This window comes from Mustela lutreola, chromosome 6, assembly GCF_030435805.1.
Source record: "Mustela lutreola isolate mMusLut2 chromosome 6, mMusLut2.pri, whole genome shotgun sequence".
NCBI lineage: Eukaryota > Metazoa > Chordata > Mammalia > Carnivora > Mustelidae > Mustela > Mustela lutreola.
The window spans coordinates 84,410,877-84,532,824 of NC_081295.1; the positions used below are offsets into that span (position 1 = coordinate 84,410,877).

At 45.9% G+C, this 121,948-nt stretch overlaps 3 protein-coding genes and 1 long non-coding RNA gene across 10 annotated transcripts in view; 1 reads left to right on the forward strand and 3 right to left on the reverse strand.

The window, feature by feature from the left end:
- The window catches only part of CPNE5 (copine 5), an 89,334-nt gene extending 79,540 nt beyond the window's left edge, over positions 1-9,794 (reverse strand). For both annotated transcript variants that reach the window (XM_059177788.1, XM_059177787.1), the window contains exon 1: positions 9,033-9,794. In XM_059177788.1, coding sequence (XP_059033771.1) covers positions 9,033-9,127 — 95 coding nt within the window. In that variant the 5' untranslated portion in view covers positions 9,128-9,794. The remainder of the gene's footprint in view (positions 1-9,032) is intronic.
- Positions 9,795-22,661: 12,867 nt separating this feature from the next.
- On the reverse strand, positions 22,662-43,042 carry PPIL1 (peptidylprolyl isomerase like 1). 2 transcript variants are annotated; one of them, XM_059177790.1, is made up of 5 exons: positions 42,748-43,042; positions 41,498-41,582; positions 39,849-40,003; positions 24,426-24,494; positions 22,662-23,871 (listed from the first exon to the last, which is right to left on the reverse strand). In XM_059177790.1, exons 3-5 carry the CDS (start codon positions 40,000-40,002, stop codon positions 23,651-23,653), a joined length of 444 nt encoding a protein of 147 aa, XP_059033773.1. In that variant the 5' UTR covers position 40,003; positions 41,498-41,582; positions 42,748-43,042; the 3' UTR covers positions 22,662-23,650. The 2 variants fall into 2 exon arrangements, with proteins under 2 accessions (XP_059033773.1, XP_059033772.1); XM_059177789.1 differs by lacking the exon at positions 41,498-41,582 and having other exon boundaries at positions 42,748-43,041.
- A 6,073-nt stretch (positions 43,043-49,115) lies between these two features.
- Positions 49,116-57,759, reverse strand: LOC131833896 (uncharacterized). 2 transcript variants are annotated; one of them, XR_009354678.1, is made up of 4 exons: positions 57,623-57,759; positions 56,969-57,247; positions 50,161-51,667; positions 49,116-49,401 (listed from the first exon to the last, which is right to left on the reverse strand). It is a non-coding gene; the product is annotated as an uncharacterized LOC131833896 (long non-coding RNA). The 2 variants fall into 2 exon arrangements; XR_009354677.1 differs by lacking the exon at positions 57,623-57,759 and having other exon boundaries at positions 56,969-57,616.
- On the forward strand, positions 50,290-99,147 carry C6H6orf89 (chromosome 6 C6orf89 homolog). 4 transcript variants are annotated; one of them, XM_059177793.1, is made up of 8 exons: positions 50,290-50,415; positions 71,236-71,443; positions 72,112-72,325; positions 85,838-85,992; positions 86,133-86,272; positions 87,556-87,685; positions 90,530-90,653; positions 93,498-99,147. In XM_059177793.1, coding segments are annotated over exons 1-8 (1,068 nt in total). In that variant the 5' UTR covers positions 50,290-50,413; the 3' UTR covers positions 93,593-99,147. The 4 variants fall into 4 exon arrangements, with proteins under 4 accessions (XP_059033776.1, XP_059033777.1, XP_059033775.1 ...); XM_059177794.1 differs by lacking the exon at positions 50,290-50,415 and adding an exon at positions 50,823-50,941; XM_059177792.1 differs by lacking the exon at positions 50,290-50,415 and adding an exon at positions 57,749-57,879.
- Positions 99,148-121,948: the final 22,801 nt, after the last annotated feature.

A 121,948-nucleotide genomic window follows, 5' to 3' on the forward strand; every position in this document is an offset into this window, starting at 1 on the left:
CTTATTCTCCCGTGTCCTGCCCCCGACCTCATCAGGGCTGCTCCCAAAGGGAACAGCTGCAGAGAGGAACTGGAGGGCTACCATTCCCTCCTGCCCTGCTCTCCACCCAGACATGCAGAAGCCATCCATGAAAAGAAGGAGCTGGGGAGGAAAGGGATGTTGGCGCCCAGCCCCTGGCACTCGCCCATCTCCCCTTTCAGATCTGGCTCCTCACCCGCAAGCTCTGTCTCCCTGCCAAGCCACCTCACCAAGGTCTAAAAAGCAATTTGCACATGGTTTCAAGAGCTCTCTTTCCTGAGACTATTTGCATTATTATTATTATTATTATTATTATTAATTACTGCAACAATCATCCCTCCCATGCCATGTGGCCAAAGGAAGAGAGCATGAGCTCTGGCCTCAGAGGCATCCACGCTGAGTCCCCCCGCATGGCCACATGGTAGCGCTGTGACCCTTGACAAGCTACCGAGCCTCAGTTTCCTCATCTGTCCATGGGGTCATGTCCCTGCCTTCCACTATTGTGAAAGCAATAGCTTAAAACAGAAATGCAGGAAGTCTGTCGGATTCCTCTTGCCCTTATGCCCCCTCCTGTCCTATCCATCAAGTCTTAACGGTTTCTCCTTCAAAAACACATTCCAAGTCTGTCCAATCTCCCCCACACCACCATCCATTGTCTCTCCCTTGGGTGCTGCGGTGGCTTCTGGCCTAGCAACAGTCTTCAACTCCTGTTTCTCCCCACCCTAGCCTACCCACCAATAGCCATTCTCTTCACAGCAACCAGAGAAAGTTTTTTAGAAAATGAATCAGATCAGGGCGCCTGGCTGGCACAGTTGGTTAGGTATCTGACTCTTGGTTTCAGCTCAGGTCATGATCTCGGGGTCTTGGGATGGAGCCCAGCATGGAGTCTGCTTGGGACCCTCTCTCATTCTCCCTCTGCCCCTTCCCCACTACTCTCTCTCTCTCTCTCTCAAATAAATAATAAATCTTTTAAAAAGAAAAGAGAGTCAGATCGCATTACTCCTGTTTAACAACCCAAACCCCGAAATGCTGTTAGGACATCAGACTCCTTAGCATGGGTCACAAGACCGTGACCCAAACACCCCCTCCATACCGTTCTCCCAGCCCCCCATTTCCTCTCTAATCTCATTCTCCTTCCCTTCCCTGTATCACACTACTCCAGCCACAGTGGCCTCACTGCAGTTTTGCAAGCATTACCAAGGCCTTTTCTGCTACAGGGCCTTTGCACTTGCTGTTCTCCCTATCTGAATCACCTTCCCTCCAGATGGCTTTCTCATCCTTTGGATCTCAGCTCAATGTCACCTGCTTGTCCTGTCTAAAGTGTCCCCATCAACCCCAAACTTACTTGCAGAGCACCTGTCCCTATCAGACATAATTGAATTAATTTTTTTAAAAGTATGTATTTGTTCTATTACCACACCACACCATTTGGAGTTCTCTGAGGTGGTCTGTGTGTCTTGTTCACCACTATATCCTCGGCACTTCAAACTGTGAAGACTCTCAATAGCAAATAAGGATCAGTGTTAACTACTGAAGGAATGAATGTATCAGTAGCGTTCAGTTATTGGTACCTATTGTCATTATTAATTTTATTTAGCACACTCCAGTTTATATAAAACTTCACAAATATAATCTCTTTTGTCTTCATAACAACCTTATAGAATGGGGACAGGACCAATATTTCCCCCCATTCTACAAATAGAGACTGAGGCAAAAGAAATAATAACCTGGCCAAGATTTTAAGAGAGGATAAGCCAGGAATCGCATTGACTTTCAGTGTCCTGCCCAGGATTCTTCAGTGTCCAAAGGTATACAGCTCTCCTACTGGGACCTTTAGGCACTATGCTAGGTCATCAGAAGTGAGTAATAGTAGAGAACAGAGGTACCCTGCAATGCTTTGTTCATGAATGTTTGCCAAATTATCACACTAAGTTTTTAGTGGTTTTTTTCTTGCCCAGGAAACAGGAAGAGAGGTAGTCAGGGATCCAGTCAAGCTATGCTTGGAAAATAAGTCCCTAGTCACCTAACATGGGCTGTCAACTGACCACAGAAAAATCTGAAGAGCTAGTCCTCAGAGACACCAAACTCTAGGCCCCTCACACCTCCAGGGAGCTCAGGTAGCCTATGGATCCCTTTGAAATTCTCCTGTGGCAGAGGCCATGGCTGTCCACCCAGCAAGCATGCCTCACTCTCTTCCCACTAACAGAATCTACATTAGTTCAAGTGTCTGGTGAAAACACTCAAAGTCCTAGAGGGTAGGTTCCTGTCCCTTGTTGCTATCCACTGAATTGTGTACCTCCTAAAATTTATATATTGAAACTCTAATCCCCAATGTCACAGTATTTGGAGACGTGGCCTTTGGAAGGTAATTAGGATAATTGAAGGTCAGGAGGGTGAGTCCCTCATGATTAGTGCCCTTACAAGGAAAGACACTAGAGAGCTTACTCTTTCTTTCTCTGTCACGGAATAGCACAGTGAGAAGGTGGCTATCTGAAGCCAGGAAGACAGTCTCTCCAGAGCCTAACTATGCTGACACCTTGGTCTCAGACTTCTGTCCTTGAGAACAGTGGGAAATAAATTTCTGTTGTTTAAGCCACTCATTCTACGGTGTTTTGTTATGGCAGCCCTTGCTAACGAATATGTTAGTCTAGGTGCACATGAGATCTGCTTCAGCCACTGAAATAGAAGGACAAACGTGGTGAGAGATTTGGGGAGGGAGGGTAAGTTTCAGATAAAAAGAACTTGTCAAAGAGAGGGCTTTGGCCCTCTGTCTTGCTTCCTACCTTTGTTTTTATTGTTTGTTTGGGTTTTTTAAAGATTTTATTTATTTATTTATTTATTTATTTATTTATTTATTTATAGGGGGAGAAAGAGAGTGAGAGAGAGAGAGAGAACATGTGTAGGGGGCAAAAGAGGGAGGAGCAGACTCCCCACATCCACTGAGCAGGGAGCCCAAAGCAGGACTCAATGCCAAGACCCTAGGATCATGACCTGAACCAAAAGCAGACACTTAACCCATGAGCCACCCAGTCACACTCCTTGCTTCCTATCTTTGGATGTGGTTGTGATGCCTGGAACAGAGGCAACCATTTTGTAAGAAAGAGGTCCACCATTTGGGGTGATGGCAGCGTAGAAATACAGCTAGCTGGGTCCTTGACAGCAAAGTAAGCTGACAAACTCACACTGAGACAATCTACCACCAAACTCACTGTGATCTGAGAAAAATAAATATATTTTGTGTTCGAGCCACTATTTCTGATATCTATAGCCAAAGAATTCCTAGCTGAACCTGACTCCTCTGTGCTCCAAAGCTTCCCAGTCTTATTCCCCTTACCTCCTCGCCACCCTCTCTTCCCAATGGTAGGTCATCTCTACCAATGGGTCTAAGCAGGGAGAATTGGGTCTAAGCAGGGAGAATTGTGAGCTGGGAGAGAAGGAATGGTAAGCTACATGAAAGCTGGCTGCCCTCCCACGACTCTCTGGTTTCTGCTCCCTGGGGATTTCTCCAGTTCTGGATTTGCCACACAGAGCCAGAGGCCATCACTGAGTAAGGAAGTCCTCTCCCATCCCAGGAGAGAGAACACCAACTCTTTGATGACAACTACTATCATTGGTACCCAGGCCCCTACCATGACCCCATGGAGACCCCAACCCCCAACCTCAAGAAGGCCTCAAGACTTTGAAGTCTGAGGAAACTGCATTTGGGGCCCTTTCTCCAAAATATGCTAACTATAACTTTGGGCAGGTCCCTTAACCTCTCTGAGCTCTGGTTTCCTAATCAGCAAAAAAGGGAAAATACTACTCCCTACCTTATGCGGTTGTTGATTGTCGATTGTGGTCAGGTTAAAAAGATACAGTAACTGCAGGAAAGCAGAAATCTAAGATGGTGCCGGAGAGTTCTACCCTCCCACCCCCATACAAATCTGCATAATCCCCTCCCCTTGAGTGTGGGTGGGACCTGGTAATAGGGTAGACACTCACTCCTGTGATTACTGTTACTTAGAAAGGATCCTGTCATGGCAGACTGGGGAGCCTCTCCTAATGGCTCTCAAGAAGGAAGCTGCCATGTTTTGAGAGGCCCACATGGCTAGGACCTGAGGGTGGCCTCTAGGAGCTGAGAACCTTCCCAATCCAACCACAAGCAAGAAAACAGGACTTCCATCTCACAGCTGTGAGGAATTGGATTCTGCCAACCATCTAAATGAGCTTGGCTTGGACCCTGAGCCTCAGATTGGGATCACAGCCCCTGCAGACAGCTTGCTTTCAGGGGGACCCTGAGCAGAAAGGCCAGATATGTTTCTGACCTACTGAAGCCGTGAGATTATAAACGGCTGCTGCTTTAAGCCGCTAGCTTTGTGGTAATGTATTAGGTGGCAATTGGAAATTAACATCATAATCTCAGTTTGAGCCAAATTGCTAATCAAGTAGGTCAAAAACAGCTGAATATAGGCAACTGCATATGGTTCGGCCTAATACAGATGTAAAGCGCCTAGCATGTAGTGAGCACTCAGTAAAGCCCACTGTTTCCATCCCCCGATTCAACTAAGGAGGGCCGTGGAATATTCAGTGGCTGGTTGGACCTTTTTTTTCCTAGCTCTGGCTTTGACAGCTGTCACGCAGTGCCCAGGCTCTTCCTTCCCCAAAGCCAACCTCCGGGAGCCTGTCAGAAGAAAGCATTCAGAGCCCATTCACACCCTCTTCTGAGACGCCCAGGGCAGGGCTCCTGAGCGAGGCTGCCTCTCAGGCCCCAGGGCAGCAAACCACCAACCTGAACCGACAGCAGAAAATATCTTGGGGGCAGAGATGACAGCTGCCCACCAGCCCCGCCCACTGGCAGGGACAGGGAAGCTGCTTGAGGGATCCCAGCAGGGCCCAGCAACTGCCCACCTCTGGACCCTCCCCTCCTCGACCTCCCGATGGGTCTCAGGAGCCCCACCATGTGAAACTATGCACCCCTTCTTCCAGCAGGACCCCGTGGAAGTGCAAAGGTTTCCTGTTACATAAAAAATGCAAATCACTCTTTCTAAGCCACACTCTGCTGGTCCAGATCCCTGCATAAAGAGACCTGAAAAACAGTGAGGACTTTGGGGAATGGGACGCTGGATAGCTTGACTTCTGACTGGGTCTGGCGGGGAGGCTAAGAGTCAGAAGAGGTCTGAAACAGAGGGCCAGAGGGAGGAGAAGCTTGAGGCTCACATTTTCTATAATGTCTGCTGGTATGTGGTTCCACAAACCATCTATCCTACTCACTCCCAAAAAACCCCTCAGAAAATCTAAATGTGCACAATATGTAAAATATATCTCAATAAAGCTGGGGGGAGGGGCAAATAAAAATCTCTCGATGGATCAGATCTCCAGGACCCAGACAAACCTTGGGACCCAGCTAGAAAGACAGACTTTTTTTTTGAAAATTTACTTTCAGGTGTCAAATAATGGGCAAATTACCACTGGTGAATGAATCCACTTCACCCTCATAGCTATGATAAGAATTAGTGCGCATCTGCCTTCTGCTTGGGTCATGATCTCAGGTCCTGGGATCGAGCTTGGCAGGAAGCCTGCTCCCCAACCCCCTGTCTGCCTTTCTGCCTGCTTGTGATATCTCTCTCTCTGTCTGTTAAATAAATAAATAAATAAATAATCTTTTAAAAAAGAGAAGAATTAGTGCGCATCTCTTATAGATGAGGAAACTGAAGCACAGACTCATAAACTGAGTCATTTATGCAATGTCTCAAGGACAGGGCTGGGATTTGAACCCAGGTAGAGAGACCCCACAGCCCACATTCCTAACCATTGAGCCTAACCACCAGAAGCTTTACAATATTTGACCCTGAATCTACCAAAGTTGCTAACAACCACTGTTTGGGAGTGGACAATATAGATCTTCAGTCTAAGAAATACTCTACCCAAAGCAGGGACACAAATATGACCCATCCCACAGTGTCAGGTGCTTTTAGCGGAGGTTTGGCTGGTGCTGGGGCTCAAATGTGCCCCTCTACCAGGCACCTGGGCTCAATGAGGAGTGCTGTAGGCTAAGCATGGTGGGGGGTTGGGTCTTCCCAGAGGCAAGTGCAGAGAGATAGCCTCCTGGGGCTGCAGGGGGTGGCAGGGACCTTCCTAAGAAGCAGAGCACAGCGGGATGGTAACCGGCTCCCAGAAATGCTAGTTTCCAGTTACCTGAAATGTTGGGCCCCCTCAACTCCAGCTGCCCATTCTAGAGCCTACTGGAGTTCTCACCCCACCAACCCCTCTGCTTGCCTTACTATTTCCTGCCCAACCAGAATGTGTCACTTGGATGCCCAGGGCAGGGCACCCCTTAGCCTCCTCTCCTGGGACCCTATCAGGATCATGGGATACAATGGAGGAAGACTTATGACCATAGAGTGTAGAATATGCTGAAGAAAGACATTCTGCGCAGCCCTCCCTCCTCCCCATGCTCCTCTTCGCCCCCTCCCCCTTTTCCTTCTCTCTCTCTTCTAGAACCCAGGTAGTTGGACCTTATTGAGGCAAAGAGATGGATTTACAAACTCACGCCCACGCAAACTGTTTTCTTGTCTCCCCTCTATTCCAGGTGACTCCTGCCTCCTCATTCTTCTTCCCAGAACCCACTTCCCACCCCTGTGGCTTTCAGAAGCCCCGAGGCAGGCCCTCCTCAGGCTGATGGGTCACGTCTCTTGAGGGGGAAGAGATCCCCGGCTTGATCCCAAATCACTTTCCCCAGGCACTCGGAGGCATCCATAGGTACTTCTTGAGCAAAAGGTCTGAGTCCTTTGGACACCTCCACTTTCAGAGAGCAAACAGGAGGGGCCAAGCACTACTGCCTTACAGGAATCATCGTAACCACTTACTGAGCACCTACCACATGCCAAGCTAGTGCAAAGCAGTGTACTGGGTGCTTCTCAACCCTTGATTTCTGGAAGTTGATTCCTCCAAAAGTATTTGTGGAGAATACATGCCAACCACTCGTCTAAGCACGGGAGCTCCCTCAGCAAGTAAGATTTCTAGAATGCAGGTTCTTTGTGTGCCCTTGTCAAATGGGGGCGATGGAGACTAAAAGTTTGTTGCAAAGGGTGAAGCAGCATCAATTTCAAAGTGTCGACCCCGAAGCCACTGCGCCATGCGCTCTCTGCCTTGTCTCCTCTCCACTACAGTGGAGGGTTTGTGGTCAAAGCCAGGGTAGGGATCCCTGCCTCAAATGCTTATTTTGTACAGTTGTTTTGGGGGAGGAGGGATGAAGTCTACACTGCCTTCAGAGGCTGAGCACTCGGTCTGTAATACCCCGACCCCCGGCTGAGGACTCAGGACCCAGAGAACACAGAAGATTGTGTGATTTGAGCTGGGTGTCTCATGGGTGAGAAAGATGGCTGGAAGTGGGGGGCATGAGGCTAGGGTTTTCAGGATGGGGGGGACACGAACTGGTGGAGATGAAGGAGGGGTGAAATCAGGACGGGGAATCGGCTGCTCAGAGCTCCGCGGTGACAAGGATCCAGAGGACAGCTCTGACAGGAGCCTGACAAGCTAGGAGGGAGCATCGGGTGTGTGCTTCACAAGGGAGGGAAGGCAGGCCCTGGCAACTGTTGATGGCTGAGGAGGTGAGATGAGAGCTAATGGGCCATCAGGAATCTCCCAGCAGCGCAATGGCAAGATGCAAATAAATGGTGTCGGGCGATAATTATGATAGGGATGTGCAGGACCACAGCGGAGACATGTGGGAGCTGTCACAGAAGACCCAGGAAGGCCCCAGCATGGGTGGGGGTGGGGGTACTGTGGTCCACCTCACCAGCCCTCACTCCCACTCACCCTCAAATCCCCTCAGTCCCTCCCTTTCTCACACATCAGCCCAGTACCTCTGGCTCGGTTTACAACCCCCCCCCCCAACACACACACACACACACACACACACGCACACACACACACACACACACACACACATAGCAGTGCCACAACTTTGGAAAAGAGGGTTGGGAGGCTGTGAGGTTGAGTGGAGGGTCTGACCAGAGAGGGACCTGGGCAAAAAATGAGGTGGGTGATTTGGAACAAGCATACAGCCAGGACTAGGGAAATGCTGTTGGTCACCTGAGGGGGGAGGAATGGCATCTCCAGGGGAACGTCAAGGGGGCTATGCCTGGGCCACAGTACCCCTCACAGCCCCAGCCAGGTAGTGACCATAGGCCAGCCCGAGGCCATGACTGAACTAGAGAAAAATCCCCCTTCTCCACCAGTACCCACTTACTGCTTGGGGCAGCCTTCTCCTCAGATAGGAGAAACAGGGGGAGATACCCCCAAAGTCTGTAACATAACTGAGGATTTGGGGGTGGTAGCCCACAAAAACACACCTCCCCTCCCCTACTGGGCTCTCAAATTCCACACTCAGTGTTGTAGTCCTTTCGCTTAAGATTTTGTACCTAAGTTATTGTTGTTGTTGTTTAATGATGCCCCTTGAAGTTATTATCAGTTATCCACAGCTCAGTATGAATGAATCAATCTGATCCCTTTCCACGAGTCAGTTTTGCTGTTGGAGGTGAAGAAAAGCTTTAAATCTTGGGGTCTAGGACACTGGGTGGGCGGGGAGGAGAGGAGGGTGTTGGGGCAAACGAGCAGGGAGAAGAGAGGAGAGAAGGGCACAAAAGGCAGAGGCTGCTTATGCCTGGTTAGGATGGGGCAAATCACTCACTTCTCCATTTGGGGAGGAGTTGATCAGAAATAGCCTGGGATAGCCTTTCACTACCTCCTTCTCCTTCCTCTGGCGTCTGGACCCTTGTTCCTGTGTCTGCATTTCTCCTCTCCGCAGCCGCCTGGAGTCCAAACTTTCCGCGATACGACCCCAAGCCTGCCTTCCCATTCCGCCGTCACCACCCATGGCTGGGCAGGGGCTCCCGCTGGACAGGCAAGGGGGGGTCCTGGAGGCAAGGACACTCTGAAAGGGGGCGCGCGAGGGTAGAGGGTCGGCGCGGCGGGGGCCGCGGGGCTCCGGGTCCAGGGGCGGGGCAGGGGGACCCGGCCAGCGGGCGGCTCACCTGCAGGACACGGTGATTTCCACCTTGGTGGCCGGGATGCTGCCCGCCAAGGAGTCGAACTCGCTCAGCGACGCCATGTCCTCGGGCTGCTCCATCGCCCACCGCGCCCCCCACCCCCAATTAGTCAATCCCTGCGCGATTCACGCCTCCTCCAAAGCGACTGAAACCCTGGGCTCTCCCCCAACTCCGGAGCCGGCGCTGGGCGGCAAAGGGAGGAGAGAGGAGCGCGAAGAGGGGGCGTGGGAAGTGAGAGAGGGAAGGGGGGGGCGGAGGGAGCGGGGGCCGCGGATAGAGGAGGGGGTGCGGGTGACGCGACGAGGAGGCTGGGGGGCCGGCAGAGAGGGGCCAGGTACCCAGGGAGCTGGGGCGCAGCGGAGAGAGGCGGAGGGGCGCGGGGAGAGGGCACCGGGAGGGACGCTCGGAGTCGTGGGGAAGGGTATGGGGAGAGGGGCATGCAGCTTCGGGTGGGGACCGAAGGCGTGAGGGAGAGGGAAGAGGGAAGAGGGGCGTGGGGTCCGGATCCGGCGCGGGCGGCGGGGGTGGCCGGACGCCGGCAGCGCGGAGCCCGGAGCGCCGAGGCTGCGCCGCCTCTCCCTGGAGCTCGGCGCGGGCGGCAGCGGGGCCGGGGACCCGGTGCGAGCGCCACCTCCTCGGCACGGGCTTGGTCTCGGGCTCGGGCTCGGGCTTCAGGGCGCCCGGGCTGCGGGAAAATCAAATCTGCCCGAAGCCGCCGCCTCCCGCCAGCTGGGGCGGGCTGCGTGCCGGGTCCGCGAGCGCCGGAGGGGGCGCCCGCAGGGGCCGGGGCGGGGCCGCGGGCGGGGTCTGCGCACGGGTGTGAGTGTGTCTGTGTGAGCGTGAGTCTCTGTGTGTGCGTGTGTGTGCGTGCGCGTGGCGGGCGTGGGGATACGGCTCCAGATGCTGGGAGTCTGGGGGGTGGTGACACCCAGAGACGGTCCGGGCGGTGAGCGGCTCCCTCTGCGCCCACCCCCAGCAGCTCAGGGGTTTCCGACTGGAAGAGAAAGGGGGGTTTTGAGAACCAAAGGGTGTCTGTTTGAGAAGGGTCCGTGCGGGGCTAAGTGGGAGCGATGTGCGCAAAAGAGACATCACCCCCCAAGAGGTTTGGGGGTGCTCTTTGCTGAGGGTGCGTCCAACGGGGGGTGGGGGTGGCAGGTGTCAGCCTATAAACAGAATCACATCTCTTCCGGAGGGGTGTGGGGACCACCCCAATGGCCCGAGGGGCCTCCTCAATTTCCCGCGGAGGGCCATTAGGCCTAGGCAGGGTCTGTGCACGGGCTCTCCGCATCCTCCTCTGGCTCCCACGGGGCCTGGCCACCCGGAGCCAGCCACATAAGCCACACGTCAGCTCCCTCCCCATCCCCGGCCAGTCGTGACTACACAGCTGAGCCAGCCCCTGGGGTCTAGAAGCTTCCTCCACCAGACTGAAAGGTGGCCAGATTAACCTGGGCTCCTATTTAACCAGCACCGAGTAGGCGCCTGCTGTGTGCCGGGCTCTGATCCCTCCCCTGGGAGCGAGGGGACAGTAGAGGTACCTCTCAGGTACCCCCAACTCCCAGCCAAGTCCTTCATGGCCTCAAGGCGGGACAGGCCCCACTCTGCCTCAGCAAGGCCCTTCCAGACCCGGAGGTCGACGCGCTGTGGCTTCTCTCCGGGGGCTGCAGCATGCATAAACTCGTCTCCAGAAAATCCCCCGCAGCCCCTCCTCAGTCCCCGTGCAAGCTTTGCTGAGATGGAACCCCTTTTACTGTGCCCACAGCCTGACACTGGCGGGAGGAGGGGACCACCCCCCCCACCCCGCACCCCCGTCCCCGCTCTCCGGGCTGCCGAGAGCCTGAGGCTGGACCCGGAAAAGCCACGCCCTCTGGTCCTTGCCTTCAGCGGCTGGCTGAAGTCAATTCTCAGAACAGGAGAAACAGCCAGAGTGTCAAAGATGAATATAAAAGCATATTCCTTGGCCTAGGTTAAGTGTTTCCCGTTTACCCACGGCTTGGTCGAACTGGACTCCTTCTGCCACCCGAGACTGACACCAAGGGGGCAGAGGGGCAGCCCCAGTCCAAAGGCCCCACTCTCGGTTTGAGCCTGTGGCCCTATCTCCCCAGAGATTAATTCCGGCCTCCTTTCCTGAGAGATGTCATTCTGGGCTTGGAATTTCTATGCCCTCCACCCTCCCACCCCCCACATACCTCTCCTAAACGATTTTCCAGACATACTTGTGGTATATGTTATCTGTTCATTCCAGCTGTACTTACTGAAGACCTACTGTGTGCCTGGCCACGGCCAGGGCCGCTTGGGAAACTTCTTGATAACCACCTTTCAATTTTCAAAGAGCCTACCCCTTAGAGCCCATGCTTAATTTTTTTTTTAAACATATTATTATTCCCATACCATACAATTCACCATTTTAAACTATAAAGTTCAGTGGTTTTAGTATATCTTACAATGACCATATATGATTTTAAATTCTCAAAAAATAATTACAGGTGTGAGGCATTACTGTCTGCATGTAATAAATAAGGAAGCTAGTGGCCAGGGAGGCTAAGGAACTTGCCCATGAACCTCCAGCTGGGAACTGATAGAGTGAGAATTTGAACCCTGGTCGTTGGAACCCAAGTTTGACTGCCTCTTGGGATGGGGCCAGATGATGGTCTTAAAAACCATCTATGAAATCAGGGACCTACTCCCAACCATAGGGAGCCACTAAAGGTTGTCCAGCAGGTGAGTAGTGAGACTGAAGCTCTATCATATTACCTTGCAATGTGACAGCACCTGGGAGAGCAGCCCCAGGGCCTCTTTCTGGAAGGATTCTCTACTTGTCTGTTTCTCCATTCCCTCTCAGTCATTGTATTTCCACTGCTGGGTTTTGGCAAAACATTGTTTCAGGTACCTGTTCTGTGCCAGAGGCTGTCCTAGGCTCCAAGAATATAGAGGCAAGAAAGACTTTGTCCCTCAAGAGTCTGCAGGCTAGTAAGGATCCCAGGACTTGCAGACATTTAAGCTACAGTGCAGCATGAGGGATGTTGTTGAAGGAGCTATAAAGGCCCTGGGAATGGAAGAGTGGCCAACAGTTCTGCCTCAGGAGTGGGAACAGGGATGGTCAGGGGAAAGTGCAAAAAGAGGTGGTCTGGGGATTCCCTGGGGGCTCAGTCAGTTAAGCATCTGACTCTTTTTTTGGTTTTTAAAGATTTTATTTATTTATTTTACAGAGACAAAGACAGAGACCCAGAGAGAGAGGGAACACAAACAGGGGGAGTAAAAGAGGGAGAAGCAGGCTTCTGGCCCAGCAGGGAACCTGATGTGGGGCTCGGTCCTGGGACCCTGAGATCATGATCTGAGCCAAAGGCAGATGCTTAATAACTGAGCCAGCCAGGCACCCCAGCATCTGACTCTTGATTTCAGCTTGGGTCATGATCTCAGGGTCGTGAGACTGAGCCCTGCGTCAGACTCTGTCCTCGCCGTGGAGCCTGCTTAAGATTCTTTCCCTCTCCCTCTGCACCCCTTCCCTCTGTGAGCAAGAACTCTCCCTCTTAAATAAAGGTGATCTTGAGTAGGTCGTTGAAGGTGATGTCTGTTTGGTTCCCCCAGAAGCAAACCCTGAGAGAAAGATTGAAGTGTGAGTGGTGTATTTGGGAAAAGAAGGAAACACCCTGGGGGGAGAGTACAGAGGTGAGACTACAGGTAAGCAGGCAATACAGGTGGTTTACCAAGCCGGTTATCCCTGGGTGCCTAGGGCTCATCCCCACTGAGGAGCTCTGGCAGACTAGGTAGAACATGCCTCAAACTTAGTCCACCAGAGGGGTGACAGAGCAGGGGTGTGTATGCCCCAATTTTTTGGTCAGTCGTTGGCTTAGTGGCTGAGGAATGCTGTTTTGTGGCAGCGTGGCTGGAGGACAGGATGACGAGGGAGGTGGTAGAACGCAAGGCCAGGGGTGAGGGGCCACGATGCAAGGCCTCCTCCAGTCGCAGGAGCTTTTCAGAAGGGGACACCGAAGGATGGCTGGTGTCTGGAAGACCTCCCCACCCAGCTACAGGGCCAACAGAATGAACCCCAGAACACAAAGCTTGCTGATCAGGCCTAAGGCCAAATGCTCACATTCCTTGCTCAGATGAATCGCTCATGGTTCAAAAGCAGCCAGAGGCATGCCATCGGATGGGTCACTTCTTCTTTGAGGCATCAGCTAATGCCAAGTTGCTTAGGTCACCTGTGATGTTCAGGCAAGCTGGCCGCCAGGCCAGCAAGTGCTGCAGACGTGTTGTCTGGGCCCGGCAGCCAGATTAGAACTGACCATGGCCCTGCTCCGCCCACCCCCCCCACCCCACCCGCCGGCCACATAACCAGTGCTCGTCCCTCTGATTAAGAACTATGAGCACGGAACGGGCCATGCCCAGAAGATCTGGAATAATCAGCATCAGCGCTTTGCCTTTGCCATCCAAGACTGCAAACACACTCTCGTCTGACCTAATCCGCGGTGTTAATGACGGCAGAGCAATTTTGAGAGGCAACTTGCAGCATTGATAAGAAGAGGAAAAGCACCACGGGGTTTAGGAGGCAGAGAGCCTCAGAGAGGAGCCAGCTGCTGCCCACCCTTCTCAAGACACTTTGTGTGAATGCTGCCCTCAGATCTGCCCTGGGTCAGACTCGTGATGGTAGGAGGAAAGGGACACAGAAGAGCAGAAGAAGGGCTCTGTGTGGGACAGGGCAGTGAGGGCTGTCCATCCTGCAACTTAGAGCAAACTAGAAAGATGTGTTCTTTACTCTGGGTAAATGAAATGCTGAGCTAAACAGGGCACATGGCTCATTGAGCAGAGTGTGGGCAGGCTTTGAGCCTCCACTTACTCCCTTGGCTGTGTGTCCTTGTGCAGTGAATACCCCCCCTCCCCACTACTGTACATGGCAGCCCTGGGGAGAAGAGGAAAGATAGAGGGCATGACAGAAACCTGAAACGACCATGGCAGTAGGGAGGTGGGAGAGATGTAGTGTCTGATTCCATCCATTAATAGAAATGCTAGAAGGGGCTTGGTTGGAGACCACTGAGTTAAACCCCTTCTTTAATTAAGAAGCTTAGAGAGGGAGAACGATGGGCTCAAGGTCACCTGAACTCTTCCCCTGACAAGAAATGCCACCAAAAACAGCAAGGTCAGGCACCCACGAGCAGCGAGGACCTGCCTGAGAAGTTGTGGGGAGAAGCCATGTTCTGTCCACAGCTCTCTACACCTCCAGCCCCCATTTTTCCCTGAGGGTGGCAGTCTTCCAGCCAGGCGCCCTACCATCCCAACCAGAACCCCACACTGTCCCTCCCTTCCCCTTCTCCCCAGATCATAGCACAGGCTAGCTGGGGCCAGCTGTCATCAGGGCAGAGAGAAGCCCCAGGGCACTTCTGCTGTCCACCCAGCAGCCTTTCTTACCTTCGGATCTGCCCCTCCACCTCCCCCTGGCCTGGCATCTGTGGTGGCCCAGTGAGCACTAGCTTCCTCTCTCCCTTCTCCTGCGCTCTTCTTCCTTCCCGCCACTCAGGCTTTTCCAAGTCAGGGGAACCTACCACCCCACACAGCCTAGCTACTGGAATGTTCCCAGCAGCATGGGATCCCCTTGAGACCAAAGTCAGGTTATGGCTTGGCTCTGCTGGAGATCCTTCCCTGGTTCCCATCTCACTCTTTGATATGAGGACTTACTGCTTACGGGCTCAGTCCCCTCTCCTCCCTGTGACCTCTTTGACTTCCTCTCATCTTTCTCTTCTCCTCACCATCTCAGCCACACCGACCTTCTTCTCATTGGCCCTGCAACTTCTATCTCAGGGCCTTTGAACCTGCTGTTCCCTCAGCCCAGTCCCTTGGGTCTCTGCCCAAATGCCCCCTCTGCATGGACCCTTTCCTGACCACACCACCCAACACAGCGCCTCATTACTCTGCTCCCCGATCCATTTTACTGTCCCTTATACCATTTTCCTTGTCTGTGTCCCACTAGGATGTAAATTTTATGCAGGCAGGGACCTTGCCTTGTTCAGTGTTGCATTCCCACCCCTAAGACAGTGCCTGGCACATCGCAGGTGCTCAGCTTGTCAAATGACTCAATGAAAAAAATCCACCCCTTCCCTCTGAAACTTCGGCTCATTCAGGAGGACCCTCGGCCTCCACCTACCAGTCCCAAACAGGGGGGCAGTCTTCCCCACCACACACATCTCATCTAGCCTTCTTCTGTCCAGCAGACACATATTAAGCATCTATAATGACTTCAGTCATTGAACTGTGTGACGACTGTCATACCAAGAATCTCTGGGCCCCTTGGCTGGTACTACAGAGATGGGAAGGAATTTTTTATGCATTTGTTTTTTACGGAGAATCCGCCATAGAATAGGTAGAATAGGTAGAATTAAACATGTCATACATTTAATCCTAACTCCGAGATGCCGTTGTCTCTCTTGGCAATTACTCCTCTGTGCAAAGCAGCTGTGCAAACTAGCTACACTAGTTCATCACCAGGGATAGAGCGATGAGGGACAGCCCGTCTCCTCAGAGGGTGTGCGGTGGAATTGGAGCACGTGCTTGGGACTAATGTTCGAGAAACCTGTAGAATAAGGGCATTATCTGCTACATTTTACAGATACAGAAACTGAGGTCTGAAGTAGTTCAGTACCTTAACTTGCCCAAGTTCACACAGGCAAGTGGTAACAGGATGCAGCCCCAGGACTGTGTGGGTCCAAAGTCCTGTCTTTACCCAACGCCATGCGGCATCCTTCCAGGCCTCGTTCAGGGCTTGACCAGGAGCTCCAGCCACTGCCAGCATGGCCCAGGCCCCTAGCCCCTCACCAGTCTACACCTGATCTGTGTTTGGGGCCTTGACCCACTTCTCACTTTGTCCAGCATAGACATCATAGTCTGTCACCCTCCCCCCAATAGTTAAATCCAGTATTTAGCTTGGTATTGTTAGTGATAATATTAGAAAGCTCCGTGCTGCTGCCTTTGAAGATAACTCGACTTAGACTTTATAGGTCTGGAAACTGAGTCCTCGAGAGAAGAGATTGGCCCAAGGTTGTCCTACCAAAAGGCAGTAACCAGAAAGAAAAACTAACAGGAGCTCTGATTAGAATCAGTCTCGGGGGGTGCCTGGGTGGCTCAGTGGGTTAAAGCCTCTGCCTTTGGCTCAGGTCATGGTCCCAGGGTCCTGGGATCGAGCCCCACATCGGGCTCTCTGCTTAGCGGGGAGCCCGCTTCCCTCCCTCTCTCTCCCCCTGCCTGCCTCTCTGCCTACTTGTGATCTCTGTCTGTCAAATAAATAAATAAAATCTTTAAAAAAAAAAAAAAATCAGTCTCGGGCGCCTGGGTGGCTCAGTTGGTTGGACGACTGCCTTTGGCTCAGGTCATGATCCCGGAGTCCCGGGATCGAGTCCCGCATCGGGCTCCCAGCTCCATGGGGAATCTGCTTCTCCCTCTGACCTTCTCCTCGCTCATGCTCTCTCTCGCTGTCTCTCTCTCAAATAAATAAATAAAATCTTTAAAAAAAAAAAAAATCAGTCTCAAGAATCTTCTCTCACCTTGGCTCCTTCAGGAAGAGATGGGCCCCCTTGACTTTCTGTTGATTGGTAAACACAGATGTGCCATCTCTGGGCCTTCCAGAATAAAAGCCAAGGGGATTCCTCCCCATACCCACCATCGGGCTTTTATGCCCAACCAGAACTGGCCACACCTTGTGGAAGGCTACCCTTGGCCTTTCCTCCTGCCATTTCCTCTCTGCCATGCCCAAATCCTCCCCATCTTTCAGGTCCTAGCACTTTCGAGAAGTTAAAGTGGATTCTTCCAACCTGACAGAGTTTCTCCTTCCACAGAACTTCCAAAACTCTTTTCTTAGGTGGATTTTTTTTTTTTTTCTCCTCTCCCCACTAGCAAGGGGTGTGCCTTGCAAGCCGTGGGTCCTGGTCCTCCACAGCCTGACTTTTCCCGGGCCTCAGCCTCCCTCTTTCTTTTCACTGGACTTAATTGCATTTGAATACATTACTGCCAGTCAGCCAGTCTGCTCCCCAGCCTCCTGTACCCTCTCTCCACTTGATCTAAGCCCATTTCCTCTTGTTTGAGCATCTTGGGAAATGGAGGGTGAGTCCTCGTATTTCTTCATGAACTTAAAAGCAAACTGTGTCCCTCCCTGAAGTCCCAACCTCTAACCAACACACTTGTCACGTTCCAGAGTGGCATGTTCATGCCCGGATGAGGGACAGAACAGCTGGATTTGTACCTGGGTGGCCTTGATGGATTCTATTCCCAGAAACCTCCCTCCCCTACCGTTGTCCCCTGTCCCAGTTGCTGTGAGGGCCTGCCTCGGCCACGGCACTCTCTACCCCTCCCTACCTCAAGCTGATGGGCTCAGGGCTGTGGGGTTGCCCCATCCCTCAGATTCTGTCACCACTGCTCCTTAGTGTCTCCCCTGGCTGCACCTGGAGTGGGGCGGCCTAAAAATCCACTGAGAATGAAAGTTTTTTTAAGGCCTAAATTAATTTTCATGCCAAGCTGTCTGTGTTTGCCTGCCTGGCCGCTGAAGAAAACTAAAACGTACACGAGATGCCACGAGACTGGCTTTGTGTGGCAGCTCACGTCCCTGCAGCCCTGCCCCTGGAGCTCGCCTGCTTGCATCTCCAGCTGTCTGCCGTGATTTGCCTGGGTTTTATTAACTCTGGGCCCTGCCCTGGAAGAGGAGCTCATCAGACACACTTCACATCTTGCTTCCCTCCAGCCCTGGCTAAGAAAAGTTGCCCTGATTACGGGAAGTATGTGTTCCCCAGTTCTCTGATAATTCTATCAGGAGCCAGGGTGAGGCTCAGGTGTCAGGCTTCCAGAGCTGCTGCTGACGGCCTTGGAGGCTGCGTGCATGCATGTCTGAGGGGCTGGAGGCAGACTGCCCGCTTCTCCATTCACGCTGTAACCTTGACCCCCCTCCATTACTTTTCTGCGTGGGAATAATACCCATACTACCACTCCCTCCAATAATTAGATGAGGATGTGCTGAGAGCGACCAGGGAAGAAAAATACCATCATCAAATCATTAAAGTTTTGAGACCAGAGTGGGGGGCTAGTCCTCAGTCTACAGACAGAGGCTGGGCAAAGGAAGCTGCCATGGGTGCACAGTGACCTGGTTTGAAAACTAGTTTCCATGGTTTTTTTTGAGGGGAAGGAGGAGGGTGCAAAGGTAGAAACCGAACCTACGGGAGGTTAAGGTAGGGCGGAGGGAGAGAGCGGACCCCCAGCTTGAAGCTCAGCCCTGCCGAGGCCCAGCCCACTGAGTGAGGAGGCCTTCACCCGTGGAATGGATGCTTCTGTGAATGGGGCATTATGATGCCTTGTTCACAGGCCTTTGGAGAGCTTCAATGGAATAATATGTGGAAAGCATCTGGCACCTGGTATGTTCCTCAAACACAAGTTCCTTCCCGACTCTTGTTTTATCTTAAACAGCATCACAAGTGCTTTCAAAAAGGGAGGCGCAAAGAGAACATTTTCTCTGAGCCGAATGTTGCCGACAAGACAATCGTGAACCTCGGATTCCCTTTCCTTCAAGGGTTTCTCCTCTACAGTGAATGTGAAATAGCCATTTTCCCTTTCAGTGTAATGAGGAAGTAGAAATATTGCTTCTCCCTCTTCCCCCGCTGCTTCTGCTCTACAAGAGCTTCCTCACAGGTACACGTGGGCCAGCAGCTTTTAATGGAGCTGCGGCTAGATCCTCATGGAGAGGAAAGTGATTTCTGGGAGATTTGCTGAGTTGTGAGGCTAATACAGTTATGATCCAATAAACACACTGATTAGGGTCATTCTCTCCCCGCTTCCCTCCTGCTGTGCCTCCACAGGCCTGGTTCAGACTGCTGGGAAGGAGCTCTGAGATGGCTAAGCCTGGAGCTTCCCCCAGCCACCTCTGCCTGGGGACACCCTAGGATGCAACGGTCAGATTGGACAGGCCACCTGCAAAGCAAGAGATTCAGGTTCTAAGTCCTGCCCCACCACCAGATCATTCTTTTTGTGTATGCCATTGTCCTGCCCCATATGCTAAAAGTGGAAATAAGAGGGCTGCACTTGGGATCAGGAGTTCCCAAGCTCAAGTCCTAGCCCTGGCCTTTACTAGCCATGCAACCCCAGACCAGATATTATATTCATTCATTCACTCCGGACCAGATGTTGTATTCATTCATTCAGTCCGTTGAAGGCTTTGTGCTACTTACCTTTGGTCTCTGGGTTGCTCATCTGCAAATGGGCATACGAAGGCTGACCTTAAGAGACTGAGGTGGGGGATTAAGAGAAAAATCCAAACAAGAAGCTTCCATGGAGCATGGAACAAGGGCAACAAGAACTTTTCATGGTAAGCTTCCTTCTGTTGGACTTTGATTCTGTAAAAACATTTTCTATTGCTGGGTGTCAAATCGGGACTCCAAGATTAGCTGCTGAAAGAATAAATTCAGTTGTAAAGCAGAATATTAAGCAGCTAAACAGAAAGTGCCTCTGTATACTGAGGCATGCTATAGAACCAGGCTCTGCAGTCGCAAGGCCTCGGCCTATCCTGCCATCTAGACAGAAACAAGGGTTGGTCGGCATGTACCGAAGGACACACTTACTGCCAGGCTGACATCTCAATTCGGGCCCCTTGCAGTCTGAATAGTTAGTTGCTGGTTTTCCCCATCCAGGGTTGGCAGGCCCCAGTTAGTAACATCCTGAGATGCAATGGTAGGCCTCTCCTTCTGAAGCAGCTGCAAGGCTAAACTGTATTCACAGTGGCCCCTAGTGGCAGACTTTCAGAACAGCATGATAAGCGGAAATTTTGGCAACTGAAGGAATCTTCTCAGAATGACCTAGATTCGGAAATTGAGGGCTAACAGGGCCTGGTTCTAATCTTCACTTGACAAATAAGGAAACCAAGTTCCAGAGGTAAAGTGCTCCACCAGAGGTCACACAAAAACTCACATGTGTCTGTCCACAAACTGCCTCAAACTGCGCATCTGTGGTTTGGGATGTAGTCAGGGATCATGAATCTTGCCCATTTGGAAGAACAAGAGAAGATCCAATTTCTAAAACCAGACCAAGCCAACCTTAGAGTAAGACCATGACAAGTTTTCTTCTCCTGCATTTTGTTTTTCTCTTATTGGTAAAAGAATGTGACTGGAAAATCCCTATTCTGGTATTGAGCTAAAGTAGTAACCTACTCTACAGGCAATGAGGCTCTGAGGCCATGAAGCCAAAGAAGTAGACTCTGCCACTCAAACAGATGTGCTTTTCAATGTTTCCTCCTCCACACGTTGCAAGAATGTGGTGCCAGAAGGGGCCACAGGGACGGCTCAGATTGGCTCGATGATCTGGGGGTAGGAATCATTTCCCTTATGTGGGGAAAGCTATTTTGACAAATTCTGGAGACACAAATCCAAAAATAAATCAAGCTGAGGACTTCCAGAGGGCTTAGTGGAAAGGCTTTGCTGCCATACCAGCTAAAGCCTGGCTTTAGAGATGGGTAAGGCTATTTCAGCAAATGGATCTTAATCTTTTCCTGACAGAGAATTAAATTTGATTCATTCAGCAATAACTTAAAGAATTGCATAAGGTGCTGAAAGGGCTCCCGGTGGGGAACAAGACAAGGGCTTTGCTCTCAGAGGCTAGCCCGGTGGAAGGGAGAGCTATACAAGGTCAGGTTGCTGACGTTGGGATAAAGAGGCAGGAGAGGTGTATGGTGGCTTCAGGTACCACGGGCTGTTTTCTAAATGCTGGTGCTTGTTCTAGAGACCTGTTCTAGCTTATTTAAATCTTTACAATAACCCTGTGAGGTCAAGACCATAATCCTCATTTTATAGTTGAGGAAACTAAGGTACAGAGAACTTGGGAAATTTGTCCTTCACACTGCTGCCAAGTGGGATCTGAACCCCAGTCTGATTCCAGAGCCCTTATCCTTCAATGTCATAATTGCTGATGACCTCTCCCCTGCACTTTCTGTGATATGTGTGACCTACACTACCGTACCCACCCTGGTGTCCACACAGGATCTCAGTGCCATGCAGCCGGGTCTCGTGTCCCGTGTACGAAGGTGGGAATAAACGGCAAAAGAGCTGGGGCACCTGGGTGGTTCAGTCAGTTAAATGTCTGGCTTCAGCTCAGGTCATGATCCCAGAGTCCAGGGATTGAGCCCCTTCCTTGTCAGGCTCCCTGCTCAGTGGGCAGTCTGCTGCTCCTTCTCCCTCTGCCCTTCCCCTGGTCATCATGCTCTCTGTCTCTCTCTCATTCTAAAATAAATAAATAAGGTCTTAAAAAAAAATTTTAAAGGTAGAAGGACATTTTCTAAAAGCTTATTATCAGCCGCCAAAGTCAGAAGCAGTTAAAGCTCATCCTTTGAATTTCTTCACTCTTCCAAGGCCCCACTAGTTGACAAGGCTGAAGGTCAGGTTATGGTGCTGACTGCCCCATGCTCTTAGGAAAATCTTCCCTACCCCCAATGTCTTGTTGGACAAATATCACCTCTGGGATCTCACTACTCAAAGTGTGGTGTCTGGATCAGGAGCCACCATCTCTTGGGGGTTGGACAGAAATGCAGAATCTTTGGCCAGATGCTGAATCCGATCTACTTCCTAGCAGGCTCCCCCAGCGATTCCTGCGTGAGGTCAAGTACACCAAGAGTAATGTACTCAGGTCCTTCTTTTCCTTCTCAGAGTAGTAACAGTACATTTCCACCACCCCCATGACCTGGATGAAAATGGGCATTTTTAGGATTATGACTCTGGGAGATAAGTGGATGGGTATCTCATTCTTTTCTAGAGGTGGATCCAATTTTGTCTACCCAGTCCAGGCCAAAGGAAGTTTCTACTTCCCCAGAGTCTAGAACAGTACTGAGCCCAACACCACCACTGAAAAGTTACAAAAGTCATTTACATAGTTTGTTGTTGGGGTTTTTTTGTTGTTGAAAGAAAAGTAAGAGAAGGATGGAAAGAGAGGCTGAACCTGGGAAAAGCTTGGGGAGTAGAACTTTTTGGCCATTCCATACAGTCAATCATCATTTCCCAGATTTATGGACTGATAAATAAGAACATTAAAGCTACAATCCTCTCTTCAGTCAAGGAGATATCAATTTAAGGAAGGCACAGTACATACTGCCTCTGGTTCTACAACCACAGGAAGGTAGATTTCCTGCAAGTTCAAAGGATGCTTTAGGTCTCTTAGCCCATCTGCTGCCTTTTAATAAGAACCACCAACCGCCATCACTTAGATTCTGTCTTTGGTGTTGCCTTTTTATTTTTTAAATTAAAAAAAAAAAAAGAATTATGTATCTGTGAGGGAAAGAGAAAGAGAAGAGCAAGAGCACACACGAGCAGGGGGAGGGGCAGAGGGTCCCTGCTGAACGAGGAACCCAACATGGGGCTTGATCCCAGGACCCTGTGATCATGACCTGAGCTGAAGGCAGGAGCCTAACCCATTGGGCCACCCAGATGCCCCTAGCACTGCTTTTTTAAAGTCAGACCTGCTCTTGAATAGAAGTCCACTGGAGATGCACAAGCCCGAAATTGGAATATTGAAGCTGAGCCCTGCAACACTACTTCAGATGGTTTACAGGTTAAAATGACTGTTAAAGCTTCATACAGTATTTAAAATCAGACCACAACAGCAATGTCAACCATCAGTGGCATTTTATTTGGGAAGTTTCTATGTATTCCATAGACATTCACTTCCTTTCTCTTACCACTCTCCCCACTCGTAAAAAAAAAAAAAAAAAATCAGAAAGACTTAAAAAACTTAACATAAAAAATCCTTATCTAGTTTCTCTAGTCTTAGGTTAAAAAAACTTCAGTGGGGCCTCCCCTTCATGACAATACTGCTTTTTAAGGAGAATTCATAGTCTGTCCTTAAGCTCGCTACAGACTTCTACTCCTTCCTGGGGAAAAAATGGTCAATGTTTCTGCTGCCTTTTAATAAATTCCTTTCTTGATTATTACACATTATCATTCCCCACTTGACACCTTCTTAGAAACTTGATTGTTGGATGCATTTTTCATTTGGCAAAAATTCAATGTGGCTTTGCGTGGGATGTCTCAGTGTCAGAAACAGCAGTGTTGACATTCTGGTTTTGAGAGGGAAAATATATATAGAGATGCATACATTCCCGGAAGAACAAATGTAGGAGACTGAAATAGGGTGTGCACAGAGTTAAGAAGGCTGATAGACACTACTTGGTTTTGAATTCTGTGGCTGTCAGCCACCAAAGCCTGCGGTGTAGGCCAGAATAGAAATCCCTGCAGGAAGAAGTTTGGTTCGGCACTATGGAATGACAGAGTCGGTTTCCTCTTGTTCCAAGTGCATCAGCACAGACACGCCCAAGGAGGAGCAGTATATGCTCATTTGCAATGAGCGGTTCACTGTAAGTGATCACTTATGAGCATTTCTGCAAACACTCTGTCAAACCTAGGCACTGGGGAAAGAGAAAAGCAGCATCCTCTCAAAATATACTTCCAGCTCTAACTCACCCAAGACCCCAGGTCTCCTTAGCTTTGTGATTTGCAAGGCCAAAATGAAGTTTAAGTACATGTCACTCTAGGTCATCCAGAAGCTGGTTCACTGGGGCCATCCTGGAAGATCCAGGCGTGCCCTCGAGAGCAGCAAGCCTACCCAGAAGGGTACGCCTTAACGATCTTCACATCGTCCACAGGGCGGTCCTGGGAGTTCGTTTCCACCATTCCTACTCGATTCACCATTCCTATACCTTGGCAGACGCGGCCAAAAATGGTGTGCTTGCCATCAAGCCACTGGGTAGGGGCAAGCGTCACGAAAAACTGGCTGCCGTTGGTGTCTGGCCCTGCATTGGCCATGGCGAGGATTCCAGCCCCTGGTGGGTAAAGAAAGAAAGTAAGAATAACCCCCAGAGCTCTAGCTGGGCACATGTCCCACCATCCCAGACTTTATTCTGGCCTCCACCATTAACCACAGGACCCGAACACTCTTCCCCCGAGGGCAGGCCCTGCCGTTACACAATGGCCTGTCACCGCCCTACCACAACAACTGCACCTTCCTAGTCTTGGCCTACTCCCCAGCTTCTCTATCCATCATGATCCCCACAAACTGCTGGACCATGTCCCCAGTGCCCTGCAAAAACCCAGCAAGGTCTCCGGCTGCTTTGAGGAAGCTTTCGTTTATCCTATAGTTTGTAAGAGCAACAACATTCGACAGAATCTAGAACATTCGGACCAGCACTGTGAATTACGCAGGAGAGAGAGGTGTCACTCTCTCAAACCCACCAGGGCTCTTTGTGGTGCCGCAGCTAGGCAGCTCCGTGGCACCCTGCCACGGTGTCAGGCATGACCCCAGAATCACAGCCAACAGTGAGCTTTTCAAATTCACTCTCCCTCCCCAAAACCCAGCACAGCCAGATTACATACTTACCAGTGAATTTCAAGTCTGGGTGAAGTTCATCCTCAAACTGCTTGCCATAGATAGATGCACCACCTCGACCTGCCAGATTAGAAGATGAGAGACCATCCGTCAGTCCCATGGACTCCCTCTCAGCAAGAAGCAGTGAGCATGCCTAGTCCCCCTGCGAAGCATGTGTTGCAACTACAGAGCCTAGCGGCAGAGTCCAGCACTGGCACGCCATATTCGTTCAGGTAAGAGGTTTCCTTTCAAAATAACACCAAGAGTGTTTTCTCTTGGGTATTAGAGTAATACATATTCACTGTCAAACATGCAGAAAGCATAGAACATTATCAGAAGAACATTAAAGTTCCATAGAATCTAACCATCTATAGACAACTACCATTTTTAAGTGGATGTATTGATAGATTTCTAAATTTTTAATTTTTTAGGAGTATTTAATTAATTAATTAATTTTAAAAGATTTTATTTATTTATTTGACAGAGACAGACACAGTGAGAGGGAACACAAGCAGGAGGAATGGGAGAGGGAGAAGCAGGCTTCCTGCTGAGCAAGAAACCTAATGTGGGGCTCGATCCCAGGACCCTGGGATCACAACCTACCTGAGTTAAAGGCAGACGCTTAACGACTGAGCTGCCCAGGTGCCCCTTTTTTAGGAGTATTTTAGACAGGAGTGCCCCCAGGACTTAACTATGTGCCCATCACAGACACTGTTCATCAATCAGCATTCCTCACCGCTGAGCTTCCATCTGTATCCCACCAACTCCGAACTCCAGGCAGCCATTTTTAATGGATTAGAGATGGCACAAAAATTAAAACCTATTTGCTGTCCTTGATGTCAGTGAAGGAAAATAACATTCATTTTGGTCAACGATATCCAGCTTAAGGAGAAGAGAGATGGTGGCCAGTGGCAAATGGCAAAGAGGAATCCTATTACAGTAGATGGAGTCTATTGAGAGGAGAGGTGGTACATCACAAGGATACCGTGAGGAAACATGGCATTAGGAATGATTCACTGGCAACATCGCCACCACATGCTATTTATATTATGTCCACAAGAGTGTGGTGCTGTGCGCCCAGGTTCTGTTCTCAGCGCAAGATGATATAACAAATATGGTTTTCCCAGTGGAAAAAAATGCCCTAACAGGAGACCACTCTTAGTCAATTATTTATAAAATAAATATGACTGGTTGAGCTACTTTGGTTTCTCCAAGATGACAAAACAGCCTGGAACAAAATGAACACTACGTTTATCAGCGTTCTCCGCTTGCAAACAGCCCGGCCACAGGGAGCTCCTCCTTCTACAGCCTTCTGTGAAAGTAGGGTGTGAAAAGCACCATGTCCCCCTTCTCTCCCAGGCCCTCCCAGTGAAAATCCTTGCATTACCTTTTAGGATGTTCCACCAAAGACATCATGTCATAACCCCTGATTCTGGAAGAAAACACTTTGTCTTTTTTTTTTTTTTTTTTTTTTTTTAAAGATTGACCCTGGGATCACAACCTGAGCAAAAGGCAGACGCTTGACTGGTTGACTGAGCCACCTAGGCACCCCTGGAAGAAAACACTTCTAAGAGGTGCCTGGATGGCTCAGTTGGAAGAAAACACTTCTCATGCGAAGAGGAATCAGGGGTGAAATCTCCCGCTTAGCCCAGCTACCTACACTTCTGGAAAAGTACCCAACTACTGAACTTTGTAAAAATTCATTCCCCAAATCCCAACCTGCTAGCGTACTTCTAAACAGCAATTAGGTGACCAGCACATGCTCTCTGACTACGGAGTTCCAGCCCGAGACTGAGGGTAGAAGGGGTGGTGAGTGAGAGTGCTAGGGCTGAAGATAAAAGAGAAGGCTGAGGGGGCCAACTGTGCTCAAGCCCTAAGCCTGGGGCTTGAGTAAGTAGAGGGTGAAGTTCAGGAGTGGGCTGTCCATCGGGGTCTGAGCCTTGGAAATGTGATCCCTGTAAGCTGGGGGCCACTGGGATGAAAGCGCGGGGTCCCTGCCCTCTAGGTACTCAAAGCCATCACATAAACGGCCCTGTGAACAAGAGGGCTAAGGGATGGGCAGTCAGGAGTCACAGACGAAGCTGGGGGTTTGCAGTCAACAGGAGATGGGAGGAAGGGCCCAGAAGTCCCTCTGTACTCACTAGAAAGAGTCAGACCAGCTGCAACCAGTTCGGGGGTCTCTACAGCACCATTTCTACATAATATGTTATGGTTTCATAACCTAATTCAAGTCAGTAGGTTCTGCACTAGAATGTCAGAAAGACAAACACTTCTAATCAAAACACTCCTCTGGGTGTGTGGAACAGGAAAGAGATGGGAGCGGGGCCGCAGCAATCTAAGAGTTTGACCATGTGGAGAGGGCTGTGCAGATGCCAATGAACACATACAAAGCTGACCATCTGGAGGCTTCGCCATCAAAATTTCACCATGTGCCTTGTATGGTGTGGGTATGACAGGAAATAGGCACTGATTGGGTTTCTGAACTCTGTACCGTGAAGTTCTTTTATTCTTCTGTCCCTTGTTTTCGACACTTAGTCTCTGTACTTAGTGTTTCAGACCTACGAAGGAGACAAAGAACATGACAAACAGCACCTTCCCTCCAGGGAAGAGTGTAGCAAATCCAGTCCCAGAGCCCATGTCCGTAGCCCCTGAACTCTGTGCTCCCCCCATCCCTGCAGCTAACAACGGCCTCAAAGAACCACATCTTGGCCTCAGGCAACTATTGCGGTGACTAAGAGTCTATCACTTCCATGCATTCTCCCTTCTACCACCTATGTATGCGTCCCTAAACAAATGTATTATTGCTCTGCATGTTTTTAGGGTTATACAAATGCTATTAGACTCGATGCACGACTGTTAACACCAGTCTTCTCTACGCCGATGGATATTCAGGATCCTTTCAGGGTGCTTTTGCTGTTATGAACCATGCTGCAGTAACCACATTCGTACTATCTCCCAGACGCACATGCAGGCACTCAGGGGCTATGACTCATGGCGGATAGGTGGGGTCACAGCTTAAACAGTTCCCCATTACTACATGTCCTCAAATATCTTACCAGAAGTGGCCTATCCAAACTGCTCACTCTTACTGCTCTAAGTCCTCCAGCCACACTTTCTAACATTCGTCAGCCTTAGAGGTGTCAGACTGCTTGTGTTTTAACCTGCATGTCCTTGAAGGTGTGCAGAATTTCATGTTTACGGACTATTTACCTTTCAACCTCTGGGAACAGCCACTTATCTACCGAGTGATTTGATATTTATACACACACACACACACACACACACACACAAAATTGGTATATTATTAGGATTCGTATTCTGGATACTAATCCTTGGTCAGTGAATGCTTTTGCAAATACTTTCTTCCCAGTAGATTTTTTTTCACTCTTTTTGGGGTCTTCTGATGCACAGAATTTTTGCAGTTGAAATTCATTTATCTTCTTATGATCTGTGCTTCTGCTCTAAAAAAATTTTTCTCTTATCCCCCGGACTCCTCTGAGGTCTCCTCTTCCTGCTCACTACCTGTAGAAACCTCTCACAATGAACTGGAGTGGCCGCTAAGCCATGCATGGTGGTCTCTCACACAAAGATTACCACACTTGGTGCTACTTATCCCCACCCGTCCCCTGCCACAGCTGATGGACCACGGATTAATATCTAGCCCTAAAGTGGTCAAGGGTGGGCCAATGACCCATTTGGAGGCCTAGGTGAAAGCTCTGCCTGAGGCACCCGACACCAGAAGGCCATTAACCAAACCAATCAAAAATCTCTTCTGGCAAGAGAGCATCTAACTGCAGATTAGCTGTCCTCTGAGGATTTCTAACACCTTCTCCATGGCCTGCCTCAACTTCAGAGACAAGGGACGCAGGTACTAACCAGTTCCTTTTGCAACTCAGAGTGGTCAGATTACCCAGCTCTGACCTACTGAAACAAAGAGAAGCCTGCTCAGTAGTTTCTGGGAAAGCTACAGCTTTCCTGATAAAAAGGGACAAACACACTCCTGTTGTCTTTCACCTGTAGCTCTTTCTCCATCTTCCTTCTTTGAAAGCAGAGGTGATGTCAGGAGCAGCAGCAGCCTTCTTGCAACCACAAGACAAGTTTGAGATAAAAGGCAACACATTCACAATGGTGGAATGGAAAGACATAGCAAACCTGGGTCCCTGACAACTCTGCTGGGCAGCTGAACCAATGCCTGAAACTACTTACCTTCAGACATTTGTTATGTGAGGAAAAAACAAAAGCTCTCTTCCTTTAAGCCCTTGCTGTGGAGTTGTGTTACTTGTAGCCAAAAGCATCTCAAACTGATACAGAGTCTTCAGAACGGGAAACTAATTGGTGGAGCTGCTGTTAGGGTTTACCAGGGCAAATGCCAGATACCAGATCTACCACAGGAAATGATGTTACCAAGAGGCTTTGTAGTTCTTAGGAGTACTCTCTTCCTCACTTGCCCGTGGGGCCAAAAAGATCCAGATTTCTCTCCAACTCCATTACTTACTGGCTGTGGAACCTTAAGCAAGATACCGACCCTCTCCTAGCCTCAGTTTCCTTATCTGAAAAATGGGAATAGCGGTAGTGCCTCTGTCTCACAGGCTTGTTAGGAGACAGTTAAAGGGAGCTCATCATCACTGATATTACTTCGTTTGCTACATGTTTTACACTATGGGGATTTCTGTGCACTCAATAACCTAGGCATCTTCTGGGAGAGGGAACTGCAGACTGAGAGGAACAGTTCACCCTGGAGGCTGGCCTGCCTGGGTTTGCTGCAGTTCCCCTATCGGCAAACCTCCACCACTCCCTCGCTCTCCTGGCTCTGTGAGTGTAATTCTGCTTGTTTCACTGACAGACTCTGTGAGTATAACTCCACTTATCTTACTGACACAAAAGCAGAGGCCTCTCACCACCAAATCCACTTCCCTTCCTACGCGACCACCCATTTACCAACCTTCCTCCCTTATGGATACATTGTATGAGTTTGCTGTTCATCCAGCCAATCCATCACCATGTCTCACATCAATCCATTCACCTTTAAGGAACTTTGCAACTATAATTCCTCCCAGTCCTGTATCAAGTTTTCTTTCTAGTGGATCATTCCTATCAGCATAAAAAAAAGTGGTATTAATATTTCCTGTCTTAAAAAATAAACATAAAGCTCCATCTCCAAGTATCCATCCCCCTATGTCTCCACATCCCTTCACAGAAAAACTCAAAAATAGCTGTCAGCCCTTGGTGTCTTGGCTTCCTCTCCGGCCTCTCAACGTTCGCTCTCCGTTCAGACTTTTGCCCTCAGCGCTCCACGACCTGGCTCTTGTCAAAGCCATCAGTAAATGCCATGTCATTAAATTCAATGGTCAATCCTCAGGTCCCACCTTGCCTGCTCCACGAGCAGCATCTGACAGCTGATGTCACCCCTCTGGAGATCCCGCCTTACTGGTGGCTCCCCCTATTCTCTACTGGCTCCTTCTCTTCTGCCCCCTCTCCTTGCATAAATGAGACCTGCATTGATGTCTGAAGACCTCCCCTTCCAAACCTGCTCCCTTGCCCCTTTAACTTTCACCGTGTTACCCCAACCAATGTCCTGAATGTCTAGCTCTGTCTTCGCATCTGCTTCCCAGAGGACCAGAACCAACAGAAAACACTATCACCCTAGTCCAAATACAAAAAGCTGTGGCTTTGACAACAACAAAAGCTCTCAATTGATCTCCTTGCTTCCAGGCTTATCTCCTCCTTTCCACCAGTTGATTCTCCACGTGGAAGCCAGGAGGATTCTTTTAGAACAGGTCTCATCAGAGCAGTCCTCTGCTCAAAATCTTACAGTGACATTTCATCACAATTAGTACAATATCCAAACTCCTCATGACAATGTATGAGACTCTAAGACCTGGTGCTCTGCTACTCTCCATAGGCGTCTCTTACCACTCTTCCCCTCATTCACCTGCTCTAGACATACTGGTCTATGGTCTTTCTTTTTTAAAAGATTTTATTTATTTATTTGACAGAGAGAGACAGTGAGAGAGGGAACACAAGCAGTGGGCAGTGGAGAGGGAGAAGCAGGCCTCTCACTGAGCAGAGCACCCAATGTGGGGCTCGATTCCAGGACCCTGGGATCATGACCCGAGCCAAAGGCAGACACTTAACAACGGAGCCACCCAGGCGCCCCTGGTCTGTTGCTGCTTCTTGCCAAGCACACTCTGCTTCTAAGGCCTCTGACTGCTGTTCCCCCTGGAGTGTCCTTGCCCCTGACACTCTCAGGCTCACTACTTCACTTTATTCAGAGCTCTGCTCAAATGCCATCTTATCAGAGGTCTTCCCTAATCGCACTATCCAAAATAGCACCTCTCTCGCTCTCTATCCCAGGGATTCTCAACTCAGGGTGACTTTGTCCCTACGAACATGTGTGGAGACATTTTTAGTTGTCACACAGAGGGGTTCTACTGGTATCCAGCATGGTAAGGTCAGGGATACAGCTAAACATCCTACAATGCACAGACAGCCCTCTACAGCTGAGAATTATCCAGCCCCAAACGTCAGGCTGAGAATCCCTGCTTACACAGTATTTCACAGGGGCTGTTTTATTTACTGTTTTCTCTCCCCAGTTCTTAGAACAATGCCTGGAATATGGCAGGAGTCCAAAAGACATTTATGAAATAAGTTAACAACTAAAATAAATAATAAATGACATCTTTTTAAGCTCCTATTTTGTGTCAAGCCTGTAGCGGCCATTTTACAAACACCAGCTCATTTACCGCTCACATCTTCATGAGGTGCACACAACCAAACCGCACTCTCCATTTATAGCTCAGAAGGCTCAGTGATTTACGTTATGTCTACATTTAATAAGTGTTCCTGTGAAGTTCAGAGTCAACCCCAAACCCACCAGGCTCTGCAACCCAGGCTGTTTACCTCATGCTATTGGACCTTGCCATACACTACTGCTGAGTTACATTTCCCCACATTCCCCTACATTCTTGAGTCTGGGATACTTTTCTTATCCCAGACTCAAGAAACTCTGGAACCCAAAGCAGTTCCAGAATGATGTTAGATCAAATCTGAACTCTTGTCTGGGCGTCTCCATGAACTGGTCTGAGCTTAGGCACCGGGCTAATTACTCTCTGCACTTTGTTCCCAGTTGCACCTTAACTGTTTCCTAAACATGCAGTTCAGGAACCTTAGAAATTGCATCATACACATTTGTCCTGAACATAAAGAGGTGGCCAGATGATGTCACAGAGCCAGTCTAGCACGTGAGACACAACATATGGAGTCCTGCGCTCTCCTTCACCCTCAACAGGTCTCCCCATCACTTGTGCCTCTGCTCTGCATTCTTTCTTCCTAAATCTAAAATGCCCTTTCCCTGTCCTCCTAATAGTTAAAATTCTACATTTCCTGGGTGCCTCAGTTGGTTGGGTGACTGCCTTCAGCTCAGGTCATGATCCTGGAGTCCTGGGATCCAGTCCCACATCAGGCTCCCTTTGCTCAGTGGGGAATCTGCTTCTCCCTCTGACCCTCTCCCCTCTCAAGTTCTCTCACTCACTCTCTTTCTCTCTGAAATAAATAAAATCTATTAAAAATTTTTTGAAAAAGAAAAATTCCACATTTCCTTCAAGGCTCACCTCAAAATATGCCTCCATTCCATGCTAATCCTACTCCCTGTACTTTTTCTCTTTTGATGAACTAGTCCAACCTCTGTTATATGCATGACCCAGAGCGTGCCGCCATAAATTTGCATAGCATATTATTACTTTCGAGTTGTTTCTTGTAAGAACTATCTTGTCTTCCTGGCAGAGAAGGGAGCACTACCAGGAAAAGAGAGTGCCTTGGCTTCTAACGCTTAAGTTTCTTCATGGGACCTAGAATAGCACAGGATACCCAGCGGACTCTTGTCAAACAGTCATCAAATGAATAAAATTAACAATGAACTTGCTGTTCACCACGTTCAATCTCAGGTGTTCCTGGGACTACCAAGAGGAAACGTGAAATCAGAGGGAGGGCAATGCACGACATAATCAGCACATGATTAATCACCGCAATCACGCCAGCTGGGGAGCACTGAGAGCCAAAGCGCAGAGCATGAAGAGCCAAAGGAAGGGCTTGACAGGCTGCCACATCTTACAGGGAGGAGAGAAAGCGGAGAAGTCAGTAGAAGCACATAAAAAGATACTCGGACAGCTAAGGAAAAAGCCAGTGTACAATTATTATAAGAAGAGAAATTTAAAAGTGGGAAAATGGTTTAAAATCCAGCGGGCAGGAGTGCCTTGGTAACTCAGTGGGTTAAAGCCTCTGCCTTCGGCTCAGGTCATGGTCTCAGGGTCCTAGGATCGAGCCCTGCATCTGGCTCTCTGCTCAGCAGGGAGCCTGCTTCCTCCCTCTCTCTCTGCCTACTTGTGATCTCTCTATCAAATAAATAAATAAAATATTTTTTAAAAAATAAATAAATAAAATAAAATCCAGCAGGCAGTCAAAGGTATTCGAATTGAGAAAACCCCTGGCAAAGGCATAAATGAAAAAACTGTGGAAAGAACAGCTGCAGAGTAGCCAGACGGAGGAACAGGTAGGGACAGAAATAGTACACTGGCTTGCTAATGAGCCCAGGATGCCTCATGCTGCTCATCTGAGATGTTTAGCAAAAAACGTGTCACCTAATCAGTGAGTGGTTCACATCAGTGACCCAGGAGGGCCTAACTCTTGTTTGCCTTCTACAGCAGACCCGCCAGCTCCATCATTCATTATACTTGAGGCTGGATGCAATTACTTGGAAATCTTTTGACTGATTGATTCAATCTCATTAAATCTGCATCATGGTGGGGCGCCTGGGTGACTCAGTCGTGAAGCATCTGCCTTCGGCTTGGGTCGTGATCCCAGGGTCCTGGGATTGAACCCTGAATCAGACTCCCTATTCCATGGGGAACCTGCTTCTCCCTCTCCCTCTGCTACTCCCCCTGCTCGTGTTCCCTCTCGCCGTGTCTCTGTCAAATGAATAAACAAAATCTTAAAAAAAAAATTGCCTCATGGAAATGTGACATTATGAAGGATTACAAACCGATTATAGAAACAAAGGGGAGCTCTGCCATGAGCAACTCACATCGGAAGTCACTTCCAATTCTTGTACCCTCATCATGGACTCTCTCAGCTTACCGGTGTTATGAATTATAAATTTTATCTCATGAAAAGACTGAAGAAGAAGACAGGAAAGAAATACATCAAAGTATTTACAGGACACTTTCAGATAAAGAAGTGGAGTGAAGGGCCACCTTGGAGGTTTAGTCAGTTAAGAATCTGTTCAGATCATGATCTCAGGGTCCTGGGATCCAGCCCCCTGGGCTCTGCGCTCAGTGTGGGGTCTGCTTCCCTCCCTCTCTCTCTCTGCCCCTCTCCCTCCCATTACCTGTGCGCTCTCTCTCCCTCTCTAAAAATAAGAAATCTTAAAAAAAAAAAAAAGAAAAAAAAAGGGTGCAGTAAGGCAGGCTTAGCCCCTGCCTCCCCTAATACCCTGATGACACAAACACACAAAATTCTATTTGTTTCCAAGCCCCAAATTCACCTGCATCAACCAAATAAAAGGGAAACAAACTTATTACAAAATTCCTGAAAAGAGTCACCAAGGAAAGAAATGAAAGTTTCTTCTGCCTGCACTCCCTAAAAGTGGTAATCAGGAAAGAAGGAGAGTAACCCAGAGAGGATTCTTACAAATACTCTCCGATGCTGAGAAGCCAGTAGGAGGGTGGATGGGTTGGTGAGGCTAGAAAAGTTAGAGCAGTGCCAGAGGGCAGAAGCCTGTGCATCCTACTAGGGCTCGGGAGCAACACGGCAGGCTACCAGCACCAGGCAATTTGTGGGGCATGGGGGAGCCCTGGGCCGTGATGGGGTTCAGGTCAAACTACCCCCAAATATGGTGCTTTGGCATACTGACTGTCAAGTTGAAGGAATCTGAGAAATATCAGGTACAAGAAGGTCATTCCGACCTTCCCCAGAAGTAGGCCCTAAGACCCTCCTGTGAGAGGTGCTGTCCCTATACCAGGGGGAAAAGAACATCTCATCTCTAAGACAGAAGGGCTCCTGGAGGAATCAAAAGAACAGGCCTTGCTGCTTCCCTCAGTTTATTTTTTTAGACTCCCTTCATCCTCCCACATTTTCCCACAAATTTCCACTCTTCGTCAAACCTAGCACAAAAACACTCAGGTACAGCCACTTCTTTGGGTCTTCATTTCTTTATCAAGGCCGCAGTGTCATCAAACTTACAGCAAACAGGGGCACCTGGGTGGCTCAGTCGGTTCAGCATCTGTCTTTGGCTCAAGTCCTAATGTCCTGGGATGGAGCCCTGCCTCAGGCTCCTTGCTCAGCGGGGAATCTGCTTCTCCCTTCCTTTCTGCCCCTCCCCACTGCTTGTGCACAATGCCTGTGCACACCTGTGTGCTCTCTCCCTCTTGCTCTCTCTTGCAAATAAACAAAATCTTTAAAAAGAAAAAAAAAAACTTAAGAGCAAACAGATTTGTATGCTTTTCTCTCTTTAATCTGTCTGGTTACAGAGACCCAGCTATGAATGAAAAAGGGTAGTAGGATCTTTCTCCTCCACCACAGCTATTCTCAGGGGACCACCCAGTGTCCCAGGTTGGGGAAGAGGGATACCACTGGTTGGTGGAGGAGACCCAGGGACAGGACTTTAATGGAGGCTGGGAAAACCAGAAGCTAGCCCTCCCATAAGGTGCATTCGGCCTTAGCTCTCCTCCCCACCTCATCAGGCTGGAATAAAATAGAAAGAAAGCAACCTAGCATCTGGAATGGGGAAGACAACTGTCTTCCACTTATACTGTATCTGAGCAGATAAAAAGTACGGACAGCATCAGTGCCGACATAACGCACAGATAAGATGGAAAGAGATGGCACAGAAACTCTGCAGACATATTACAACAAATGGAAGGAGAAAAAGAAAGCGTGTAAGTAAAAAACAAAACAAAACAAAACAAAACACCTCAGGTACTCAGTCTGGGAGAAAAGAGAGTCCACAAAGGGCTTCTCTGCAGTTGTTTCAAAACTAGAGATGCTTCAACAGAAATAAGAATCCAGCGGTGTCTGAGTGGCTTAGTGGATTAAATGTCTGCTTTCAGCTCAGGTCCAGATCTCAGGGTCCTGGGATCGAACCCTGCATTGGGCTCCCTGCTCAGTGGGGAGCATGCTTCCCCCTCTGCTTCTGCCCTTCTCGCTCTGCCCACCCCCACCCCACTCTTCTTTCTTGTGCTCTGTCTCTCTCTCTCTCAAATAAGTAAAATCTTATCAAACGAAAGACAAATCCAATAAAACAAGAGCTCAAAGACAAGATAATAAATCAACAGATCAAGGTGAAAAGATTTCAGAGCTAAGGAAACAGTGAGAGCCCAATGATAGCAACACGGAGCTAATCAATCACACAGAGCGGTCAAGAACAGAACAGACGTGACTAAAAGTTAAATAAGGCACAGAGTAAAGGTCTGACACTAATTCAGTGGATGCGGGGGGAAAAAATAGAAAAACATCATCTCACACCCTCAGAAAAAAATGTAAGACAGGGAAGGCAGAGGTCATGAAACAGAGAATAACTGGTTTCCTGAAATACAAAATCAGAGCCAGTAACAGAGAAAATACTCAAAAACACAAATCAAAACATTTTCCCTGAGCTGAAGAAAGGAGTTACTCTGGCCTCAGTATTCTCCAAAGCCACGCTTAAAACCAGAAGGCAACAGAGCAGAACTGCTGAAAACAATCTGAGGGGATGAGTGAGGCCCAAGAACGGCAGATCCAGTCATGGTCTTTTTCAAATTCTCAAACCGGCCTGAGTTACCAAATATAACATCCCGCAGCCCTTGCAATACAAACTACTCAACAGGAAATTCTGCCCTCCAGCACCTGGGAACGGAATAGCCTAATGGTGGGCACCGAAACCTCGGAAATGCAGGACCCATACTGCAACCGAGGGAATCAAACACAGGGTGGAAAATGTACTCTGACAAGGAAAAAGAGTAATGACAAAAACCGAGAGCAAGGGAGAGTGTGAGGTAATAAAAGATATACAGATATATCTACATGGATCTATATGCCTGTCCCTGATTCACAGCAAGGAGCTCCTAAAACTTGTCATTTCCTAAGTGATAAGAACACTAGGAATATCTGTGGTTCTCACATTTAGTCTTTGACCCGTCCCTTAAACAGGGCTTCTAAAACCCTTTTGAATTCCTGAGGGATAAGGGCACGAAAAGCATTTTTTGTTCTAATGAGGCAGGTAGACTCCCGAATGGCCCCTGGGTGAGGACTGGTCACCAGAAAGACCAAGCCACGATTAGAAGCTTGGAATTTTCAATCCCCACTACCCTCTGCTTCTCCAGAGAGAGGAGAGGGGCTGGAAGTGGAGGTAATGATCGATCACAGCTACAAGAAGCTGCCTCCACAAAAATCCAAGAGTACCAGGTTCAGAGAGCTTCCAGGTGGGCAAACACAGTCCTTCCAGGAAGATGACACACCCAAATTCTATAGGGACAAAAGCTCCTGCCCACGGGACCCTCCCAGATCTCTTCATCTGGTTGTTCATCTGTATCCTTTACCATATCCTTTAATAAACTGGTAAACATGTTTCCACAAGTTTTGTGAGCTGCTCTGGCAATTAATTGAACCCAAGGAGGGGGCTGGTTATTGGAACATCTGATAACCTAGGCTTGAGACTGAAGTGGGGTAGGGAGCAGGGGGCAGTCTTGTGGAACTGGGCCTTAACCTGTGGGATCTGATGCTATCTCTGGTTAGATGGTGTAGGAACTGAGCTAAATAATAAGACTCACTTGGTGTCACAGAACTGCTTGTTGGAGGGCAAACCTCCATGCATTTGGTGACCAGAAGTGTCAGAAGTGAAGTGATCTGTGTGAGTAGTAAAGGAGACATGTAAGAGAAAAACACAAAAAGGAAGAACTAGGTTTCTCCCAACACAGAAGGCAGACAAAACACAGTTTTTCCTAAACAACAAGAATGAGCAGAAATTTAAGTACTAATTGCCCCATCCTTCATAGCAGGAACCCAACTATTTGATTATATATATAAATAGCATGCATGACATAGCCTATTCCCTTGAAATTATTTCTGTTTAGCTAGTTATCCATCCATCCTTTTGACTAGGTATCTGAAAAGAAAAATGTCTAGAATAATGGCCACCAAGAGTTAACACTAATTGTTTCTAAGAAGTGGGAATGTTGGGGCGCTTGGGTGTCTCAGTTGGTTAAGTGTCTGCCTTCAGCTCAGGTTATGACCCCAGGGTCCTGGGATAGAGGCCCACATGGAGGCATCCATCCAGCTCTCTGCTCAGCGGGATGTATGCTTCTCCCTCTTCCTCTGCCCCTCCCCCTGCTCGTACTTTCTCTTGCTTGCTCTCTCTCAAAAAAATAAATAAAATGTTAAAAAAAGAAAAAAAAAAAAAGAAGTAGGACTGTTGCAGAATAATTAATCACTAATAGTGGTTAGAAATCTTTAGGAAGTATATTTATGAGTGTTCTTTTTTGTAGTTTTCTATATATACTGTATTTTCAAAAAAGATTTTACTTATTTACATTGAGAGAGAGTGATCAACCAGGGAGAGGGGCAGAGGGACAGAGAATCTCAAGCAGATTCCACTCGGAATATACAGCTTGCATGGGGCTCAATCTTACCACCTGGAGATCATGACCTGAGCCGAAATCAAGAGTCTACTGAGGGGCGCCTGGTGGCTCAGTGGGTTAAACCTCTGCCTTCAGCTCAGGTCATGATCTCGGGGTATGGGATCCAGTCCCGTATTGGACTCTCTGCTCAGTGGGGAGCCTGCTTCCCCCTCTCTCTGCATGCCTCTTTGCCTACTTGTGATCTCTCTCTATCAAATAAATAAATAAAATCTTTTTTTTTTTTTTATAAACATATATTTTATCCCCAGGGGTACAGGTCTGTGAATCACCAGGTTTACACACTTCACAGCACTCACCAAAGCACATACCCTCCCCAATGTCCATAATCCCACCCCCTTCTCCCAAACCCCCTCCCCCCAGCAACCCTCAGTTTGTTTTGTGAGATTAAGAGTCACTTATAGTTTGTCTCCCTCCCAATCCCATCTTGTTTCATTGATTCTTCTCCTACCCACTTAAGCCCCCATGTTGCATCACCACTTCCTCATATCAGGGAGATCATATGATAGTTGTCTTTCTCTGCTTGACTTATTTCGCTAAGCATGATACGCTCTAGTTCCATCCATGTTGTCGCAAATGGCAAGATTTCATTTCTTTTGATGGCTGCATAGTATTCCATTGTGTATATATACCACATCTTCTTGATCCATTCATCTGTTGATGGACATCTAGGTTCTTTCCATAGTTTGGCTATTGTGGACATTGCTGCTATAAACATTCGGGTACACGTGCCCCTTTGGATCACTACGTTTGTATCTTTAGGGTAAATACCCAATAGTGCAATTGCTGGGTCATAGGGCAGTTCTATTTTCAACATTTTGAGGAACCTCCATGCTGTTTTCCAGAGTGGCTGCACCAGCTTGCATTCCCACCAACAGTGTAGGAGGTTCCCCTTTCTCCGCATCCTCGCCAGCATCTGTCATTTCCTGACTTGTTGATTTTAGCCATTCTGACTGGTGTGAGGTGATATCGCATTGTGGTTTTGATTTGTATTTCCCTGATGCCGAGTGATATGGAGCACTTTTTCATGTGTCTGTTGGCCATCTGGATGTCTTCTTTGCAGAAATGTCTGTTCATGTCCTCTGCCCATTTCTTGATTGGATTATTTGTTCTTTGGGTGTTGATTTTGCTAAGTTCTTTATAGATTCTGGACACTAGTCCTTTATCTGATATGTCGTTTGCAAATATCTTCTCCCATTCTGTCAGTTGTCTTTTGATTTTTGTTAACTGTTTCAAATAAATAAAATCTTAAAAAAAAAAAAAAGTCTACCAACTGAGCCACCCCGGTGCCCCTACACTGTACATTTTTACACATGTCCATATATATTAAAGAAACTGAATGCCTCTGGTCATAAAGGATAGACAGAGAACAACTGACAATGACAAAGAAGAAGAAGAAGAAGAAAGACTGCCACAGAGAGTATCAAATTTATCTAAAGGCAAAAAAGCAGGAGCAGGAATCAGTGGAGAGAAGGTGCAGACTGAGAAGCAAGGGGGCCTTAAAACTAACGTTACCATCCACTGATTTCACTAATAAATCCCATCTAAATGACAGTAACTCCCAGATTTGGACCTCCATCCCAGACCTCTCCATGAACTCCACACTCGTATCCCCTTACTTATTCAACATCTCTACCTCAAGATCTGACAAGTATTTCAAATGTAATGTATCCAAAACTAAAACCAAATTCTTGATTTTTCCCCTCTGCACGTACTCCTCTCTCAGCCTTCCTTATTTTGCTGAATTCAGCCAAGGTCGGCTTAATTATACCTGTTCCTGTTGGGTCACCTCCCTGGATCATGAAGTCTTTGATGATCCTGTGGAACTTTGTGCCATTGTAGTAACCTCGACGTGCCAACTCAGCAAAATTCTTACAGGTCTTTGGAGCATGCTTCCAGTACAACTCCAGCACAATGATCCCCATGCTGCAGGGGAAGAGGAAAGTAGAGCTCCAGTCAGGAACAAGGTCACGCAAAGTAATGTTATGGGACTGATCCAGGACTCTCTATTTTCAAGTTTATATTAAGTCATGAAATTGTAATACATATCGGATTTCACGCTGGGCAAAGGAAAACATCACAATCACAATGTAAATAACTTAAACACAGGTATCTTCTTTGAGTAAAGCACACGGGAGATTATGGTACTTATTTTAAACAAAATGACTGTGGACAACTAAAAAAAAATTCAAACTAGCTTTATATATTAAAAAAATCTTTGATCGTGGGAAACCAATATAACCAACTCTTAAATTAGGGGGGAAATTACACTTAATTTGTAATTTTTTTTAAGAAGGACATTAACATATCAGGAATTTATACTTATTTATACATGTATGAGTTTCTGGGTGGAGGTAGAAACTGGATAATGGCAAACAGGAAGGCTTTCAATGAGTACCTTCTTTTAAACTTTTGTATTTTTGAAACATGTAAATATATTACCTATTTGTAAAAATTTTAATGTGGAAAAAAAAAGTACAGTTTGTGTGTGTACTTAGGAGGGGGTGCAACAAACGAAAAACATGATTATTTCAAATCTCTAACCTACCAAATGGGATGAGCACTTTTCCCCCTTAAGTACAGCAAAGGAAAAGAAAAAAGCAAAAGACTTTAGACAGGTGCCTTCCCCTCCACTCCATCACTCACCTAGATTTTAAGCTCCAAGAATGTGAAAATTGAGGCAACTCTGGATAGCCTGTATACCCAGTGCCAAGCACATTGTAAGCACTCTGTAAATGTGTGTGTGTATATACATATATATAAAATGTGCTAGAATATAGCTTTCTAAAACCCTTTCTACCAGCAATTCATCCTTCACACTACTAAAATTCAACAGGGATTAACACCTACTCTGTACAAATTCTAGGTGCTTTTGCCCTCATAGAGCTTATATTCTGGTGCAAATTTTTTTAAATACAGGGAGTAACTTTTTGGAATGGCAATCAGGAAATACCTAGACAACTCTGAAATCTGCATACCTATTGGCAGCAATTTCAACTTCAAAGTATTCTATAGCAAAATTTACAGATGTGCCTAAGGATCCAGTATGTGCAAGGGTCTTTATTCTAGTATTTATCATAACAAAACAAGAGGCAATTTAAGAGTCCCTTAAAGAGGAAATGACTAAAATACAAAATAGCAATGATGTGGGAAGCCATATTAACAAGTGAAAGGAAAGCAAATTATAGGAAAAAATATATATACAGTATGATCACGATCCTGTTTTTAAGAAACAGAACATTAAAAAAAAATGTTTATACATTCACAGAGAAAGATGTAGGTCATCCAAAGAACTATTAACTATTTCTACAGGAAGAGGTGGATTTCATTTATTCTACACACTTCTACACTGCTTGGATTTAAATTTCAATTTATCTTGTAACTTAAAAATGTTAACAGGTGAATTCAGAAATTACTTACAAGTTGAGGCCTGACGAAGTAGAATTTTGCCATACACGGTGGGGAAGATGACCAGAGAGCAAAAGCAGCACCTGAGAACCGTGTTCTGCGGGAAAACAGCATGGCCAAAAGCAGAAAGTTGACAGAGAACTAGGGCCTGGACCTAGACTACTGGTGTGGGGATAGCAGAAGATGTAGCTAGAGAGCTAGGTAAAGACCAGATGAGAAAAACAAACAAACAAACAAACACCCTGAATGTCAGACTACAACTAAGCTGATATTGCTGCAGCAGTAAGAAGTTACTTAAGGTTATTTGTCCTACTTCCAAAAGATAGGACTATCTCCAAAGAGGCAATGGAATCAATGGGGCTAAAGAACCGAGCAAGTGAGGCAGACAGACCAGGCTCCAAATGAGGTTCCCCTACTTACTAGATATATGGGTTTGGTCAAATCATTTAATCCGTGAATTCTATCGTTTCCCCTGCTAAAATGGGAGAGAAGGTGGAATAACACCTGCACGATTTGAGTTGCTAAGCGGATTAAAATCAGTGAGATGGGGGCGCCTGAGTGGCTCAATGGAATAAAGCCTCTGCCTTCGGCTCAGGTCATGATCTCAGGGTCCTGGGATCGAGCCCCACATCGGGCTCTCTGCTCAGTGGGGAGCCTGCTTCCCTCCTCTCTCTGCCTACTTGTGATTTCTCTCTGTCAAATAAATAAATAAATTCTTTTAAAAAAAAAAAATCAGTGAGATGCTGTACGTCAGGGGACGGGGACAAGAGGGCTGGTCCTCAATGATACCGCTCTTTGACAGTGGGGAAATGTGCTTCTTCCTATGCCTTCCTAGTAATTTGGTTATCCAGCTGAACTATTTACAACGTTAGTAGTTACAGATCTGCCCCTTTCACTACATTGTAAGGTCTTAAATGCAAGGCGGCGTGTCTCCTGCAGCTATATCCTGATTCCAGTCCCGACGTCGCCTGCTTGTAGACTCAACACACGCTCGTCGAACGAAGGAATGAATGAACCAGGGGGTGGAAGGAGGGCAAGCAGGAAGCTGTCGCTGAGGTTTCAGAGCGAGCCGGTGCGGAGCTAGGACGCGGGCGGTGGCGGTCCCCATTCAGCTCCCAGGCGGCCCCCACGGCCGTCCCTGCACGCTTCCCCACGAGGAGGCCGTGCTCCCGGGGGAGTGCACGGGGAACCCAGCCCCGCGGCAAAGCCCGGGCTCCGCATTGCCTCAGCCAGCCGAGCCCCAGAGGTCCCACCCCTCTCACCTGGTCTCCAAGTATACGTTGGGCGGCTGCCAGGAGTCCGGGGGTATCGCCGCCATAGCGCAGCCGACGGAATCTTGCAGCAAAGCTACTTCCGGTGTTGGTTCCCGGGGACCCTGCGCTACTGCGCGCACTTCCGGTCTCCGTCGTTCAACCTTTGCGATGCCAAGATTTGGGGGACTGAGACAAGGATGAAGAAGGATCCCCCTTCCAAGGCCGGGAAGCTGGGATGCGAGATGAGAAAAAGCTGATGGCAAGGACGGAGGAAAGTGCAAGCTCCATCGTAGAGGTGGTCTCTAGGTTGAAGAGACCGCGACACTCTCCGGACGCTCTGATTGGTTCGTTCAGGCGTGGAAGGCGGGAACAACCAGCAAATCTGCACTCCGATTGGAGTTAATATCCTAACTTTCAATTGGCACGATTTTCTAGTTCCACAAAAGGGCAAGGTCCTGAAAGGGGATGGGAATGAGTCGCTAGTCTCTGACATTTGTAAGGCGCTGTACAATTTGCGTAACACTACACTTTACTCTTATCTACTCCACAAAGCAGTCCTGTAAAGAAGATAATATTGTTCCCATTGTTCAGTTGTGAAAACTGAGACCCAGCGGTGAGATGACTTGCTCATGTGTCCATAGCCTTACAGCGAACCCGAGCCTCCACCTTCCAAAGAGTCAGGGAGAGTGGAAGGGGAAGGGCCAGGAAGAAAATGCGGAGGAAAAAGAGACAGGAGAACGAAGATCAAAGGGATGAGGGCTAAAACAGGGCTCAGAGTGACTGGCTGGGATAGATGGGGTAGAAGGTTGTTGGGAGGGTTTGTTCAGGACTAAAGAGAGGCAAAGTAGAGGTCCTGCGAGGTTTGGAGGAAGGACGAGAAGGAAATGGGGTAAGTAATCACATGTTTTAGATGCTTTGCACACTCGGTAATAATGATGTTAGCCAATGAATTCTTACTTTATGTCAGGCATCGAGTTAAGCACTCGTGTGTACTTTCACATGGTTAAAATCAAACACAAATGGCGACCAAACTTGAAAATCTCCTGAGCAGGCAAACTAGTTTAGTCATATAAGCAAATCTTAATTTAGCTTGTTCTGTATAATAAGCAAAACTTATCTTGGACCACTTCTTGTTAACGCCTCTGGATATCAAAAAGGAAACTTAAAAATGTTCTCAAAATGGATGTGAAATAACTTCTTGTAACTCATCCCCATCACTAGGGAAACTCTGATATTGTAACAGATCTGAAGAGTAAAAAGCCACTGCCTGCTCTCATGATATGAAGTTCTTCATGATAATATACCTCTGAACCTCTCATCCCATATTCAGTTTGAGTGGTTCCAGTTTGCAAACTATTTTTTGTGCATGATGAACTTTTCCTAATTACTATTTCAGTGGTGCAGTGGTTTTTCTTCTGCTATTTCTGAACTTTTGACAACACTTCAAAACCTTATGAGATAGCTATTACTATTATCTTTTTCCTTTAAGGAAACCGAATCTTACAAAGCTTAAGTAACTTGCGCAAAGTACTACAGCTGTGAGCCCCCGTGTTTAACCACAGTTCAACCTTAGCTCCCTAGTTGTCCGGTAGGAATAAGGGTATATTCAATGTCGATTCAATGTCGTAAAGATCAAATTGGACAGTGAGCAAGCCGGGCCCCCTCCATCTCTGTCCCCTTCTCGCAGAGTACTAAGAATAAGGTGTTCAGGTTTGTCAAATGAATAATGGACAGAAAGTGACATTTTAAACTGACAAGTGCTGGGTAATGTATGGTGTAATAAATTTTACACCCTCTGCAGTCTTGTGTTCATGTCCACTTTGTGGTCCTTGAGCTGGACAGAAAAGTGATCATCATTCGTCTCTTCTGTCCTCTGTTATTTGAGTTCCCTTTCTCTGGGCCTTGTGTAGTTCCTTACTATATATTTTGTAAGGCTTAGGGCACAGTGAGAATGCACTAGGATTATACACAAGAATAGGTCAGTGTCTTGCTGTCTCATTCCAAAGCCCTTCCTCAAGAGACTCAGTATTTGTTGGCCTTTTTGTCCCCAAGAGAACATTGGATGACTACACGGAAGAACTGACAAAGATTTCGTTTCTGAGTTATAACCAATAGTCCACATGAAATTACTCAGAGTAGCTTATATGTACTTCATCTAGTCTGTTAATCTTAGTGTGTCTTCTGAAGAAATGTGCTTTATTAAAAACAAAATTATAAACTTCTACAGAAACATTACTTTTTGGGCTAGAGAACTGAAGATCATCCTCTTTCTCCTCCCTATAAAGGATACATCATCAAGACCTGTCAATTTTTTTTCCCCAAGATAACCCAAAGTATATTCCTTCCTTCCTAGTCCCACTGATGTTTCAGACCTTTAACATTAGGATTATTTTAGAAGCCCCCTTGTAGGGTTCCCTGCCTTTTGGCTTTTCCCCCATAACCCATCCTAAGCACACACAGCAGCAGCCAAAGCTGTCCTCCCAAGTTATAGTATGTCACTTCTTTGCCACAAAATGTTAAATGGCTTCCCTATGCCTATTAAAATAAAGTCCCAGATCACTTGGCCTGGGTTTGAAGGCCCTTGGTCACTGGCCCCTCAATGGCTTCCCCAGCCTGATTTCCTACCATTTCATCCATGTCTTAACCAACTATACCACCCAGGCGTCCCTTATTTCATCCATGTCTTAAATGTGCCAGGGGCATTCCCATTTCAAGGCCTTTCCTCAGGCCATTCCTTTCCTTGCAAAGCTTCCCAAACCTCACCCATGCCTTTGTCCCAAGTCCTTCAGGAAACCTCTCTTCCCTTCCTGTCTCTAAGTAGACTTTCTCCCATCTTGGTTTTTAATCCTGTGCCACCTTTCAGATTTATATGGCCATAATAGAACTCTGATCATGTCACAACCCTGCTCAAAAACCTTCAGTGGCTCCCCACCACCCACAGATCAAAAGTCTTAGCATCAAGTTCTTTCTGGCTATGCCAAGCTGATCTTTAAACATTGTTTCTTCTTCTATAAGTAGCCTTGGCCTCACTCAGATTAACATTCTCGGTTCTCCAGATGTTCTCTTATCTTCCCTCCTCTGAATCTTCTTACTCCCATATCTTAATGCCTGAAATTTCCATTCTCAGCCTCCAATGTCTGAATCCTTACAGCCACTTCCAAGATCTCTTTTCTCCCTAAATCTTTTCCTGGAGCACCTACCAGCCACTATGCACTGAGGAAAATAAAGACGAGTCACAGACATTGTGCGGCCCCAAAGGAACTCACATCCTACGAGAGACAAATACAGCTACAAGGAAGTGGAATGAGAGTTATAATAAAGAAGCACATGGTACTTCCTGACCTCTGGTTGTTCCAGAGCTGGCTTTGCATAGTCAGAGATTTTTCTGAGAGTGATAAACTGAGCTGAGATCTGGAAAATGGTAGAGTTGGCCAGAAGCCAGGAGAGTTCTCTTTGTACATCTGAAACTTTATAAAGAGCTTGGGAAGTCAGTTTTTCTTGGGCCATCCTGGAGCTGAGTGTGAGGGAATCATAGAGGATCTTAGAACTTGATTCTGAGGCAATAGGGACATGTGAAGTGGAAAAATCAGATTTTGTACATTGAAAGTTGTCACTCAGGCTGTGGTATGGAGACTGGCAGGAGGGGCCAGCAAAAAATGGGCTTTCTTGAGCCTGTGGGCTCCCCAGAGTCTTTTTTTTAAAAGATTTTATTTATTTATTTGACAGATAGAGGTCACAAGTAGGCAGAGAGGCAGGCAGAGAGAGAAGGGGAAGCAGGCTCCCTGCTGAGCAGAGAGCCCGATGCGGGGCTCCATCCCAGGACCCCAGGATCATGACCTGAGCCGAAGGCAGAGGCTTTAATCCACTGAGCCACCCAGGCACCCCTCCCCAGAGTATTTTTAAGATTTCATTTATTTGATGGGGTGCCTGGGTGGCTCAGTCATTAAACGTCTTCTTTTGGCTCAGGTCATGATCCTAGGGTCTGGGATTGAGCTCCATGTCGGGCTCACCACTCTGCGGGGAGACTTCTTCTCCCTCTACCATTCTCCTACTTGTGTTCCCTCTCTTGCTGTGTCTCTCTCTGTCAAATATATAAATAAAATCTTTAAAGAAAGATTTTATTTATTTCAGAGAAAGAGAGAGCTTGAGCGGTGGGAAGGAGCAGAGGGAGCAACAGACTCTGCTGAGCAAGGAGCCTGATGTGGGGCTCCATCGTAGGACCCTGAGATCATGACCTGAGCTGTGAGGACAGATGCTTAAGCACCTGTTATTTGAGACACCCCAGAGTATTTTAAGTAAAAATTTAAATTCTGAATACATTCAGAAAAATGGACAGATCCTGTGTGTAACAGTTCAATTAATTATTATGAAGTAAACCCACCACTAAATCAAGAAATGTTTCCAACTCCAGAGAAGCTCCCCCTCCCAATCAGTACCCCTTCCCTGATGAAGGTAACCACTTTCTAAGTCCATAGATTATTTTTCTCTGTTTTTGAAATTTACATAAATGAAGTCATGAAGTATTTTTTGTGTGTCTGTCTTCTTTTGCTTATCATTTTTGCAAGCTATTACCATATTGTATGCAGTGGCTGTGTAGTATTCTGTTGAATGAATATACTACATGCCTTACACATTTCATTCCTTTTATTTTATTATTATTATTTTTTTTAAGTAGGCTCCGTGCCCGGCATGGAGCCCAGTGCAGGGCTTGAACTCATGATCCTGAGATCAAGACCTGAGCTGAGATCAAGAATCAGTTACTCAACTGACTGAGCTACTTAGGCGCCCCTATACATTCTATTCTTAATGGGCATTTGGAATATTTCCAGATTGTGTCTATGACAAACGGTGCTGCTATGAATATTTTTGTATGTATCTTGGTGCACTGTATGAGAATTTTTTGGAGCATATTTGTAGTAGAATTGCTGGGCCATAAGTTATATGTATATTGTAATTAACAGTTAACCAGACTGTTTTCCTAAATGGCTATAGCAATTTACATCCCTACCATCAGCATGTGATTTGCTTTGCTCCACTTCCTCATCAACACCCACTGTTGCTAGTAATTTCCATTGAAGCAATTTTGGAGCGTATATAAGATCTCATAGTCATTTCCCTAACAACTAATGATTAGTGAAGTTGAACACTTTTTTTTTTACACATGTATTTGCCATTTAGGTGTCCTCTTTTGTGGTATTATCTTTCTGTGTTCAGATCTTCTGCTCATTCTTCTATTTGGCTGTCCAGTTGTCTTTTTTCTTATTGGTAGTTCTTTATGTATTCTGGATGCAAGCTCTTTGTTGGTTTCTTTCATTCTATAGGTTATCTTTTTCGTTCTCTCAATTGTGTCTTTTAGTGATCAGAGGTGGGTTTTGTAAATTTAATGTGGTCCACTGTGTTTTATCTCTTACAGAACATCTCAATTCTGACTAGCCACATTTAAGTACTCAGTAGTCACTTGTATGGCCATGGTATTGGACAGAGCTGCTCAAAAGTTTTCTTGTTTTGCTTTTCTCATGTAAAGCTATAATGCTCATAGAACTTATGTTGGTGTGTGGTGTGATTTGGAGTCACGTTTCATTTTTTCCTATATGGATATACAACTGACCAAAAGCTATTTATTTATTTATCAGAACTATTTGTTGAAAGCATTATCATTTCCTCATTCCTCTGTTGTACCTCTCTGTCTTAAAGCATGTGTCTATAGATGCGTGGTTCTCATTTTGGTCTCTCTGTTCTGCTTAATTAGTTTCCCTATCCCTGCATCAGTATCACACTGCCTTTATAGTTAGCTTTATTAGTCTTGTTATGTCCCCCAAAATGGGTCCTTGATTAAAGGAGCGAGACTGAAAAAAAAAAAAAAAAAAAAAGGAGCGAAACTGATGTAAAGCGAAGGTTAAGCAGATTTATTTCTCACCAAGCATCAAGAATCATATTGACCGGCCAGGGCTGCGCCTCTTACAGAGAGGGGTGACCCTTCTCTGTTTCACAGACTAGCTTTTAAAGGGCAAAGGCCATGCGGTCGGGCCTGGCCACACACAGGTGGCCAATGAGATTGTAACACACACAGGAAACCCCACAGAGATGCTAGGTGACCAACTGAATTACAATTTACCCTAGTAGACATTTGAATCAGCCTATCACCTTGGTCAGAATTGGCGCCCAAAAGGTGCCCAAAGGGTGGGGCCCATACTCCTTGGTAACTAGGGAGACAGTATGCATCTCCCCACTGATCAGTAGTCTCCACCTGGCCTGACTCACCCTTGTATTCGGGCTTTGTTACCTGGAGCTGGTTTCTGGGACTTGTTTTTAAGTCGGTCCCCTGGGGGAAGGGGAGCAGGAACAGTTTAAGGGTTAAACAAGGTGGTTGTTTAACCTCAATGGAAGTCTCTGGTTAAATAGGTCCTTACAGTCTGGACTCAGTAGCATTTTGATTGCAGCTCTCTAAAAGAAAGCATTTAGGATCTTGGCACTAAAGACAGGGCAAAATAAGGAACCTGGGTTCAAACTGTGACCACAACACCCTTTGTGTAATCTTGAGCAAATTAACCTTTCCATAAACCTCAGCTTGGTTGGTATGAGATAAATGTTGTTGGGCATCAAGAAGGAAGAATTTACTTTGCACTTCAAGGTTCTTCCAGCTGGACAAAGAATCAAATTGACCTGCAAAATAATTAATAGAGGAAAATCAAATTTAGTTTCATATATGCAGGGCGCGCGCGCGCGCACACACACACACACACACACACACTCCAAAGACAGCCAACATAAGGCTTATAGGAGACAACCTGACCTAAGGAGAGGGGCAAGGATCTGGGGCTACAAAGAAGAGAAAGGCCCCCTTCTTATTAGCAGGAAGGTGAGAGGAGTTGTTTGAAAAACAAAAGTCGTCCTGTAAATTTCTCAGGTAAAGAGGAATCTGCGTTAATAGCTATCTTCTTGCTACAGGCAGGCAGTTGATGGGGAAAGTGGAGAGCTTTTCCTAAAAGTGTTGGATTCTAATTGCTTTTGGTTCAAAATAATCATAATGCTAAATTCCCCCATCCTGGGGTGGCCTGACCTTGGCCCGTACAGAAACTATTTATATGATAGAGTAGTTGAGTTGATTTCACGAATACAAAGGGCTTGGCAATGTCTGGCAGAGTAAGCATCAATAAATATTCAGGAGTGGACTGAATGTGTGTTAATTTGAGTGATTGTTTGTCTTTGTTTTAAACGAAGAGCTCCCGGAGACTTGCCCCCCCAATTACCTAACCCTCCCACTCCCGCCCCTTAGTGCCTAACACGCTGCTCGGCACGTAGTAGGGGCCTCAATAAAAGCTTGTTGAACGGGATCAGCGCAGCTGCGAAGCCCTGGTTGAGCGCAGCCAGAGGACAAACCCTGGCATGCAATGAAAAGAACCCGCACTGCAAGAACCTTACGCCAGGGGGAGCAGGGGCCAGTGCCCTCCAGATATCGCGGGAGTTTGCGCGCGCGCTCGGCAACGTCACGGGTTCTGTTTCTGACGGAAGCGCGGGGCGTGAAGAAGGAGCTTCCCTAGGGCGCGCGGCCTCGCGGTGGCGCGGGAGTTGCTTCCGGGTTGCGTGCCCGGAAGCAGGAATTGTCCGCTTATCCTCCTCGCCCGGCGGCCGCTGTCCCCAAGGCGGGGGGAGCCCGAGAGGGCGCGGGCCCCGCATGTGAGTGACTGGGGCCCGAGGCCGGGAGGGGGGAGGCCGCGCAGTGACAGCCTCGCCGCCGGGTCCGTCTGTGACATCCTCGCGCAGCCCGTTGCCCCTGCGCAAGGCCATTTCTTGAGCCTCAGGTGTTTCGCAGACTGCCTGCACCCCCGGCAACTTTCCCCTCATACCACCGCCCCCTCCCCCCAAGTCGAGGTTGACTCCTTTAAGATCTCTTTTCTTTCTTTGGCTCCGAGAGGCCGAGCAAAGTGAGGTCGACTCTGCTTGAACCTGTTTGGCAGGCATCACGTTGGTGTCCAAAACACGATTGGCGCCTCGAAGTCTAGATTTCACTGCCCTTTTGACGGACTTCTGATTTTTCTTGTATATTGGGAGTAGATTCCTCGCCCCTCTTCGAAACATCTTTTTGTAATTGTTACCGGTGGAAGCTTGCCCTGTGTCAATGGAAGGCCCTCTTCTTGGATTCCCCACAAGAGATTTAATACATGAGGATCCGCAGTGTGGAATAAAGACAATGAGAAGAAAGGTAGTAAGCACAAAGCGGTTTATTAAAGGACAGTACACTCAGAATGGAGTGGGCAAGTCTGGGGTTGGCAACTGCCCCGAGGCTACCAGTTTTTTTCCTTTTTAAGTAAGCGGAGTCCTAAGGACAAGGTAGTCTTTAATGGAGACTCCTCCTACCGGTGGGGAGGGAGAACTTTTGCCCTACAAGGTTCCTGCTGGACCGGTCTTCGCTGTCTTCCCTTACGCGGGGTGGGGGGGCAATTCTGAATGCAAACGTAATATAATAAATTCTGGGGTTACCCTGGGGCAGAAGTTGAACAGCGGAGCACAAGCTCTGCACCTGCTGCTCTTGGTCTTGTAGTCCTGGAAAGTTGGAAACCACAAAACCAAGATGTTTGCCCTCAGGTCTCTAAATGTAACCCATTTATTGCTGCCCTTGCCTCCAGCTCGTATGTAATAGCCTACTCTGCCATTCCCCCTTCAAAGACGAGGTCCTGAAATCTTTTAAGTTGGGGGCCGAACTCAATCTTCTGTAGTTGCTTCCTTCAGAACACGGCAATGTTTTCATTAGAGTCCTAATTTTTGCTCTCTGGGGCATCAGGCAGTGGTATGAGATTAAGGCGGAGCGGGGGCTTGTGTCTTGGTCTTAGAAGGCTTGACTACTCTGGTCCAGGGGCTATGGTAGTTTTGATGTTCACTTGATAGGGGCTGATACCCTTGTTGCAGTAAGAGCTGAAGTTGGACCTGTCTAACATGAAAGGAGATGAGCTGCATTAAAAGGTGAAGAAGACACAGTCCAAAAAACAAAAGAAGGATCATGCAAAGGAGAGGTCCTGTGAAGAAGGGAAATATCCATGACCTAAGACCAAAAGAAAGGAGGCGGTGGATGTACCTGATAGGAGATGGGAAGTCTTTTAATACTTCTTGAACAAACCCATTGTTTGACATAAAAACATTATTCTTAAGCTAATGCACATATACCGCCTTGGGCAGAAGCAAGGATATTTAATACCCTTTGATTTTGGAGGACTACCCCTGAGTTGGTGGTCTAAGGTTGCCAAGACTTGCATACTTTTTTTAATGGATTTGCCTAATTCTTTTTTTTTTTTTAAGATTTTATTTATTTATTTATTTGACAGAGATCACAAGAAGGCAGAGAGGTGGGCAGAGAGAGAGAGGAAGGGAAGCAGGCTCCCTGCTGAGCAGAGAGCCCGATGCAGGGCTCTATCCCAGGACCCTGGGATCATGACCTGAGCCGAAGGCAGAGGCTTTATTCCATTAAGCCACCCAGGCGCCCCAGATTTGCCTAATTCTTGAGAGAATTGGGAAGAAAGGACAGTCCTAGTGATCCCTGTGGCCGATCCTGTGGCTGTTTCCAGGAGGGTCCCTAGTAAGAGGAGTGTAAGGACTTCCTGCTTTGGATATGGATGTTTCAGTTACAAAAGAGTGGAAAACTCTTTGAGTACTTCCTATGAGGGTTACATCTGGAGCCAACCAGGTAAAAGAACAAATGCCCTTACATCCATTTGGAAGGGCTAGGTATGTCTGAGTTACACAGAGTCCCTTCTGAGGATGCAGGTAAGCCTTGGTTAGGATAGGAAATAGGGCGCCTGGGAGGTGCAGTTGGTTGAGCGTCATACTCTTGGTTTTGGCTCAGGTAGTGATCTCAGGGTTGTGAGATAGAGCCCTGCACTGGCTCCATGCTCCGCTGAGTCTGCTTGGGATTCTCTCTCCCTCTGTTCCTCCTCCCCTCCTCAACTCAAATAAATAAATCTTTCAGAGGGGAGGGGGAAGAAAGAAAATAAAGGGACTTCCTCGGAGGGAGTTCTCCAATGTCCAGCAGTGGCCCTAAAGGGAACTGAAACCAATATGAAGGCAGGCAAGGGGTAATGACTAGATGTACAGTTGTGATGGGCTGTTCAGAAAAGAGGTTTGGCAGTGAGGATTCCAGAATATGTTCTAGGAATTTTTCCAGTGGGAGATAGGGCTGTTGGTAGGTTGTGTTGAAGAAGGAGATTACTTGGGCTGATAGATGGCCCTGACATTATTGAGACATGGTGGACCCAATGGGGGGCTTGATGGTGAATTTTGGGGGAAGGTTAAAAGTGGGGTATTTTAGGGGTGCCTGGGTGGCTCAGTGGGTTAAGCCACTGCCTTCGGCTCAGGTCATGATCTCAGGGTCCTGGGATCGAGTCCCGCATCGGGCTCTCTGCTCAGCAGGAGCCTGCTTCCTCCTCTCTCTTTCTGCCTGCCTCTCTGCCTACTTGTGATCTCTCTCTGTAAAATAAATAAATAAAATCTTTAAAAAAAAAAAAAAAAAAAAGTGGGGTATTTTAACAGTGTTAAAGTAGTGATCAGAAACACTTTCCCACTTTCCCTGCTGAAGTTAGGTTGAAATGCAAGGCACTGAGAAAAGGGAATAGAACCTACTGGAGTCTCAGATGATGAGCTAGCACTAACATAGATTGGGAAGGTCATATTAAAAAGTTTGAGTTGAGTATACAGCAGTCCCACAATAGCAGGTATTGGGAGGGGCCTCTGAGCATTTAGGATTTTTCTGCTATGTTCTGTGACCTTTCTTTGGAGGTTTCTTGCACTTACAGGGGGCAACAAGGTCCATGTTTGTGTCCAAAGACAGGTATAGGTGGAACTAGTGGTGCTCTTGTTGGTGGCCCACAATGAAGCAGGTACAGGAATTATAGTGGCTAAGTGGGGTCCCACACATATCCAGCAAGAGGAATTGGTGGTGTTGAGATAGCACTTAAAAGTGTAAGTGATGGGTCTAAGGGGTTAGAAAGTTGCATTCTTGTGTGGTCCAGGGCAGTGTGAGAATTATCAGGCAGAAGAAGTGAATGTGGTCAAAGAGGTACCCATGGATTTCTTTAAGGGTATAGTCTTAGAAGTCCCCTGGAGGAACTTTGACCACACTAAGGTATTGGATATAACAGAATAGAGGATTTTAGGACTTATCTGAGATGGCCCCTTTTTGAAGAGTATGTTCAGAGGCATCAGGGTCATCCTCTTCGTTAGAGGTCAAAGCAGGCTTGACTGGGAGAGATGGATCCAACTGGCAGTTTCTGGGACCTTGATGACTGATATAGGGTAGGGCTGAATAAAAGAAGAGTAGAGGGTCCCTTCCATAAAGGAGTTAGTTGGGATCCAGGAGATCCATCTTTCCAGGATTTAATTAGGACCTCATCTTCTGGTTGGAGTGGGGAGGTTGGGTTTCAGTGGTGTGGCTTTGGTAGGATCTGTTTTTCCCATAGAGCCTCTCGAAGGCACTAACTGAATAGAGCCCTGTCCCAAGAACAGATGAATTTTAGCTTGGTGAGTTGGCTATTCACTCCCATAACCAGACAGGAGCTGAAGGAAAGCTTATACATAAAAGAGGTTAAGATAGAGTAGGTGGCTCCCGTGTCCAAAAGAAAATTAATTGTCCTACTTGCCACATCAAGGGTCACCTGAGTCCCATTGCAGTGATGGAAACAGTGAGTTGGGGAGCCTATTGGTGCCCTAGGGCTCCTCAGAGTGACAGCTAGTGGGGATGGTGGTGACAGAAGGGATTCTGAACCTCTGGTTCTCCCACTAGAGGGGCAGTCTCTCCTCTAATGTCCCATTTGAGGACATTAAGAACAGGCCATGTTATAGACTTAGGGACATTCATCTCTCCAGTGTCCCTTTTTGCAATGGTAGCAGGCTCCTTTTGGTGTCTCCCTTTTGAGGGGGGTGACCCTAAGGTGATGACTGCTGTTGCAAGGCCACCAGGAATTGAGCCTGTCTCTGATCCTTATGTTTTTCTTTTCCCTTTTTTTCCCTCCTGGTCCCAGCTATAGAACACCAAATTGATCACCTTAAGGAGTTCAGAGCTTGGGATGTCTCGCCTTAGGGATAACTTTTGGAGTTTCTTCCTTACATTGGGGGTGGTCTGAGTGAGGAGTCGGCCATTAAGAACTGTAAGAACTGGGATCAAGGTTGGTTTGTTTAGTTAGTCTCTCTTAGTCTTTCCATAAAGGCTGCAGTGTTTTCTTCCTTTCCCTGGTTTATGAGAGCCAGCTTATTATAATTAATTGGCTTTGATTGGCATCTTTTCATTCCATTTGTTAGATAGATTGTAAGATGGTCTCGGGACCATTGTCCTTGTAGAGTCTCATAGTTCCGGCGAGGATCTGTGACTGGCACCGCCATGGTATCTGGCAGAACTGTGAAGTTTATCCCCAAATTGGGTGGCAGGCTCCCCAATTCCATCTCAGTCTGCCTTGGAGAGAGTCTGATTGAGAATGACCACTGTGTCCTTCAGGACAGATCAAAAATTAGTGCCAAACTGATATGTAAGTGTCAGGGTCCACAGAAAAATCTCCCAAGTCCTTTTGGACTTGGTGGAGAACACTCATAGAGAATGGAGTTTGCACCCACATGGTGGTTCCAGTTGGACCAGCCATTTCCTGGAAGGGACACAGAATTGGAATGGGCTTATTAGGACCTGAGGGGGTTGGTGGTCCCAGATATGGGGATACTGGATCATTGTTTTTGGGCTATGGTAGGGTTTGGTGGGGCAGTGGGGCTTGGGAAACCTCCTCTGACGGTGGGGAGGGGGCTTACGGCTTGGGTCTGTGAGGAGAACTAAAGAGGACAGCTCAATATTGCAGGTTTTGAAAAGCCTAGGATTTGTTTAAGGAACATGAAGTCTTAGATCTAAAGGATCTGAGACCTCTGTCCTTAGTCTCTACAAGAGAGGTCTAGCTATAAGATGGTGTTAAAAGATTTTTTCTTAAGAGAGCAAGAGAGAGAGCATTAGCAGGGGAGAAGGCCAGAGGGAAAAGGAGAAGCAGACTCCCCGCTGAGCAGGGAGCCTGATGTGGAGCTCGATCCCAGGACCCTGGAATCATGACCTGAGCTGAAGGCAGATGCTTACTGACTGAGCCACCTAGTAAGATGGTGTTATAATCCATTGTCCTATTGGGGGGCCCCGTTGCCCCATCTCTTCGTTTATATTGGGGCCATGCTGTATGCAGAAAAGATGAACGGTTTCCTCTTTAAAGTTTGGGGGTCAGACATTCCAGTTAGCAAGGAAGCATTCCGGGTACATCTGACAACCAGTTTCCCAGTTTCCCATCTGTAAGGGGATAGCAAAGAAGAAGAAGTGGACACAATATTCCAAGAATGTCCCCATTGGAATGTTGTGTATCTGGAAGGGAGATGGCCTTCTTCCGTGCCTTTTTTTTTTTTTTTAAAGATTTTATTTATTTATTTGACAGAGAGAGAGAGATCACAAGTAGGCAGAGAGACAGGCAGAGAGAGCGAGGGGGAAGCAGGCTCCCCACTAAGCAGAGAGCCCGATGCGGGGCTCGATCCCAGGACCCTGGCTTTAACCCACTGAGCCACCCAGGTGCCCCTTTCCTCACTGCTTTGAAGAGCAACCCCGAGGGTGTCCCCCTAGGAGAGGCCCACTTCCTTAATTAATATTACTATAGCCTCTCGTTTCTTTATGCCTCCTCGCAATTGATGTGCCCATGAGGGAGGGCATTGGTATATTTTATGGTTCCTCTCCCCGAGTGCCAGGATATGTGCCCTGGCCCTCAACATCTATGTAGTTCCATTTACGGATTTCATCCCAGGGTATTAACTTGAGTTTGAGTAGGTACAAAGATTTGCCCTTGCCTTATTGGAAATAAACTTCCACACGATACCGTGATAATCATGCACCCACCTGGGATTTAAGTTTTAGAGGTTGATTGATTGAAACCATCGTTCCAGAAAGGGGGTGGGGGGGCACATGAAGAGGTCTGATATGAGGCAACAGAAAAAGTAGAACTCCTGGTTAGATGGATCGTCCAGGAGGCTGAATGAGTATGAGGATGGACGAAACTAGCAGGTGGGACAGCATGTCCTCGGGTTTTGAGGGTCACACAGTGAGTGATGGCAGAAGAGGTGCAGGAAAGGAAGAAATGCAGACAGTAGTAAGCAAATTGCAAAGTGAGTGAGAACTGACATCCGAGAAAGTAAATCAGACATGGGTCCTCTAGCCACATCGGGGTGAGGACTATCTTACCTTGTGCTGGAGTTACCGATGGAAGCTGGTCTTGTGTCAATGGAAGTCTCGGTTCTTGGATTCCCCTCCAAAGATCTATATGAGGATCCGCTCTCGAATAAGGACACTAGGAATGTACCAAGCACAAAGCATTTTATTAAAGAATAGTACACTATCAAGATGGAGGAGAGGGTGATTTGACGACTACCGCAAGGCTGTAGGGAGCACTTCCTTCCTGTGGCGTAGAGCTGTGGAGGAGGTCGTCTTTAATGGAGGTTGCGTCCGACTCTTTAGAGACTCCTACCCGTGCGGAGGGAGAAATTTTGCCTCTAAAAGTTTTCCACCGGAACTATCAAGGCCGCCTGCCCCGCCCCGCCCCCGGGAATTAGGCAGCGGGTGAAACTGCAACGCAAACGCATCACAATGACATTTGGTCTGCTAGCCCGGTAAAGTTGGAAGCCACAGGGTTTGTCTTTGTTTTAGACGAAGAGCACCGGGAGGCTTTAAGGACTTGCCTCTCCCAATTACCGAACCCTCCCACTCCCGTCCCTTAATGCCTAACACGCTGCTCGGCACGTAGTAGGGGTCTTAATAAAAGCTTATTGAACGGATCAGCGCAGCCAGAGGACAGACCCTGGCATGCAATGAAAAGAACCCGCACGGCAAGAACCTTACGCCAGGGGGAGCAGGGGCCAGTGCCCTCCAGATATCGCGGGAGTTCGCGCGCGCGCTCGGCAACGTCACGGGTTCTGTTTCTGACGGAAGCGCAGGGCGTGAAGAAGGAGCTACCCTAGGGTCCGCGGCGTCGCCGGTGGCGCGGGAGTTGCTTCCGGGTTGCGTGCCCGGAAGCAGGAAGTTGTCGGCTTACCCTCCTCGCCGGGTGGCTGCTGTCCCCGCGGCAGGAGGAGCCCGAGAGGGCGCGGGCCCCGCATGTGAGTGACTGGGGCCCGAGGCCGGGAGGGGGGAGGCCGCGCTGTGACAGCCTCGCCGCCGGGCCCGTCTGTGACATCCTCGCGCAGCCCGTTGCCCCTGCGCAAGGCCTTTTCTTGAGCCTCAGGTGTTTCGCAGACTGCCTGCACCCCCGGCAACTTTCCCCTCATACCACCGCCCCCTCCCCCCAAGTCGAGGTTGACTCCTTTAAGACCTTTTCTTTCTTTGGCTCCGAGAGACTGAGCAAAGTGAGGTCGACTCTGCTTGAATCTGTTTGGCAGGCGTCACGTTGGTGTCCAAAACACGATTGGCGCCTCGAAGTCTAGATTTCACTGCCCTTTTGACGGACTTCTGATTTTTTTGTGTATATTGGGAGTAGTCCTCCCCCGCCCCCACCGAACATTTTTTTCTAATAGTTGTTAAGGAATTTTCTTTAAGTGTGGACTTGGTATGTGATAACAGTAGCATCTAGGGTTTCAGAAAGTTGTATGATTTGGTTTATTGACCCGATGAGCTGTTTGTAATCACCTTTTAGTACAAAAATCGTGTTCCGTAGTGTTTTAAGACCGTTAGCCCTGTTGGCGCACCTTTTCATGTTTAAGAGCCTGCACAGCCTTGGTATTCGCGAGTACATTGAAAGTGTACAGTTTACACTGTACATATACATATACATGCAGGTATACATATATGTGTACATATGTACATATACACATCTGTACATATAAAGTGTACACTTTATAATAGAAACTACTCCCGAATACTTACTATTCTGACTTCTTCAGGGTGCTCATTTGGTTGTTCCCATGGTGGAATCTTCTCCCTTAATAAACGTGTGTATTTGAGTTTATCACACTTTTTTTTCTAAAGAACAACGGAAATACAACTTTTGCTACATTGAAGTTTTGACTGAAGTTCACATAGTCCAACTTGCATACCAAAGAGTAACCCTGTTTGCCCTCTTAGGTCTTTCTGCTTTGGACCAAAACAACTTTCAAGACCCACTTTGAATCCTTAGTCCTCTACAGCTGCCCCACAACACCACAGATTGTCTAAATGGGAGGTTCCTAATCTCATCTAAATCCTTCTTAAGTTGATGTATTTTTAAGAATAAGAAGAATAAAAGGTAAAATGAATCAAGTATTAGATCAATTAGTTTGGGAAAAGAATGATCACTTTAGGTCCTTTCTATAAATTTGCTTAGTAGACATTGATCAGTTTTCATGTCCCTGAGGTGAATTTCATGTGTGTTTTTAGTTTCTTCTGTTTCTCCATTATTCTTGCTTTCAAGTGTTAAATAACAAAAATTCAAATGAGCAAATTTAAAGGTATAATAGGCTTTATTAATTCATTAATCAGGCAACATCCTATCTAGCAAGTAGAGGGGAGCTCCTAAGGGGTACAGAAAAGGAAAGGTTTTTATTTATTTTTTAAAAGATTATTTATTTATTTATTTGACAGACATGGATCACAAGTAGGCAGAGAAGCAGGCAGTGAGAAGGAGGGGAAGCAGGATCCTGCTGAGCAGAGAGCCCGATGTGGGGCTCGTTCCCAGGACCCTGGGATCATGACCCCAGCCAAAGGCAGAGGTTTTAACCCACTGAACCACCCAGGCGCCCCTAGGAAAGGTTTTCAAACATTGAGGGAGCACCTGGGGGCCTCAGCTGGTTAAGCATTCAGCTCTTAATTTTGGTTCAGGTCATGATCTCAGAGTTGTGAGATCTATCCCTGTGTTGGGTTCCGCACTCAGCAGGGAGTCTGCTTGAGATTCTCCCACTCCTCCCCCTCCCCCGCCAACGCACGCATGCACGCTCCCTCTCTCCCTCCCTCCCTCTCTCTCTCTCTCAAAATAAATAGGGGATGGGCCTGATGGCTCAGTCCGTTAAGCGTCTACCTTCTGCTCAGGTCATGATCCTAGGGTCCTGGGATCAAGCTCCGAAATCTCCGGGCTTCCTGCTTATCGGGGAGCCTGCTTCTCCCTCTCCAGATTCCCCGTGCTTGTGTTCGTGCTCTGTTAAATAAAAAATAAAATCTAGGGATGCCTGGTTGGCTCAGTGGCTTAAAGCCTCTGCCTTCAGCTCAGGTCATGATCCCAGGGTCCTGGGATCAAGCCCCACATTGGGCTCTCTGCTCAGTGGGAAGCCTACTTTCTCCTCTTTCTGTCTGCCTCTCTGCCTACTTGTGATCTTTGTGTGTCAAATAAATAAATACAATCTTTAAAAAGAAATAAATACGTAAAAATAAAAAGATCTGAAATATAAATAAATAATCTTTAAAAAATAAAGGTAGAGTAGAATAAAGACTTTGTGGGTTTTTTTGTTTTTTGTTTTTTGTTTTTTGGCAAGGTCATTCACCTATGGGAAATGGGAAGAGTTTTATCAGTAAATTTTCTAGCACTGACCAGAAATTCCATGTTGGCTGGTTAAAGTTCTGGGGGGTTTGAAACTGCAGTTAGATTAGGTGTTAAGTTTTGGTTTACTGACTTTACCTAAGGGACACCATTTTGGGCCTGTGATTTTCATCCTCCCCCCCCCCCCTTTTTTTTTTTTTAAGATTTTATTTATTTGGGAAAGAAAAAGCATGAGCAAGGGGAGGAGCAGAAGGAGAGGGAGAAGCAGACACCCTGCTGAGCATGGCACCCCCCGCCAATGTGGGACTTGATCCTTGGATCCTGAGTTCTTGACCTGAGCTGAAGGCAGACACTTAACCAACTGAGCTACCCAGGTGCCCCTGAGATTTTCTTTTCAACAAAAACAATGTAGTGTGAGGAGACATGGAAATAGGTATAATATAGAGTGATTGAGTGTGTTTAAGGTTCAAAGGACAAAAATCAAGGCAGGAATAAGGAGTTCACTCATTGGGAATTTATGGGAGCTAGACTTTGTAGCAGAGGAAATTACTTGTGCAAAAGCAAAAAGATGTGAAATGGTATGGCAGTGAAGCATGTGAAGAAGGAATGAGAAATGAGACTGAACAGGTAAGCAGTTGACCAGGTCATAAAGGGCCAATGCTAAGTAATTTGGGCTTCATCTTAGGACAATTACTAAGTATTAAATTTGGGTATTGGGACACATGTTTTACATTCATCTTTAAAAAACATTTTATAAAATAATGAAAACTCTGAGGCTTAGATTAAGAATTATTTTATAAATATATATCTATATAAATACATAGATTAAGATTTATTTTATAAAATGCTATGGCTACACAGTAGATGGAAGATCAAGTAATTATCCATCTTTTCCCAACTCCATTTGCCTTCTTAACCCATTGTCTACACTGTTGCATAGCAGGTCATGGGGATTCAAGAAAGTTGCTTTATTTTGTTTGTTTGTTTATTTGAGGTAGAGAGAATCTTAAGCAGGCTCCATGCTAGGCCTTGGGTTTTGATCTTGATCTCACAACCCTGAGGAAATGACCTAAGCCAAAATCAACAGTCAGACACTTAACCAACTGTGCCACCCAGGAACCCCCTCAAAGAAGTTGCTTTATTTGTTTACTTATTTTAAAGATTTTATTTGTTTATTTGACAGAGATCACAAGTAGGCAGAGAGGCAGGCAGAAAGAGAGAGGCGGGGAAGCAGGCTCCCTGCCCAGCAGAGAGCCTGGTGTGGGGCTCTATCCCAGGACCCTGGGATCATGACCTGAGCAGAAGGCAGAGGCTTTAAACCCAATGAACCACCTAGGTGCCCCAAGGAAGCTGCTTTAAATAGATGAGTAACATGAACTAATTTGTGTTTCAGAAAAATAATTTGTGGAGAGAGTAGAAGACGGACTGGAGAGGAGAAAGAGGACTGGAAGTGTAGCAATAAAGTATATCTTTGTGATGGTCCATGGGAGAGATATTGAGGGCCTTAACTGCCATTAATGTAGAGCTAAAGGGAAGATGATGAAGGCAACTATACAGGGGGTGGAATTGAGGATTTAGGGATTGGTTCACTGGTGGTGATGAGGAAGGTGGAAGAGAGGTTTTAAATCTGGAGAACTGGTGTTTCTGTTAATTACAAACTAATATAGTAGGAGAAATGGGTTGCAGGGAGGAAAATAGTTTTGGACACATTATATATAAGAGACAGTAGGAAATTTCGGCCATGGTGTCCGGTAGGTAGGTAGATGGATGGGTCTGGAGTTCTGGAAAGTTGTAGACTGGAGAAGAGATTTGGAATCACTAATAGATGGCAGTTAAAGCCATAGACGGGTATGAGAAGGTCAAGGACAGCTGTGATAAATGCCACATTCAGGGGCATAGTCTCTGAGAAAAGAGAAATATGCCAAGGTTTGAGAGCACTTGAGAGAGAAAATAGATAGCAGCAGGTTCTGCAGAGAGGTCAGGTAAAGTGATAGTTGAGAAAACATCCAAAACCTTTGGACTTGGCATGTAGAGAGCCATTGGTGGCCTGAGTGAGAGCATTATTGGTGTGAGCAGGGCAGTATAATTTCAAGAGGTTAGTAAACAAATGGAGATCTGAGAAAAAAGGTGAAGTGATGCCCTCCCCCCATTTTTTTTTTAAAGGAACTTGGCTCAGAAGGGAGGGAGAACATGAGCACTGGAATTCTAGAGAGGAAGGGTTTGTTGTTTTAATGATAGAAACTAGAGAAGGTGAGGATAGGAACAGGTAAAAATAAGTTTTAAAATGGGATGGGGGTTACTGCTTCAAATATATTCCTATCATAAAGGACAAAAAAAAAAAAGGGGGGGGGGCCAAGATCTGTTTTAGATTAAATAGTCCAAAGAGTCATGACAGCTAGTTGTGATTTGTGACTGTTGATTGGATCTTGGGTTTCTAAAAAACTATATAGCCTTTTTTTTTTTTTTAACAGAAATTTGATTATGGTGTGGATATTAATCTTTTATTTTAGTAGGTATGATAATTTTGCTTATTATTAAGTAGAGCAGTGTCCTCGTTCTGAGGAGACGCATGCTGAAACATTTAGAAGTGATTTCATGATGTGTTGCAACTAACTTTTAAATGATTCTGGCAAAAGCAGAGAGGAGACAGATAAAGCAGATTTGGCCAAATGTTAACAGTCTAAGGGAAGGATATACAAGTGTTTATTGTAGTATTTCCGTTTTTCTGGAGGCTTACAATTTTTCAAAAATAAGCAGCTGGAAAAAGTGGAAGAGACATATTTTCAGTGAGCAAAGAAAGTGTCAGACTCATCAAGTTTCACTGGACAGAGGTGTCCAGAAAGAGGACTTAGTCAAGTGATGATAAAACTGCAAAAAAGTAGGTGTGCTTGGGTGGCTCAGTTGTTCAGCAGCTGCCTTCAGCTCAGGTCGTGATCCCAGGGTCCTGGAAAGGAATCCCGTTTAGAGCCTGGTATTGGGCTCCCTGCTCAGTGGGAAGCCTGCTTCTCCCTCTCCCACTCCCACTGCTTGTGTTTCCTCTCTTGCTGTGTCTCTCTCTCTTAAATAAATAAAATCTTAAGAAAAAAAAAACAACTGCAAAAAACTATTCCGTCAGTTGTACATTTTGAGCACTTTTTACATTTTTAATTCCTGCTCTTTTAAATCCCATTGTTTTAATATTCATCGACTATTTTTTCTTTAAATATTGTATTTGTGGGTGCCTGGGTGGCTCAGTGGGTTAAACCTCTGCCTTCGGCTCAGGTCATGATCTCGGGGTCCTGGGATCGAGCCCCACAAGGGGCTCTCTGCTTAGCGGGGAGCCTGCTTCCCTCTCACTCTCAGCCTGCTTCTCTGCCTACTTGTGATCTCTGTCTGCCAAATAAATAAATAAACTCTTTTAAAAAAATACATTTAATAAATAAATAAATATGATGGAGTTTTTTTAGTGGTTTTTATTATACCGAAGGCCGCATTTTTTTCATTTTAGTAGAACTTCTTCAGTTAATGGGAATCCCTGGATAAAATAGAATGGAATTTGTTCATAACGCTAAGGAATGGTTTTATCATACTGCATAGCTAGCACTAAAGAACCTGGTACTGAAAAAAGAAAATTTAGTATCGCTCGGGATATTGTTCCCACTATTGAAGATTATGACATATTTATTTACTTATTCGTTTATTTGACAGAGAGAGATACAGTGAGAGAGGGAACACAGCAAGGGGAGTGAATGGGAGAAGGAGAAGCAGGCTTTCCGCTGAGCAGGGAGCCCGATTCAGGGCTTAGTCCTGGGATCCTGGGATCATGATCTGAGCTGAAGGCAGACACTTAACGACTGAGCCACCCAGGCGCCCCTGGGACATATTTAGATGGGCTTTTGAAACTTTCTTTTTGAAATATAGCATTTTCCCTTTCATGTTTTAGCTAGATGCATCAGAGATGCTAGATGCATCTCAGAGTTGCCTAACTGGCACAGCTGTTTAGTTTGGTAAACCGTGACCCTCCAGGGTGATGTCAAATCAGTGTTTGGGACATATTTATAACTCTAAAGGAATTCTGTATTAGACAGGACAAAGCAGAAGTTGACATTAGGTCTGACCTCTTTTTTTTTTTTCTTTTTTTGAAAGATTTTCTTTATTTGAGAGAGTGAGAGAGAGCACAAGCAGGGGGTGGCGGGGAGGAGATGTAGAGGGAGAGGAAGAAGCAGGCTTCCTGCTGGGACCCCTATGTGGGGCTTGATCCCAGGGTCCTGGGATCAAAGGCGGACGCTTAACTGAGTGAGCCACCCAGGCACCCCTTACTCTGACCTCTTAACCTGTTTTCTACTTTAAATATTTTTGTTGATAAGTTCTGTCAGGGTCATTCTGTCAGCTGTGCCTCTGTCTTTTTCCTAGACTGAGACCCAGAAGGAATTGTGGAGAACATCTCATCAGAGTTGTCAGTGGCTTCCTTCTCTTCCTGAGATGCTCCTTCAGAAGCAAACAGCCTCCTGGCTTACTTCTCCCCTCACTTCCACCCCGGCCTCCCTTGAAAGGAGACTTTCTTAACCTCAGCACTCTTAACAGTTTAAGTGGGACAGTTCTTTGTTATAGGGGGCTGTCCTTGTAGGATGTTTAGTCTTTACCCTCTAGATGCTAATGGTGCCTTTCCAGTTTTGACAATCTAAAATGTCTCCAGGGGCACCTGGGTGGCTCAGTGGGTTAAAGCCTCTGCCTTCGGCTCAGGTCTTGATCCCAGGGTCCTGGGATTGAGCCTCGCGTGAGGCTCTCTGCTCAGCAGGGAGCCTGCTTCCTCCTCTCTCTCTCTGCCTGCCTCTCTGCCTACTTGTGATCTCTGTCTGTCAAATAAATAAAATCTTTAAAAAAATAAAATAAAATATCTCCAGACATTGCCACATGTCCCCTGGGGAACAAACTCTTCCCCAGTGGAGAACTGGCGAAAGCAGTGTCTCCTAATTGGGGGTGTGCCTTTAATCAACAGGGAAGAGTTTGAATACTTCTGCACCTGGATCCCACTCCCAGATGTTCTAGCAGTTCCTTCTGTCCAGGGTGGTGCATGATACCTTGATTTTCATAATTGTGCTGGTGACCCTGCCTGTGCCCTTGCAGGTCTAAGCCACTGTTAGGAGTCAAGCTCACTCTTTGGAACTTCCCTCTGTGGCAAAGCTCATTCCTGCCAGAGTTGGATCTCTCTTTCCTTCTGGAGGTAAAGGAATTGCCATCAAGGCTCAGCTGATTTCAGTCAGTCCCCTCATGCTTGATACATAGCCATGACTCTGTGTTTGATATTTTTTTTTTTAGAGGACAAGATTTTTTATTAGTATTTTTTAATACAAGTCCTTGTGTTGAGGAATTTCAGATCACAGCAAGGAGCTGCTTTGTTAGTATGAAATCCCAACCCAAAGGGGAATTTTTTGTGTATGTTTAATTAACATATTTGCTAGATGCCAGTACCCCTCCAGTGTGACCATAAAAAATGTCTCCAGACTTTCCAAATGTCCCCTGTCCTGAATCACCCCCAGGTGAGGATGACTGGTCTAACCAAAGCCAAAAGGAGGGCTTATTATGAAGATCCCCATATGCTCTTAGAAACTTTATGAAATTATTAGTAATAATCCATCCATAACTTGGGAAGTGTGTCAGAATCTCAAGGAAGAAGGATGTACAGTTGGAAAAAATATATTCAGTATTGTAATATCATTGTATACTTGAATTACAAAGGAAACCCTGTTTTTACAATACAAACTCTGGGTTTGGTGAGATGTTTATGTGTATTAAAAGTAAGCAGAGGTTTACAGAAGGTTGTGAAATTGTCGTCAGAAATTATGGTAGTTAGTTCTCCTCACTTGCGCTTTTGTTCCTTTCAGAGTTCTCCTAAAGGCACAATAATGTGATGTTCTCTGCTGCCTGAGGGCTACCTGTGTGTGCTCCACCTTCCAACACTTTCAGATTTTTTCTCGTATTCTCACTGCTCTCTTTTCTGGCCCTTTACTAAATTTTAATGGATTTTGACTGGATATTATTGGGTAATTAATTATGGTTTGTTTGGACATTATCCTTGCTTGCTTAGAATGTCTGTTAATTTCAACAGAAAAATTCTCTCTGGAATCACTAGTCACAAAATCACGATGTAAAAAATATTATTATAAGTTACTGCTTTATTTTTCCAGGAATCATTGTAGTTTCTCACTTTTCCAGTTCTCAACCACTCAGTTTTGATAATTGAGGGACACGGTATTGTGGTTTCTGTACTGCCAGCTAGGAGCAGGAAAATAGTTGGTAAGGGAGACAGCATGCATCAGGCACACTTGACTTCACATCCCAGCAAGTTATGGAACCTTTCTGAGCTTAGTTTAATATTTGAGAAATGGGATTAATCACACTTACCTTTTGGCAAAACTGAAAGCAAAGAGAGACAAACCAAGGAACAGACTCTTAACTATAGAACAAACTAACGGTTGCCAGAGGGGAGGTTGGTGAGGGAATGGCGGAAATAGGTGAAGGAGATTAAGAGTACACTTACCTGTGATGAGCACTGAGTCACATGTACAGTTGTTGAATCATTATATTGTACACCTGAAACTGATAGAACTGTATGTTAACTATATTGGAATTAAAATTAAAAACTTAATAAAAAGAAGTCACACCTACCTTCTGGGATTGCTGTGATGATTTACAAAGATAATGTTTCTAGAGTGCTTAGCATGATGCCTAGCATATAGAATGGCATAATAGGAAGTGGGATAGCAATGCAATTTGGCATAAGTCCTTAGTTTCTAATGAATTGAATTTTTTCTAATTCCTGAAGTCTTCATCTACTCTTAAAATTTTATTTTATTTATTTATTTTTTAAGGTTTTATTTATTTATTTGACAGCCAGAGATCACAAGTAGGCAGAGAGGAAGGCAGAGAGAGGGAGGAAGCAGGCTTCCTGCTGAGCAGAGAGCCCAGTGCGGGGCTGGATCCCAGGACCCTGGGATCATGACCTGAGCCGAAGGCAGAGGCTTAACCCTCTGAGCCACCCAGGCGCCCCTACTCTTAAAATTTTAGAGCTAGAGGGGACTTTGAAAACCTCCTACTTCACAGTCCTTTTATTTTTTGGATGAAATAGACCAAGTGACTTAGCCAGATCATAGCAGTGTAGTGTAATAAATGCCACAACAGGCATATGTTGAAATTCTATAAATACAGATTTTAAAAATGTCTTTTTGGAGCTTTAATTTATATGCTACGAAATTCACCCATTTGAAATGTACGATTTAGTGTACATTTTTAGTATATTCACAGAGTTGTGCAACTATCACCACAATTTAAGTTTAGAACGTTTTTTGTCACTCTAGAAAGAAACACTGTATCTACTAACAGTCACTCCCCATTCTCCCCTCCCTCCCTTGGATAACTACTAATGAATCTACTTCCTGTCTCTATAGATTGCCGCTATTCTTGACTGTTTGCATTTTATTAATGAAGTCTTATGTTATCTTTTGTGACTGTCTTCTTCCATTTAGCATAATATTTTCAAGTCTCACCTGTGTTGTAGCATGTATCAATACTTTATTCCTTTTTATTGTCCAATATTTCATTGTGTGGGTATACCACATTTTATTCATCCATTTAGTAGTTCATGGGCATTTGGATTGCTTCTATTTTTGAGCTATTATGAATAGTGCTGCTTGGATATTTGTATGCAAGTTTGTGTTTGGAAATGTTTTAAATTCTCTTGGGTTCATACTTAAAAGTGGAATTACTGGATCATACGATAACTCTGTTTAAATTTTTGAGAAACTCAAACTTTTCCAAAGCAGCTGTACCATATTCCCACTAGCAGGGTTCCAGGTGCTGAACATCTTGCCAGCTTATATGATTTCTTTATTATAGCCATCCCCTTGGTTGTGAAGTAGTGTCTCATTGTGGTTTTGATTTGTATTTCCCTGATGACTAATGACGTTGAACATCTTTTCATGAATTTATTGGCCATTTGTGTATCTTCTTTGGAGAAATGTGTATTCACGTTCTTTGTCCATGTTAAAATTGGGTCATCTTTTTAATATTGAATTGTCCTAATTCTTTACTCTGAATACCAGTCTCTTATCAGATATATGGTTTGCATATGCGTTCTGCCATTCTGTGGGTTGTCATTTCACTTTCCTAAAAGGTATCATTGGCAGTACAAAAATGTTTTATTTTAATGTAGTCCAATTTAGTTTTTCTTTTGCTGCTTATGCTTTTCCTGCCTTATCTAAGAAACCATTGCCTAATACAGTGTCGTGAAGATTTTCCCCCACGTTTTCTTCTAAGGGTTTATAATTTTAGTTCTTAAGTTTATGTCTTTGATCCATTTTGAGTTCATTTTTGTGTATGGTAGAAGGAAGGGTCCTATTTCATTCTTTTGCATGTGGATATCTCGTTGTCCCAGAACCATTGGTTGAAAAAATATATTTTTTAAAAGATTTTATTCATTTATTTGACAGAGAGAGAGATCACAAGTAAGCAGAGAAGCAGGCAAAGATAGGGGGAAGCAGTCTCCTTGCTGAGCAGAGAGCCGGATGCGGGGCTTGATCCCAGGACCCTGAGATCATGACCTGAGCCAAAGGCAGAGGCTTAACTCACTGAGCCACCCAGGCACCCCGAAAATACACATTTCTAAATAGAGTTTACCCATCCTTTTATCTGAACCTTGAAATGAAAGTCTGTATGGCCTAATAAAAACACTGAGCAAGAGCAAAGACTTTGGGGAAAGGATTTAGCCTCATTAGATGTGGGGGGTTTCTCCCCTCCCCCAGCCAGTTCCTCAAAGACTAGATTCCCTGCCTGTTAATTCACCATTAGAAGTCTGTTTCTGGGGCGCCTGGGTGGCTCAGTGGGTTAAGCCACTGCCTTCGGCTCAGGTCATGATCTCAGGGTCCTGGGATCGAGTCCCACATCGGGCTCTCTGCTCAGCAGGGAGCCTGCTTCCTCCTCTCTCTCTGCCTGCCTCTCTGCCTGCTTGTGATCTCTGTCTGTCAAATAAATAAATAAAATCTTTTTAAAAAAAAAAAAAAAAAAGAAGAAGTCTGTTTCTGATTCAGTTGGTTAGGGTTGAGGTCCTGGTATGAGCGTTCATTAATAACTGTCCAGGGCAGAGTGGGCACCTGGGTGGCTCAGTGGGTTAAAGCCTCTGCCTTCTGCTCAGGTCATGATCCCAGGGTCCTGGGATCAAGCCCCAAATCTGGCTCTCTGCTCAGCAGGGAGTCTGCTTCCCTTCCTCTCTCTGCCTGCCTCTCTATCTACTTGTAATCTCTGTCTGTCAAATAAATAAATAAAATATTAGGGAAAAAAAAAAACCTGTCCAGGTGATTCTAATGTGTAGGCCCACTTCATAACTAGTGAACTAAAGGGCTAAGAGTCATAAAGAGCACCAGTCAATCAGTCCCCCAGAGGCTCTGCTGGAAGGGGAGATAGGCTGAGGTGCTCGCTGGCTGGTGGCACTGTGGGCCTGCTTTTCTCCGCTGACCTCCAGGACTGTTGTCCTCTGCTCTACAGAAGGCAGCATCTCCTTAATAAAAAAAATTGAATTGTATCCTGTCAGTGCTTTTTGGGGTTATAAGCACTTTGGGGATGAGGTATGTGAGATAACAGGACCTCTACATTTAAGGGGGGAAAAGACCAATAGAAGAGAACATAAATCCCAAGCCCTAATTTTCCTTCTTTTTTTCTTTTTTTTTTTTTTTTTTAAGATTTTATTTATTTATTCAGGGGCGCCTGGGTGGCTCAGTGGGTTAAGCTTCCGCCTTTAGCTCAGATCCTGATCGGGTGTCCTGGGATAGAGCCCCGCATCAGGCTATCTGCTCAGCAGGGAGCTTGCTTCCCCCTCTCTCTCTGCCTGCCTCTCTGCCTACTTGTGATCTCTCTCTCTCTGTGTCAAATAAATAAGAAAAAATTAAAAAAAAAAGATTTTATTTATTTATTCATTTATTTGACAGAGAGAGACACAGCGAGAGAGGGAACACAAATGGAGGGAGTGGGAGAGAAAGAAGCAAGTTTCCCGCTGAGCAGGGAGCCTGATGCTGGGCTCTATCCCAGGACTCTGGGATCACGACCTGAGCCTAAGGCAGACGCTTAACGATTGAGCCATCCAGGCGCCCCTCTCTTTTTCCTTCTATAAATAAAGGAAATACTTTTTTTTCTTTTTTTAAACACAAGCAGTTTTTAAAAGAACTATTTGACTGCATTTTACAAATGTTAGTTACAAGAGAGTATTATACTTCGACACTTTAGTTTTTACCTTTTATTCTCTGGCTACTGTGAAACACTTTGGCTTTGAAGTAACTATGAGAACAGATTGAATTTTGAAATTAAAGATCTCAGGTCTTTTAAGTATATAAAACACAAATAAAAGGCTCTTTATTTTCTAAAGTCGTGTTTGTGGAAAAGCATGAGGACTGCAACGTACAAAGTCTGAAGACCCAGTGCTGTAGTTTCCGTGTTGCCTGAAATTCTTGCTCTAACAATAACAAAGAGTATCAGCATGTTCCGCACAGTAAATCTTGCTTTCAGTGATTAGTTCCTCCTCCTGTGTTGCTAAAAGGCGTATCGGATGTAAATGCAAAGAAATAAGATGAACAAGACTCCATGTTGTGTTTCTTTTTATTTAAGTAAATTACTGGTAACAGACCTCTTGTGATTGGTTTCAGAAATCATTTTGGTACTAGTGTTTCAGAGTCCCATTTCATTTATTTATTGTGCTCTTAGACTAGCATTCCTCAAAGTGTTTGGGAACCAGTACTGGTCTGTAAACCATTTGTTACTACCCCACAATTAAGAAACACCTAAAAGCTGTATGCCACTAACTTGACATTGTCTAGACATCGATTTTGTTTTACAAAAACTTTGGCCTGCAGTGGATTAGGAAAAACACAAAGCTGGTCCTGCCCCCACAGATGGTCAGGAAGCGCTGTTCTAAAGGAAGGAGCTTTGAGGAGGAAGTACTTGAAAGAAACCATCTTTGTTTTTACATTTATTTTCTTTTTCCCAGGGATTTTGTATTGGAAGACATGGATCTCGCCGCCAGTGAGCTCAGCATTTATGACAAACTTTCAGAGACTGTTGATTTGGTGAGACAAACAGGCCATCAGTGTGGCATGTCCGAGAAGGCAATTGAAAAATTTATCCGACAGCTCCTGGAAAAGAATGAACCTCAGAGGGGGCCACCCCAGTATCCTCTCCTGATAGCTATGTATAAGGTAAAAATGTGTTCTGATGTGGAGATACCTTATAGAACACAAATTCTTCAACTTTCTCTCCAAAAACTACTGTCCTCTGATTCCACCACTGAACCTTAGTTTTTCTGTGAATAAATTGGCCTTTGCTATCATTACCATGTGTTACTAGGAATTTGATTGTTTTGTTAAATATCCTAGATGGAAGCTATATGTTTATAGTTAAACTGTATTTGTGTGTATTTTAAACTTTTTTTTGTATAATTTTTCATATGATAGAAGCTTGATAAGCTTTGCAGTCCTCATAGTTCTCAAAATCAAACTTTATTATTTTTTTTTAAGATTTTGTTTATTTATTTGACAGACAGAGATCACAAGTAGGCAGAGGCAGGCAGAGAGAGAGGGGGGAAGCACGCTTCCTGCTGAGCAGAGAGCCCAATGCAGGGCTTGATCCCAGGACCCTGGGATCATGACCTGAGCAGAAGGCAAAGGCTTTAACCCACTGAGCCACCCAGGTGTCCCTCAAAATCAAACTTTAAATGCTTTCAGAAGTGGATGTAAATGACTTGTTTATGAAAATGGATTAGTTCTAAGGCACATTGGAAATAATAGAAGAGGTGGGGGTTTTTCTTGGCATTAAAATATTTTTTTGCTGGGACAATTATTAATCCTTTCCCTGTCTTTTCTTGTAGGTCCTTGTAACCCTGGGATTAATCTTGCTCACTGCCTACTTTGTGATTCAACCTTTCAGCCCATTACCACCTGAACCAGTGCTTTCTGGAGCTCACACCTGGCGCTCACTCATCCATCACATCCGGCTGATGTCCTTGCCCATTACCAGGAAGTATATGCCAGAAAACAAGGGAATTCCTCTGCATGGGGGTGATGAAGACAGACCCTTTCCAGGTAGAATGCTGCATTTTACTACATCTGAGAGACAGCTTTATTGACAGTATATGATGGGAAAGGAAATAACGTGTATTGACATCTAATGAGAGACACTTTCCCTATTTTGTCTCATTTAATTCAGTGGGGACTGATGGGTTTTATTGTCCCTGTTTTTCAGATTGAGAAACTGAGGCTCAGAGAGATTAAGAAACTGAACAGAAAAACACTTCTGGGGGAGCCAAATTTCAACCCCCTCCAATACCAAAGCACACAAGTGGAGATGAGTGTTTCTGTTTATAGAAATGATCTGAATGTTGTATTCTACCCTCTTCTCTCTTGTGCTCCCTGTTCATAATAGGCATTTTAATAAATAGCTCTTGATTTACTGAAAGCATATGAGTTAGGCTTGCTTTTAGCCATATCCTCTAATAGTCCTTGCCTGTTGGACTAGGTTTTTGTCCCAGTTTGTCATGGTCTTTTAGTTTAGTCTTTTCTGTCTCGCAGTATGCTTATTTCATGCTCCTAAGCGAGTTCTGCCAATAAGTTGAATTTAAAAAGCACTTAACTTAGTAACGATGCATCATTGATGCCACAGGAATTTCTGGTTTTGCATCATTTGAGCACTTTCCTTCTGAGAACAACATAACATGACAAGACTTGAAATTTACTCTTTGAGAAACAACGAAGGGGATTTTGTTATTTTGGTGGTGTTAATCTTATTTGCCTGTAAATTAATTTCACAGATGGATTTCAGAACTTTTTGTTTAACCGTGTTCTGAAACCTTTAGGTTCCAGCATAACTGTTTAGGAAGTATGTTCTCTCTTCATTTTGCTTTCAGCAAAAATTTCCTAGTGGAAACTACACTTTATAATGCCCCTATATAAGCCAAGACCTAATCAGTCATAAAAAAATCACTTGGATTGAGTCTCCTTTGAAAGCTATTTTTGTACACTTGAGGGAGGAAATTATGGAAAGATTTCCAAAATTATACTAAAATCAGAGGAAGGGAACATTACAAAACAAAAAGCCTTGTGAGTTGGGGTTTTTTTTGTTGTTGTTGTTAGCTCATGTATAGAAAGTTTTTAATTCCAGATTTAACTTCCTTGTATTTATTGGAAGGGTTGTTTTTGAAATGTCAACATCAAAGCTTTAAAAAAAAAAAAAAACACCGTTTCCAATACCCTATCTCGGAAGGTCCAGAGCACATGGGGGAAAGATCCAGAGAAACTTGTTAATCAGGCCAGCCTGTGCTGCATCCTCACATGCATCAGCCTCCTTTCCAGTCTTCCTCTCACTGCCTCCCTCAAGGCATCTTCTGCTGTTTGGCACACAGAGATGAAGTCAGCAGTGTTTAGTCCCAAATTGATGGCAGTTTCTTTCTTTCTCCCTTTCCTGTAAGAGATTTCCGCAAGCTATTTAATTAAGAAGTGAGAGTCGTTGAGACAAACCATAAGTGACTCTTAATCTCACAAAACAAACTGAGGGTTGCTGGGGGGAGGGGGGTTGGGAGAAGGGGGTGGGATTATGGACATTGGGGAGGGTATGTGCTTTGGTGAGTGCTGTGAAGTGTGTAAACCTGGTGATTCACAGACCTGTACCCCTGGGGATAAAAATATATGTTTATAAAAAATAAAAAATTAAAAAAAAAAAGAAGTGAGAGTCGTTGGACCACGATTGCTTATTCTCTAAGTCAGAGTCTAGTAATTCAAAAAACCTTAGTGTCTCATCCACAAGCCTAACTATTGGGTCCACTCCAAATGAATATTTGCCTTGCAGATGGAAATAAAATGAGTCCTTGGAGCTCAGTTGTAAAGAGAGCATTGGCAGGGTGGGGTTCTAGCTCTCTAATGTTGTTGACTCTATTAAAGTGCTGCTTTTACTTGTAAATGTGGACATTGATGCACCATATTTTCCTGTGTGTGATCATTCTGGGAAGCGGTGGCCATGTAGAATGAACAGCATTTTGCAGAGCATTTGGAAGGAAACTTAAGAATGCATAATATTGTAAAAGGTAAATAGAAACATATTAGGGAGAATTAGGCACAAGAAATAGGAAGTGCTGGGCCTGTAAGAGGGCTAGAAAAGAAATACAAGGTATCATTCCTAATGTCATGGTACCAAAAAACAACTGCCTTTTATTCAGGATTACTTAGTGATACCTTTGAAGTGAATGTAGAGAGTCTGGCCGGGCAGATTCGGCTCCCTGAAGGAAAGCCTGCTGGCATATTGGGGCTGCCCTGTCTGTCTAACTTGTCATCTGTCCCCCCCCCCCCCCCACCCAGTCCTCTGACACTCCTTGCAGTGGCATCTTGGGAATGACCAAGGGCAATGGTGGGAGCAGTGCTGATATGCCCCAGGCAGCACTACCAGTGGTGCTAGGTTTCCTCTTGACCTCTGGTATTTTTTCCTCTTGACTCTACCCAGGGAACAAAAGGCAACAGAAGTGAGATTGTTTTTCTAGGTTCCAGCCTTGGATTGGAAACCCTGCTCCTGAATCCTCTTGATGGGAAGGAGCTAAGTGACTCTCCAGTGACTCACATCAACCTCCCACTCTGCAGCAGAAAATAAATAAGCTGACACTTCCTTAGTACTTATCTGATGCCAGGCCCTGTTCAAAGGGTTTTCCATATATTGCCTCATTTAATCTTTACACTTTTCTTGTGAGGGAAGTCCTGGTTTTATGCACGTTTTAAAGATGGAGACACTGAGGTACAGTGACATTAGGTCACTTGCTCAAGGTCCCATGACTAATAAGTCACCGAACCATGATTCGAACCCAGGCATCCTATTCTCAGAGTCTAAGCTCTTACCTTGTACTGGGAGTTGTGTGTAGCTACACAGTGTACCTGAAGAATCTAGCTTTAAGTTTGATTTGGGGGGAAAAAGAAAAGTTTGATTTTGGAGTTCTGTACTCTCTCTTAGCTCACCAGATGCTTCCTCTCAGCTCCCGAGTGCCCAGAACAAGGTTTTGCATGTGGTACTGCAGATCCAAAGATAAGCCAAGCTCTTGGTGCTTTAGAATTTTCCTAATCTAGTCTTTTCCTAGGTATTCAGCCCCACTCATCTTCCTGGTCTGCACCCTTATGGGTAATATTTCACTTATTGTTTGACTGAATCCTTTATCTTACCAACCCATAGTTTTCTTTCACAATCTCAGTCTTAGTTCTTATTTTCTCTCCAGCCTCTTATCTTCATATCCACTTTGGTCTTACCAGCCATCCTCTTGGCTTTCACCCTTCCATGGAGTCACAGAGTTTTAGAGCTAAAAAGGAACTTTAGTGTTGATCTAGTGTATAGCCCCATTTTTTTAAAGAGGAAATGAAGGACAAGAGAGGTGAAGTAACTTGCTTACCCAGCTAAAAATACCAAACTGGCACTTGAACCTTTGTTTCTTAACTCTAATGTAGCATTCTTTCCATCACACCGCACTTATGGCCCACTGTCTCTGCCCTCAGCCAAGCCAGGCTCCTGCATGTTAGGTCCAATTACTTTGTTTACTTGGGACATCTATAATTTTTTTTAAGATTTTATTTTTAAGTAATCTCTACATCCAACATGGGGTTCAAACCCACAACCCTGAAATCAAGAGTCGCACGCTTTCCTGAGTTGAGCCAGCCAGGTGCCCCTAGGCATCTATAATTTTTAATTATGATATCCATTTTTACTGAGGAGGCCTGGGATAGTTCCCATATACAATGAGAAAGTGTCTCTCTGGATCTGTACTGCATAATTGGAACTTCATGTCTTCATGAACTTTCAAGGAAAGGTTGAAGTAGATCCAACATCAAGGAGTTTTGAGAATAGCAAATCATTCATGGACTTAGAACTAAGGACCTAATCAGAGTCTAAGCCAGTGCCCAAAGATGAAATTCTCAGACCTCAGGGAATGTCCCATCCTCTTATTTGCAAAGAAAATTTGAGGTGATAATAGTAACTGTGTGATGCACTTTCTGTATCAAGCTCTGGGCCATGTATTTTCTCAGTCATCACAGCAATCACAGAGTGGTTACCGTTTCTATGTCCATTTCTTTTTTTTAAGGTTTTATTTATTTATTTGACACAGAGATCACAAGTAGACAGAGCAGCAGGCGGGGGTTGGGGGGGGGGAAGCAGGCTCCCTGCTGAGAAGAGAGCCTGATGTGGGGCTTGATCCCAGGACCCTAAGATCATTACCTGAGCCAAAGGCAGAGGCTTAACCCGCTGAGCCACCCAGGCGCCCCTTTATGTCCACTTCAAAGATGAGGAGACTGGTATGCCCGGGATTGACTGTTCTAAAAGTCTCACAGTTAGAGACCATGTTTTTAAACTGAAGTCTAGTTGACACACAATATTACATTAGTTTGAGGTGTGCAGCACAACAAGGAGACAAGTCCCTATGTCATGCTGTACTCACCACAAGGGTAGCTACCATCTCGCACCGTACAGCACTGTTACAGTACTATTGACTACATTCCCTAAGCTGTGCTTTTCCTCCCGGTGACTCATTCATTCCATAACTGGAAGCCTGTGTCTCCTAGTCCCCTTCACCCATTTTGCCTATCCTCCCTCACCCCCTTTTCTCACAGCAACCATCAGTTTGTTTGCATTTATGGGTCTGTTGCTGCCTTTTTATTTTTTCGATTCCACATGTAAGTGAAATCTTATAGTATTCATCTTTGCCTGACTTACTTCACCTGGTACAATGTACCCTCTATCTGCGTTGTTACAAATGGCAAGATCTCTATCTTTTTTTATGACTGAGTGATATTCCTCTGTGTGTGTATTTGTGTGTGTGTGTGTGTGTGTGTGTGTGTTTGTGTGTGTGTAGTACTTCTGTCATACCTTTTTAAAATATAAAATAGCTAGTATACAGCACCTGGGTGGCTCAGTTAGTTAAGTATCTGCCTTCGGCTGAAGTCACAATCCCACCGTCCCGGGATTGAGTCCTGCTGAGCAGGGAGTCACCTTCTCCCTCTACCACACCCCCCTGTTTGAGATCTCTCTCTCACATTCTCTGTCTCTCAAATAAAAAATAAAATCTTTAAACAATTAGCTAGGATAGGGAGGTTATTTGGAGTAAGGAAACCTTAGACTTAAAACTTAGGAAGTGACTATCCAAATTCCACAGGGCTTTATCTGGTGCTGCAGGGAGGGGATAGAAGAGAGGACTGGGGAGAGGTGAGATGTAGCATGCAAGGGGGCTGAAGAAGAGCTGTGTACTGGAATGGCCTAGGGTGGTCTGCTCTGTGCTGTTGGCTATTTTCCAGGGTATGATTTTGCTCACTTCGTGGTATGATGGTTCAAGCCAGTTGTATAGAGAACACATCAGATGAAGCCTTTTCAGGTAGATGGAGGCCAAGTGGGGAGTCTGGGTACTTCTCCTTTTGTTGTTGGGGATTTTATAGGAAGGGGAGGAAGGAGCCCCAGCCGTGCACCCCCTCATACACCCAGACAATTCACTACCTGGCCATTCATCAGTCACTTCCCACCAAAATATAAGCACATTCTTTATCCACCTTTGGTGATCTCAAGGCTGTAGAGAGATCAAGAGTAGCTCTCCCTCTTGAAGTTTGGCTCCCCTAATTCAGATGGATGGCATAAGCTACCCCATTCCAATGATCCATTTTTCCTCATCGTTTCCCTTCTTTCTTTGCTGGCCACCAGCCTGACCAGTGTCTCTGCTCCTGTCAGGTACCACTCCAGAGGCCTGCCTTCTAAGATAATCGAACTCTACATTTTGTAGCTGATACTCTCAGCTTAAGTTTTCATAGTCCCCAGCAGCATTTTTATTTATTTGGAAAATATATAAGACACATACGAAGACAATAAAGGGGTATAAGATTTTTATTTTTAGAAATACAGTTTTAGGGGCGCCTGGGTGGCTCAGTGGGTTAAAGCCTCTGCCTTCAGCTCAGGTCATGATCCCAGGGTCCTGGGATCCAGCCCATCGTCTAGCTCTCTGCTCAGCAGGGAGCCTGCTTCCTCCTCTCTCTCTCTGCCTGCCTCTCTGCCTACTTGTGATCTCTGTCTGTCAAATAAATAAAAATCTTTATTTAAAAAAATATAGTTTTAATAAAGAGACTTCTCTCAGTCCTTCTAACTCCTCCTCCCACCCAACCACTGGTAATAATTTGATATACATACTTGTGAATTTTTCCATGGCTATACAGATAGGTACACTTAACATATATAAATATATTTTGGTACATACCCAGGAGACTGACTTATGTACATACTTTGAGCTAGTACCATAGGTTGGGTGCCTTAATACAATAGAAATTCATCCTGTTCCAGTTTGTGGGTGAAGTCCAAAATCAAGATGTTCGTAAGGCTCTCCTCCCTCCAAGGAAGGTTCTTGTTTGCCTCTTCCAGCTTTTGATGGTTGCCAGTGATCCGTAGTGCTCCCTAGCTGTGGTAACATTTCCCCATCTCTGCGCCCACCTTTACTTGGCCATTTTTCCTCTGTGTGTCTTTGTGTGGTCCTCTCATCTTCTTATTAGGGTTAACAGTTGGAGTAGATTTAAGGCCCGCCTTACTACAGTATGACTTCATCTTAATTAGTTACATCTGCAAAGACCCTATTTCCAATTGTGGTCACATTCTGACTTTCCAGAAGGACTTAAATGGGGGGGGGGGGGCGTTCCTATTCAACTGAGTATATATACCTTTCCAGATTTTATATTACTCCATTCTGTGAATATTCCATCATTTAAGTTTCTACAGAGTTTTTTTTATCTTTTTTTTTTTTTTTACTATTATTTTAAAAATGCACCTGGGACTTTAATATATACATATCTTTATATACATGTACTATTATTTCTGTAAGAGATTCTTAGAAGTCAAACAGCTGGGGGGTGCTTGGGTGGCTCAGTGGGTTAAGGCCTCTGCCTTCGGCTCGGGTGATGATGGCAGGCTGCTGGGATCAAGCCCCACATCGGGCTCTCTGCTTGGCGGGGAGCCTGCTTCCCCCTCTCTCTCTGTCTGCCTTTCTGCCTACTTGTGATTTCTCTCTGTCAAATAAATAAATAAAATATTTAAAAAAAAAAAAGTCAAACAGCTGGGTCAAAAGGGCATGCACATTTTGAATTTTAATAAATACTACCCAGATTTTCTTCATAAACTTATATCAGTGTATACTTTCATTAGCAGCATATGTGCAGTGATACTGTCATTGTTTTGCCAGTTAGAAAAACCGAAGAATGATGTCTTATTTTAAATTACATTTCTTTGATTATTATGGAATTGGATGCCTTTCTATATGCTTTATAGGCCGTTTTATTTATTTTTTCTGTGAATTACTTGTTTAGTCTTTGTCTGTTTAACATTTTCTAATAAATAGTTCATTGTATATTAGAGATATTCTTTGCCTCATATGCAAGTATTGGTTGAATCTGTCCATGTTTTCTTCATGGCATCTTGGTCTGTGTCTTGCTTAGGAAGCCTTTATTTTCCCCCAAAATTATAAAAATCATATTTTCCTCTAATTATTTTTAAAGTTTTGTTCTATCCACTTAGGTCCTTATCTAGAATTTATTTCCGTGTATAGTGAAAGGTAGAGATCAAACTTTATTTTCTTCCAAATAGGTTGCTACTTGTCCCAACATCATTTACTGTATATCCATCCTTTCTTCACTGAATTAAAACTGACCTTTATCATAAATTAAATATTCTCATTGTGTGTATGTGGGTGTATATACTGGATTTGTTGCTACATTCTTACTTGGTTTTATTACATTTTTTTGTCTGTTTATAAGAATACAGTTCTCATTATTTGCTATGGTTATGTTCTGTAAAGTCCCTATAAATAGTGAATTAGTGAATATTGATCCATTGCCCTTAAGGGAAATCATAGTTGTGCTCCTGAGAGTCTCTGGCCACATTTTCATCAATTGATGAATACTTGACTTTGTTTTATCTATGTTTTTGTTTAAAGATACCTCATTTAATACATATGTTGTTGATTCATTAACATTGAATTCACATTCAACAACGCGATAACTCATGCCTAAACAAAGCTTATCTAACACATATATTTTCTCTGTAAGGCACATCACAGTGTGCTTGCACTTAAGAAGGCTAGAACTTTAGCACTATGCTTGGAAGCCTTTTTTTTTTAATTAACTACTTGTCGAGCAGTTTTGGGTTTGTGTTCACAGCAAAATTAAGCAGAAAGTACAGAGAGTTCCCATATACCACTGTCCCCACAATGCATAACCTCCTTGGTAGCCATTCTAAACAGCAAAATCGTCAATAAAAGTGCAAAAAAATGTAGCACCAAATAGCAAAAAGAACACTCATTTACAGCATGAGAGGTGAAACAAAATGGCCAAGTGTCAACTTCTTCTACTTCAGCTAGGATTTGCCACTCTGCATGGCTGAGGATGACTGCAAAAGCACCACAAGAATTGATTGGGGTTACAAATAAATTTCAGGGAGTAGGCAGATTCACAGATCAGAATCTGTAAATAGGATTGACTGTACTCTTTTAATTACAGTCACTTTATAGAATGCTACTAAGTTCTTATATCTAGATGAGCAAGATCCTTATTTTTTTTCAAGAATTTATGTTAAAAAAAATTATGTTCTTTAAGTTCAATAATAGACAAAAGAGGGGCACCTGGGGGGCTCAGTTGGTTGAGTATCTGCCTTCAGCTCAGGTCATGATTTCAGGGTCCTGGGGGGGTCGAGCCCTGTTTTAGTCTCCCTGCTCAGCAGGGAGTCTATTTCTCCCTCCCTCTGCCCAACCCGGCTCCCTGCCCCCCCAACTCTCTCTCTCTCTTGCTCAAATAAATAAATAAAGCCTTTAAAAAATGGGCAAAAAATCTGAATAGACATTTCTCTAAGAAAGATATGCAGATGACAGGAACATAAAGTAGTGCAGCTGCTTTGGAAAACAGTTTAGCTGTTTCTCAGAAAATTAAACACAGAGTTACCAAATGACCTAGTCATTCCGCTCCTAGGTATGTACACAAAAGAATTGAAAACACATGTCCACACAAAAACTTGTACGCAAGTATTCATAGGAGTGTTTTCCGTAACAGTCCCAAAGTAGAACTGTCCAGCAACATATGAATGAATAAACAAAATGTAGTATATCCATGTAACAGAATATTACTTGGCAATAGAAGGGAAAGGACAACTGACACAGACTGTAGCATGAATGAACCTTGAAAACATTAGGCTAAATTAAAGAAGCCAGACACAAATGACCATATATTGCACAATTCCATTTATTTGAAATACCAGAACAGGCAAATCCAGGGAGACTAAAAGAATAGTGGTTGCTTAGGGCTGGCAGGAGAGGGGTTAGAATGGGAAAAGTGTCTGCTAATAGGTATAGGGTTTCTTGTTAGGGTGATGAAAATGTTTTAAAATTAGATAATGGCGATAGTTATTACAACTCTGAATATACAAAAGCTACTGAATTATAAAGTTTTTTTAAAAAGATCTATTGATTTGAGAGAGGGTGGGAGCGGGAGGGAGGGGCAGAGGGAGAGGGAGAATCTCAAGCACACCCCCTGCTGAGCGTGGAGCCCATCTCCAGACTCAGTCCCAGGACCCTGAGATCATTACCTGAGCCGAAATCAAGAGTCGGCGTCTTAACCTTGACTGAGCCACCCAGATGTCCCTGAACTGTACACTTTAAATGAATGAATTTTATGGTCTAGTAATTATATCTCAGTAAAGCTGGTTTTTTGTTAGTGTTTTATCTACAAAAAGAAAGCAAAATAATGCCACTTCCCTCCAGTCCTGCCCCTCTTCATGCCCCACGTGGAGAGAGGCTTGCTTGAGCTGTCTGGTGACCCATGAGCGGTCAGGGGTGAGGGTCGTCAGGTCCACCATCTGCCCAGGGTCCATAGGCTCTTACTGTACTCTGTAATGGTATCTGGGCCTGAGGGGGCCATCCTCCGTAGATCTGAAGCAGCGACCAAACTTTGTAAGTTATTTGTATTACCAAGGACGCCTCTGGCCCTGAAATTCTTTCCAGAGTTAATCTGGGGAGGGGATGGATTACTGCCTGTTGTTGTTCTCACACATTTACTCTTCTAGATGAACTTCAGAATGGGATTGTCACAGCCTCACACCACCCCACCCCATCTCACCCCACCCCACCCCACCCCACTTTCACCAGTAAGAACTCTGATGGGAGACTATCCAAGTTCTGATCTTTGGGTAGACTTGGCCTCTTTTTAATATTTAGTCTTCTATCCTGGATCATGGTATGATATGTTTATTTATTCAGGTCTTATTTTATGTCCTCCAGTCAAATACTACAGTTTATCTTTTTTGTGAAACTTACTGCTAGTTATGAATGAGGCCTTCTTCCATTTCAGTTTTGCAGTGAGAGGAAGAGGTAATTGATGTTCTTGTGTCTAGGTGTGTTTACCTTACATCCTGCCACTTTATTCAGTCCTCTTTGTAGTACTCTAGTCTCTCTTTTTCTTTCCCAATTTTTCCTTTCTGGGGTTTTCTTCCTCTACCTCTTTTTCAGGGCACCTCTACCCGGAAATCCCAGGAGTGTCTAAAGCTCCAAATAAAACTGAAATTCAGTAAGTCACAGCTAAAATGATCTCTCTGTGCCCTTAGGTTCAGAACTGCTCACTGCTAGCCCCTAGCCCTTAAAGCATGTTTGTATGCATTAAGAGAAGATGCCCCTTTCTCTGGGCACTTGATTCTTATCTACTGGAGAAATTGCCATAATTAACTGATTCAGTTGGAATAGGATTCATGCCTGTAAGAAAATGTCATGGTGAATCTGCAGGTCTCCAGTGTCTCCTGCACCCGGGCCCCCTTAGGCAAGGCATGCTCGGGCAATCTCAGTGCACAGCATTCTTTAGATCTGTAGATTGTGCTGTCACTGCCTCAGTTTACCTCTCATTATATATCACCTCTCGTCACAGTACAACCTCCGCCCCCCCCAAAAAAGGACAAAAAGTACAATCTAATGTTCCTCTTTCCAGCCTCTCTCTTCTCAGACCCTCTAGTTACAGCCCAGAATAACCTTCCTAAAGCATTGGAAACCCTTACCCAGAGGCCTTTGCTGGTTCCTTGTTTTGGTCAGAGTCAGAAGTACTTCACTCCCTGGAGGCCCTCATCATAGCCATGCTACTTTTCCTTTCTGCCGCCTCCCGGTCTTTGGTCTTCCCCCCACACTCTGGTGCCTTGGTCACTGCTGTCACCCTTCACTCTCTGCTTGCTCATCTGTAAAGGGAGAAGAGCAGCACTTCCTCAATAATTTTATGGTAAAAAGTAAATGATAGAGCATGTGAACATGACCAGCATGGGGCCTAGCATTTAACACGTCGATGTCCTTTCTATTCCTTCCTTAGAACTCCCTCACAAGGACTTTGGAAAGTGAAATGCTATATAACATGTTATGATTACTTATGGCTCATTGTATGTCTGTTACCCAGAGTGCTTGTATTTGGGCAAGAATTCATCGTATTTGACCTATAATTAGGAACATTTGAAAATATTCCAGAAGAGGCGCACCTGGGTGGCTCAGTTGGCTAGGTGTCCGACTCTCAATTTCGGCTCAGGCCATGGTCTCAGGGTCATGAGATCAAGCCCCATATTGGAATCTGTGCTGGGAATGGAGCCTTCTCTCCCTCTCTCTCTGCCCGTGTCCCCCACTCATGATCTCTCTCTCTCTCTCTCTCTCTCAAAATAAAAAAAGAAAGAAAGAAAATATCCCAGAAGACAAAAAGTCTAGGGGCACCTGGGTGGCTCAGTGGGTTAAAGCCTCTGCCCTCAGCTCGGGTCATGATCCCAGTGTCCTGGGATCGAGCCCCACATCAGGCTCTCTGCTCAGCAGGGAACCTGCTTCCCTTCCTTTCTCTCTGCCTGCCTCTCTGCCTACCTGTGATCTCTGTCTGTCAAATAAATAAATAAAATATTTTTTTTTAAAGATTTTATTTATTTATTTGACAGACAGAGATCACAAGTAGGCAGAGAGGCAGGCAGAGAGAGAGAGAAAGGGAAGCAGGCTCCCTGTGGAGCAGAGAGCCCAACGCGGGGCTCAATCCCAGGACGCTGAGACCATGACCCAAGCCGAAGGCAGCGGCTTAACCCACTGAGCCACCCAGGTGCCCCAATAAATAAAATCTTTAAAAAAAAAAAAAAGTCTAACTTTGTAGCCTCAGTGTGCCCCCTGAAACAGGTGCCATAGGAAGGTTCCTGGCTGTGCCTGGAGGCTCCTGGCAGGATAAGGATGCAGCAGAGAGTCCCCTAGCTGGCAGTGTGTCCACGACTGAGGCACATGAGGAGGGGAGATATCAGCCGCCTCAAGGAAACACAGATTCTCTCTGCAAGAGATGGAGGGGGTTTGGAGGGCACCCGGGAAACAAGCTGAGAACAAGTGCAGTCCTTCCCTGGTGGGGATTTCCTCCACTCCACTACTGTTGCCTTCAAAAAATAGGGAAAAAGCACTTGCTGTCGACTGCAGCAAATGTTTTGGTTCAGAGAATTGACTTCATTTCAGCCACATTTGGCTGTTTGTCTTTTGTTCTAGACATTCTCCTGATTTGGTTTCCATTGGGTTTGAATCTGAAACCATCTGTGAAAATTTTGGATCCAAATTAGAGTTTATCATAAGCACATATCTCAGAGAACACAGATGAAACCCAGAGTGGAACAGAAAGCAAACAAGAAATAATGCAATAACATTAGAAACAGAATAGTGTCAGAGGGAAGGAATAGAAGGAAACTGAGAAGCGCTGCATAGAGAGAGGGAGCCAACCTTTCAGCAGAGGACCAGCCAGAGAAAAGGGTCTGAGCTGGGACAGAGTGTGTCTTTTTTTTTTTTTAAGATTTATTTGAGAAAGAACCTGAGGAGGGGTGCTGGGAGCAGGAGCAGAGTGAGAGAGACAGACTCCCCGCTGAGCACAGAGCCTGTCTCGGCCTGATCCCACAACCCCCAGATCATGATCTGAGCTGAAACCGAGTCCTACGCTTAACCAGCTGTGTATCCAGGTGCCCCACAGAGAACTGTTTTAATGGGCACATACAATTTACTTTGTACCAGAGATGGGCTCATGAGAAGTCCTATTTCCTCTCCATCACTTCTCTCTGCCTTCTTTTCTTACTCTTCTTTCCCAGGGTCATCCTGACCTCCACTTGGAGAAGACATGCAGTGGGGCTCATCACTGATGGTGGGACCACCCTTCCTGCCTCCCCAAGTGCTATAGACTTTCAGACGTTTGGGTCACTGGTTAGAAAATGGGAGAGCTCTATCTCCAGCCCCACATCACTGAATATCTTCTCCAAATGGTTGATGTTGTTGATTTGACTTAGGAGATATATGTACATATTAAAAAATATTTTCCATGAAGTGTAGAAGAATATAGAGAGGAACATTCCTTTCCTGCCCACCCCATCCCGTGCCTTCTATTCCCTCCCCAGAGGCTACTTATTCCATATGTACCTTTTCAGAGGTCACTCCTAGCTTTTAAATCATTACATCTTTGCTTTTTCCTTTTGTTGCTGAGGCTGAGGATTTACCTGCTGTGTTCTTTCTGTATCTGCCTTCTCCATATCCCTTCCTTGCTCAGATTTTGACCCTTGGTGGACAAACAGCTGTGAGCGGAATGAGTCGGACCCTGTCCCTGCCAACTGCACTGGCTGTGCCCAGAAATTACCCCTCAAGGTAATGCTCTTGGAAGATACCCCAAAGAAATTTGAGAGACTCCATCCTCTGATGATCAAGGTGAGCAAGAAGCCTCATTCTCCCACTGCTAGGCTATTTATTTAATGGCTAGCAAGCATCAAGCTCTGTGACATACCTGAGAAGGAATCCCATGTTTTGTTTTGTTTTTTTGTCCCGCTTTTGTTTTCTGCCTTGCCAAGACCGGACAGCTCTTGTTGTCCAAGGAGCTTCAGCATCTTCTGTGCCAGTACCCTGAGGTCACGGAAGGTTTCAGCGAAGGGTTTTTCACCAAGTGGTGGCGCTGCTTTCCCGACCGGTGGTTCCCATTTCCTTATCCGTGGTGAGTGTGGGAAAGGGCACTTAGCCTGCATGCGGTAGGAAGGGGGCTGAGCAGATGTCCAAGCAGTACTGGCTACTCAGACCCTCCCTAACCTCGCACTGGGTAAGCACTCTTCAAGTTAGATGAAAGCATCCTGATTTATTTCTGAAGTCATGTTTAGTGTTTGTGTTTATGCAGACTGCTTCCTGAGTGTTGAGGGCTAGAGAGAAAGCATGAAGAACAGAAGGCCAACTTCATTTCCTGGCACTCGTTTGTGCCAGGCTGTGTGCCTTAGTGCTTAGCGTCTGGTGCTCATTGGTGATGCTCATAATAGCTCTGGAAGTAGGCACTATCATGGTCATTTTTCAGATCAGAAGTGGGAATCAGGTTAAGAACCTTGCTTAAGGTCACCCAGCCAGGCCCAAAACCCAGATCTGTCTCCCTCTTCCTGCCTTTGTCCTTCCTATAGAAGACACGGTCGGGGCACCTGGATGGTGCGTCAGGTAAGTGTCCAGCTCTTGATACCGGCTCAGGTCATGATCTCTGGGTCTTGAGACTGAGCCTCCCATCCGGCTCCGTGCTCATCAGGGAGTCTTCTTCTCTCCCTCTTCCCCTCCCCCTGCTCACACTCACACTTCCTAAAAAAAATAAAAAGTAAAATCTAAAAAAAAAAGAAAATATGGTCCATTTCTTGGGGTGAGGGTTGCTCTCTAGAAAAAAAAAAAAAGGAAAGCCCGTTTCCATCTAGAACCATTCCAGAAGAGAATTAAAATGCCTTCTTTTTTTTTTTTTTTTTGGTCTTTTTGTTAGATAATTTCTCAGTGCTTTGGTCTTTTTAAAATATTTGCCATTTATTTGCCTGTTGAATACTCTGGTTTAACCAGTCAGCTTCCCACTGCATGCCATACCACCTTAGAAGAAAGTTCGTGATTTTTGCCGCCTCCTCCTCCCTTCTGTTCTCCCGCCTGGCCTGCTGTTAGTTACTTCAGTCTCTTTTCCAAGATAGAATGAATGGACTGTTTATTTTCTTCCTCTATATGTTGTTTTAGCTGGACTTCATAAACACCCCACCCACGTGTACAAATTGCGGCTGTGGAGTTACGTGTGTACCAGTGCATGTCACAATTAATTGATTTGGCATGACTCTTCTTCATGAACCTAATACTTAAGATATTGTCCTAATACTTTTCCCTGTTAACCCACCGCCCACAGTTTTCCCACTCTTGCTTAGCTCTCTGTTAGTCATGGAGATAGAGGCTGGCTTGCGCAGCTGAATTACTTTTGTCTCTTTCAAACTTTTACAGGAGAAGACCTCTAAATAGAGCACGCATTTTACGTGAGCTTTTTCCTGTTTTCACCTACCTGCCATTTCCAAAAGATGCCTCCTTAAAAAAGTGCTTCCTTCTTCAACCGGAACCTATTGTGGGTAGTAAGGTAGGACACTTTGAGAAGACTTGGGTCTAGAGTTTTCCTCTTTTGGCACCTGGGCTGATGTCATAATCCCTTGCTTCCCTGCATGTCAACTCAGAAGGTGAATTGAAGGGACACCCACATAATCTAAAGTTCTCTCCATCTGTTGCTAGCAAGGAGACCTGCAGTGGCCCACCCTTCCACGAAGACGTGCTTACAGAAAGTCTCCTTACCTTGCAAATCTGTTTCCGGCCCTTGACACCTGAGGTCAATCTACTTTTCTACATTAGGAAATAAAATCCTGAAATTTAAAGGGACCCAAGCATGCAGTTAGTTTGACTTCCCTACCTCAAAGTAGACAGCAGCAATGCTGTAAGCAGCTCAACTTACTCATTTTGTGGATGGGGCCACTGAGCCCCAGAGACAGTGATTTGCCCAAGGACACAGCAAGTTAATAGGAGGGCTCTACCCACCCACCCCCTATTCCCAAGTTAGCTTTCCCCAGAAATAAACAAATGAGAATCTTCAGGTAGAGAACCTGAAAAGCAAAAAGCTTAAGAAGTTTAGGGATGAAAGGGTTGCCAGATGTGCCCAAGGCAGGCAGACCAGTTTAGGTAGCAACACTTCTTACTCAGTCCACGGCCAAGTACCCAGAGCCCACATTACCTCTCTGGGGCCATCTGTTTTGTGTTGTGTCTGTTTACTTTTCTCTGAATTGCTCTTTTGTTGAATCTCATTCCTGAGGAAGGTTTTTGAGTTTAGATTGGTTTGGAAGAATTAATAGGATGAAATTTCCCAAACTGTGACCCCTATCAACTCTGGCTTATGTTTTCAACCTCCCAGTACTATTGTTTGGCTCCAAATTTGCTGAATCGTGGTAAAGGAATTTCAAAGCCTATAAAAACAATCATTTTGTCTAGAAGTAAGAACTTCTGTCTGCCAGCATTAGGGTGGAGGTGCTGGGCTCTTGCCTCAGATTTTAAAGAAGATTATTCTGCTGTCCCCGGCTAGAACTCAGGGCCCTAGTATGATTTCATCTTCATAGTTATGATATAATTCTGGGCGAGAGCTTTTATCTTTATCTTGGTTTTCCCACTTGAATCTGAAGTTAATTTCACCAGTCTGCTTAACAAGAACACAGAGGATCTAGCCAGAAGGTAAATACTAAGTTACTCAGATGCCTATCAGAGTCATCCTGTGGTTCCCAAGCATGTTTTGGGAAGGGGAGTGGTCCAAAGAGGCAGAAATCCTGAGAGTCTGGTTTCTTAGAGCATCTGCTCCCCGCCCTGGCCCAGGCTTTCCTTTCTCTACAGCCTCGTTACTCCACCCTGTTGTCCACATCCCTGGGCCCTGCAGCCCGGTAAAGTCATATGTCTGTGGAGGCAGTCTTGGAATAGAAATTGGGCAGTGGAGATCCGATTGTAAGAGGCACTGGAGGAAAGAGGTGAGAGCCTGGCTTCCAGGCCTACTTCACCCAGTCTACAGTGTCCCCTGGGGCCTGGCCCACTCCATCCCGTTGTCTGTTTCTTCCCATCCTGAGGGTAGAGGCACATGTTCCTGCCCCCTCTCAGGCCTGTATGAAAAAGAGCTACATCCACTGGGTTTGGTGTACTGGGATTTCTTCAAGACTGCAGGTGTCTGGGCCTCTGCCAGTCAGTCATAAGCCACTTGTCCTCCTTAGTCCTCCTCCTGTCACGACTCTGGCAATTGAATGGCTCTAATGTTGCCATGGAAACAGCATTCTGGCCAGGGCCTGTGGGCGCAACAGAGAGACCAGGGCTGGGGACAGGAGAAGATAGGGCCCAATCCAAAGCTCTGGAGGGCCCCGGTGCTGAAGAGAAAACCGGGATGTGGCCCAGAGAGTCAGACTTCATTCAGATCCTTGTTTTCTGTGGGCACAGAAAGCCTTTTCCTGGAGGGGACAGGGAAAGGAGGCCCTAGGGATTTTCCTCTCACCATCTAGGTAGGAAGAAAAGCCTGAGCAAGACCAGCCTGACCTCTCCCTTTGTCTCTTCTCCTTGCCCACATCAACACCAGGGTTCACAGCCAGACCTGGCCCACATCCTGTTGGTGGCAGTAGTCTGCCCTCCCAAGTGAAACGTTCCTGTAGGGGCGTGGAGCCTGGCTGCCTTCTGAGGGTCTGAAATCTAAGGCCATTCTTACTGCCATTAGTTTTTCATCAGTAGTGTGATATACCTGCTCACCCAGGTCTTGCCCAGGAGTGTAAACTTGAACTTCTTGCTGCTCAGTTCTCCAGACCCTGGCCGTAAGAAGTAATATTCCATGGAACATTGCACAAAGGAAAGGCAGGCCATCCCTTTCTCTGAAAAGTCTGGATCCAACCAGACCCTCAGAAGGTCGTGTACTTTGACCAGTATGTGTTGGCCTCACCTAGACTTATTAAATCATACATAGATGATTTGCCTTCTACCTGCTTTGGAGCTGTGGCGAGAAATAGCCGTGAATTATGAAGCTCATGCTAGATCTGCATTGCGGCTGGTGCTAAGGATGTCTCTTTAGCAGAACCCGCAGAAGAGATCTCAGTACCAGGAGATAGGGACGCTGAGTCCGTGGTCTCAATACCAGGAGAAGCCAGGTTTAGGAGAAACTAGTTTGTTTTAATCCTTCGGACATAATTGTGAATGGTGTCATTGGTTCTCTTTTGCTTTTTGCTCAGGCTGCTAGAAAAGTCAGAGCCATATATAAAAAAAAAAAAATATATATATATATATATATATATATATATATATATATATAATATTTGTATGTTAATCTCCTGTGCCACTGGTTTTTATTTTGTTTCCTTTTCCTTCTCCCATGTTTTTTTTGTTGTTGTTGTTGTTTTTTGGTTTTTTTCCTTCTTTCCAGATGTATAGGATGCATGACCTGTTCATCGTTGGCAGCGGTGAGGCCATGTTGCAGCTCATTCCTCCTGCCCAGTGCCGAAGACACTGCCAGTCGGTAGCAATGCCCCTAGAGCCAGGGGATATTGGTAGGTGCCTCCGCCCCGGGTGGGACAAGGTCAGTCACAGGATCTTTGTAGTTCTTAACTCAAGAACTATCTTGAGAATTGACACAAAGTTTCAATTAGGTAGAGTCAAAAATAGCCTTCTTTTATGGACAGAGTCAATATTTATGCTTTAGGTGGAACACTAGGTTAAAGAAGAAATGTAGCACAGAGAAATGCCTTCTTGTATATACATTTAGAATGCATGATGTGTCTGTCGGTCTTAGAAGTTTCCAGTTAGAATGCATTATAGAAAATACTGAGAGCAATCCTTTATTTTTCAGATGAGGAGCTTGAGACCCCAGAAAGGAGAGGTGACCATCCCAGGTTCCCATTAGCTAAGCAAAGCATTGAGCTTTATGTGTCTTCTGCAACAGAGTCAGGCCAGGGGGAGGTACAATTCTAAATTCGAAGAAACCCTTTCTGTGCCTGTTTTGCTCATAAAACAACACAAGCAGTGTGCAAGGGCAACAGCCCCGTGGGGGTGTATTACCTTCCCTGTGGCTTCCACAGCCAGGGCCCCCCTTCACAGTCATGACTCACCCTTGGCTCCATGATTTCCCAACTGTGACCTGTTCTGTGCATTATTTTCTAAAAATCTGTTCCAAGAAAACAGGTCTGAATCAACTGCTGTCCGTAGCAATCAGTTTGATGGTAGAGTTTTCTTGGCAGAAGCAAATACCAAGTGTCAAAATTGCCCTCTCTGTTCCTCCTGTCTCACGAAGCTTAGGGGAAGCTTAGCACCCATGACAGAGCCCAGGCTAGTTTTCCCAACTGATTCCTTTTCATTTTACCTCCACAGAAGACCCTGGTCCCTGCTTCCCTTCATTTGGAAGTAGGGTTTAGACTGCAAACTATGACAAGCTTTAATCCACGTTACATAACTTGTTTTAGTTTAGAAATGAAAATAACGTGCAAATTAAGCATTAACTGATAATGGAGCACAGCTGGCCTGGCCTTTGGGAATTACTGCAAAAAAGAGGATTTTTGTGTAGAAATTGTTCTAAAGCTATTTTCCTGTAGTGGAGGTGACCCTTCCGTGAGGCAGGACTATTGCACAAGTCTGTGTGGCATTTGGGGTTGAGTGTGTAGTGATGTTTGAAAAAGCTTCTGTCTAATGTTCTACAGAAGTCTGACAGTTCAGACAACTACAGAAATATCTCAGTTATCCAAAGTTTAGGTTTCTGGAGCCCACAGACATCTAGAATGCCAATTATAGAATTAAGGGGAATAAATGGGGAACAGGTATTGACCAAAGAAGCTTTGAGCATCAAAGGCTGGTGGGAGTAGTGCAGAAAAGCCTCAGATCCAGAGCGTGATCAGCTGCTGTGCTCTGACTGGCTGATTTGCTGACCGGAAGGAAAGGAGGCCTATGGGTAGCAGTGTCCATGAAAGGCCAGCCACGGGACAGCAACGTGGGGAAGGGATGGGGGCTTGACTAGAACCAAAGGAAGAGGGCAGGTCTGGGAGAAGAACGGGGTGGTGGGGGTTAAGGAGGTCAGCAGGCTTCTGAGCAGTGGAAGAAACAGAAGCCATGACTGCAGCTGCCACAGTTAAGGACAAGAGGGCCTCCTGGGTGGCTCAGTCGGTTAAGCGTCTGCCTTCGCCTAGGTCATGATCCCAGGGTCCTGGGGTTGAGTCCTACATCAGGCTCCCTGCTTAGCAGAGAGTCTGCTTCTCCCTCTCCCTTTGCCCCTCCCCCTGCTTGTGTGCGGTCTCTCTCTCTCAATAAGTAAAGTCTTTATAAAAATACATAAATAAAGACAAGGACAGGAAAGCAGAACCTGACAGCAAAGGGGAATAATCCAGTGCTGCTTGTAGGATGGGGGCATCTCCAGCACCTTTGGGACCCTTAAGAATCACACTGGTTTTCTGGTTTTCGACAAAATAAGCGTTGTCCTCTGAAGGCTGAGGGGAAGGGGACAGGGACACATGTCACCAGAAAACCTGTGCTGAGAGGCATTTTCAAGAATGATATAGGGGTCAGGCCTCAGAGGCTGACATTGGTGAGCCCGCACATGTGCTGTGATTGAGGAGTCACTGCCCATGGTGACCTTTCTTGAGTCACCAAGTAGAAGTTGAATTCTGTTCAGTGCTCTCAGTTTAAAGATAGGTAAGGCACATCATACTCTAGAGATTATTGAAGTATTCAAGTTTTTAAAGCTTTTAAGTTTATAGCAGGTCACTGTTTCCTGAAGAGTTCTTCAGATCACTCATGACCTGGGGGTGGGAGCACGAGCCCCTTAGAAAGGCTCTTGGCAAATAGGGCTCTTGGGTCCTTTAATTTTGGGAACCGTCTGTCTTGTCATTACATAGTACACGTTAGTGTACCAAAGGCTCCAGAAGCCTTGATGGAACCTAGGTTTCTCAGACTGACTTGACCATGGAACCCATTTCCCTTGGACTATCTTTCAGGCCGATGCTGTTTGCAGAACATGATTTAGGACATGCTGGTTTGAGCTAATCTGGAAGTTCTAGAGACAGTGTTAGAGATCACAGGAGGAGAATTGAACTGGGGGGGTCCTGCTCCCCCTCGGAATTCATCCTGTCTTCTTGCTGATAAAGATGACATGGGCCTGAGAATTGATGCCCAGCTCCAACCTCATTTGGTATATCCTGTCCTTTTAAACCTGTTGAACTGAGTCCTCGTTCCCCCAGCAGGTGGTGGCAAGGAGGCACTTTGGTTCACAGTGACTCCTGCCGGATGTCAGTTTGCACAGAGGCCCGAGCACTGGGGGTGTTACTCGAGGCAGACCTGCCTTGCTCCTGCCCACAGGTGTGCCTGGTCCCTGACATTTACCTGCTGTCCTATTGCTCTTTCTCTATAAGGTTATGCCGGTGCCACACACTGGAAGGTCTACGTGATAGCCAGAGGGGTCCAGCCTTTGGTCATCTGTGATGGAACCACCCTCTCAGAACTATAGGAAACAAGAACTGGACAGAGGAACAACTTCGAGAGCTGAAGATCAGATTGAAAGGGGAGAAATAAAAACGATGAAACCACTTTCCAAGGTCACTTAGTTACCTGCCCTGTGCATGCGTGTATGAGCCAACCATATGCTGGAGGCCATGGCCAGAGCCTGGCCCTCCCGACTCTTCCAGCCTAGTTGCTTGGCCAAGACTTTGCCAGTACCTACCTGTGAGGGATTGGGCTCTTCTATCTTCCACACCTTTTGGAACCGCAGCCTCGAGGCTGCCCCTCAAGCAGGAAAAAGGATTGGTGCCTTCCCTTACTTGCATGGCATGATCCCTTCTGCTGGCTCCCTGGCCACAGAGAGGGCAGCCTGCAGGTCCAGACTTCAGAGCCGTCCCTCACTAGGTGGTCCTGCTTGTCCTTTCTTCCTGGCCACACCACCCTGTACTTCTGTTGAAAGCCATGGCTGATTAAAGAAGTCATTGCAGTTTCCCCAGCAGCACAGAATCTAGAATCCGTGAAACAGGATTAAGTAATCTCATTGCACTCAAGAAAAGCACCGCTTTCCCAGTGTCCATGACTCTTGGAGTTTCAGTGATGCCAGGTTGGAGTGTGATTATAATTGAAATGGTAATTCCTAAGGTAATACTTGCCTCCATTTGATCAAGTTCTTAGGCCTACCCCCACCCCCACCCCTTCTCACTTGTCTCGCAGAAGCTGGACTCCCCGTCCTCCCTCGCTGGCAGGTCCAGAGCCCTGGACTGTTGAGGCGGCACAGCTTCTGTCAGCTGGGTTGGTTTACCAAGTGTCTTCGGAGGGGATGAGTTAGAGTCCTGGCCTGGGGAGAGGGTGCCTCCCCGGGTTTGATCTTTTAGGGTCCAGCTTTCTGCAGGGAAGATGTTTTACAGATGTGTCAAGCTGATGTTGTAATATGGTTGGGGAAGGAACTCCAGACCCAACGTGTTTGCCAGCTGGGTGTGCGACTCTGGGATCCTCTGTCTTGAAATCATTTCTTTCTCCTGGGAAACAAGGTGAGGTATTTTTATCGTTTGTAAAAATATAAAGCTATGTTCTTTCAGTTGGGTGATTCTCTATGCTCACTGTTTTCTCCCAAGTGCTTTTAATATGTATTAATCAAATGGTGTAAATAAGGGCATACTTTTCTTCCTCTTTTTTCCCCCCTTTATTCCTTTATTGATGCTGCTATTTTGATACCTGGCCTCTAGTCATGCTGTCGCCAAGCTGAAGAAAAAAGCCTGACTATGGCCCTTGGTTCTGAATCGCAGGAATCAGATGAGTACAGGCTTCATGGCAGAGTGGATCAGAGGCAGACAGTGGCGAGAGAAGGGGGTGTGACTCCTTGCAGGGTCCTTACTCTGCATCCTTGGAGGTGGCCTTGGACCTTATCCCTGGGCTCTCTGTTAGCACATCTCCTGAGTGGCGTTGGGGATCAACAAGGCACTGAAAGTCTTGTTTGTAGGCCTGTAAAGGACAAGAATGGTTCACAGAGCTCAGGGTGGAACTAATTGGCCTCTATGGACTTGAGTGAAATTAGGATAAATGGTACCTGAGGGAATTTTTCCTTAAACAAGTCTGTGCCTTGTGTGGGTTAATACAGGCAAAACAAAATTTTTTGTAGATATAAAAGTCATGCTGCTAAGCAGTTATGATTTAAGAGGTTTTATTTCAGAGGGATCATCTTGAGGCCAGCTTTGCGCAAGCTTTTAGGGCCTTTGCAGTGTCCTTACCCCTGCTGCGCATGGAGAAGAATTATATGTAAACAAGTTCTTCAGAGTTTTCTTCGTTTGGGCCCTTTGGGTTAACAAACGAGAGGGTTTCCTAGAAGAAAAAGAAACTTTTGGTGACTGAGATTTCTGTTTTGTCTTTATGAATTACCCTGTGTTCCTTCTCCATTTCACTCCTGCCCTTCATACCTTCAATGTTCATAAAATATCCGCTTCAGCTCAAAACTTTGAAAACTGAGAAACCCTTGTATGTGTTGCTGTTCTGAGGTCTCTCCTGGAAAGTCCCCTAAGCCCCTGAGCTGTCTACAGTTTAACCAAAAAAATGGTGTGGCAACAAAGAAGCAGAGATTTTCGTGCATTTCCTACTCTAAACTTAAAGTCTATCCTGTTCAGAGTTGAAGGTCAATTTCTGTTAAGGGGGGAATTTTCTGAAGAGAGTTTTCCCCCTCTTAATTACTGGATACGTAGAAGTAATTTGCCTTCTTCTCAAGGCAGTTCTGACAAGCAGAATACAGGAATGGCTTCCCTCAGGAATGGCCTAATTGGCAGCCCGAGGCCTTGTGTGAGGATGCTGCTCACCTAGCTCTCGGCTTTTTGGGGAAGTGGCGGAAGTCCCTCCATGTCACCCCGTGTGCAGAAGAGTCATCAAGATGAGGTGGAAGGGTGGGGGGCAAGTATACTTGTCCAATATTGGTAACACATTATACCTGTTCAGGCTTATAAAAAGAGGCAGAACTTACCCTCTCCCCACTCTCAATTTTTTTAGGGAAGGGAGGGAGTAAAATAATATGGTTTTGAGCATAGACTCTAGGGGCACCTGGCTAGCTCAGTCGGGGAAGCATGCCACTCTTGATCTCAGGTTATAAGTTCGAGACCCATGTTGGGTGAAGAGATTACTTAACAATAAAATCCTAAAAATTAACAAACAGAATCTTCGTATTTGATGAGAAACAAAACAGTTTTAAGAAATGGGCAGGTTATGGGGGCGCCTGGGTGGCTTAGTGGGTTGAGCCTCTGCCTTCTGCTCAGGTCATAGTCTTGGGGTCCTGGGATCGATCCCCGCATTGAGCTCTCTGTTCAGCAGGGAACCTGCTTCCCCCTCCCTCTCTGCTACTTGTGATCTCTCTCTATATATATCAAATAAATAAATAAAATCTTTAAAAAAAAAAAAAGAAGTGGGCAGGTTTGGGCTCATTTTCTAAGGATAAGAATAGTAATGTTTGTCCAGTCCATTCTAAGAGGGCCTCAGTCTCCGTGGTCTCCTTTAATCATTACTTAGTCCTGTCAAGTAGATGTTAAAGCTTCATTTTTCGGAAAATCTGGGCTTAGAACAGTTACCTGCTGGTCAGTAGGTAGTTGGTTTTGCAACTCAGTTTCGCTGCCTCAGCACAGCCTGGTGCCCAAGAACCAATTTATGGGTTTATTGCCTGGGGCGTGTCCCCACTGGGTCAAGAGAACCTCGGGGTAGGGTCAGCAAGTCAGGAACTCTTCAGGGTTTGTTTTCAAAATTGTTTTAGAAAGGGAACAAAAGAGGATCTAACCAGATGACTTTTATAAAAATCCTTTCACTTTCTCCCTCCCCATTTGAAAACTCTTTAGAGTGAGCGTGGCTGGAACACAACTGTGTCCAGCCATTTTCCCATCACACATGTTTCCAGATGTGTGACCAGAAGAGGGACTTTGCCCAGTTCTAGTTGTGGCTCCCTTTAGAGTTTACCTCACTTGTTTTTCAGCTCTCCATTTTCTCATCCCTTCTTCCCAAACCCAGCTTAGGCCTCTGTGTAGGAGCAGTTCGTTTTTTAAAAAACTGTCAGTCTCGGGGCGCCTGGGTGGCTCAGTGGTTTGGGCTGCTGCCTTCAGCTCGGGTCATGATCTCAGGGTCCTGGGATCGAGCCCCGCATCGGGCTCTCTGCTCCGCAGGAAGCCTGCTTCCCTCTCTCTCTCTCTCTCTCTCTCTGCCTGCCTCTCTGCCTACTTGTGATCTCTGTCTGTCAAATAAATAAATAAAATCTTTAAAAAAAAAACAAAAACAAAAAACTGTCAGTCTCCTTCGCTGCCACTGATGGCCTCACTCATTTTAATATAGTCTGGGATGAGAGTTTGTTCCTTAACCAGTGGCTTCCATAATGAACATTATTTAAAAGCCCAAAGCAAATGTTCATTTTTCACCTAATCCTTGCCTGCAGGAGGTGGCCAAGTTGTAGGGGAAAGAGCCAGAGCTCTCTGGTTGCATGAAGAGAAGTGATCATGACTTTTTGAGAATCAGTTCTTAATCAGAAGGGTCTTTTAGGCTTTTGAGCTCTCCTAGTGATGGAGGAGAAACTCTCCTGAGTTCACAAGTTCACACTCATCCCTAAGTGGTAACCCATCCCTAACTAAAACTTGTCAAAGGAAAGCAATGCAGAATGTGCTTTAGATGGCATTTCCCCCCTTTTTTAAAATTTTAAATTTGGGTTAACATACAGTGCAGTATTGGTTTAAGTGGCATTTTAGATTGGGATTCTTTCTGTGTTTGGAGCTATGCATGTTGTACACAGCGCCGACAGGTGTTGGGACCAGGAGGCCAGGAAGGGGCCAGTGCTTATGGGGATGACCCTGTAGCGAATGAAAAATGGGAGGCTCTGGATATAATGCCGTGTCACCATCAGCATGCGTCTCCCCAGCCTCCCCACCCCCAGTCTCCCGATATCTTCCCAAAGAAGCAGCTTCCACAAAAGCATCTCCAAGAAGATGGACAGGTGCTCCCCTGTTGTGCACCACACCCAAGTCGGCCCACCCTTGGACACAGTATGGTTTTATGCGCTGGCCTTGGTGAGAAACTATCCAGCCAGCTTGTCTCTCATCCAGGTCCCTTAGTGTCTGGTTTCCCTGCCCTGCATAATTTAAGCATTAGAGCTAAGTACATCTGTCATTTTCCTCTCTCCAGAGACTGGGAAATGTCCAGAGCTTTTCAGAAGAGCGGAGAGAATAAATATTATGTAACTCCTAGAGTTAGGCCTGGAACCGTCCAGACATGGTGGGACTGGGGCTGAGCTGGATACCACTCCCCCTCCACTTTGTGTGTCTTTTAGTCGGCGTGGATCCAAGCGTGAGCTCCAGCTGCAGACACCTGAGCAGAGAAGGGAAACCAGATTAGAGTCAGACAGAAACTGGGGAGTCAGGCCATCAGGGTGTGCCAAACTTTATTTACATTTCCTCACAACAGCTCTGTGGGATAGAGGAGGTCACCCTGTGAAGCCACCTTTACTCAAAGATCAGCTGTGTCCCAGCCTCCAAACTCTAGCCCCTCAGGACACTTTTGGCCCTTTCAGGATCAAGCTCTTGCCCACAAGAATTCATGACAGGCTCAGACAGACACAAGGCATTCCCAAGCCCCTAGTCTCATCATGACCGGCAACTTTGCCCCCAAATTACTTCTCATAGTGTCCCCCCTCAGAAACATGCCAGCTGTGATCTCTTCCCTTTCTCCTGCAGAAAGGTCAGTAACAGGTGCCTAGGCTGGGGGAGCAGACTGGAGGGCAGAGCTAAGCCAGCAACTCCTGCTCAGCCTCTTCCCTGCCCAGGGATAGGCCTTGGGATAGCTGCTGTGCATCTTCAGGGAACCAGGGAAGGTCCTGACAGGCAGAGGGAGACGGATACCTGTCCCAACCGCGCATGTGTGCTGTTCTAATATGTGTTCGGTGCAGAATGTTGATGGTTACTTAATGTACTACAAACTTGTAAAGACTTCTGCCATGTAAAGAATGTATGTAAATTAAAGTTTTATGTAATGAAAGCTCTTACTTTTGCAATTAAAATTGTGCATGTTGGTTGATAAGAACTTTCCTATACTTGGTGTCATTCTTAAATTTCCAGATTTCTCTTCCCCCATAACTCAGGAGACATCTAGCCACATCGTACTCATTAGGCAGCCCTGAGGTGCCTTTGGGAGCCTCCCCGTCACCTGTCCCTGATGACCCCGGTCCTCTCTAACATTCTCTCCCAACTTTCCCAGATTTCTCTTTTCTTCCTATCCCTGCACTTTGCCCAGAAATCAAATGAGACCCTGGGTGCCTTTTTCTGTCTCTCCAGCCAGCTGCATATGATCCAGATGCCATCACAGTGTCACCTCCCCTCTGGATGTCCTTGGTTCTCGAGGGAGATCAGCCAGGCCCCTGCTGGCCCATGGGAGCCAGCTGCCACTGATCAGGGCCACTCTTGGCACTCAGTTAACCTTATAGTGCAGGTTTAAGTTAAGTCATTTTGTTGTGTTCACATTTTTTGTGTGATTTCTTTTTTAACTACATACAAGCTTTATATAAATGCATGACTAGGACTATTTCTTGGGGCTCCTGGGTGACGCAGTCAGTTGAGTGTCCAACTTTTGGCTTCAGCTCAGGTCTGATCTCTGGGTCGTGGGATCAAGCCCCACGTCAGGCTCCATGCTCAGCGCAGAGTCTGCTTGACATCCTCTGTCACTCGCCCTCTGCTCCTCCCACTCATGCGCTCTCTCTTTTCCTCTAAATCTAAAAAAAAAAAAATTCTTACATTACATGCTGCTTAATGTTCTTACTTTCCTGCACTGCTTGTTGCGGACTTCGCCCTCTCCCCCACATTGCTCGCCCCCTTCCTGTGTGTCTTTTCACAATTTCTTCCATGCTCTCTAATTATCATCAAAATCAAGATTTTTATCATTGCTTTATCAAAAATCCAATCATATTACAGACACTTCATTTCTTGCTTTGCTTACTCAGTACCTCCCAGAGTTCTCTTTAGTCAGCTGGCACAGCTCTAATCCTTTCTTTTTAGTGATGTGGATATGCCATCATTTATTCCACAGTTCTCTTATTGAGGCTAAGTTACATCCTGCTCAATGATTATTTGAATTATAAGTCAAGAAGTTTGGAGTTAGTTTTAAAAAACACTTTGTTTTTAGGGGGCACCTGGGTGGCTCAGTCTTTAAGCGTCTGCCTTCAGCTCGGGTCATGATCCTAGAGTCCTGGGATCGAGTCCTACATCGGGCTCCCTGCTCAGCGGGAAGTTTACTTCTCCCTCTCCCACTCCCCCAGCTTGTGTTCCCTCTCTCACTGTGTCTCTCACTGTGTCTCTCTCTTTTTTTATTTATAGATAAATAAATAAAATCTTTTAAAAAAAGAAAAAAACTTGTTCTTTTACAAAATGTATATTCATCCTTCTTTGCTCCAGCTAATTTATGTTCTTCAAAAATTCAAAACTCCGGGGTGGCTGAGTGGCTCAGGCAGTTAAGCATCTGCCTTGGTCATGATCCCAAGGTCCAGGGATTGAGTCCCACATTAGGCTCCTTGCTCAGTGGGGAACCTGCTTCTCCCTCTGCATATGGCTCTCCCTGCTTGTGCTCTCTCTTGCTCACTCTCTCTGACAAATCTTTTAAAATTTTTTCAAAAATTGTCACATTCCACAGTGCTATTCATTTACCTACTTGAAAGCTCAACTTCAAGAAAAAAGTGGGGAGGCCTTAATTTGATGTGGATAGGTGACCAAGTCACTAGTTTTCAGTCCCCTTCTCTTTTTAGCACTTGACACTGACTCAGAGAAAACATCTCCTTCCCTTGGCTTCTTTGAGACTCCCTTCTCGAACCTTCTGTTTTCCACTTCTGTCTCCTTTGTAGCATTTTCTTCTGCCAGTCTCCAAAATGCTGGGCTCCCTTACTGGTCCTGCCTTGAATTCTCCTCTCTTCACACTCCCTGGGAGAGATACTCTCCCTGCAAGATCTCGACTCCGTGTTGTCCTCTTCACCCAGGGCCAAGTCCTCTCCAACCTACGTGTGCAGCCCACACTTCCTGCCTGAGTCCTAATTTGTACACCTAAGTGTCACAAGCTCATTCCATTCCTGAAGCGCCCCTACTTCCCTGTGTCCAGAACGACTGTAGCAGCCTCGGAGGGCTCCTGTCTTCTCTCAGCCTCTGCTTCTGATCAGGACCAAGGTCTGGAGAGTTCTGCCTCCTGTTGCCTATCCAGCTGCACTGCCACGGTCTCGGTTTAGAGCCTTGCTGTTCTACTCCTACCTAGACTCTGCCGGTAGTTGCTTGTTTCCCATGCACATCCCACCCTCTCCATTCACCATCCACAGAGCTGCCACAGTGCCCTTGCTAAATCACGTGCCCCTTCCTCACTCAGCATTCCTCCATGACTCCATTACCCACATGATACGTACGTCCCGGCCATCCCCTCTAGTCTCATTCCACTGCTCCTTCACGGTGCCTCACCTCTACTGAACCATCTCTGATTCCTGGAAACATCTAGGCTGGTTTTTCTTTTCTTTTTTTTTTTTTACTCACAAAACTTAATTTTTTAGAGCACTTTAAGGTTCACAGCAAATTTGAGCAGAAAGAGTTCCTATAAACCTTCTGTCTGCCCCCCTCCACCCACCCCAACCCTGCCAATACAGCCTCCCTCACTACTGATGAGAGTGGTACATTTGTTAGAATTGATGAACCTATGTTGACACATCTTTATCACCCAAAGTCCACAGTTTACATTAGGGTTCTCTTGGTGTTATACATTTTATGGGTTTGGACAAATGTATAATTACATGTGTTCACCACTATAGAATCAAACAATAGTTTCATTGTCGGAGGATTTAAAAATCCTCTAGGCTCTTCCTATTCATCCCTCCCCCCTGCTAACCCCCAGCAACCACTGATCTTTTTGCTGTCTCCAAAGTTTTGCCTTTTCCAGGATATCAGATAGTTAGATTTACACAGTATATAGGCTTTCCAAATTGGTTCCTTTTACTTAGTAAAATGCATTTTAGTTTCCTCCATGTCTTCATGGTTCAATAGATCACTTTTTTTTAGTGCTGAATGATTATCCATTGTCTGGATGTACCAGGGTTCATTTATCCATTCACCTACTGAAGGACATCTTAGTTGCTTCGAAGATTTGGCAATTGTAAATAAAGCTGCTGTAAACATCTGTGTGCATCTCTTCGCATGGACATAGTTTTCAATTCTGTCAGATAAATACCTAAAGAAGCATGAAGAATGGATCATATGGTAAAAGAAATGTTTAGTTTTATAGGAAACTGCCAAACGGATCATATGGTAAGAGAAATGTTTAGTTTTATAGGAAACTGCCAAACATTCCCAAAATGGCTGTACCATTTTGCATTCCCACCAGTAATGAATGAGTGTTCCTGTTATACCACACCCTCACCAGCCTTTGGTGTTGTCAGTGTTCCAGATCTGGGCCATTCTAAGAGTTATGTAGTGAAATCTCCTTGTTGTCTTAATTTACAGTTTCCTGTGACAGATGATGTTGAACATCATTTCATATGCTTGCTTCCCATCTCTAGCTTCTTCGCTGAGGTGTCCATTCAGGTCTTTGGCCCACTTTGTAATCAGGTTGTTTGTTTTCTTACTGTTGGTTATTAAGAGTTCTTTGTATATTTTGGATAACAGTCCATTGATTGATTGATTGATTCATTCATTCATTCATGTATGCTCTAAGCAGAGTAGAGCCCAATGCAGGGCTTGAACTCATGACCCTGAGATCAAGACCCAAGCTGATACCAAGAGTCAGATGTTTAACCGACCAAGCAACCCAGGCACCCCCAGATGTATCTTTTAGAAACATTTTCTCCCACTCAGTGGTTTTTCTGCATTCTCTTGACCTTGCTTTCTGTACTACAGAAATTTTACATTTTAATAAAGTCTAGCTTCTCAATTGTGTCTCTCATGGATCATGCCTCTGGTGTACACAGAGTCCTCACTGTACCCCGGGTCATCTAAATTCTCTCATATGTTATCTTCTAGGAGTTGTATAATTGTGTGTTATACATTTAGGTGTAGGATCTGATTTTTCTGAAGGGTGTAAGGTCTGTTTAGATTCCTTTTTTTGCATGTGGATGTCTGGTTATTTCAACACCATTTTTTGAGAAAATTCTCACTTTATTGTATTGTCTTTGCCCCTGTGTTGGAGACCAGCTGCCTATATTCATATGAGTCTATTTCTGGCCTCTCTGTTGATTCTGTTAGTCGTTTCTCTTATTCTTTTGCCAATACCACACTGTTTTGATCACTGCAGCTTTCTACTGAGTCTTGAAGTCAGGTGGTGTCAGTTTTCTGACTTTGTGCTTTTTCAATACTGTGTTGGCGAGTCTGGACCCTTTGCCTCTCCATATAAATTTTCGAATCAGGGACACCTGGCTGGCTCAGTCAGTAAAGCATGTGACTCTTGGTTTTGGGGTGGCAGGTTCAAGCCCCACATTGGATGCAGAGGTTACTTTAAAAAAAAAAAATCTTAACAAAACTTTGGAATCAATTTGCTAGTGTCCACAAAATAACTTGCTGACATTTTGGTTGGGGTCATGTGGAATCTGTAGATCAAGTTGCATCTGGGTTGCTGTTAGTTTGAAGTTATAATTCCTATCCCATGATAATATTTGTGAACTTCGGTATGTCCTTCCTATTGCTCAGTTTGAATTCCAGCTTAGTAGTGCACATTCCTCCAACATGACACATGTCCTTTAGGCTTTCTTAATAACACCAACTGACAAGCCTCCAGACACCGTGTTGAAGACATATTTTATCACTCATTTTTTCCAGAATAATGACTTTATTATTTTTGTCAAAGTGATACATTCTTCTTACACAGAATTGAAGATAATTCACATGATCATATGCAAATGTCCACCCAGAGATAATTAGTAACATTAGATAAACAGTATTCAAGGCATCCCTAGGATGCTTCTAGCTAGGTGAGATAGAAATGCTTTTATTAAAATGGAACTAGCCATGCTATTTAAAGAATAAAAATTTTATGTGAATCTAACAGAAGAAAAAGAAGCTGAAGTAGGCATTTCTTCTCCACAAAAAAATGTTAGTTCCTAAAAGGTCTCTCTGAAGTTAAGATTATGAGAAACATCAAGAAACCATAAGGATGTGTTGGATGCCTGGGAGGCTCAGTTGGTTAAGCAGCTGCCTTCAGCTCCAGTCATGATCCCAGGGTCCTGGGATCAAGTCCTGCATTGGCCTCCCTGCTCCATGGAGAGCCTGCTTCTCCCTCTCCTTCTGACTGCCATTCTGCCTACTTGTGCTCTCTATCTCTGTCAAATAAATAAAATCTTCAGAAAAAAAGTTTGAATCTTAAAAAAAATAAAAACTTCAATGATTTTTTTAAAGATTTTTTTATTTATTTCTCAGAGATGGAGAGAGAGAGTACAAGCTGAGGGAGCATCAGGCAGAGGGAGAAGCAGGTGCCCCACTGAGCAGGGATCCTCATGTAGGACTCGATCCCAGGACCCTGGGACCACAACACAAGCTGAAGGCAGACGCCCAACCGACTGAGCCACCCAGGCATCCCAAGAAACTGGAATGATTTTTACTAAGATTTTCTAATTGGGCTCCATGCTCAGTGGGGAGTCTGAGGATTCTCTCTCCCCCTCTCCCTCTGACCTTCCCCCTGCTCACATCTCTCTCTCTAAAGATAAAGAAATAAAATCTTTTTTTAAAAAAAGGTTTTCTTTTTCAATGGCATGGTTCAAGGCTCTGAAGATGAGCAAATCGCTTGCCTCACGCTTGCCTTTTCTCACCTTCTCTGTTCCTCTGCTTCTCCTAATTTGTGTTAGTCTGTGCGTATATTGATATTCTCAAAGTTTACACATTGCCCTCTGCTCTGAAACGAATTCACAGTTATGTAGCACTCATCTTATACTGAAGCTGATTTGTGACTCACTAGTAGTACGTTCGCTGTCATTTTTTCATCTTTGAATTGTTTTCAAACTCTTAATTGGCTACATTTCATCATAAAGTTCCTCAAGGATGGCTCACGAAGGCTGTATTTTCTGTGTTTGAGAATGTTTCTGTGGTTTTTATACTTGAATGCAACTTGGCTGAGTAAAACATTCTTGCAACACACTTTCTTTTGCTTGGAACTTTGGGGACATCTTGCCACGGGCATGTAGCAGCATTGACTGTTGGTAGGGACAAGACGGGCCAGTGTCAGAGTCCCCCTTAAAATGAAGGTGATGTTCTTCCTCCTTTTTAATTTGTCTGCCTGAAGAAGTCTAGCTTTCTTGTTCTTTGTTAGTTTTTCCTGAAATAGTGTGCTCTTTTGAATTGCATTTCCATTCTTTGGGAGGAAGATGCCTTGTATTTTTTTTCTTCCAGTTTTATTGAGAAATAATTGAACTGCATCATGTATAGATTTAAGGTGTCCAGCATGATGGTTCGATTTACAGGTATTGTGAAATGATTACTACAGTAAATTTAGTTCACATCCATCTATCTCTTGTAGATACAAGAAAAAAAAATTCTCCTTGTGATGAGAACTCTTCAGGCCTAGTCTCTTCACAACTTGTATGTGTTCTTTATGAATACTTTTTCTTTTCCATTTGTGTGGTTTTCTGTTTCAAATTCTATATTTATTCCTTTGTTTCATGGTCTTGATCTTTTACAACTATGGCGTTCTCTCTGTTTAATATTTTTTTTAATTTGCCATTAATTCTCTCAAGCCTTCCCTCTAGATCAATTTTTTTTCAGCCATATCCACTTTCTTATTATTTCTGATGCATTAGTTTTATGAAAGTGCACTCAGTTTGTTCTCTTATCTTATTCTGTCATTTCCTCTTTGCTTACTTTCTTGAAATCATGTTGTTATTTAATTTTTCTATAGCTCAACATGCTCTATGGACTTTTTCTGTTCTTTTTTTTTTTTTAAGATTTTATTTATTTATTTGACAGATCAAAAGTAGGCAGAGAGGCAGTCAGAGAGAGGAAGGGAAGCAGGTTCCCTGCTGAGCAGAGAGCCCGATGTGGGGTTCCATCCTAAGACCCTGGGATCATGACCTGAGCTGAAGACAGAGGCTTTAACTCACTGAGCCACCCAGGTGCCCCCTTTTTTCTGTTCTTTAGATGATATTTTCTTCTAGACTTGGTTTTCATCAGTTATATATGCGTGTTCCTGTCTTTCATTTTTTCCCCCATGTATTTGTGTAGCTACCATACCCTTTTTTTTTTTTTTTTTTTTCAATGTCTTGTGCTTAAAGTGGCTGCTCTGGCCAGGAAATCTTTTCTTTGTACTCTGGGTATATTCTCAATTCCAACAGCATCTGTGCCTACTGCTAAAATTAACAAATGTTAACATTTTATCATATATTGGAGCACCTGGGTGGCACAGTGGTTTAAGCCTCTGCCTTCAGCTCAGGTAATGATCTCAGGGTCCTGGGATCGAGCCCCGCATCGGGCTCTCTGCTCAGCGGGGAGCTTGCTTCCCCCTCTCTCTCTGCCTGCCTCTCTGCCTACTTGTGATCTCTCTCTGTCAAATAAATAAATAAAATCTTTTTTAAAAATTTTATCATATATTAACCAAGTATTGATCTACACAACTATTTAGTACTTGCTACAAAAGCCCCATTTTTACTCTTTCATCACTGAGGATTCTTCTCACCAGCTAGAGCTGAGACTCTCTATCCTTCCCTTCCTCGCCTCAAGTTTTCTTTACTCTGTCCTAATCAGAACTTATATTTTCTTAACTACATACCATATTCCATTTTTTCTTGTTTAAAGAGGAAAAAAAAAAATCTTGGGGCGCCTGAGTGGCTTAGTTCATTAAGTATCTGCCTTCGGCTCAGGTCCTGATCCCAGAGTCCTGGGATGCAGCCCTCAGTTGGGCTCCCTGCTCAGCAGGGGGTCTGCTCTTCCCACCCTCACACCTCTCTACCATGGATGCTCACTCTCTCTGTCTCAAATAAATAAACAAAAAATTTTTAATAAGAATCTTATTTTCTACCCACTCCCCAAGAGAAAGTATTGAAAAACGATGCTAACAAAAATCTAGTAAATATAAAAAAATACAGCAAGCATACTTGGGTTCCCACATGATGTGTCTCCAGAAGAGAAGTGTGAGCCTATAAACAGGCATTCCTGGTTATAGGTGTTGGCCTTTTGGCAGAGCCTGGGGAAGCCTCCACGGCAGTGATGCTGGGAGCTGAGGGCTAGGCCAGCGCTGTGGTGGTTCGTCCTCTCACCTCCAGTTTCCTTTTCAGGCCTCCAGGAAGCCAGCCAGTCCTGCCCCTCACTCCTGGTGAATGCCAGCCTTACCCACACATGTCTCCATTCCACAGCTGCATCCACACTAAGCTGCAAGGGGAGTGCGGACAGCTGGGAACTGAGTGGACTGCAGTTGCCGGCAAAAACCAGGCTGTGAGCTCCCTGAGGGCAGGCTCTTCACGAGCGTTTCCTGATGGATGCTGCAAAGTGAAAAATTCTCCTGGAGAAGGTGAGGCTTCAAGCAAGGCTCTCACAGGTATGAATGGAATTCTGTATGTGAAGTAGGGGCAAGAAAATAGACATTCCAGCATAAGATGGGAGTCTGACATGGAAAATGAAGGCACAGAGGTAGGAACAGCAGGATGTGTGCAGAGGATCAGAAGGAGGTTGGCAAACACAGAGTGTTATAGGGTAGGCCGTGGCATGGGGGCCTGGGTCCAAGCAGAGGAGTTGAGCTCTGATGGGACAGGTGGTAGGAGCCATTGGGTTCCTAAGAAGGAAAGACAGATGGGAAAGTGGTGTTTGAGAATCATCAGCCTTTGATTTTCTTTTGGATTTGATTTTTACTTTGATTTACATTTGGCTATTTAAACTTCAATTAATTAATATAAAACATGCAGTTCTTTAATCACACCAGGCCCATTTCAAGTGCTTGATAACCACATGCTGTTAGTGGCCACTGTTTTGAACAGCGCGGATGAAGAACACATCCACAGAGTCCTTCGGACAGTGCTAGTGTTAAAACATACAAGCTGTATTCATGTGTGTAGATACGGAGTGTTTAGTAAAAGTTCAGTGGAAATCATGCAAATAGCAAACAACACATTCAGACCAAGGTTATGTCTAGTAGGGTGAGAGTGCTTGCATCCAGAAAAGGGATGCTGGGGGCTTCCATGTTTTATCTCTGGAGCCAGATATTATTAACGGTATTTATTTTATTATCTTTTCTATTACCCAGATGTGGGTAATGGCTGCTGTATTGGATAGCCTGGGTTAGATCCTGCTAACATTTGTTTTTTCTCTTTCTTCCTTCCCTTCCTTTCTTCCTTCCCTCCTCCCTCCCTCCCTCTTTTCCTTTCTTCCTTTTACCTTTATTATCTTTTTTATTATCTATACTTTTATCTATGCTTTATTATCTATACTTTTACTATGACCGTGTCATAGTAAAAAAATTTTTTAAGATGTATTTATTTATTTGTTTTAGAGAGAGAGCAGCAAGGCGGGGCAGAGGGATAGAATGTCAAGCGGACTCCCTACTGAGCACGGAGCCCGTCACAGGGCTCGATTTCACCACCCTGACATCATGACCTGAGCAGAAACCAGTCAATGCTCAACCAACTGAGCCGCCCAGGCACCCCATAGTAAAACATTTCTAAAGGAGCCGGGCGGGACATTAGCACACTGAGATGGAGACTGAGCATAGGACAGAGAGGAGACCAAAATGGCTAGGATTTCTTGCCCTGGAGACTGGGCGATGGGGCTGGCTGTGGGGACATCTGACCTTCTTCATCCTATATCCATTCCATCCCATGTGGGCCATTCAGCTGTTCTCTTGTCATCACCGGGGGCCTGGCCTCATGGACACTCTGCTCAGGTGCTCTTGGCTGCGGTTACCTAGCATCCTGCCAGCTATGATGGGGTCAGGCACAAACGCCTGCACAGGCTGGCCTCCCCCTGGTCACAGACACCTATAGGGTGTCCCTCCCGCTTGCCCAGCCACAACCCCCACCACTCTGACCCCATACCCCTTCCCACAGGCTCCCCAACCCCAGCTCCAAAACCAAACCAGGACCCATACTCCTAAGGATGTTACCCGACCCTGGATTCACCTCTAGGTGGGTGTTGAGCCCAAAGAGCGGGAAAAAGGAAGGCTTTTATTTCTGACAAGTCAGGAGGACATCGAGGATCTTTCCAAAGCAGTATCTCTGCAAACAACACTGGGGGACATTTTTTTTTTCATTTAATTTTTTTTTTTCATTTAAATTCAATGAATGAACATACAGTGTATTATTAGTTTCAGAGGCAGAATTTATTGATTAATTCCATTGCACAGAACACAACACTGGGGAAGTGTTAAGCTAAGGGTGCATCCATATGCATGAAGGGGCTTGCACAAAGGGGAATTCAGCATAGAACTGGGGTAAAAGTCATCCTAAGTCAACAGGTTTCAGTTGATTAAAGTCATGAGGATCAACAAGGGTCAGCACTGGTTTCTGAGTGCTCAAAGGGGTTCAGATCCTTTCTGAAGGATTACAGCAGGTCCATCTTCCTGTCCGAAACAGTGCTGAGGGGCGCCTGGGTGGCTCAGTTGGGTTAAAGCCTCTGCCTTCGGCTCAGGTCACGATCCCAGGGTCCTGGGATCAAGCCACGCATTGGGCTCTCTGCTCAGCAGGGAGCCTGCTTCCCTGGCTCTCTCTCTGCCTGCCTCTCTGCCTACTTTAAAAAAACAAAAACAAAAACAAAAAAACAGCGCTGAGAGTTTTACCCCTGATTTCTTGTCTCTACTATGGTGAGGCTATCTCCTATTTTGGTAGGGGCTATTTGTTCTTATGTTCCTTTGTTCTCTTACAAGCCTTAGCCACTGAGGTCTGTTCTTCTGTAATTTCTACATATCCCAGGAAGTTCTGCAAGAAACATGCTTAGGCCAGTAGTGCTGGTAGCACTTAGATCACAAAATGGCCGTGGGCCTAAAATGACTTCTCCTGCCGTGTCTCGTCTTCCAGGGACCCCTAGCCCTATCTGCCTACGAAGTACCTCCTTGAGGTATATCACTCTTCCTTTTTGAGGGGCATCAGGCCAAAGATCATTTTTCTGTAGCTGCTTCCTGCTGAGAAAGGTTGTGTGGTCTCCCCAGCTGGAAGAGTGAGACTCTCACTAAAGCTGGACAAGTTTTCAGCAGAACAAGCTGAAGTTGCATTTGTGACAAGGTCTCCTGGGAGTCTGAAGATGCACGGGCCAAATGACGGAAGTAGGACAGTAGTGTTAATGTTAACAGGGGCCCATCAAAGGTCATAACCATGAAAACGATCCCCCAAATAGACAAAAATTGAGTCCCAGGGCCACGGCTCAGTTTTTTCCTAATATTTCTGTATTTTATTTCTTTTTTTTAAATTTATTTATTTCTGAGAGAGAGAAAAAGAGAGCAGGTGGAGGAGGGGCAGAGGGAGAGAATTTTCAAGCAGACTCCCCACTGAGTGAGAAGCCCGATGCAGGGCTCAATCCCACAACCCATAGGATCACGACCTGAGCTGAAACCAAGAGGCAGATGAGCAACGGAAGGAGCCACCCAGGCGCCCCTATTTCTGTATTTCCTTTTATGCCCTCTAGGCTTTCTTCAACTTGGTGAGAGGTATTGATGTAAAAACAACCTTCTTCTCCCTGGAGAGCACAGGAACCTCCTGCCCGGGCTGGGATGACATTGAGGGCCCTTCTGTTTTGTGATACTATCTAAGCCAGAGAACCCAGGGCAGTTTTCTGGGGTTCTGTTGTCACTACTATTGCTTTCCAAGATTGTTGAATAAGAATGGATATATATTTCTGATGGACTTTTCTAATTCTGGGGTCTCAGTGAACCAAGAAAGGGCCATACAGGTAGTATGACCAAGACCGTTCTGGTCTATTATGGGGTTGTTTGTGCTTAAAATACCATACAAGTCCCTTTTAGCCCAGATCCCCCGACCACACTCCTGACACATTTAGCATGGGGTCTAGGCATGATCCCAAGTTAGGGATAGGGGCTGTTGATCCTAGGGAAGTCATGTTATAAACCTCCAGCAGAATAAAGACCACCATACAGGACCTCCCTATTTTCGTGGGAGGGTAAGCAAGAGATTTATTCCACAGAGGAAGAGGTAACCAGTACCCTTTAGGATGTTTGCTATGGGGTCCCCTTGGGCCCAGATCCAAGTATGGTTATTTTTTGCAGATCAAGTATCAGTGTTTACAGCGGGATCCCTGGGCTTCCAGAGATCTATACCCTCTGTTTTTGTTCCAGGCATAGAGTCATCTGCACAAAGGACTGGGAAGACAGGTACGGGCTCAGCGGCAGATTAGGGTAGAGCATGAGCTAAGGGATTGGACACGAATGGGTGGAATTGGTCAGGTCAATTTCAGGGAACCACTTACAAGCTGCCAAGTGTTACCAGACTCTAGTTTCACTCCCATTTGGATTAGTTCTGATGAACTCTGCTTCCCATTTTCCAGAGGAGTTGTATTTTTTATTACCCGAAGCAAGGCTTGCAGTGGCCTTATACTCAGTGTTTGTATTTACTGGAACTAGAGAGTGGTCAGTGGGATTTTACCACATAACTGCAAAGGGAAGCTGGCAAGGTCCAAGCAATGGTTCCCATTTACATAGACTGCACATGCATATGGCAGCACCGAAAGGGAAGGTGTGTACCATTCCCACTAGTTCGTGCTAAGTTGCATCTGATTCTCCTGTCTAGGGAAGGGATCCCAGAGGTGGCCTCCCCCTTACTGAGGAAGTTATATAATTATATCTATTGGCTTAACCTGAACACTTACGAAGATCTCTAGCAGGAGGGATATCTCAATATTTGGCTCATCCCCAGTGTGATTCTGTTGAGTACGCAACCAACAAGAGGAAAGGTTATCTTTCTTTGCTAAGCTTTCTAGGACTGGCGAGAGAGAGCCTCCTTAGGTTCCAAGATGTTGTCCCGTTAACAAAATAGGAGGAAAGGACCCATTTCCCATGAAGACTTAGGCTATAAACTTCCCTATAGTTTTCTCTTAGGAACTGAAATCCCTTTGAAGAGGGGCTTGAGATTTTTCTTAACAGGGGTTTGAGAACCAATACTGGTTCATAGCTGTAGCTTGCCTGGTCCCCTTCTCTGCTGCCTCATGGAGGCTCAGCTGCTCTTTTGATTCTGGGATGGTGGATGCAACTGAAGGGAAGAGTGAGTGGCCAGTGGTGCCAGATTAGACCCATTCCATACAGGCTTAGTTGAGCTAAAGCTGTTCCTATTTTCCACGTCTTTACATTTTTACCCTGTGTCCTAGTTCATAAGTATGAACTGGAGACTGGAAGCTTAGGTTGGCATGGCGACCTGGTCTGGTCACAACTTGCCCTCACTGTACTATTTGCTTGTCAGCATTTTCTGTTTCCACATCTACTTCAGGCCAGGCCCTGTTCATCCCTGGGAATGGTCTCCCATTCATCATTTCAAAGGGACTGAATCTTTTCTTTCTTTGGGTTGAAGCTATGAGATATTTATTGGGTTTAGCCATGGTTCATGGGAGTCTTGGCAGTTTCGCCAATGTCTTTTTCAAGGTCTGATTAGCCTGCTCAGTTTTGCCTGAAGACTTGCAGCCTTCCAGGCAACATGTGGTTTCCTTTTTTTTTTTTTTTTTTTTTTTAAGATTTCATTTATTTATTTGAGAGACAGAGAATGAGAGAGAGCATGAGCTGAGGGAGAGGCAGAGGGAAAGGCAAACTCCCCACTGAGCAGGGAGGCTGATGTGGCACTCAATCCCAGAGCCCTGAGATCACAATCTGAGCCTAAGGCAGATGCTTAACCGACTGAGTCACCCAGCGGTTCTGCAGTTTCCATTTTATACCAAAGGAGTGAGAAACTCCCACCAGCACCAGGTAAAGGCTGGCCCCACTGTCACTTAGAATTGTTCCAGGTGGCCCCAGCCTAGCAATACTATTCTGTAGGAGGGCTTTAACTATTTCCCCAGTTTTTCCTCTTCTGCAAGGGAAAGCTTCAAGCCAAGCCAGTAAAAGTGTCAGCCAGGATCAGGAGACATTTAAAGCCACCTGATGCAGGAGGCATCCCAACAAAATCTTCTTGCCCACCCTCCCTCTGTTGGGCTCCCCAACGCTGCACAGCCCTCTTGAGAGGTGGGGCAGAAGGCCTAGTATTGACATTGTCTTTCTGGTGGTAAGCACACTGGCTCACGAGTCTCCTCTCCTTCAGAGATTAAGTGTCCTTACCACCTGACCTTGGGGCACCTGAGTGGTAGTTCAGTCATTAAGTGTCTGCCTTCTGCTCAGGTCACAATCCCAGGATCTTGGGATCAAGCCCTGCATCAGGCTCCCTTCTCAGTGGGAAGCCTGCTTCTCTCCCAACCCCCCTGCTTGTATTCCCTCTTAAAAACAACAACAACAACAACAAAACCTGACCTCTGTCTTAGATATCTGGGCCTTTGTCTTTGACACTTTATACCCCCTCTCTCATAGACAATTCAGAACCTTTATCATATTTTGATCCGAGTTCTCCTTTGATGTGATGGCTATAAGAATGTCATTAACAGATTGGAGGACCATCCCCTTTTCTAGGTGCAGTCCTCTCACATGCTGACCCAGGATCTCCCCCAGAGGAGTGCCTGGTTGGCTCGGTTGGTGGAGCGTGCAACTCTCGATCTTGAGGTTGTAGGTTCAAGCCCCACACTGGGTGTGAAGATTACTTTAAATAAAATAAACTCTTTGAAAGAAGAAAAGGGGGCACCTGGGTGACTCAGTTGGTTAAGTGTCTGCCTTCAGCCCAGATCACAGCCCCAGGGTCCTGGGCTTTCTGCTCAGTGGGGAGTCTGTTTCTCCCTCTCCCTCTACCCCTCTCCCCTGCACACTGGCTTTCACTCTTTCTCTCTCAAATAAATAGATAAAATCTTTGAAAGAAAAAATTTAAAAATTAAAAAGAAGACCTCAAAAGTCACGGAGGTGTTTAACAGGCAATACTACTGCCTTTTTTTTTTTTTTTCCAAGTGGAGATCTTCCCACTCAAAAGCAAACAGCTCTTGTGAGCCCCCATTAGGGATGTATTGTACGGAAAAAAGCATCTCATAGTTCAGGATGGTTTAAAACCTATCGCTTGGGAGGTGAGCACAAGGTTGGGACCACAGGGTGCCTATCCCATGTAGCCTCATTTACTGCCCTTAGATCCTGGCTTCTTTACAGGTAAAATCGGGGAGTTGCAGGGAGATTGACAGGGTCTTATTAAGCCTTGACCTAGCAATTTATTACTGGGTCTAACTTTTTCTCTGCCTCTGGTCGGAGGGAGCATTGCTTGACTCTCAGCCAGAGATCCACTGAGTTCCAGAAAACATTCACAGGCTGGGCTTTCACAGCTCAGCCCACTTTCTCTTCTGCCCAAACCTCCGGCCTCCTCTGATCAAGGATGGGGGTGGGAACAGGTGCTGGCACAGGGGGCTCTTCACTGAGGAGCCCCAGAAGTGTAGACCCCCTGTGCTCTGAGCCATTGATCCCAACTTGATCTTTGTTTAAATGTACAGTGGCTCCCAATTTGACCCCCAGATCTCTCCCTTCCAGAGGGATGGGGCCTTCTGGAACACACAAGAAGGAATGCTTTAAATGTTTCAAACCTACTTCACAGGTCAGGGGCTCCAAAATTTTTCTTATATTTCCCTTTCCTGAAACCATTTTGATGTTACATTCTCTCTTGGAGAGGGGACCCTTTCAGGCCCTCGACACTAAAAATGTGGATCTTGTAGCCAGCAAAGATTCAGTTGCCTCTCCTTCTATGTCTGAGGGAACCCAGGGCTCCATGGGGGAGATTGGGGTGGTGCTTTGGGGAGCCCCCGGACCTGTCAATCTTAGTCCTCAGTTCCGGGGAGCTGGAAGGAGGAGACTTTAGCTCGGGCCCTCCCTCTGGGAAGGGTCAGGGTAGCCCCTTTTCTGAGGTCCCACCTTTCTGCAACAAGCACACTGGTTAGTTCCAGCTTTGCTGGGCCCTGCAGTCCGTGCTGGGGGCAGGGAGCACTCACCCTCAGTGTCTTCTGCAGGGTCTTTCCCATTTTCTTCTGGATCATCTGGAGTGACCTGCCACGCTGTTTCTCCTTGCTTCCTTTTCTTCTTCTGTCACATCCCGGTTATTGAAGACCCTACAGGCCACCGCAACCCCTTGGGAGGTGGTGGGGTTGAGTCCTATGGCAGTCTTTTGAAGTCTGTGGTGCGTATCCTGAGTGCTCTGAAATGTGAAATAGATGTTTTTACCACTGTCCTTCCTGGATCCTCAGGGTCCAGGAGGGTGTGTTACCTAAGACAGTCTGCAATCCTCTCCAAAAAGGCAGAGGGATTTTCATCCTTTCTTTGTTGTATGTCGTCTACCTTGCCCCAGTTCACTGGCTGAGCTGGCAGCCCTCATGCCTTTCAGGGGTAGGTTCCTATCATGTTCTGGGCTTTCCCTATCCCTTCAGGCATTTGGGTCCCAGTGAGGGTCTGCAGCTGGCCTAGACTCCTCAGTGGGGTTCCAAATCACACTGTCTGGCTGGGTAGCCTGCTGCTTGTCTGCTTCCTCCCCAGCTCTGAGCAAGACAGCTGCCTTCTCTCCCCCTTGAAAGCAGGGCGGTTAAATGCTTTGAATGTCGCCCCAGGCGGGGTTATGGTTCATAAAAACAGCGCTCATCAGATGCACAGACCCCTCTGGGCCTGCCCTGAGTCCTTGAGTATCCAGTCTCTGGGTGTACAGGTCTGAGAGGGAGAAGGACTTGCACAGTGCTCAAATTGCCTTCCCCATCTGGGACCTGTGTCAGAGGGCAAGAGTTCTCTTTCTGATAAGAGCCACCACTCCTGATGGTGGCAGGGCTGAGCTCAGACAGTCTGCCATTACTCTCCCTGGTCTGAGTAAGGTGGAGGCAGTTTAGATGGGGGAGGAGAAGAAATAGGGCAGATCAGGCAAAGACTCAGGATCTGGAGGGGACAGAGTTGCAGATGGGGCTGAGGACTGGGGAGCTGTTTGGGATCTTTAGGGCAAAGGGAAGTCTAAGAGGTCTTCAGGGGTCCCTCCAAAAGAGCATGGTCTTACCTTTGAGTTAGATAGTTGGATAGGCTTAAATCCACATCTGCTGCAATGGCTTATTCTGGTGGAAGGCCATAAAGAATTGTTCACAGGGATGTCATCCCACTTCTCTTCCTTCTTACAAAATTGGTCTAATTAAAATATGCTATTACAATTTAACAAGCTGTTTTCTGGCCAGGCTGGATTACAAAAGAAAACTAGTTTTCTTTGTCATTGGGGTATACCCAAAAAGCTTGCAATGACTCAGGAGGCCCCCTCACAGGCTGTCTGGCAGGATCGATGTTTGGGTCCCCTTATCCTTGGATCTCTGTAAAGGATTTGTCTCCAACTGCCAAGAGATCTATAATAAGGGTTAGTGGAGACACAGATTCGGCTGCTCTGAGCCCACTGAAAATTTCCTTCTCCAGAAAGCTGGTAAGTAAGCTCTTCCAATTGATAATTTATTTTTTAACATTTTATTTACTTATTTGAGAGAGATAGTGAATGAGAGAGCACAAGCCAGGGATGGGTAGAGGGAGAGGGAGAAGACGGCTCCCCTCTGAGCAGGGAGCCCAACACGGGGCTCCATCCCAGGATGCTGGGATCATGACCTGAGCCGAAGGCAGACGCTCAATTGACTGAACCTCCAGTGGATAATTAAAAAACAAAACAAAAACCAAAAAAACCCACAACCCCCCCTTTCTTTTTTTAAAGATTTTATTTGTCAGAAGAGAGAAAGAGAGCACAAGCAGGGGGAGTGGCAGGCAGAGGGAGAATCAGGCTCCCTGCTGAGCAAGGAGCCTGAAGCGGGGCTCAATCCCAGGACCCTGAGATCAGGACTTGAGCTGAAGTGAGACACTTAACCAACTGAGCCACCCAGGCATCCCTCCAATAGATCATGTAAAAGTATATTCTCAGGTTGTTCAGGTTTACCACACTGGTGCCTCTCTACAAATACTTCCCAGAACCTGTGATCTATCTCACTGAGGCCTTCGATGATCAGGCCTCCCAAATCAGCCTCCAGGACACAGGAAGACGGGGAAGTTTACAATCTCTAGGGGTTGAGGGCAGGTTGCCCCAAGATGGGCCACTCTGGCATGAAGATTATTTTGAGCTGAAGGCAACTGAGATTCTACGGGCTCAAAAGAAACCCATGCCCTCCTTTAATTACATAGAAGAATCTATATTGGGGGTCTTTCCCAGAATAAGTGTTATTACCAGAGATAAATTTTCTCTGAGTGACCCATCTGTATCCCAGGGCAAACATCTAACTTACCAAACTTCTCTCCTTGTTGCCCTGTGAATGACATTCCTTTCCTTTGAAGTCCCAGACCCCTACCCCTTTCTCCTTAGTTCAGGATGACAAATTGACCTTATTTTGCTTTGCTGTCTTGGAATTTTCTGTGTCTGTGTGGATTCCCCGTATGTACCCTATTAAATTTGATTTTTTCCCCCTGTGAATCTGTCTCATGTCAACTTGATTCTTTTTTTTTTTTTTTAAAGATTTTATTTATTTATTTGACAGATAGAGATCACAAGTAGGCAGAGAAGCAGGCAGAGAGATAGGAGGAAGCAGGCTCCCCGCTGAGCAGAGAGCCCGATGTGGGGCTCGATCCCAGGACCCTGGGATCATGACCTGAGCCGAAGGCAGAGGCATCAACCCACTGAGCCACCCAGGCGCCCCATCAACTTGATTCCTCATCCACCTACAAGGCCCCTGGATAGGGGACAGTAATTCCTGCTCCCTGACAAATCCTTCAGACTCTCTGAGCCAATCTCACCAGACCAGATGAACTGCGCAGACTCTGAGTCCTTCCTTTGCCCCCCCTTGAGATGGGAGCAGAGCCCTAGAGCTGGTTTGTGGTATAACTGCCATTCACCTCTCTGAAGGGACTCTGATTAAGATGATCAGAGCCGCCGCTGAGTCCATTCATGGTGTCGAGGTACAAGGACCCAACCAATCAGGGGCTGAGAGGGATCCTTCTATGCCCTTTTCCGCAGCTTCCCCGGCAACAGAGACGGCATTACCTGGGTGAGTTGCCCACCTTGTCAGCTGTTGAGAGCTAGAGGACCCACAAAGGGTTAGGACCTATCTGGGTCATCAAAATTTGTTACCCCAAATTGGGTTCCCTTCTTGGTGGGTGTGAAGCTCAGAGATACAGCCAAGCCAAAGAGTGGGAAAAGGGGAGTTTTCCTCAGAACACGGGGAATGTTTCCCAAAGCTGTGTCTTTCCAGAACCAGGGAAGTTTGAAGCCAAACGTGCATGCATAGTCGTGAAGGGGCTTGTGAAATTTCAGCAGAGAACTGGGACAGAGTCATCCTGAATTGACAGGTCGTAGGTGATTGAAGATGCAGGACAGCCTCATCAAAAAGGGCCACTAATGTACCATTAGAGTCCCAGTGAGGCCTGGGACAGCTGTGCCCCGGCAGGAATTTGTCTGCGCCGGGAAGCCAGCAGCCCAGGGGAGGTCCGGGCCAGGCTCCCAGCCCCAGGAGGCCACGGGCTCCAGGCCGCACGCTTTGGTCATTGGCTGAATTTGGTCTGTTGGAGGAGAGGAAGCCTCTGTGTGGCTGCGAAGAGTTGGGACCTGGTTAATATTTGGCGTCAGCTAGGCAGCCAGACCCTCCTCTTTGGGATAATACGTCCTAGAGCCATGAGACCCCTGACCAGATTAGTAGATCCCATTCAGCCCCTGCTGAGGCACCTGGAACATCTTGCCTCTTTCCGCCTGTTAAAAGTTACCATTTGCCAAGCATTAAGTGTTTGGTCTTCGTTTTTATGGAATCACCCCAGCAATACTGGAGTCAGGTATTAGGATCTCATTTTACACATGTGAAGTCTGGGGGTCAATGACTCTGCCACACCTGGTGAATAACAGGTTTAGCACCTGGATGGGTCCAACTGCTTCTGCCTCTGAACCCCCTTGACCTGCTCTTTCTGTCTTCCTCTGGTGCTCTGTCTGCCTCCCTGGCCTCTCCCTGGGTCTCCCTCTGTGTGACTCCCTCCTCCCCTTTCTCCTTCCCGATCACCAGAGGTGGGCGTGCATTATCTTTAATATATTGGTCCTATCTACAGAGGCAAGTTTTGAGCCCACCATGCTTATTTTTAACTGGGTTCAATCATTCAAATGTCTTTTTCTTTTTTAACTGAAAAACACCTAAGCCACATTAAATAGCTTCTGCTATTAGAAAAAAATCTGCCTAGCCCCAGTTTACATTCCACCCTGTCTTGGCTGGGCTTGAAGAATTCCCCCAAGGACAAAGACCTGGGCCCTGTCTTGAAAAGGGGACCCTGAAGCACAGAGGTAACTCACCGCCCAGAGAAGGTGGGCTTCCCAGAGTGGCCTGGAGGTGCAGGTACGGTGGTTTCCAGGTAGTTTCCCTGAGTTCCCTCAGGAACTCGGGCCTGCCAGCTCCCAGGAGCCAGGTGACCCTTCCATGGTGGCTCCCTTCCCTGGGGACACCCCCCACACACCCCACCATCTTGGGAAGACTGAGGAGAGGGGTCTTGAAACTCCTTCAGAAAGGAAGAACTCTAAGGGGCTGGCAAGGTTCCCATACACAGGTATCACTTAGTTTGGGGCAGGAGTGACAGGAAGGAGGTGTTGGAACCCAGGACTTGGGGGTAAGGGGAGGTAAAGACAGGGAGCTACTCCACAAATTGGGAAAGTGCCAGGTACTGTAGGGGCAGGGGAGTAAGAGAGAATTCCAGTCTCCTGAGCAACCCCCCCCCCCACCACAGAAGCCCCACAAGGAGAGTAGTGACTAGCCCTGGGGGAGCCCATCCCCACCCGTTCACTCCCCAACAATGCTGGGCAGAGGGGGTGTGGAGGGATTCGGGTGAACTGCCCAGGTGGTCCCTGACAAGCTGCAGATCTCGCATGCCTTACTCTGGGCTGAAGAGAGTAAGAATCAAGATGAGGGAAACCAGAAGAGAGGCAATACTTTGATTCAGGACAAAGGGGGAGTAGTGGGGGAAGTGTGTTCACAGCTGCCCAACCCATGGGTCTGAAAAACCAGGACTCCACTTTCCATGTGAGCTGGTGGCCTGGGGTATAGGGGAAGAAGCACAAATCGAATGGGTGTGATGGAAGGAGGCCTGGAATCTTCTTCTCTGTGACCCCCTAATTCAGGACCACCGTCTTCAAATACTTTGAGCAGACTGGCTCCCACCCTTGGATATCGTTCTCTGATGCTCTCTGAGACCCTTGCCTGTCTTTTAAAAGGATCTCTGTTTTTCTCACCATCTGCTCCTCCTACTTTGGATTCACTGTGATGGAATGAAAGTAAAGTTTCACTGTCACTGTACCATCAAGTGGCTGGGATGGGGTGGGGAGGGGTGTCGTCATTCAGCACCAGTGGCCTTTTGTTTCTATGCAAAGAACGAATGTGCCAACCTGGGCGCTTGGGTGGCTCAATCAGTTAAGCATCTGCCTTCAGCTCAGGTCATGATCTCAGGGTCCTGGGATCGAGTTCCACATCAGGCTCCCTGCTCAGAGGGGAGCCTGCTTCTCCCTCTGCCTGCTGCTCCCCCTGCTTGTGCTCCCTCTCTCTGTCAAATAAATAAATAAAATCTACCCAAAAAAAGTGCCAGGCTAGCCTGACTCTGACACCGGAACCCTAATAAAAAAAAGAGAGAGCTGAGTTACAATGGTGAGAATGGGAACTAAAAGATAACATTCAAAATACAAGAAAAGGCCCAAAGGCCAGTGAGTCACCCTTGTCTCTATGTCTCCCAGGGGTTAATAGGCTGATGTCTTACCTTGGGGACTGGCCAAGGAAGCTATACACAGCCCTTCTCTGGCATACGGGCAAACACTATGAGTGGTGGTTAGAGAGATATGAAGCAAATTGGAGAAATTATTTGCAACAAACTATCTGGGGGACAAATGTCAAGAGCCAACAAGGTACGGGTGCTACTGTTGCATTAAGGAAAGAAGAGCGAGAGGCGCCTGGGTGGCTCAGTTGGTTAAGTGACTGCCTTCAGCTCAGGTCATGATCCCAGGGTCCCAGCATTGGGTCCCAGGATCGTGTCCACTCAGCACGAAGTCTGCTTCTCCCTCTGACCAAACCTACCTGTGCTCTCTCTCAAATAAAAAACTAAAATATTTAAAAAAAAAAAAAAAAAGGAGAGAAACATACTAGGACTGTACTTCTGAAACTATCAGAGGCAAAGGACTGGTTTGTTTTTATAACATTTCCATCCATCACAAACCAACAGTTTGGTAAAATACAGTAAAAATAAGTGACAAACACATATCAATCAAAGGACTGGTCTTTTTAAAAACTCTCAAGGCGGGTGGGGGGAGGTGGTACCTGAGTGGCTCAGTCAGTTGGGCAACTGCCTTTGGCTCAGGTCATGATCCTGGAGTCCCGGGATCGAGTCCCGATTCGGGCTCCCTGCTTGGCGGGGAGTCTGCTTCTCCCTCTGTCCTTCCCCCTCATGCTCTCTCTCTCTCCCTCTCTTATTCTCTTCCTCTTAAATAAATAAAATCTTTTAAAAAATAAATAAAAATAAAAGCTCTCAAGGGGAGTGTGGGTTGAGTGTCCGACTCTTGGTTTCAGCTCTGGTGGTGATTTCAGGATCATGGGATTGAGCTCCTTGTCAGTGCAGATTCTGCTTAGGACTGTCTCTTGATCTCTCTCTCAAATAAATAAATTAACCTTGAAAAATAAACTAATAAAAACTCAAAATTCAACAGTGGAAAAACACCGAAACAATCCAACGAGAAATGGGCATTAGACATGAACAAACCCTTCACCAAAGAGGATGGCACATAAGCACATAAAATCACGTTCACTCCCCTTCTCTACTGGAAAATGCAAATGAAAACCTCATGAGGCCTCACTAC

Excerpts from the sequence above, each read along its gene's own strand:
- PPIL1 (XM_059177789.1), bottom strand. The coding sequence starts at position 42,803 with ATGGCGGCGATACCCCCGGACTCCTGGCAGCCGCCCAACGTATACTTG. Across the intron at positions 40,004-42,747 it reads AACGTATACTTGGAGACCAG|CATGGGGATCATTGTGCTGG; the intron begins GTGAGAGGGGTG and ends CTTCCCCTGCAG. Across the intron at positions 23,872-24,425 it reads CCCAGACTTGAAATTCACTG|GGGCTGGAATCCTCGCCATG; the intron begins GTAAGTATGTAA and ends TTTACCCACCAG.
- C6H6orf89 (XM_059177793.1), top strand. Across the intron at positions 72,326-85,837 it reads TGAAGACAGACCCTTTCCAG|ATTTTGACCCTTGGTGGACA; the intron begins GTAGAATGCTGC and ends TTCCTTGCTCAG. Across the intron at positions 85,993-86,132 it reads TCCATCCTCTGATGATCAAG|ACCGGACAGCTCTTGTTGTC; the intron begins GTGAGCAAGAAG and ends TGCCTTGCCAAG.